Source organism: Mustelus asterias, chromosome 8 (assembly GCF_964213995.1).
Source record: "Mustelus asterias chromosome 8, sMusAst1.hap1.1, whole genome shotgun sequence".
In the NCBI taxonomy this organism is placed as follows: Eukaryota; Metazoa; Chordata; class Chondrichthyes; order Carcharhiniformes; family Triakidae; genus Mustelus; species Mustelus asterias.
In genome coordinates this window covers 77,108,793-77,245,581 of record NC_135808.1, presented here as the reverse complement: position 1 = coordinate 77,245,581, position 136,789 = coordinate 77,108,793, and the positions used below count along the sequence as shown (strand labels likewise).

General features: G+C 44.9%; 2 protein-coding genes across 6 annotated transcripts in view; both read left to right on the top strand.

The window, feature by feature from the left end:
- Positions 1 to 46,190, top strand: part of LOC144497274 (KN motif and ankyrin repeat domain-containing protein 4-like) — a 77,977-nt gene extending 31,787 nt beyond the window's left edge. The window contains exons 2-10 of one of the 3 annotated variants that reach the window (XM_078218292.1): positions 12,087 to 12,178; positions 12,442 to 14,637; positions 29,641 to 29,752; positions 29,860 to 30,069; positions 32,387 to 32,474; positions 33,948 to 34,167; positions 38,185 to 38,327; positions 40,219 to 40,419; positions 45,145 to 46,190. In XM_078218292.1, the coding sequence (XP_078074418.1) occupies positions 12,145 to 12,178; positions 12,442 to 14,637; positions 29,641 to 29,752; positions 29,860 to 30,069; positions 32,387 to 32,474; positions 33,948 to 34,167; positions 38,185 to 38,327; positions 40,219 to 40,419; positions 45,145 to 45,246 (3,306 nt within the window). In that variant the 5' untranslated portion in view covers positions 12,087 to 12,144 and the 3' untranslated portion in view covers positions 45,247 to 46,190. Of the gene's footprint in view, positions 1 to 12,085; positions 12,179 to 12,441; positions 14,638 to 29,640; positions 29,753 to 29,859; positions 30,070 to 32,386; positions 32,475 to 33,947; positions 34,168 to 38,184; positions 38,328 to 40,218; positions 40,420 to 45,144 lie in introns of those variants that run through there. The other 2 variants (XM_078218293.1, XM_078218294.1) reach the window with 2 other exon arrangements.
- Positions 46,191 to 69,375: 23,185 nt separating this feature from the next.
- LOC144497273 (uncharacterized) lies at positions 69,376 to 136,350 on the top strand. 3 transcript variants are annotated; one of them, XR_013498530.1, is made up of 19 exons: positions 69,376 to 69,495; positions 69,809 to 69,873; positions 75,038 to 75,150; positions 79,615 to 79,683; positions 83,693 to 83,833; positions 86,552 to 86,678; positions 88,001 to 88,118; positions 89,644 to 89,807; positions 97,278 to 97,446; positions 98,440 to 98,590; positions 103,719 to 103,808; positions 111,554 to 111,718; positions 115,013 to 115,169; positions 117,692 to 117,786; positions 119,259 to 119,429; positions 123,577 to 123,702; positions 125,084 to 125,162; positions 128,149 to 128,478; positions 131,735 to 131,838. XR_013498530.1 is itself a non-coding variant. In XM_078218290.1 (19 exons), the coding sequence occupies exons 1-19, from the start codon at positions 69,422 to 69,424 to the stop codon at positions 136,175 to 136,177; spliced, it is 2,313 nt and encodes a 770-aa protein (XP_078074416.1). In that variant the 5' UTR covers positions 69,376 to 69,421; the 3' UTR covers positions 136,178 to 136,350. The 3 variants fall into 3 exon arrangements, 2 of the variants coding, with proteins under 2 accessions (XP_078074416.1, XP_078074417.1); XM_078218290.1 differs by lacking the exon at positions 128,149 to 128,478 and adding an exon at positions 136,051 to 136,350 and having other exon boundaries at positions 131,735 to 131,846; XM_078218291.1 differs by lacking the exons at positions 75,038 to 75,150; positions 128,149 to 128,478 and adding an exon at positions 136,051 to 136,350 and having other exon boundaries at positions 69,453 to 69,495; positions 131,735 to 131,846.
- The last annotated feature ends 439 nt before the right edge of the window (positions 136,351 to 136,789 follow it).

Genomic DNA, 136,789 nt, shown 5'->3' with positions numbered 1-136,789 from the left:
ACTGTCTCCACTGCCTCCACTGTCTCACTGTCTCCACTGCCTCCACTGTCTCCACTGCCTGTACTGTCTCCATTGCCTCCACTGCCCACACTACCTCCATTGTCTCCACTGCCTCCGCTTCCTCCCCTGTCTCCACTGTCTCACCACTGTCTCCACTGTCTCACTGTCTCCACTGCCTCCACTGCCTCCGCTTCCTCCGCTGCCTCCACTGTCTCCGCTGCCTCTGCTGCCTCCGCTGCCTGCACTGTCTCCACTGTCTCCGCTGCCTGCACTTCCTCCACTGCCTCCACTGTTTCCACTGCCTCCACTGCCTCCACTGCCTCCACTGTCTCCACTGTCTCCAGTGCCTCCACTGCCTCCACTGCCTCCACAGTCTCCACTGCCTCCCCTGTCTCCACTGCCTCCACTGCCTCCACTGTCTCCACTGTCTCCACTGCCTGCACTGTCTCCACTGCCTCCACTGTCTCCACTGCCTGCACTGCCTCCACTGCCTGCACTGCCTCCAATTCCTCCAATTCCTCCACTGCCTCCACTGTCTCCACTGCCTCCACTGCCTCTACTGCCTGCACTGCCTCCACTGCCTCCATTGCCTCCATTGCCTCCACTGTCTCCACTGCCTCCACTGCCTCCGCTGCCTGCACTGCCTCCAGTGCCTCCACTGCCTCCTGACACAGACTGTTTCAAAGCCGCACAACCCTCTGAGGGAAAAGATTTCTTCTCTTCTCTGTCCTGTAAGGGTTATCCCTAATTTTAGAACCTCGTGCTGGACTCAGCCACAGAACATAGAACATAGAACATAGAACATTACAGCGCAGAACAGGCCCTTCGGCCCACGATGTTGCACCGACCAGTTAAAAAAAAACTGTGACCCTCCAACCTAAACCAATTTCTTTTCGTCCATGAACCTATCTACGGATCTCTTAAACGCCCCCAAACTAGGCGCATTTACTACTGATGCTGGCAGGGCATTCCAATCCCTCACCACCCTCTGGGTAAAGAACCTACCCCTGACATCGGTTCTATAACTACCCCCCCTCAATTTAAAGCCATGCCCCCTCGTGCTGGATTTCTCCATCAGAGGAAAAAGGCTATCAAATCCACCCTATCTAAACCTCTAATCATCTTATATGTTTCAATAAGATCCCCTCTTAGCCGCCGCCTTTCCAGCGAAAACAATCCCAAATCCCTCAGCCTCTCCTCATAGGATCTCCCCTCCATACCAGGCAACATCCTGGTAAACCTCCTCTGCACCCTCTCCAAAGCCTCCACATCCTTCCTGTAATGTGGGGACCAGAACTGCACACAGTACTCCAAGTGCGGCCGCACCAGAGTTGTGTACAGTTGCAACATAACGCTACGACTCCTAAATTCAATCCCCCTACCAATAAACGCCAAGACACCATATGCCTTCTTAACAACCTTATCTACTTGATTCCCAACTTTCAGGGATCTATGCACACATACACCTAGATCCCTCTGCTCCTCCACACTATTCAAAGTCCTCCCGTTAGCCCTATACTCAACACATCTGTTATTCCTACCAAAGTGAATTACCTCACACTTCTCCGCATTAAACTCCATCCGCCACCTCTCGGCCCAACTTTGCAACCTGTCTAAGTCTTCCTGCAAACTACGACACCCTTCCTCACTGTCTACCACACCACCGACTTTGGTGTCATCAGCAAATTTGCTAATCCACCCAACTATACCCTCATCCAGATCATTAATAAATATTACAAACAGCAGTGGCCCCAAAACAGATCCCTGAGGTACACCACTTGTAACCGCACTCCATGATGAATATTTACTATCAACCACCACCCTCTGTTTCCTATCCGCTAGCCAATTCCTGATCCAATTTCCTAGATCACCCCCAATCCCATACATCTGCATTTTCTGCAGAAGCCTACCATGGTGAACCTTATCAAACGCCTTACTAAAATCCATATATACCACGTCCACTGCCTTGCCCCCATCCACCTCCTTGGTCACTTTCTCAAAAAACTCAATAAGGTTAGTAAGGCACGACCTACCTGCCACAAAACCATGCTGACTATCACCTATCAATTCATTACTCTCCAAATAACTATAAATCCTATCCCTTATAATTTTTTCCAACATCTTGCCGACAACAGAAGTGAGACTCACCGGTCTATAATTCCCGGGGAAGTCTCTGTTCCCCTTCTTAAACAATGGGACAACATTCGCTAACCTCCAATCTTCTGGTACTATACCAGAGGCCAACGACGACCTGAAGATCAGAGCCAGAGGCTCTGCAATCACTTCTCTTGCCTCCCAGAGAATCCTTGGATAAATCCCATCCGGACCAGGGGATTTATCTATTTTCAGACCCTCCAGAATATCCTGCACATCCTCCTTATCAACTGTAATACTGTCTATTCTACTCCCTTGCAACCCAGTGTCCTCCTCAGCTATATTCATGTCCCCTTGCGTGAACACCGAAGAGAAATATTGGTTCAATGCTTCACCAATCTCCTCCGGTTCCACACATAACTTCCCTCTGCCATCTATAACTGGCCCTAAACTTGCCCTAACCAACCTTCTGTTCTTGACATACCTATAGAACGCCTTAGGATTCTCTTTAACCCTATCCGCCAAAGTCTTCTCATGTCCCCTTTTAGCCCTTCTAAGCTCGCTCTTCAACTCCCTCTTAGCCAATCTAAAGCTTTCTAGTGCACTACCCGAGTGCTCACGTCTCATCCGAACATAAGCCTCCTTTTTCTTTTTAACCAACAAAGAAACTTTTTTGGTGCACCACGGTTCCCTAGCCCTACCAATTCCTCCTTGCCTGACAGGGACATACCTATCACAGACTCGCAGTAGCTGCTCCTTGAAAAAACTCCACATGTCGGACGTTCCCAGTCCCTGTAATCTCCTAGTCCAACCTATGTTTCCTAATTCTCTCCTAATAGCCTCATAATTACCCTTCCCCCAGCTAAAACCACTGGCCCGAGGTTCATGCCTATCCCTTTCCATCACTAAGGTGAACGTAACCGAATTGTGGTCACTATCACCAAAATGCACACCAACTTCCAAGTCTAGCACCTGGTCTGGCTCATTTCCCAGCACCAGATCCAATATAGCCTCACCTCTAGTTGGCCTGTCTACATACTGAGTCAAAAAACCTTCCTGCACGCTTTGAACAAAAACTGACCCCTCTAACGAGCTAGAGCTATAACAATTCCACTCAATATTAGTCAAGTTAAAATCCCCCATAACAATTGCCCTATTACTTTCACTCCTAAGCAGGATTGACTCCGCAATCCTTTCCTCAACCTCTCTAGAACTTTTAGGAGGTCTATAAAAGACTCCCAACAGGGTGACCTCTCCTCTCCTATTTCTAATCTCCGCCCATACTACCTCAACAGATAAGTCCTCATCAAACCTCCTCTCTGACACTGTGATACAATCTCTGACCAATAATGCTACCCCTCCTCCTCTTCTACCTCCTTCCCTACTTCGACTAAAACATTTGAACCCCGGGACCTGCAGCATCCATTCCTGCCCCTGCTCTATCCATGTCTCTGAAATAGCCACAACATCGAAGTCCCAGGTACTGATCCACGCTGCAAGTTCACCCACTTTATTGCGAATACTCCTGGCATTGAAGTATACACATTTCAAACCCTGCTCCACCCCACCTCTGCAATGCCGTGCATTGCAGTCCCCATCCATGCATCCCTCACTTTCAGCCCCACTACTCAGGATCCCTCCCCCCCCCTGAATCAGTTTAAACCTCCTTGCATGGCCTTAGCAAATTTACCCCCCAGGATATTGGTCCCCTTCTGATTAAGGTGTAGACCATCCTTCTCATAGAGGTCACACCTTCCCCAGTACGAGCCCCAATTGCTTAAGTACCTGAACCCCTCCCTCCTGCACCATCCCCTCAGCCATGAATTCAAACCTTCCCTCTCCCTATTCCTCTCTAAACTATCCCGTGGTACAGGCAAGAGTCCAGAGATAACCACTCTGTCAGTCTTGGCCTTTAGTTTCCACCCCAACTCCATAAATCCCTGCCTAATATCCCCTTCCCCTATCCTCCCTATGTCGTGTGTCCCCACATGTACAATAACTTGTGGTTTATCTCCCTCCCCCCTAAGAATCCTGAATACCCTGTCAGACACATCCCGGACCCCAGCCCCTGGTAGGCAACACACCAACCCTGAGTCCCTACCTTTAGTTCCGACCCTCCTATCTGTTCCCTTAATTGTGGAGTCCCCAATCACAAGGCCCAGTCTTTTACAGCCCCTAACCACCTGAGCTTTCTCACTCGGCTCACCCCCAGAGATCTGCTCTCTATGCTCAGTTGATTCCTCCTCAACTGTAGCCTCCAGCACCGAAAACCTATTATGGAGGGGAACCGCCCCAGGGGATTGTCTTCCCGATTGCTTCTTACCCCTCCTCCTGGCATTGACCCAAGCCTCATTTCTAGGAGTTACTATTTCTCTATAACTCCTATCAACTTCCACCTCCGCCTCCCGAATTATGCGGAGTTCCTCTACCTCCCCCTCCAGCTCCTTTACACGCTCCTCCAGAAGCTGCAATCTAATGCACTTCTTACAACTAAAATCTCCTGAAACACTACTGGATTTCCTCACCACATACATCCCACAGGAGATGCAGCATACTGCCTGAACTGCCATCCCTGAAGCCATTACCAGCAAGAAAAAAAAAAAAAACTTCCCCACACTTCCCAACTGTCACTCTCCACTGCAGCCCGAGCAGCACTCCCTCACTGAGACACCAACTGTCACTCTCCACTGCAGCCCGAGCAGCACTCCCTCACTGAGACACCAACTGTCACTCTCCACAGAGGAAAGATCCTTTCTATGTCCAGCTTGTCGTGACTATTCAGGATCTTAGAAACTTCAGTCAAGTCCCCTTTACTATTCAAAACTCCAGTGGAAACAAGCCCAGTCTTTCCAACCTTTCCCCATGAGACAAGCCACTTATTCCAAGTACCAAGCTGGTAAACCTCCTCTGAATCCCCTCCAACGTATTTACATCCTTCTTTAAATAAAGAGCCCAAGATTGCTCACAGTATTCGGCATCTGGTCTCACCAGTAACATGCTTAATTTTATGTTCAATTCCTCTTGTAATAAATGATAGCATTCTATCAGCCTTCTTAATTACTTGTTGTCCCTGCATACTGACATTTTGTGGATCATGTACTGGATCAGCTGGAACCCTCAGCACCTCAGAATTCTGCAGCTGTTCTCTGGATAAATCAAACTCTGCTTTTTTATCCTTCCTGCCAAAGTGAACAATTTCACATTATGCTACATTTACTAAATCTTTGCCCACTCACTCAAACTATCCATATCTGTTTGCAACCTGTTTGTGTGTGTCATGTTTGTGTGTGTGTTTCATATGTATGTGTTCTGTGTGTGAGTGTGTGTGTGTGTTTCGTGTGTATATGTGTGGTTTGTGTGTCTGTGTATGTGTTCTATGTGTGTGTGTATATGTGTGTGTATCTGTGTGTGTTTATGTCTGTGTCTGTGTGTGTATCTGTGTGTGTGTGTGTGTGTGTGTGTATGTGTCTGTGTGTGTATGGGGCTGTGTGTGTGTGTATGTGGCTGTGTGTGTGTGTATGTGTCTGTGTGGGGCTGTGTGCGTATGTGTCTGTGTGGGGCTGTGTGCGTATGTGTCTGTGTGTGTGGGGCTGTGTGTGTGTGCCTGTGTATGTGTGTGTGTGGGGCTGTATGTGTGTGTGTGTCTGTATATGTGGGGGGCTGTGTGTGTGTGTCTGTGTATGTGTCTGTGTGTGTGTGGGGCTGTATGTGTGTGTGTGTCTGTGTATGTGGGGGGCTGTGTGTGTGTGTCTGTGCATGTGGGGGGCTGTGTGTGTGTGTGTGTGTGTGTGTCTGTGTTTTGCCCCTTAAAATTGTTATATTTAAGGTTTTCCAATGACATAGTGTCACATTGTGTGGTCCTGACCTGAAGAAGAAAGTCATCTGGGCTCTCCCCTCTCTTCCCCTCCCTTTTCCCTCTCCATCCCGCTCGCAGGCATCAAGACTCTTCCCTCTCCCCACACTGCGCATAAGGGAAAACCCCAATAGCCCCGTTGGCACTGCCCCTTCATGCGCCCTTTGGCACTGACCCATTGGCATTGCCCCCATGGCACTGCCCCTTGGCACTGACCCATTGGCATTGCTCCCTTAGCACAGCCCCTTTGGCATTTCCCCCTTAGCACCGCTCCCTAGCAATGCCAGGGGCACTGCCGGGGTTCCAGCCTTGTCCCTCAACCCTTGGGGCCTACGGGCACCTCCGCGACTCTGGCGTGCACAGCACAACTGGTTTTTGCTTTTGAAAACCAGTAGTGATTGGTGCCCGTGTGAAGGGGGTGGGGGGAGGAGGGTGGGTAGATGGTGGGCGCTCACTATGATGTCAAGGCCATTAGTTATATTAAGATTTATTTAAATCTGTGGCAATCTGGTTCATATCCTCGCTGGGTGTGAACCTGATGACATCACTGGCAGGAATACGGTGTGAAAATGGACATTCAGCCTATCACAGGGTCCAGTAATCTGGCCTTCAACACATTCCTTGGATTGCTGTGGTGCTGGACTGTGGGAGTGACAGTGGCTCCATGGAGGGATCGGCTGAATCAAGCATTCCTGCTCTCACTTTGCTTTTCTGTCAGAATTCCAGCACTCAGGCCAAAATAGTGCAGCCTCCAACCGTGACTTGTAGGATCAGAACGAGGCAAGATTATTTGCTGTGGCCGTGTTGACCATCACTTCTCGGCTGGAAAGGATGGGCTCCAGGTGCTGTGTCAGGTTGGTGCTGGACTCCATTCTCCTTGACATTGAGCACAAGTTTTCTGGCAGGATTCCCAATGCACCATGCATTTCATTGTGCATATCCATTAGTGTTCTTTGAAAAGCTGCCCCATCAAAGTGCCCATCTGAGTCTTCTGTGACAGATCTCACGCGTAACCTCAGCCTCCAGCGAGCTGGCATGTTACTGTGGGATGGGGGAAAGGTGTGAGAAGAAGGTTTAGGAATGAGGATACCATCATCATTTTCAATGCTTCTGCCCCTCTGCCAGCCATAGCTTCAACAAGGACATCTCCCCTCCCCATTGATTCTCCTCTAATACTCAATTTCTTTTCTCCAATTCCCTTACTCTGGATTCTAATTTTTTAATTTTATCCTTATCTTCGTTCCACTTTTTAGTGGAAGCGACTACTTGTTCAATTAGTCCAGCTAATTGATGTACTAATAATACCGCAGCCTTTTTTGTTTTGTCTCTCTTTTCCCCATCTACCCACTTTCTCTGTTGTTCTAAGGTCTGAGAAACATCCCAGCCATCCCTTTGCATCTTCTTAATGAACGCATGTCTGTCTGTCATATATTTATCAATAAGGGAACCCGCAGGTCCCCACTTAGTTTCTCTACCTGCCATCTTGCAGACTTCTATGCCCCAGCCACGATTACCTCCTCAGCAACGTGTTTTCTCCACCGGAGTCCCCCTTGTTGGGCTTTCTATTTATACTCATGGCCACGATTACCTCCTCGGCAACGTGTTTTCTCCACCGTTAGGGTTTCTATTTATACTCACGGCCACGATTACCTCCTCGGCAACCTGTTTCCTCCACCGGAGTCTGGCTCTAGGTCAGGGTGATCAGTCCCTTACCGCACCACTTTACAACGTGACAGACAAGTACGCAAACACACAAACTTTTATGCAAATAGATGGCAAACTCTGCGTTTGTTCGCCACTACAGAGTTTGATGCTAAATGACCTTTATCACTTGTGCTTCACGATCCTAAGTGCCTTGGTGCCTCTACATCCACTTCAGGGTCCTGACCTTCACGTGGGGGATTTCCCCTCTTAACAACCGGTCTAAGGCTGCGCGTTTGAGACAGGCACTTCCTTGTCCTTAGTTGATCAGCACAAGCAATCAGTTCCTGTTTCTATCCGATAGTCCCATAAATTCCCCTAATTTTCACCCATTTTTAACTGCATTGTTGGCTCAGTCTGACTCCCACAGTTCAATAATCTCTACTTCAGTTCGCCGATCGAGGCCAACTGATCAACTCACCAGCAGTGAGATCCTTGCTGACTGCGCCAATTTGTTGTGGGGAAATCACCACTCGGAGTCAGATTTAAAGATTCAACATGCAGTTTATCGGACAAAGCTTTGGGAGAAGCGCTGGGCTCTCCGCAGTGCACGCAGTCACCTTCTCAACTTAAAAATGGCAGCTGAGCTTCTTTTATGCATTTTCAAATAGTGGACAAGTACAGACATTAGCCGTTATCACATCGTTATACGTTTCGGAGAGTAGACAAGTACGGACATTAGCCGTTATCACATCGTTTTCCGAGTATGCCCCCCCCCCCTATCAACGACTGATCTTGTTAACAAAACTCATTGTTTCGGTTCTGCCTTATCTTAAGTTAAGGTGATCATCTGGGCCTCAAGGTCTGGTTTATTTCCTGCAGTAATTAGACAATAACAGGATTTAGCTGGTTGTACAATGTCTATGCCTAAGTCAGCACATCTTAATGTCTTTTCACAGAGTCCATTTTGTGCCAGGTAACCATCTTGTATCTTTTAATTTTGGGTTTACTCCAACATTTTGGTTGAAATGTTAGTGAGGCACAGCTTCTCTTGAGGAGAAACCTCCTGATTTCTGTGTTTAACTGTGTGTGTGCAACCACTGAAGTTGCTGTCTGATTTACTCTTTGCAAATGGTAATAATTAATAGTCTAATGGTCTAATTCTGTCTAAGAGAACAGACCATTAGACCTGTCTAACAGGATTAGACAGGGTAGATTCAGAAAGAATGATCCCAGTGGTGGGGGAGTCCAGAACTAGGGATCATAGTTTGAGGATAAGGGGTAAACCTTTTAGGACTGAGGTGAGGAGAAACTTCTTCGCCCAGGAAGTGGTGAATTCACTACCACAGAAAGTCGTTGAGGCCAAAATGTTGTGGGATTTCAAGAAGAAATTAGATATAGCTCTTGGGGCTAAAGAGATATGGAGGGAAGGGGGGATCAGGATATTGAATTTTGATGATCAACTATGATCAAAATGAATGATGGAGCAGCTCGAAGGGCCGAATGGCCTACTCCTGCTTCTAATTTCAATGTTTCTATAACAATGAGTGCTGATAGCTTCATCATTATTTCTATTGTAAAGTCTGGGCCGGTGATGCAAATTGCACCCAAAACACTTACACATGACATACAAATCCCCTGGCTTGCTTCTGCACAGTCAAGAAAAGATTAGCCAAACATCCTTTTGTTAAGATACTGCTTTTATACCTTCCACTACACAGATTAACCATCTGTAAAAACCCTGCATCTTACACATACCCCACCTCCACCCATCAAGCTTGCTCTGTGTTTATAACCACAAGGTCAGTTTACTGATGGAGTTGGTCAATAGTTGGAGGTTGTTTGATCCCATCAATTGTACAAGGATTTGTTGTCACTGGCTATGTGCATGACCAAGAGGTGAGACCTCTAATCAAGTGGAAGGAACTGCTAAACAACAAATTTCAGTTAATTATTTACTTCTGGTGACAGGTTTGACAAGAACAAGATCAGCGAAAGTTCAACACCCCCTCACCTCAGCCCTCCTGCCCTACATAGATTACTAGCCCAGTGATGGAGACTTTTTCATGGTTTCCAGCAGCCCTGGGCCAGCAAAGTCAAATGGCCTTTCTTCACTTGTGAATCTAGAGATTGAGTGGGTGTGAGGGGCGGGGGGGGCATGGGGGGGCATGGTGGGGGGGGCATGGAGTTGGGCAGCAGAGCTTCACTTGATCCTGGTTTTTACTTGGGGACAATCTGTGCACTTTCCAGCAGAGATGACCAGATAGTGAACTAGACCAAGCAGAGGTAGGGGAGGGAGAGCTAGTGAGACTAACTGTACTCTGTACTGCTCCAACTACTGTCCTGCTCACTGAAGATTGACTTTTTTGATATAATTGTTCTTTTTCCTGAGTTTTCTGATTGTACCAACATAAACTTTCAAATGTACAGAAGGCATTGTCATGGTGTAACATGAAACAGTCTCATCTCTGTATGTGAATCTCCAAAAGGATGCCACACAGCTTGCACACTGCAAGATTGGATAAGCAAGTTTTTGGTAAGCTGTAATACTGGTATTTTTGTTACAATGTTTTTTTTCAGATGTCCAAGATCTGCAGTATTTCACTTTTATTGAATCATAGAATCCCTACAGTGCAGAAGGAGGCTATCCGGTCCATCGAGTCTACTCTGACCACAATCCCACCCAGGCCCGATCCCCATAACCCCCACACTTTTACTCTGGCTAGTCCCCCTGACACCAAGGGGCAATTTAGCATGGCCATTCAACCTAACCCGCACATCTTTAGACTATGGGAGGAAACCAGAGCACCCGGAGGAGAGCGTGTAAACCCCAAACAGTCACCCGAGGCCAGAATCGAACCCGGATTCCTGGCACTGTGAGACAGCAGCGCTAACCACTGTGCCACCGTGCTGCCCGATGTCAAAGATTACTCCTCAGAAATCCAAGAACTTTGTTTGCTTTGCATGCTCTCTGCTGAATGTGGAAACCTCATTGAAAATTAGTTTTAAGATGAATCCCCGTGTATGGTTGTACATCTATCTGTTGGAGAACTTGATTACAGAACTAAAGCTATCTGTTGGTGGATTGTTTTTGTTGCTAGTACATACGGCGCAGTTTATTTTCATTTTGAACACCATCTCCCATTGATGCTGCTATTTTTGCAATTCCAAAAGATCACCTTCTAATGAATTGATATGCTTCTATATACATCCACCATCATGGACTAAGCCCTCTCTCTTGTACTTTTTTCTCTCTGTGGCCTACTTGTCGGCTGCAATCCATTCTCCACCAACCCAAACTGAGCTGACAATGCTATCCCCACAAACTACAAAGACTATTTGTTTCCAAGATAGTGTATCAGCAATCTTTCTTTCAAGAACAACTCCACAGTGGAACAAGCTGCCAAAAGAAATAATCAGAGACCCATTACTTGAAATCTTCAAGACCCATCCTTAGATCATCTCCATTTATATATTTTTTATTATTGTGACTGCCATATCAACCGGTCACCTTATGTTCAGCCAGCATTAACCACATTCATAAATATTGATGGAATACGGATGTTAGTCTGGAATGCTAACACAGCCACAGCATAAACAATTGGAGATGGATAAAATCATCCCTTCAGTGTCCAGTTTCACTGTGAACAATGGAGAGATTGAAATGCAGATCATGACTAAAGCACTATTATCTGGGCTGAATCAGCACTATCTCCAGTAAAAATAAGTTGTGTTTTGCAAAATGTGAGTGCAACCCTTGTCTATCCTGTCAGTGCACTATTTGTATCATCACTTTGTTGACTGCTGATAGTATGGCACTTGCAGAATGTTAAATGGAACCTCAATTAGCTCAGTTGGCTAGACAGTGAGTGTGTGGCTTAGATTAGTAGCCACAGTGTGGATTTTGATTCCTGTCCCAGCTGAAGTTGCTTCACTCTGCCACTGAGGGTGGAAGGCAACGGCAAACCTCCACTAACAAAAACTGCCAAGAAGATCATAGGATCCCTACAGTGCAGAAGGAGGTCGCTTGGCCCATCATACCTGCACCCCGACAACAATCCCACCCAGGCCCTATCCCCGTAACCCCATGTATTTACCCTGCTAGTCACTCTGACCACTAAGGGGCAATTTAGCATGGCCAATCCACCTAACCCGCACATCTTTGGACTGTGGGAGGAAACTGGAGCACCCGGCGGAAACCCACGCAGATGGTTCAGGATGAAGCAGCAGCAGACAATGTGTCAAGAACCTGCCTTCAGGCAGAGCACAAGGAAGGAATCTCATTCCATGCTTTGCAGAACATGTTTTAATATCTCCTTATCTCCTAATGGACTTTATACCTCATTCAGTCCCTGAGCCGAGGATAGTACTCCATCAGCAAATTACAGTGAATCAGTAAAGTGAATCTGTTCGTGATGGAGCACAAAATATTGAACAATATTTGTTTACTTTAAACACCTGAAAGAATTTAATTTTCTTTTTTAACTTTTGTTTACAGCTCAGTCAATTTGATTCACTTCTTCATTGTGGTTTATGCTGCTAATAAAGGGGAAGGAATGTCACAAGTTCTTCAATCTACACATCATCCAGGTAGGAATATTTATTGTACAATGTTTTATTGAAATCAGTTTATCAATTAATCAATTAATTTGTGTGATTTATTTGATTGGACTACTAAAACCAGCAAACATTTGGAAACTTATAAAGGATGGTATGTGTTGAATGTAATTATAAACTGGTATCTTATACAAAGCTTTTATTAGGCATGTTATAACAAATGAGCTGGGTTTACATCTATGTCTTGTGAACTGCAAATCTTGCTGTTTAATAGTTTCTTCTTTAATTTTTTGAAGCCAACATCAAGTTGTCTGGCATGTGCCTCAGTGCAGACAGAAAGAAGGAATCTCCATATTCTGTAGAAACCCCTTATGGTTTCCACCTGGACCTGGACTTTCTGAAGTATGTGGATGACATAGAGAAAGGAAATACCATCAGGAAGATTAAAATACACAAGAAAGCTAAACAGCTGAAATGCAGCACATTGCCAAGAAATTTCAGCATTCCTGAGACTCGGTACCCTTCAGCTGAACCTCATTCCTGCGGAAGCCACGGGGATAAGAGAATGGCACCTACCAATGGGTGCAAAGTGACCCATCTTCAAGAATTGTTCATAGGTTCTCCAGGTCGCGTGGACCCAGTTTTATCACAACGCAGTGCGCATGATTGTAGGTCTGAAAAGACTTTACCTGACACCAAGGAAAGGTTGAAGGAGAATGGGAAATTTGTGCCAAGCTGGGTGAAACCTCCCTTTCTTAGGGCAGCCAGCGTGCCAATTAATTTCAAGGCACTGAGTTTAGAGGAACAACATCAGTCTCCTCCCTCATTCCAGCAGAAATTAAAGTACTTGGAAAATGATCTCTTCAGGACGTCAGGTGATCCACTTGCCCAGGAGAACTCTAGCACCTCTGCAACAACTCGGCATTCAAATCTGACACCAACCCAGCTCTCTCAGATACAGCAACAAATTAGGATTGCCCAAAACAAAACCAAAGAGATGGGAGAGCAAGTAAAAACCATTTCTGAGCTTAAAAAGCAAATATTTGTGTTGCAGGAAGAAAATGAAAAACTCAGTATTCAAATAAAAAATCAACAGAGCACTGTGCAGAAAGCAAGCTACGCACTGCAGGGGAAAAACAGTGTCAACATGGATAAAACTCAGTGCGTCAATAAAGAAAGTCAAAGTGATTCATCAATAACCACAATTGGCTTTGAAAGGCAAGTGCCATTTTCAAACAAAAGTCTATCCTCTGAAATATTTCTGTCAAATGACAAGTTTAAACATGAAGAAGTGACAGATCTCAATTGTCAAAATGATCTTGCCTCAAATTCTTTAGTTAGTGAAAACAAGAACTTTGATCCTAATCCCCACAAAGAATTACTTGAAAGCTCTCATGCTGTAGGGGACAATGAACACAGAATTAGGGATGTGGACGTTCAAGTTACCAAAGAGAAATTGAGTTTGGTACTTGAGGCACACCCCAACACAAATGGACTTGCCATTAAAGAACTAAGAACCACAGTGTCCACGTTGGAGCAGCAGCTTGAAGGTGGAACTCAAGGGCATAGGTTTGAACAGCAAGATGGCATGCCTGATGCTAGCAAGGTTAACCTTAACCCAAAGACACTACAAGGTGACCAGTCTTTGTACTTGGAAAGGAAACATGAACAAGACCGATCTGAGATATGTGTTACAAGTAATAGGCCAAGCAATGAGGAGACAGAATTGAGTGACCTAAAGGAAATGTGCATACGTGAAATTGATGCCCAACCATCCACTCGGTCAGTCGGTTGTGGAGATTGCACCGTCAATGTAACGGTCACAACATTAAAAGAGACACAAAGTTTTGGGGTCAATACAGATCGTATCACTGTCAATGATGCAGAAATGATGGCAACAGTTGAAACAATCGACAAAGCAACAGATTCTACAGTCAGAATGTGCAACAAAGCTGTTGAGACTGAGCCTGTACTATCACTGCATCGTATCGCTCTTGTAACTGGTGTGTCTAACAGAGTGAACGAAGTAGTAAAACACACTGGTGTAAAAAGTGACAATGTCAAGAGTATCTCTGACAATCTAAGGAGCAATCAAACCAGGTCTACTGACAGCAGGAGTGCTGAGATAGGAAATGGAAAAGAATGTTCAATTATTACAAACAGCCAGTACGGTGAATGTGAAAAGGAAGTAGATTGCCGAATTTCAGATTCCCCAGATGCGACTTTAGATACCATCCCACAACCTGAAACCCAATTAATTTCAACAAACCCTGAAGCAGAGCAGTGTATTAAAAAAATTGAGGCCCTTCTATGCAAACAGCAATCTTTTTTGGAGCAGAATTGTCCTGAGCTGGCACTGAACTTTCAGAAACTTTGTTCAAGTATTGGATCCTTCAGTAGTCAACTGATGAACTCTCTTCAACCATTGCCCTCACCAGATTCTACACTTCACCCAGCAGAAGAAAGCTCTCATAGAAAGGACAGTGAACCAGGTACGTTCCCAAATAGTTAATGTTTAGACATCCCTCTGAATCAGCAGTTTAAGAAAATGCTTCTGTTTTATTCCTGTTTATTTTTTCTTTCTTTAAGGTGATCTAGATCTATGAGGATATATAATACTCTGGCCCCATATCTCAACTGGCCACTCTTGATGTGTTTGTGCAGGTGCCAGGTTATTTGACCAGGAGAGGCATCACAACTGAGTCTGACTTCCCCCATGCAAGCCATCCACAGAAATTAATGTTTTTAGCGAGAGTCACTATTTACCAATCACTGCCTGACTTTTATTTCTCTCCTAGCTCAGGGAACTGAGAGTAATTGTCTTGTTACTAACATCCGATCAGCATTTGCTAGATCAGCATCAAGAAAGAAAGTTGGCAAAAAACAGTGAGAGATGCTGCATGAATGTTTCAGCTGTGACTGAATGTACATCGAAGAGTATGAGAGAATAACCACTTAGCAATCAGTTAAAATGAGGAAACGCGTCATTCACCTGAAATCACAAGCAACTGGCAAAAGTAATGTGGATCATTCAAGAATTCAAAGATCCACAAGGCCCACAATGACAAGTCAGAGTACAGGAAAGCAATAGAGAATCTGGTGAACTGGTGCAACAACAATAATCTCTCCTTCAATGTCAACAAAACAAAGGAGATAGTCATCGACTTCAGGAAGCGTAATGGAGGACATGCCTCTGTCTACATCAGTGGGGTCAAAATGGAAATGGTTGAGAGCTTCATGTTTCTAGGTGTCCAGATCTGTCCTGGTCCCCCCATGCCGACACTATAGTTAAGAAAGCCCACCAACGCCTCTACTTTCTCAGGAGACAAAGGAAACATGGCATGTCCGCTATGACTCACCAACGTTTACAGATGCACCATAAAAAGCACTATTTCTGGTTGTATCACAACTTGCTATGGCTCCTGCTCTGTCCAAGAACGCAAGAAACTACAAAGGGTCATGAACGAAGCCAAGTCCATCACTAAAACCAGCCTCCCCTCCATTGACACTGTCTATATTTCCCGCTGCCTCGGAAAAGCAGCCAGCATAATTAAGGACCCCACGCACCCTGGACATTCTCTCTTCCACCTTCTTCTGTCATGAAAAAGATACAAAAGTCTCTGAGGACACGTACCAACCGGCTCAAGAACAGCTTCTTCCCTGCTGCCATCAGACTTTTGAATGGACCTACCTTGCATTAATTGATCTTTCTCTACCCCCTAGCTATGACTGTAACACTACATTCTGCACTCTCATCTTTCCTTCTCTATATATGGTATGCTTTGTCTGTATAGTGCAAGAAACAATATTTTTCACTGTACACCAATACATGTGACGATAATAAATCAAATCAAAAATCAAATCAAATCAAAAGTTATCTGGTTGGGAGATGCACAACTTCCCTGGTATTTTCAAAGTCGTACTAAAGACTCGTCAATCTTGTATGTTTTACACCTTTCAAAAAAGACACCGGCCAATTAAACCCATCACCCAATAAAACATACAAATAGGGATAATAATAGACCAACTGGTGAATCAAGACCACCATCCCAAAACTTTACAAACTACACCCACCCTATATACTTCCTTTCCCACTCTTGAAATGCTCTGGGAGACACAATAAGGGAAACACTCTGGGGCAATTCCTCTTGAATCTCCATGACAATGCAGCAAGCTCCGGAATACTGTAACAATCCATCAATAATTGCAGCTGCCCCTCACCCCTCAGATGTCTTTGACTCTCCAGAAATGATCTGGTTCCTTTTCAAAGGATAGCTGCTAACTTACACTTACATGGAAGTTTCAGTGATTCTTTCTAAATGGCAATACAACTGGCATCTAACCGAACTCTTTTGTTTTTCTATTTTATGCTGATGTCCTCCAGTTCTCCCATATCTGTACCTGATGTCATTGTTACGACCAAGTGAGGAGGAATGAACTGGCTCCCCTCTATTCAGCTTCCTCGGTTGCTCATAACAAAGGTTTTTACATTTCTTTTCCCTGTGGATGTCTTTTCCAAATCCAAATGTATTTTTTTACTATCTATGCCATGAACAATAGGGAGCCAATCAATGAGGTTTTCTTGAGTCCAAGAAAGAGCAAGTTTGTTAGCCACTGGACCTGAGAAAATATAATAAGACATGACGCCACATACCGGCACCAGAACTAAGAAAAGTTAGAGTCTAAATAGAAGTTAAAGAATATGAGGTTAGAAGTCCTTTGCTTGTCTTTGAGACATAGATTTTTGAACATTGCAGCCGATTTAAGTTGCTTTAAAATTGATGTCCATATGGTCGCACTTGTTGGCAATGATTTCTCTTTTAATCCATAAGCCATTTTCTCCAGAAATCTCAGAGTTTCTCCTGAGGTTCTAACTGATAGAAATGCACTATCTCTGTGAATGATTTTTAGACTGTCAAGAGTTAGGGCTTTGCTTAACTGAAGTGAGGGAGAAGAATTCCCTATATCTCCATTAGCAATTTCCCTGAACTCCCCTGCTTCAGCTTGGCAAACCCTGTTCTGAAAGCCGCTCTCACCATATATTCCAAAGGAATTTGATTACCGTGTCTGCGGCACTCATTGTCGTAACACAAGTAATCACATTTTGATGTTTCATCTCAGAAACCTTTGACACATTTAAAGATTATAGAAAGCAACAAGGGATGGGGTTCTTTCAGCCTCCACAAGAGGTTTGAGTGTCTATGGATTGCCTGGCTGTCTAGCGGTTCCCCATTGCCTTAATAGACCCTCAGTCTCTGCTGCAGGGGTAAACTCATAAAAATGCAAATAACATGTCCATTCCTTTCAATAGACCTTTCTGAAGTTGCCCTTGATACCCCCTGGTGTAGATTTCTGTGACCAACATGTCAGAAGTGCAATCCATATAGAAACTTTCCAGAAAAGATCAACTTACAATTCCAGGCATCAGATAACTTGTGGCAGTGTCATTTTTGTCAATGTCATTTCTTGACTTTTTTTTTAAAGTTCAGTATGTATTTGGTTAGCTGGCGAAATTATCGGTTGATCACTCAGTCAAAATTTCCCATCATTGTGACACCATCCAGACATACTCTGTTCACCTGGAAGAGAGCAAAGGGTTGCCTGAACTCGAAACGTCAGCTCTTTTCTCTCCTTACAGATGCTGCCAGACCTGCTGAGATTTTCCAGCGTTTTCTCTTTTGATAATCTGTTCACCTCCTTGTTTTAAAACTCTCAAACATTCAATGCGAAGTCTATACTACACAATGAAGAAAACTCCATAGTTAGAAACTCAAATGTTAGGAATCATCTGTTTGCTTCACTCTGGATTTTCTTCATAATCTCAATATCACTCAGTGTGTGAAAGGACCAAACGCAGACACCTCATCCTAACATAACACTGTTATGGCCAATTTTGGAGATAATTTCTACATGTAGCAAGTTAGAATCTGATTTGCTATTCTCTCTTCAATCTTCTGACTGCATATACATCACAAATTGGTGGAAAAGGTTTATGGAGGTCAAGAACCCAACAGATAGACAAGACATTAAATAGAAATGGATCATGAACACAGAGCCAAGTGCCTCTGTTCAAACTTCACGTGAGTCTAGAGGTGAGGATATGTTTTTCACCTGCACAATGTGGACCATGATTTGATTCAATTTGATTTATATTTGTCACAAGTATTAGTATACAGTGAAAAGTTTAGTTTCTTGCCTGCTATAGAGACAAAGCATCCCGTACATAGAGAAGGGAAGGAGAGAATGCAGATCGTAGTGTTACAGTCATAGCTAGGGTGTAGAGAAAGATCAGCTCAATATGAGGTAGGTCTATTCAAAAGTCTGATGGCAACAGGGAAGAAGCTGTTCTTGAGTCAGTTGGCACATATCCTCAGACTTTTGTATCTTTTTCCCAATGGAGGAAGGTGGAAGAGAGTATGTCTGGGGCGCATGGAGTCCTTGATTATACTGGCTGCTTTTCCGAGGCAGCGGGAAGTGTAGACAGAGTCAATGGATGGGAGGCTGGTTTGCATGATGGACTGGGCTTCGTTCACGACCTTTTGTAGTTTTTTGCGGTCTTGAACAGAGCAGGAGCCATACCAAGCTAAGATACAACCAGAAAGAACGCTTTCTATGGTGCATCTGTAAAAGTTGGTGAGAACCGTAGCAGACATGCCAAATTTCCTTCGCCTCCTGAGAAAGTAGATGGGCTTTCTTAACTATAGCATCGGCTTGGAAGGACCAGGACAGGTTGTTGATGATCTGGACACCTAGAAACTTGAAGCTCTCAACCATTTCCACTTTGTTCCCGTTGATGTAGACAGAGACATGTCCTTCTCTATGCTTCCTGAAGTCGATGACTATCTCCTTCATTTTGTTGACATTAAGGGAGAGATCATTGTCGTCACACCAGTTCACCAGATTCTCTATCTCTTTCCTGCACTCTGTCTCATCATTGTTTGAGATCTGACCCACAACAGTGGTGTCATCAGCAAACTTGAAAATCGAGTTGGAGGGGAATTTGGCCAGACAGGCATTGGTGTATACGGAATATAGGTGAGAAAGTTCCCTGCAAATGCAGTTAAGACTGAAATGATGAACCCTTTTTAAAAAGAAACTGGATAAATATCTGGTTAGATGTGTGATTTGTAACTGGCCTCCATATTGAGTGCAGTATTGGTGAAGGGGAAATGTTGAATTGTGGTGATCAATCAATATTCTAAATTTGTATTTTGGAAGGTGAGGGTATTTTTTTATAATGGTTTCTCATGATGGCTGAGGCAGGGTCAACAACGTGATTTATGGATGGAAAAGGATTAACCAAGGCCCAAGGAGTTTGCACATTCTCCTCATGTCTGTGTGGGTTTCCTCCGGGTGCTCCGGTTTCCTCCCACAGTCCAAAGATGTGTGGGTTAGGTTGATTGGCCATGCTAAAAATTGCCCCTTAGTGTCCTGAGATGCGTAGGTTAGAGGGATTAGTGGGTAAAATCTGTAGGGATATGGGGGTAGGGACTGGGTGGAATTGTGGTCGGTGCAGACTTGATGGCCGAATGGCCTCTTTCTGTACTGTAGGGTTTCTATGATTCTATGATTCTTATTCCTTGGTTGTTTTTGAATGGTTACTGTAATACCCTTTTGTTAAGAATTTGCATTGTATCCCAGATAAACATCGTCAGTGACCAATAAGTTCATTGACACTTTCTAGTTACTGATACAACCAAACCACTGAGAACAAATGGGCGGGATTTTATGGCCTCACTCATCCCGAAACCATAAACTTCCGCCCGAGGTCAACACACCTTCCCACGCTCCGCCCCTCACCCGTTCCAATTCCCGTGGCGGGCGGGCCGGTAAAATTCCAGCCATAATGTCCAACAATAAAAATGCCAAGAACACAAAGGAATAAGCTGCAAATTGGGATGTACTTTATTGCATGGCATTGGAAGGAAAGAAAGATTTCTCATTCAGTGACAACATTGTGGCTTCAGAACTTCCCAACACTCATGAATTACTTTTGATACCGAAAGGCATACATTTGCTATGTAGACAAGTGAACAGTCAATTTATATTGATTAATGTCTTACAAAAAGCAAATGGGATGAATGATTGGTTAAGTTATTTTTTGGTGGTCGATACTGAGGGAAGGATGTTGTCTATTACGATGCATTGGAATACTAGTCTACAGAAGTAGGCAACGATGAGATGCTTTTCAATCTCTAACTCAAGTTTTTGATCTCCATCTAGTGGTTTAGAAAACAAACGCTTCCCTCCAATCACTGTCCCGTGGGCCCTGTCCCTTCAGGAGCACAGAGAAGTGACAGCTGATTGGCTGCAGTGAAATAATAAACAGTATCAAAGAAGCAACAATATAGAGCTGCACAGATTGTACAGCACAGAAATAGGCCATTCACCCCAAATACTCTGTGCTGGTGTTATACTCTCCTCAGATTCCATCCACCTCATCTCAGTCTTTCAGCACATCTTCCAACCCCCTTTTTTATGCACTAGTTTGGCTTCATTTTGAAAGCATCGAAGCTATTTGCCTGACATTCCAACCACTCACTGAGTAAAGAAATTTCTCCTTACTCCCCTAGAATTACCTAGTGTTTAATGCCTCTAATTTTGGATTCTCCTACATGTGGAATCGTTCTTCCCACATCTACCCTCTCCAATTTATTGACAATTGTAAAGGTCTCACCAGATCTCCTCTGACTCTTCTCTTTCCTAAACTCTGACCTGTTTAATCTTTCCAGACAGCTGCAACCTCTCAGTTCTGGTATCATTCTTGTAAATATTTTCCCCACTTCCTCCAGTGTCTCTGTGTCCTGATTGTCACACTGAGACCAGGGACTGTATTTTCAATTCCCAAAGTGTGAATTGGGTCACAAAGCACTGAACTTAGTTTTTATTTGATGGAGAATCTATCTCCCTGTGCTTTCCCAAGCCGACACCATTTCTATGTCGTCTCTTGCAGAGTTGGGAAGGCCTTGGTTACAGAACATAGAAACATAGAAGAGAGGAGTAGGAGGAGGCCATTTGGCCCTTTGAGCCTGCTCCGCTATTCATCACGATCATGGCTGATCATCCAACTCAATAGCCTAATCCTGCTTTCTCCCCATAACCTTTGTTCCATTCACCCCAAGTGCTATATTTAGCCACCTCTTGAATCCATTCAATGTTTTGGCATCAACTACTTCCTGTGGTAATGAATTCCACAGGCTCACCATTCTTTGGGGGAAGAAATGCCTCCTCATATCTGTCCTAAATGGTCTACCCTGAATCCTCAGACTATGATCCCTGGTTCTGGATTCCCCCACCATCGGGAACATCCTCCCTGCATCTACCCAGTCTAGTCCTGTTAGAATTTTGTAAGTCTCTATGAGATCCCCCCTATTCGTCTGAACTCCAGAGTGGACACGTACCTCAGAATCCCCATTGTGAGAACCACAAGGAAATTATATTTCCTCCCACACAATATTTTCCTGTGCTGGTGAGTAAGCCCAAAAAATAACACACCTCCTGGGAGAGTTTGTGACCAATGGGAGAAGCCGACTGAGGAGTTAGGAACATTCTGAAAGGTAAATGTTTTGGCACCATCAAATGTCACTATTGTATGTTTTATTGTAATGTGGATTGTGTTTTTAATGCAAAGATTGATCATAGAGACCTGTCCTGAACAGGCAAGTTGATCCTTATATTGACCGGCATTGTGTAATTGTTATCATGCATTACAATACTTTTCCAACTGCAAAAGTGCCATAATGTATTAAAAATGCTAAACTAATGCCCTGTCAGCCGCTATTGTCATGTTTTGTGCTGTGATTTAAATTGACTACCAGCTGTTAAAAAAACCCTGCTTTTGAAAGTTGGAATAAAAATGTGCACCTACTCCCCTCCATTGATTAACAGACATTCTGCTTTGAAATAAAAACCATTCTGGTCTGTCAATTTCAGGTAATGTAGCTGGAAGTTTTTGTTATGACATCTGTAACCACTACAAATGCTTGGCTGGGTTTCAAAAATAAATAATACCTTCAGCTCAGCAGGTGATCTATTGATCCAAGAGTAATAGAAATTTTCAAGCGGTGTAATAATTTTAAATGCCCTTGATGTGGTTTTTTGTTTGTTTAAAAACTAATGGGTACTTAAACGATTATATATTTTTGCAGTAGAGTAGCTTGTTTTCCAGTATCGGTTATAGTGTGTGTGAACTTGTTAGGGGTTTATGGGCGGCACTGTGGCACAGTGGTTAGCACTGCTACCTCACAACGCCAGGGATCCGGATTCAAATCCTGGCTTGGGTCACTATCTGTGCGGAGTTTGCACATTCTTCCCATGTCTGCATGGGTTTCCTCCAGGTGCTCCAGTTTCCTCCCACAGTTCGAAAGATTTGCTGGTTAGGTGCAGTAGCCATGTTAAAAATTCTCCCTCAGTGTAGCCGAACAGGTGCCGGCGTGTGACGACTAGGGGATTTTCACAGTAACTTCATTGTAGTGCTACTGTAAGCCTACCTGTGACTCTAATAAATAAACTTAAAACTTTAATTTTTTTCCCAATGATTTTAAAATATATTTCCAGTGTTATTGAGGACTGTACATAGCAGATACTGGGTGAACAGCTATGGAGGATACAGGGGGCATGGAGGTGACACAGGGAGCATGGGATGGCTTGGGGGTTTGTTGGTGGATGTGGGGGCATGGAGGTGGCATTGGTGATCTGAGGGGGTAAGGGGTGGGTGGGATGCTAAGGGAGGTTTATGGGGCCTTTAAACAAGATTGGGAGCTGAGCTGCTATGTTGAAAAGACACAGTACCTCTTCTAATTGTCCGGCCTTTGCACCCATACATCTCACACACTCCATCATGGCTTGCTAAATGTGAACCCAGCCACAATCCTAGGCAATGTCACACATTTTGCAAGGTGCAAAAGTGAATAAGGCTGGGTTTTCCTGAGCCCACAAAACAAAAAACAGACCCCAGAATTGCGCACAGTACTCTAAGTGCAGCCTTGATGTGGAGATGCCAGGGTGGGCACAGTAAGAAGTCTCACAACACCAGATTAAAGTCCGACAGGTTTATTTGGAATCACGAGCTTTCGGAGCACTGCTCCTTCACCAGGTGAGTGATGAAGGAGAAGCGGGTCCCTGGTCCTGGGTCCCTGGCACCTGATGAAGGAGCAGCGCTCCAACAGCTCGTGATTCCAAATAAACCTGTTGGACTTTAACCTTGTGCTGTGAAACTTCTTACTAAGTGCAGCCTGACCACGATCTTTTGCAAATTTAGCAGAACTTCACTACTTTTGAATTCTATACCCCTATAAATAAATCTCAATGCTTTGTTGGGTTTTTTTTATTGTTTTGCTGACTTTGAAAGCTGCTTTTCATGATTTGTCCAACTGTATCCCTAGATTCCTTTGTCTTTTGCTAGATATAGTTTTATATTTTCTAAGGGGTAGGTGATTTTATTTTTCCTGTCAGTGCACCATGATACTTTTATCCACATTTGCCACTTAACCGACAAGTTTGCAAGTTTTTAAATGTTTTCTTGTATTTTGTTACACTCTTCCTTGGTGTTAGTTCCACCTATAACCCCCACTTTGATATCATCGACAAATTTTGTTGCATATTTCTAAGTCCAAATCGTTAATATAATTAATAAGTAACAGTGGTCGCAGGGTAGGTACTTGAGAAACTTTCTACCATTCTCCAATCTGAATATCTACCCTTTATCCCAACTCCCTGCCTTCTATTTTTTTAATCAATTTGCTTTCCAGTCAGCTATTTATCACCTGACTTCATATGCCCTAGCTCGTGCCATGAGTTGATCATGTGGGGACTTTATCAAAGGACTTTTGAAAAGTCAAGTATATGGCTATCACCAAAACGATGACAGGAAGTACGATTTTCTAAAAACATTTGAGGAATGACATGTATGTATGTTGGATGCAATGGGCTGGATTTTACGGTCTTGCTCGTCCCAAAACCGTAAAATTCCATCCAAGGTCAGCGGACCTTTCCATGGTCACCCCCCTGCCTGCTCCGATTCCCATGGCGAGTGGGCGGGATGGTAAAATTCCAGCCAATGCTTTTCAAGATTATCAATGGTGACCCCTGAAAACATCAAAAGACAGTTTAAAATTACAACAGAAAGATAGCTAAATGCAACCTACCACCAAAATTACCTTAAATGGAGAGACACAGCATCAATAGTGAGGAAGTCTAGAGATGAGCAATAATTGTGAACAAGCTTATCAAATGTACATTGATAATATCAAGATCTACATTTCGACAAGTTGTACAATAATAAATTCTGAGTTTAGTAAGAAGCTATCTATTTAACTTTTGTGGCTTGTCCATTATCACAACATCGCATTGTGAAATCTCTTCTGTGGCAACAGGCAGCAGCATTGAAAGTGAGCTGAGGACAGATGATATCTGCTGTCTGATAAGAGTGTTCACATTCAGTCTTTTCACCGTTAGTTTAGCTTCAACTTTTTCAGGAGCTGGTCATACACATCTCTTAATTGAGCTGATTGGTTAGAAATGTGAGCTCCACAGCCTCATCAAAAGATGAGTAACATCAGCAATGGCGTCGCTGAAACACGGCAGACCAGCAGACTCCAGGATCTCAATAATTGATCCAGGAACAGCTGGTTTGCATTCAACAAACTGAACAAAATGGAGATATCCATTGGATAATTCTCGAGGGGAGAGGGTGGCATAGTGGTATTGTCACTGGGCCGGTAGCCAGAGTCCCAGGGTAATGCTCTGGAAAAACAGATTTGAATCCAATTCAATAACAAAAAATCATCTAATGATGACCATGAAACCATTGTCGTAAAAACCCCATCTGATTTAATAATGTCCTTTAGTGGAGGAAATCTGCCATCCTTAGCTGGTCTGGCCTACAATGACTTCAGATCCACAGCAATGTGGTTGACTCTTAAGTTGAACTTGTGAAATGGCCGAGCAAGCCATCCAGTTCAAGGGCAATTAGAGATGGGTAACAAAGGCTGGCCAGCCAGCAATACCCACAGCCCATGAATGAATTTAATAAATCCACTCCCTTTCTTTCAATTCCTCAGATAAAGTTATTTGGTTTACTCACTTAGCAACAGAGTGCTCACATTATGTCATAATATTTTAGAAAGAGCCACAGAGTCGGGTCCATGCTGCAGGACACTGCAAAATGTAAGTGATAGGAATGATGTTGAATCATTCAAGACTAGGAAAGGATGTTGGGGGCGCGGGGGGGGTGGGGGTGTGTGGGGGGGGGTGTGTGGGGGGTGGGGGGGGGTGTGTGGGGGGAGGTGTGGGGGGAGGTGTGGGGGGAGGTGTGGGGGGAGGTGTGGGGGGAGGTGTGGGGGGAGGTGTGGGGGGGGTGTGGGGGGAGGTGTGGGGGGGGGGTGTGGGGGGGGTTGTTGGGGGGGGTGGTGTGGGGGGGATGTGGGGGGGGTGTGGGGAGTGGGGGGGGTGGGGGGGGTGGGGGGGGTGGGGGGGGGTGGGGGGGAAGGGGATTACTGGAGAGCAGGATTGGATCAGAGATTGGCTTGTCCTGGACCAGATGTGGGGTGGGGGAACAGAGGATGTCCCAGACCATAGGGCGGCATGGTGGTTTGTCAGAGCGGAAGGGGGCTTGGAGTGGAGGGGGGGTTTTGGAGCAGAGGGTGGGGTCAGAGCAGAGGCGGGATTGGAGCGTAGTGGGGAGTTGCAGCGGGGGATCAAGCAAGGGGGTGGTTTGGAATAGAGGGAGGGTCAGAGCGAGGGGGTGGTTGGAGCAGAAATGGGGTTTGGAGTGCAGGAGGAGGTTGGAACAGAGGTCGGGTTGGGGGGGGGCGGGTTTGGAGCAGAGGGTGGTGTCAGAGTGAGGGAGATGGCGGAGCGGAGGGGGAGTAGTGGTGGAGGGGGCTGGATTCTTTCAAGTCAGACCAGGGGGAGGGTAGTCGGTAGGGGATGTTATGGTCTTGTGTGTGCGGGGTGTCCCATGCGAGGCTGAGTCTGGGTGTTTAGATAGTTATTCTGGAGTTAAAAGTGTTTTTCCTTCAGAGTAACTGTTGGGGTAAAACTGGCAGAACCATCTGTAGTTAGTGATTTAAATTGCCCAGCGCAATTGTCCAGAGAAAGTTAGCACTTCTGGGCAATTGCCGGGTAAACACTTATGTGGGAACTTCCAAGAGTGATTGCCCAACCCATCATCAGGGTATACCCCACATGCGATGCAGGAAATTATGGGTCTCTGTTTCAATCATTAGTTCAAGCCATGCATTCCACAGCCCTCTATGTAAATATGTTTCTCCTGCTCTCTGTCCTCAATTTCTTGCATTTCATGGTGTATTCATGTTCTCCTGCTCTAGATTCTGCAGTCACCAACAATATTCTGTTCCTATGCATACTGTCCCACCTCTTCACAATTTTAAACACCTTTATCAAATCACTCGGAATTCTTCTCGCAATGAAATCAGTCCCAATGTTCAAAGTTGCTGAGGTAAAAAAAGTGGCTTTTTTGCCATGTGCAATAGTCCTACATGAAATTAATTTAGTTGATTGAGTGTGTTCCTAATCATCATGGGCATATAAAACAAATTGCTATTGATTGTTATTTAAAATATCCACCACATTTTGAGAATCAGTGAGAATGGGTGCAGTAGCGAGCTTTCTCCTCGGAGTTTGGGGCTCCTTGGGCACTGGAAGCTTCACGGTGGAAGTGCCTGTGTGCGACCTGAGCAGGGCGTATTTGACATTGACTCTGGAGCTCCAGCTTTAACTTGGGGCCTGGAGTCAAGTGGGTTGGGATGAGGTGATCTCAAATTGTCTGACCTTCTGCCATGGGACCTAGGAGATTTTAAACACCAAACCTCATCTATATCGATCCCATTGATCACATACCTGGATCTGCTGGGAAGTCATAACTGCCCAGTGAATGTGAACAGGATTCCAAGGAAACAACTACTGACTACCCAAAGAAACAGACTCTGGCAAATGGTAAAGTGGTTGAATGGAAGGTTGTAAGTGCCTCGCAGTAAAGAAGGGAGACTCTGCATTGGCACGAGATTCGTGGCTTCCTTGTGGGGCCCAGAGGATCACTACTGTTCTTCTTGGCCTTTAGGGACGCTAAAAAACTGAACTCGCTCTTATAAGAACATAAGAATATAAGAACTAGGAGCAGGAGTAGGCCATCTGGCCCCTCGAGCCTGCTCCGCCATTCAACAAGATCATGGCTGATCTTTTTGTGGACTCAGCTCCACTTACCCGCCCGCTCACATAAACCTTAATTCATTTACTGTTCAAAAATGTATCTATCCTTGCCTTAAAAACATTCAATGAGGTAGCCTCAACTGCTTCACTGGGCAGGGAATTCCACAGATTCACAACCCTTTGTGTGAAGAAGTTCCTCCTCAGCTCAGTCCTAAATCTGCTTCCCCTTATTTTGAGGCTATGCCCCCTAGTTCTAATTTCACCCGCCAGTGGAAACAACTTCCCTGCTTCTATCTTATCTATTCCCTTCATAATCTTATATGTTTCTATAAGATCTCTCCTCATTCTTCTGAATTCCAATGAGTATAGCTCCAGTCTACTCAGTCTCTCCTCATAAGCCAACCCTCTCAACTCCAGAATCAACCTAGTGAATCTCCTCTGCACCCCCTCCAGTGCCAGTATATCCTTTCTCAACTAAGGAGACCAAAACTGTACGCAGTACTCCAGGTGTGGCCTCACCAGCACCTTATACAGCTGCAACGTAACCTCGCTGTTTTTAAACTCCATCCCTCTAGCAATGAAGGACAAAATTCCATTTGCCTTCTTAATTACCTGCTGTACCTGCAAACCAACTCCTTGAGATTCCTGCACAAGGACACCCAGGTCTCTGTGCACAGCAGCATGCTGCAATTTTTTACTACTTAAATAATAGTCCATTTTGCTGTTATTCCTACCAAAATGGATGACCTCACATTTACCAACATTGTACTCCATCTGCCAGACCCTTGCCCACTCACTTAGATTGTCTATATCCCTTTGCGGACTTTCAGCGTCCTCTGCACACTTTGCTCTTCCACCCATCTTAATGTCATCTGCGAAATTTGACACACTACACTTGGTCCCCGACTCCAAATCATCTGTGTAAGTCGTAAACAATTGCGGTCCCAACTCTGATCCCTGCGGCACACCACTAGTCACTGATCGCCAACCAGAAAAACACCCATTTACCCCCACTCTTTGCTTTCTGTTAGTTAACCAATCCTCTATCCATGCTAATACATTACTCATAATACCGTGCACGCTTCCCTGACCCTCTTCCAGAGTGCTTCCTCCTGTTGTCAGGATTCATTGCATTGGCCTCAGTTAAAATTGCAGTCAGATCCCAACAAAAACACCAAAGCCTTTACTGAAAGAAGATTCTCCATCTCACCTGTACAGAACAAGAGGTTCTGATCATGGTCAGCAGGAGTAAGTCAGAACTTTAACTGGCTTGGTTACTGTTAAGCAGACAGGGTTAAAATAGCCTTTGCACCCTTTACATGAGAGAATATTTCATCCCATCACTGAGATATCTGCTGTTGAGAAGCGTGGAAGCTAACTCGGTAAATATTACCTGAAGCTATTGAATTGGAGATAGTAATCAGATTATATAGGTAGACAACTGGACGATATAAAATATCACTGGGGGGAACCTGTAGCAAATACAATATCTAAGAGTCACTTGGAAGCAATGGGTGATTTCGTTTGTTTCTTGTAAGTGGTGTTAAGGCCAGAATTTAAATCCTTTCCTGTCACCTCAGGGGAGATCAGTTAATTCAGCACAGATTGAGATTGAACGTGAAATCTCTGAACGTTGGTATCATTCTCTCAGCATGATTACTCTCATGGAATGTTCTATGCAAAAATCAGAATCTTTAACATGTTACAAGTTTGGTCGGGTTTAGGAGTCATGATGTGGAGATGCCGGCGTTGGACTGGGGTAAACACAGTAAGAAGTCTCACAACACCAGGTTAAAGTCCAACAGGTTTAGTTAGTAGCAAAAGCCACTAGCTTTCGGAGTGCTTGCTGCTCCTTAGAACTCCCACTCACCTGACGAAGGAGCAGCTAGCGCTCCGAAAGCTTGTGGGTTTTGCTACCAACTAAACCTGTTGGACTTTAGCCTGGTGTTGTGAGACTTCTTACCGGGTTTAGGAGTGGCAGAGGAGTGGGAGTAGAGCACAGATCTGTCCATGTTGTTTGCTACAATTCTGTCTGTAATTCAGAATGTGTGCTGTTCAGTTGAAAGCCTTTTAAACCATTTGTTTACTCACTGGAGTGATTTGTAATTATTAACTTTACGAAAGTTAAAAGCTGACATAATGTGAAGGCATTGCTGTCATCTTCTGAAACTTTGCCTTTCATATCCAACCTCCAACAGGAAATCTAGAGCAGTGACACAAGTCGAATTCTCCTCCTCTAGTCTACACAAGATGATTAATATGATTGTAAAATCTAACTCGAGTTATTGCCAGTTGAACTCCTTTCTCTTTCTTTTAACATGTAGCTGCGTTTCAGTCCACAACCCTTAAATCTATCATGAAAAAGAAGGATGGAAATTTCAAATCAAGCGGTCTCCCAGCCAAGAAAAATCTTCACTTCATTGGTGTAAATGGCGGGTGAGCATCAAATAAACTTTAATAGTCACACAAGACCCTGCAATGTGCTCAATCCTTTTATATTTGTGTGATAGTGTTTCCACCAGTTCTCTCTATATGTACTTTAGCTATGAGAGCACTTCAAGCGAAGAGTCCACCTCATCTGAGGAAAGTTCAGACAACGACTTGGAAAAGGAATGTGGGGATGCAGAAAATAAAACCCAACATATTGACCCCAAAGCAGAAAAGTCCAAGGACACAGAGACAGCAGGACGGGAGGAAATCCCACCAACAGAAATTAATGCTGCAGTCAATGTTATAGAGCACTGCAGTAAAAGGTACATTCATCACTCGTTACAACAATTGGCATGATCACATTGCTAAAAACAATGAAATACAAGATAGGAGATGTTATAGAGAGAACACCGGGGAGATCTCCCACTTTGATGCTCACAAGACATGTTAGGAGTGATTATTGAGATATTTAACATTTTTAAAAGTTTATTTATTAGTGTTACAAGTAGCCTTACATTAACACTGCATGCAATGAAGTCACTGTGAAAGTCCCCTAGTCGCCACACTCTGGTGCCTGTTCGGGTACACTGAGGGAGAATTTAGCATGGCCAATGCACCTAACCAGCACATCTTTTGGACTATAGGAGGAAACTGGAGCACCCGGAGGAAACCCACGCAGACACAGGGAGAACGTGCAGACCCCACGCAAACAGTGACCCAAGCCGGGAACTGAACCCGGATCCCTGACACTATGAGACAGCAGTGCTAACCACTGTGCCACCGCACCGCCCTCAGCCTGTGATCTTCCAATTATTCATTCTAATGATCAGCAAATCACAGACTGAGGATGTGCCATTACCCAATCAGCACCCCAAGCATATTGTGAGAATAATGGGATTGGTTCTTAGTAGTCACGCGGCAGGGGGGAGAGGTTGTTAGCTTCACTGGTCTACTGACCAATCCCTGGATGAAGTCAGAAAGTTCTCCTACTTGCTGGAGATATGAGGAGAAAAATATCGAGACAGATGGGAAGTGAGTCGGGTTTGAAACTTGAAACTCTTGTGGTACAGAGCTGTGGCTGGACTTGGGAGCTGGGACGCAACTGGACGGTTTATAGAGTTAGCCAGAAAAAGGGTGCTTACTGAACTCCCAGAAAACAAGCACCCCCACAAAAAGAACAAAGCATGTAGTTCATTGCCCAATTGTTTTTAAAAAGTAAACATTGAAGGAAGTAAGGTTTTATTATACAACTGGTATTATTCTGTACGTTCATTTGCTTTCAGTAAAATAAAGGCCAACAATTCACATCAGACCTTATTCATTAATGTGTCTTGGGTCTTTCTTTTTGAAGATTGGAAAAACACTTGAGGGCACTTTTGAAAGACTGTAATATCTGGTTCAGATCATGAGAGGTTGCTCTTGTTTACATATCTGAGTTACACTGTTGTGTAATCAGATATTGGCCAATGCACATTCCGCCCTGAACATAAGAGGTTCAGACCGCTAATTGGAACAATGAGCAAATTTTGGTATGGTCCTTATATGGCTCTTTGACTGCTTCACCTGATCTCTCATTTCCCCTTTCCCACTTTAGTAATGCTTGCAGATTTGATGAAGTAGCACTGTATTTCTGGATGCAGGTCATTTATGTAGATCGGAGATGGTGACTGTAATTGTATCTGTTTCCGAAGGTGATTACTGATCGAGACAGCCACCTGCTCCTCATTGCAAATTCACCATTAGCAGTCAGTCAATAAGTGATTTAAAGGCATACATTATGGGCGGAAAACGAGAAAACAATGATTAAACTTGCAAAGTTTGTCTATAATACAATATTCCTTCACTCTCCCTCACCTTCACACATGTATTCAGATTTCAAGGTAACATGGTTAAGTGATCTACCTTATGCTCTAATGTTCTCAAAAAACCCACAGGGTGGGATTTTACAGCCTTGCTTGACCCAAGACCAGAGAATCCTGCCCAAGATTAAGACATTTCCATTGTCCGCCCTTCACCCACTCCAATTTTGTGGCACGCGGGGCGGTAGAATTCCAGCCACAGTCCCTGTGACTCAACAGGCTAACTATGGTCAGATAACACCCATTGAAGTGCCCTTCCTTGCCATGAGGAATTAAGGGGTAACAGGAGGTGAGTGGGGCACATACCTTTACATGGGGGGGGGCATGAGGGCCCAAAGGGTTTGTTTGGGGTCATACCTTGGCACAGGGGTTTGAGGGGACCATAGCGCTTTGGGAGTGTATGCGGGCTGAGGGGGTTTGAGGAGTGAGGGCTGGAGGGCCTTTTTATTTTAACTGAGATGAAGTCCCGTATCACTGAGGCAGGCCTTTTAAACAGCTTGCCTCAGCACCAGGCAGTCCCTGTGTCTGCCTCCAAATGTATTCCTGGGTCAGCTGGCCTGACCCCAGCCCACACACACTTCCCCCACCACAAAATTCCCATCCTTTCTGTTTCTCTCTGCCCAGGCTGGTGGGCCAAACCAGGAATTTTCACAAGGATGAAAATCCGGCTTTTAACGTTTGGGCCCATCCAAATTTGACCAGTACACAGAATCAACATTGCTAGATCCTGAACCTATTCATGTGTAATTAGTATAATTTAACCTGCTTTTCTTTCTTGCAGGCATGAACTGAAGGAGAACCTCATCTCTGCCTGTCATAACCTAAAGGATCATCTCAGTGAACTGGGAGTCACAAATGACAAAGACTTGGTATGGTTCTCTTCCCTGTTTTAACTTTCAAAGCTACAATCAATCCTGGACAAACAGGGTTTGAAAAAAAGTCCCTTTTGTTGACCACTGAACTTCATTATCAGTCGGTTTTTCAGTAAGATTGTCCTGTTGGTGGTCATTGTCCAATGAACAAGACGGACTAATGAGGTAGAGGGTTCAAACCCCGGTCATTAAGTTCTGCTGTCTTCATTCTTGCTCTTGAAGGATCGTGAGTCTCATCTGTTTCTGTTGTGCACATCCCACCTGACAGCACCCATGTGAACTTGTTGGATTAATTACATCTGCCCACCTTGTTAAATGCAGGCCTTCTCAGCATGTTTTGCAGATCTGGCAGTTTATCTATGTGGTGAACCATCGTTGGTTCCCACTGTGGGATTGTTCTAATGTTGTTGTTGGGCTAGGGTGGGATTGATACACCTGTGGTTGTTACTGTTGTGGCACATCCCAGTCGGGCTCCACTTCCTGGGAGAGGTATAAGACCCCCTGCTCGGGCGGGACCTCTTCAGTCTGGGATAGTGTGTTAAAGTTCTGTTAGTTCCATTGTTAGTTAATAAAAGCCTTCTTTTACCGAAGCTTCGTGCCTCGTGTCCAATTGATGCGCATCAATCTAGGTGTTGCCTCACAAAATCCAAACCCAGGGAAGCAGTGATGCTGAGACCTCCCAAAGCAGTTATAGTTGATCTCAGACAGAAAGGGGGTGGGGGTCGGGGGGTGGGGGTCGGGGGGGTGGGGGTCGGGGGGGTGGGGGGGGGGGAACAATCACAGTTCCTGATTGTTACTCAGTGGTGTTGAGTGAGTGCAGAGTCAAGCTGAATAAAATATCCCCAACTATTGAATTCCTTCATTCCTATGCTGAGCAGCTGAGTGTATGGTTGTGTTGTGATTATGGTACTGACCCAGCAACCAGGGCATCGCCACCGCAACTTTCTGCCACCTCCATATTCAAGGAAGTGGTTGGGCCTCCAAGGGGTGGCACGGTGGCACAATGGTTAGCACTGTTGCCTCACAGCGCCAGGGACCCCGGGTTCAATTCCACACTGTCTGTGTGGAGTTTGCACGTTCTCCCCGTGGGTTTCCTCCAAGTGCTCTGGTTTCCTCCCACAGTCCAAAGATGTGAGAGTTAGGTTGATTGGCCAAGCTAAATTGATCATAGTGTCAGGGGGATTAGATGTGTGGGATTACTGGAATGGGGCCTGGGTGGGATAGTGGTTGGTACAGGCTCGATGGGCAGAATAGCCTTCTTCTGTACTGTTGGGGTTCTATAAGGGGGAAAAGCCCAGTCATAGGCCACAGCACAGGACGACTAGCACCCAGCTGGTCGGTGTGGGTGCTGTTGAGGCAGAAAGACGATTGTGAGGGCACCTCAACAGGGAGGCACTCTCCAACATGTTAGAATAAAGTAGAAGTTTCTTCTGTGACATTGGTGTTTCAATCATCCCTTTGTTTCTGCAGAGACAGAGTTTAAACACTGTTCAGTGGGAATGGTTCAGGATTTCCAGTCAAAAATCTGCAGCTCCTGAGGCAGTTCAGGACTTTCTCCTGGAACTCCGAGAAATGTCATCCGAACTACTCCACTTTATTGTAAACTTAACCGATGAAAATCAGAACACCGCTCTTCATTATAGCGTCTCCCACTCCAACTTCCACATCGTGAGACTTTTACTGGACACAGGTATTACTTTTTGAGGTGCTGTAATTGCGAAACATTTTATTTACTGGGTAATTAAAAATGTTGCATGTTTTAATGAGTGAATACAAACCAAACAGTTCAGGTAGATTTTTGTTAGGTAAGGTGTTACAGAACCACAGCAGCTAATTGGGATTAAGGTACAGATCATGATTTAATTAAATGACAGAACAGACTTGAGGGGCTGTTTGGCCTGCTCTTGTCTCTGTGTTGCTATGATCTCAATGCCCTTGGTTCAGTGATGGGAAAATCCATCAACGCTCCTACTCCTGATCCTTATTCAATAATTATTGCTGGCAAGTATGTATATTTGGATGTCAGGTAGGGGTAAGATAATTTTTTTTTAAGTTTATTTATTAGTGTCACAAGTAAGCTTACATTAACACTGCAATGAAGTTACTGTGAAAATCCCCTAGCCACCACACTCTGACGCCTGTTCGGGTACACTGAGGGAGAATTTAGCATGGCCAGTGCACCTAACTAGCACGTCTTTCAGACTGTGGGAGGAACCCGGGACACCCAGAAAAAACCCACGCAGACACTGGGAGAACATGCAGACTCCGCACAGACAGCGACCGAAGCTGGGAATGAACCGGGTCCCTGGCGCTGTGAGGCAGCACTGCCACCCATATGATATGACCAGCGTGATGTCCCCACAGCAGATCAGCCTGCAAATGTTGTGTTTATGTTCTTGAACATAATACCAAACAGCTGCCACGCGTGGAACTGCACCTCAGTAAAATATAGAGTATTCGGGAAGGAAAAGAAAAACTGAAAACCAGGACTATGAACAATATCTTGTACAATCTGCCACTGAGTGTGACGCCTCATTTCTTCATTGGAGTCCTCCTTGACATCCGAGAGTTGCATCATATGTCTGTAATGGGCGGGTAGGGGCTGAGCTGAAGTGGGTAGTGTTGGTGCGGCGCACACTTTTACTGTCCCCAACCACGTCTACATCCTCTGGCACCAAGTCTTCAGGCTACAGTGTCAATTGAGCAGGAGAGCCCGGGAAATCCCAGAGCATTGCAGTGGAGGTGGACACTTAATGTGTCAGTTCTCCACTTTTAAGGTACGAGGGCGCATTTTCCAGTACATTGCAAAGGAGGAAGCTGTGCTTTGTGGTGTTACCCGACGTTGGTTTTGCCAGGGTCTGAATGAAAGGCTGCTTGATATTCAAGTCCTGTTAACACTGTGCACAATTAGGTACAAACTTTGCAACAGCAATGTAACAACAATCAGCTTAACCTGTGAGGTTGTGTGTTCCGTTTATTTGTATGGATTGCTGTTTCTGATAGATGTTGGGGGTGGGGTGATGATGTGGGATCAGATTTTAACTGTCTGACAGCCAACAGCAGAATGTACCAGCTTGCCAGCTGCTCACCTTATCCTGCTCCCTGGGGGGGGGAACCAGTGCAGCTTGACGCCTGGCGTTCATTACCCCACTTCTGCCAATCTGTGGGCACCAAATAGATGTTGGTGGGAGAGGACGGCCAGGGGAGTACAGAATGGTGGTGATGCGCATCAATTGGACACGAGGCACAAAGCTTCGGTAAAAGAAGGCTTTTATTAACTAACAATGGAACTATCAGAACTTTAACACACTATCCCAGACTGAAGGGGTCCCGTCCGAGCAGGGGATCTTATACCTCTCCCAGGAGGCGGAGCCCGACTGGGATGTGCCACAACAGTAACAACCACAGGTGTATCAATCCCACCCTAGCCCAACAACAACATTAGAACAATCCCACAGTGGGAACCAACGATGGTTCACCACAGGTGGCAGCCCACATTATTCTTGTGAAGCATGGAGAAACACTCCCGCTTCTCCTGGTTCCACCAAATTAACTTTATACTTCACCTTTTTGGTAGCTCCTCTGTTGTACCACCTGGTAGAATGGACAGAGAGCGTAAGGCCCAATCACTGGTCTTTTTCTATCAAGATTACCATTTGAGCCTCATGTCCATCATTGGGCCACAGTTTGAAGAAGGCATCTCTGAAGATGGCAGTAAATGGAGCACTGGTGTCAACAGGGCAGTTAAACTATTTCTGGTCCATTACATCTCCATTAATCCTGGGCTACTCAAATTAAGTTTAATTTTTATTAGTATCACAAGTAGGCTCACACTAACACTGCAATGAAGTTACTGTGAAAATTCCCTAGTCACCACACTCTGGCACCTGTTCGGGTACACTGAGGGAGAATTTACCATGGCCAATGCACCTTGCCAGTACGTCTTTCAGACTGTGGGAGGAAACCGGAGCACCTGAAGAAAACCCACCCAGATACGGGAAGAACGTGCAGACTTCGCACAGACAGTGACCCAGGCCAAGAATCAAACCTGGGTCTCTGGCACTGTGAGGCAGCAGTGCTAACCATGCCGCCCATTTTTATGTATCCTGGGCAGTCTTCAGACATCATTATTGATAACAGGGGAAGAAATTCAGCAAAATGACAAGGAGTTTTTCCCCATTTCCGTGATTCCTATTTTCTCAGTGATGTTGATACCTGCACACAGTTCCACAAACTGGACATCCTGAACTGAACAGTCACTCTTCACACAGAGGCCAGAACGTGAGCAGGTTGTTTCTCCAGGGAGTCTTCAGGGAATCGGTCTTTATCTGAAACTATACAGTGAACACTCAGTGACAAGATTCGCTGATTAGCAATTGACTGACTAATTTGTTTCTTCCATTCCCAGGACCCGAGACATTAAAATTAATTATTACTGCTGCAGTTAGCTCAGTAAAGGCAGGAAAGGAACAGACATTTTTCTGCCCATTATGTTACACTTTTCCCCTTCCCACCCAGCCACTGAGGGAGTAAGACCACAGAGTCTATGGGGAGTGATATTGAGTCCGTGCTCTCTGTCTACAGGAATGGCAGCACGGGTTCAAAATCTGGAGAGACTCTCGGACAGTGCGATTCATCCCAGTGAGTTCCCGACTTCTTCCAGGCCCCTTGCCACTGGAGTGGTGTGAAACACGCCGCAGGATCCTAGGAAGCTCCTTTTAATACATTAGCATGTCATCAGTGAGCTCGCTCTCCGGGACTTGCCCCCTCGCCAGATAGTCAGCGGGCATTGGTGTGATGTCACGCCGTCGCCATTTACAGCAGCTTCACGTCGACATGAACCTGGAGGTCTCCCCAGGGATGTAACGATGTGCATAGCCCCCGAGGGAAAGGGCTGTGGCCTGGCAATGCCCCCTGGCACTGCCCCTTGGCATTGGTAGGCACTGCCAGGTTGGCATCATGCCCATGCCAACCTAGCGGTGCCAAACTGGCAGTGCCAATCTGTGCCAAGGGGAGGCCCCAGTGGGAATCTCATGAGGGAGGTGGGGGTGTTCATTCCCAAGATTGGTTGTGGGCCAGGAGCGGGCAGAGTTCACAGAGTAAAATAGAATCCCCACATTACAGAAGGGGGCCATTTGGCCCATCGAGTCTGCATCGACCATAATCCCACCCAGGCCCTATTCCCCTAACCCCACATATTTACTCTGCTAAACCCCCTGACACTAGAATCAATTTAGCATGGCCAATCCACCTAACTCCCACATTTTTGGACTGTGGGATGAAACCGGAGCACCCGGAGGAAACCCACGCAAACACGGGGAGAACGTGCAAACTCCACACAGACAGTGACCAAGGCTGGAATTGAACCCAGGTCCCTGGCGCTGTGAGGCAGCAGTGCTAACCACTGTGCCACCGTGCTGCCCACAGTTATACTGGAAAGTTGAGGCCCCTCCCTGCCTCCCGCTTGATGGTGTGAAACTCACCCCTTTGATTTTTTTTGTAGCAGAACCTCGTAAGGTCTGGAGAGAAACACGTGGGTTTTCTAACCAGAAATAACACTCTGCCATATTTTGGTAAGATTGCCCCCCCTTGTAATTCCTCTCGTTTGTATTCTATAAAGATGGTAATCGAAGATTACATGAGGAACTTGCTTTGCTTGCTTGTTGCATGTCTTATTTTTATCACAAGGCTTACTATTGCTGATCAGGTATGTGCAATGTGGACCATCAGAACAAGGCTGGATACACTGCTACCATGTTAGCTTCACTGGCTGCTGCTGAAACAGATGAAGATTTGGCAGTGGTCACGCAACTTCTTCATTTGGGAAATGTCAACATCCAAGCCACTCAGGTATTGATTGTGATGCACTGACCTACATACATCATTCACAACATCACTCCCAGCTATATTCTGCTGCTTCATTTCAAGGTCAGAAGAAATACTTCAGAATGCTGATTTTAGTTTGCATAATAGATTGAATCTATCACCATATGTGGTGGCAGTGAGTAAAACAAATCAGATGTTGGGATGTATTAAAAGGCCAGTTGAGCTGAATAGTGAAGCACTCTGACCATATTATAAATCATTGAATCAACCGTGCTTGGAATATGTGTACACCAGCTGACCTCTCACACTGGGATATCTTTTAACTGCTGCAAAAATCTCACTTACCCGTGCTTAGTGCACACTCACGATGGCCTGAAATGGGATTGATGCAGGCAATTAAAGTTATTTACATAAATAGTTTGTGACTTGCATAGCCAAGCATTCATACAAACGATAAAACAACAGACTGAGGCCACTGAGAGTCAGTCGGTAGTTTGCAGCTTTTCCCTCACATTCATTACTGCCAAACTCCAAGGTTTGGAAGCTGAGATCAGAGGCCAAATTTTTGCCTGGGTGCGCAGGTACGTTTTGGCGTGCGAATTGCGACACTTGGGGGGCATAGAGTGGCATGGGTGATCAGAGGGCTGGCACGGGGATGGGTGGGGGGTTGAGGGAGGTTGAGATTTAAGAGGCTTTCAAAAACTGTTGGGAACCAGGATCGTGTGTTGGAGAACTGGGGTAGGCCTTCTATCTGACCCGCCTAGCCACCGACACTCCTCATGCATTCCAGTGCAGCTCACAAACTGCACTGCAAGCCCCACCTCAGGGTAAAATAGCAGAAATGTTTTGCGGAGGCACACCTGGGAGAGTTGTACATTTGTGAGGTGTCAAAGTGCACAGGTCAGGTTTTCCTGAGTCCAGATGAAGATGGTGAACAGAACTATTAAATGCATCCAGCATGTGAAAGACTAGGGCCTGCTGTCAACTACTGGCAAGATGAAAATTGTTTCTGAGCCCACTATTTGGCTTTTCACGCTGAGTAGTTAAAGATACAAACATCCAAAAATGACTGACATGGAAAGACCAGCTGCTGCAGTAAACCTGCGTCATCCTCATGATGGTTGGAGCACCATGAATGCCACTGGCACCAACCCACTCAACCCATTTGGTGGGATATTAAGGTCCCACGATACTGAATGGAGGTTTAAATGGCCTGCTGAATTCGCCTGGGGTGGGGTAGGGGTGCGTAGGAATAGGCTGCAGCAAGGTTGCAAAACCCTGGCCATAATCTCCAAAGAGAGGAAATACCAGGGAAAGAAATAGTCTGTAAAATTCCTTTCCAGTCCCATCAGATGATCAGAACCAGTCTAGGGCATAACGGTGAGACAAATATTTTCCCGATCACAACAGAGTTGAAATTTCTCCAAGTCCTAGCCCCTACCTGCTGCGTGGAATTCTTCATGGCCCCAGATTTAGGTTTATAATATCTTTGACAGGACTTTGTGGGAGTCAGTCCTTAACAGTTCCTGAACACAACCCCCCCGACCACTATCATCTAGAAGGGCAAAGGCAGCAGACACATGAGAACACCATCACCTGGATGTCCCCCTCCAACCACACATTACCCTGACTTGAAAATATATCGCCATTCCTTCACCGCTGCTGGGTCAAAATCCTGGAACTCGCTCCCCAACAGCACCGTGGGTGTACCTACACCCCATGGACCGCAGCAATTCCAGAAAGTGGCTCACCACCATCTCCTCAAGGGCAATTAGGGATGGGAAATAAAATACAGGCCTCGCCAGTGATGTCTGTGTCCCATGAATGACTATAAAATAATAATTTTAATGTATGACCAAAATATCAATTTAAGATTTGTAACCACCAAAGATAATTGTTTAATTAATTTTTACAGGCTGGTCAGACCGCATTAATGTTGGCTGTCAGTCACGGAAGGATCAATATGGTCAAAGCTCTCCTGTCATATGGGGCTAATATGAATATCCAGGATGATGATGGATCCACTGCACTCATGTGTGCAAGTGAGCATGGGCACGTGGAGATTGTTAAGCTTCTGTTAGCACAGCCCGGCTGTGACACAGCATTGACTGATAAAGTGAGTTCATTTCTCATATAGTTTACGGTCTGTTCTTTCTTCCATTCCCTTCCTTCTCATCCTTCAGATTTTCATGTATCACTCATCCTCTATCGACTCTCTTCGTTCCCTTCTTCATTCATCAACTCTAATTGCTGCAGAACTCTAACTTACCAGTGTTCAGTGCACAGTCACAATGGCCTGGAAGGCAGTTAATCAGTTTGATGCAGGCAATTAAAGTTATTTAAATGGATAATTTGTGACCTGCATAGCCGGACATTCATACAGACAATATGATGACAGATTGAGGCCACTGAGAGTCAATAGTTTGCAGCTTTTCCCTCACATCCAAACTCCAAAGATGTGTGGGTTAGGTTGATTGGCCATGCTAAATTGCCCCTTCGCGTCAGGGGGATTAGCAGGGTAAAATACATGGGGTTACTGGGATAGGGCCTGGGTGGGTCTGTTGTTGGTGCAGGCCCGATGGGCCAAATGGCCTTTTTCTGCACTGTAGGGATTCTATGATTCTATGAACTTACCTTGGATTGCTCACCTTCCATGTGTACAATTTTCACTCCTCTTAATTCAGTGGCTAATTCACTAAATCTGCATCTCCATGTCCTTCAGGAGATGATGTTTTTTCTACTTATCTTTGGCTCCACCTGGTTTTCATATATTAACCACGTTAGTCTTAATATCCACTCTGTTCAAACTCTGATTGGGTGAGACCAAGAAACTGGATTTCCTTTTTCATGCATCTATAACTTTTCATCTTTCTGGAGCCCTCTTGAATAATGATCCTGAAGTAGGGGTTATGATGATACTGTGTTGTTAATATATTTTATGTATAAGGGGCACTGCTTTAAGATGCAATGTTTTGTTACAAGTAGTCAGTTTGTTTGGAGGGAATGCAGGATAATTACTCATTTTAGCCATTTAAGTATTTATTTAGCAGAAGCTTATTGGGATGTTTTATGATTAAAGGTGACAGAGTCATGTGATACTAGAAATGGGAGAAGCTAGGCTTGTAGCAGGAAATCAGTTTAATTTTCATCTTAAGAAGAGCAGTTGCTGACTGCAGCTGGTTAAAGACAAAGCCTGGAGGCTCTCTCCCCCTCTGAAAAGACCTCTCTGAAAGCTCCAAAGTGGGTACCAAGTCAAAGCAATTATGCCTGGATTTGCTAACTATTTTTAAAGAGTGGTTAAGTTTATAAGAGAATTGTCCCTTCTTATCCACGCTGATTCTGCAAGGGCAACTCACTTAGTCCCACTCCCCCACCTTTTCTCTATAGCCCTGCAAATATTTTCTCTTCAGATAATCACCCAATTCCCTCTTGAATGCCTCGGTTGAATTGACCTCCATCACCCACTCAGGTAGTGCATTCCAGATCCTAACCATGTGCTGCATGCAATGGTTTATCCTCATGTCGCCATTGCTTCCTTTGCCAAGCACCTTAACTCAGTGCCCTCTGGTCGACCCATCTACTCCCCATCTTCCTATCTATTCTCTTGTACTTTTGAACACCTTCATCAAATCTCCTCTCAATCTTCTCTTCTCTATGGAGAACAGACCCAGATTCTCCAATATATTCATGTAGCTCGTCCCTTATCCCTGGAACCATTTTCATAAATCTCTGTTGCAGTTGCAGTGTCCAGAATTGGACACAATACTCCAGCTGAGGCTGAAGCAGCCTTTTTGTAAAACCTCACCGCAAGCTCTTTGCTTTGGTACTCTGCTCCTATTTATAAAGCTCACAATAGCATATTCCCTGTTCACCGTTTTCTCAATCTGGCCTGCCACCCTCAACAATTCATGCACAAATACCCCCACGACCCTCTGAACATGTACCCTTTTTAAAAACTCCATGGCACCATGGCTGGTTCAACTGCACATGTTGGCAGGAGGATGATGAAGAAAGCAACAATAATCAGGAATTCTGTAGCTAGAGGAACAGTTGATGCTTCTGTGACTGCAGACGTGAATACTTGTTCTTTTCCATAGCTAACTTAAACCTTCTGACCCTATGAAGATTGTTCCCTAAAGGATCCATTTGAACCACCTTATTCTCCACAACCAGATCCAGCAATGCCCCCTTTTTTAAGCTACAAACATACTGATCAAGGCAATTCTCCTGAACATACTAAGGAAACCTTTCTCCCTCCTTGCCCTAGTTTATATTTAACTGCCCCGTTATAACTACCCCATTATAACTACCCTGCGGTTTTTGCACCTCTTGGTCACTTTGCTCCAAATCTGTTCCTCTGTATCATTCCCACTATTTGTCGGCCTGTAGACTACACCCAGCAGTGCATTGATATCTCCATCGTTTCTTTGATCTAACCAAATAAATTATGTCCTTGACACCTCCGGGCCATCTTGTGACACCTGCACTGTAATATTCTCCTTAATCAATATTGCCACTCTTCCTCCATTCTTTCTTTCCTTATCTTTGCTGGACACTTTTGTATCCAGGATAATTTAATACTCAGTCCTGCCCTATTTCAAGCCAGGTCTGTTATCACCAAAACATCCTATTCCCCTGTGATTATCTGTTTCTGTCAGTCACCAACCTTATTTGCCATCCTCCCTACATTCACATAGACCTGATTTAGACCTTATTGTATTCCGTCTGATTCTGGCTCTACCTAATGTTTCTTATTTCTTACTTCTATATTTTTTTCCTTTTTTATTTCTTACTCTCGTGCTTTCTAGTCCTTTGTGCACCTTAAGTTTCCTCTCTAATGTTACATCCTGGCTTCCAGTCCCCTGCCAAGTTAGTTCAAGCTGTTCCCAGCTCAAGTCAAATGCCCCACCAGGACAGTCATCTCATCCTATTAAGGTTCATTCCATCTGGCTAGTACAGGTCTCAGCTCCCCCAGAACTGGCCCTGATGACCCAGGAATTTGAAGCCCTCCCTTATGCACCATCTATCCATCCATATATTAATCTGCTCCATCTTTAATACCCAGTATAACTAATCTGAAGCTTATTATCTTTGAGGTCCCTCTTGCTAGTCACCTTTCTAGCCACCTAAAACCTTCCAGCAGGACCTGATCCCTCTTTCTACCTACATCATTGTACCAGTGTGGGCCACATCCACTGGCTATTCACCCTCCCTCTTCAGAGTGCTCTGTGGTTCTCAGTGATGTAAGAACATAAGGACATAAGAAATAGGAGCAGGGTTTTGCTTTGTTTTGCTCCTGCTATTCAATACAATCGTGGCTGATCTCCTACCTCAACTCCTCTTTCCCATCCACATCCCATATTCCTGGCAACATGCCATCCTGGATTCACATCTGCAGCCCCAGAAACATCTGTCCATTTCCCTGACTATAGGGTCCCCTATTACTATTGTTTTCTCCTGCCCTTGAGTGGCATGGTGGCACAGTGGTTAGCACTGCTGCTCACTGCACCAGGGACCAGGTTCATTTCCGGCCTCGGGTCACTGTCTGTGTGGAGTTTGCACGTTCTCCCCATGTCTGCGTGGGTTTCTTCTGGGTGCTCCGGTTTCCTCCTACACTCCAAAGATGTGCAGGTTAGGTTGATTGGCCATGCTAGTGTCAGGGGAATTAGCAGGGTAAATGTGTAAGATTGCAGGAATAGGGCCTGGATGGGATTATGCACAGCACAGACTAGATGGGCTGAATGGCCTTCTTCTGTCCTGTACGGATTCTGTGATTCCGTGATTCTATGCTCCTCCTGTCGGGCTGAGCCACCTATGGTGTTGTAGCTTTGGCTTCACTGTCCAGGGGAACTATCATTCTCAGCAGTACCGGTTGGAGAGGTTTGGATTGAGGATTGAGCCAAAGTAGAGAGAGTTTTAACCTGCTTTAGTAATACCGACTCGAGAATACTTGATAATAAAACCGAGTACCCAAAGCAAAAACAAAATGCCCCTTTGGTTTTGTGAGCACAGAAAAAAATAAAAACATAGATTCAAATGTTATTTTCATTTCTTGGAGCAATCTGCCTCGTTAATTTTGAATATATCAAATTGATTGGTTGGTGATTGGAAGTGAAGTTGAAGCTTTTTATTCTCTATTGTTCAATTTGAACTTCAATTTGATGCAAATGATTTATTGTATTTCGAGCTAACGTGCTAATTGCTACTGAAAGATAATTTCAGAGGAATATTGTTGTGATTGCGGCTGACGATGTGTAACATAATTACAGGGATTATTTCAAACACCTCTGTTTCCTCTATGGTGCTTGTCAGCAGCATACAATGGAACTTCACTTATAATGTTGCCCCAGGGTTGAAGGGAACTATTTGCCATCTACCTCCTTCACTGTGACCTTTGGCAGTCTTACTGTGTTGCTTGCCTTGTGAGCAGACTAAAATCAAGCCCTTTTTATTTAAACTGTTCAGGAAGACAAAGGAATGTTATTGGGAAGGAGGGTGAGATCAATTTGCATGACTCAAATGAAAAAAAAAATGTAATTAAAATGGAGCAATTTGATAGAACTACTGCTCTTACAGTTTTATTTCCTTTCCTTTGGGGATAAACCTCACCACCACTTGATAATTATCCCCAGCTGTGTGATTTGAAGCAATATACTTCACACACACACACTGAGTGCTAAGTGCAGTCTGCATCCCATTTCCCAGTGTTACAACATTCCTCAGAATGGTTTTTGAACATAACATTGGCAGGGAATGCGCCTCTCGATAAAACATTGTTGATGAATGCTTGTCGTATGTCCGGAGTTTCAGCATCTGCTTCTCTCTCATGTCTCCCCTGCAGGATGGTAGCACTGCGTTAACCATTGCGTCACAAGCTGGGCAGGAGGACATTGTTGCACTGTTGAACACCCACATGGATTGTGGCACCTTGCCCACCCTTTGACTTACATTCTCTGCTGCCTCTCTCACTCCTCCACAATCAGAAGCAAACAGTAAAGCCATTTATTTCTGAACTCGGAGCTGCAAAAACATCACAGCCTCACATCTCTGGATTGTTCATTTGAAAAGGCTCACAACTCTTACGACCAAATTAATTGTCCCAAGTATTTTAATACAAGCTTTAATTTTTTTTCCCCCTTGACCAACCATTTAAAAGTTCTTTTTGTGTGTGAGAATCCAACTTGAATTACCATCTCTACCCCCACCCTCCATCAGAATTTCTCACCTTAGTAAGTGTACCTGACTGTTCCAAATATACTGCTTTGCAGCTTGTTATATAATAATTCTGCAAAGATCCTGCTTTGTTCCAAACAAGATTGACATTAAATTCTGCGTTGCGTGTATGCTACCCAGTTAATGTTGTATGATGATCTCTCAATGCTCTAGCCAATAAGATGCTTAAAAATAAATGATTACATAATCTCGAATTAAATTATACAAATCCCATTTCAATTATGACCAAAATATTCAAGTCCATCACTTTCTAAAACAAAGGATAAACACAAGCTACGTTTAATATACAGTATATTCATATGCTTGCACTCTCATCATGTTCACAGGTTTTGCAAGAATCTTGGTGAAAATGCATTGTCACTGAGTTGAAATGAGATGGTTTCAAGAACAACTATAGAAACATAGAAACATAGAAAAACTACAGCACAAAACAGGCCCTTGGGCCCCACAAGTTGTGCCGAACATATCCCGACCTTTTAGGCCTACCTATAACCCTCCATCCTATTAAGTCCCATGTACTCATCCAGGAGTCTCTTAAAAGACCCTATTGAGTTTGCCTCCACCACCACTGACGGCAGCTGATTCCACTTGCCCACCACCCTCTGTGTGAAAAACTTCCCCCTAACATTTCCCCTGTACCTGCCCCCCAGCATCTTAAACCTGTGTCCTCTCGTATCAGCCATTTCCACCCTGGGAAAAAGCCTCTGAGTGTCCACCCGATCTATGCCTCTCAACATCTTATATACCTCTATTAGGTCTCCTCTCATCCTACGTCTCTCCAAGGAAAAAAGACTGAGCTCCCTCAGCCTATCCTCATAAGGCGTGCCACTCAATCCAGGCAACATCCTTGTAAATCTCCTCTGCACCCTTTCAATCTTTTCCACATCCTTCCTGTAATGAGGTGACCAGAACTGAGCATAGTACTCCAAGTGGGGTCTGACGAGGGTCTTATATAGCTGCATCATTATCCCCGGACTCCTAAACTCAATCCCTCGATTGATAAAGGCCAGCACACCATATGCCTTCTTAACCACCTCCTCCACCTGCGGGCCGATTTTAGAGTCCTATGGACCCGGACCCCAAGGTCCTTCTGATCCTCTACAGTACTAAGAGTCTTTCCCTTTATATTGTACTCCTTCATCCCATTTGACCTGCCAAAATGGACCACTGCGCATTTATCTGGGTTGAAGTCCATCTGCCACTTCTCCACCCAGTCTTGTATCCTATCTATGTCCCTCTGTAACTTCTGACATCCCTCCAGACTATCCACAACCCCACCAACCTTTGTGTCATCGGCAAACTTACCAACCCATCCCTCCACTTCCTCATTCAGGTCATTTATGAAAATGACAAACAGCAAGGGTCCCAGAACAGATTCCTGGGGCACACCACTGGTGACCGACCTCCATTTAGAAAAAGACCCATCTATACCCACACTCTGCCTCCTTTGGGCAAGCCAGTTCTGGATCCACAGGGCAGCAGCCCCTTGGATCCCATGCCCTCTCACTTTTTCTAGAAGCCTTGCATGGGGGACCTTATCGAACGCCTTGCTAAAATCCATATAAACCACATCTACCGCTTTCCCTTCGTCAATGTGTTTAGTCACATTTTCGAAGAACTCCACCAGGCTCGTAAGGCATGATCTGCCTTTGACAAAGCCATGCTGAGTATTCTTGAGCATACTAAACCTCTCTAAATGCTCATAAATCCTGTCCCTCAGGATCTTCTCCATCAGCTTACCAACCACTGAGGTTAGACTCACCGGTCGGTAATTTCCTGGGCTATCCCTATCCCCCTTCTTGAAAATAGGAACCACATCCGCAATCCTCCAATCCTCTGGCACCTCTCCCGTCTCCATCGACGATGCAAAGATCATCGCCAGAGGCTCTGCAATCTCTTCCCTCGCCTCCCACAGTAACCTGGGGTACATCCCATCCGGACCCGGCGACTTATCTATCTTGATGCCATTCAAAGATTCCAGCACAACCTCTTTGTTAAAGTCCACATACTCAATCTTTTCAGTCCACCGCAAGCCCGCAGTACATCCACCCAGGTCCTTCTCCTCTATGAAAACCGAGGCAAAATACTCATTGAGCACCTCTGCCATTTCTACTGGTTCCGTACAGATTTTCCCGCCTTCACCTTTTATAGGCCCTATTCCTTCACGTCTCATCCTTTTACTCTTCACATATTTATAGAACGCCTTCGGGTTTTCCTTAATCCTACCTGCCAAGGCCTATATTGCTAACTATATTGCTGCAGCATTTGGTGTTTTACTCACATCACAAAAGCAGAATCATACTCATTTATAATATTATTATCGATTAAAATTCAGTATCTTTGACTCAATATTTAACAGCTGCTAACGTGATTATTGTCTTGATTATTGTCACTACAATTTAAAATATTAATTAGAAAGCATTAAAATAATTGTGTATATTTGATATATATGGTGGTAGATAATTCCTGGGTAGGTCACCAGATTGAACAACAATCCGACTGTTCGCATACCTTAGTATAGATTCTAAACATTGGGAGGCATGTCAGGGGTCCAACAACAAACGGCCATGAAATTAAAGAAATATATTTGACCATCAACATTGATTTGTTTCAGTAGGTTTGGTGCGAATGTGTTAAATGAGAAAAGGCTTTTTGCCGACTCAAAGAACTAGAAAAGGGCCAGCTCCCACTGCCAGAAAGAACGCAGAATTTGACGCTCAGCCAAATCTCCGTTCACTGCAGCGGGACCGGAGAATCCCAGCCAGGGGCGAGGTCAAAGAGTTCCAGCCAAGATCGATCTCTCTCCCTCTCTCCTGCTCTCTCTCTCTCAGTTGGAAAACCAAAAACCTGAGGAAGGAAAACAATTGGGCAACCTGTACCAGAGGAAGATTGAGATTAGTTAGCTTGTAAGTGAATTTCAAATGAAAAAATAGGCAGAGTTGCATTTTATTTATTTCAGTGGTACGAAGAATGGTAGTACATCGGTACTTGGTGGAAAATTGCACTCAATAATTGATGTAAAATAAATTGGTTTATTGATTGGAAATCATGTCTTAACTGACTGAAGTTTCAGTCCACCCTCCTTAAAGATGGGAGAACAAATGTTGCATCACATGTGTACAACATCTGTGCTGACAACAAAGGTGCTGTATATCAAACAAAGCTCTGCGGGTATCAAACTCGCTTTTGTGCCAGAAGATTGTGGGTTCAGGCCCCACTACAGAGAGGCTTGAACACACAATCCAGATTGACGTTTCACACAGTATTAAGGGAGAGCCGCACTGTCAGAGGTGTCATTCTTCCGTTGAAATATTAAACCGTGACCCTGTCTGACCTCCTGGGTGAACATAAGTAGCCCAAATCTAAGCAGAGCAGGAGTGTTCAGCATCAGTGTCCAGGCCAATACTCATCCTTTAAATAACATCACTCAGACAAGTGACTTTGTCATTATTTTGGCTCTGTTTGTGGGATGTTCCTGTGTAAAAATTGGCTGTCATGTTTCCTACTTTACAAATAGTGACTATACAATAACAAAGCCCAATTTTACACCGTCCTTGCACCCCCCTCCCCCCCCCCCCCACCCCCACCCCAGCGATTGTAGCAACAGGATGGGTTTTTAGAGTGTTTATGCTGCAAAATTATTTCTTTATAAGATCCTGAGGTTATGGAAAGCACGATATAAATGTAAATTTTTTGGTTGGATTTCTCCTTTTTGAGACTAAGTGCAGTGGCAGGTGGCTCTGGAGGCTCCCATCCTTTTGGCCAAAATAGCAGGTTCCCCACGCCAGATTCTGTGCTTGGAACCTCATTAAATATGCACAGGCGAGTTTGCCTCCAACTCCCCTGGCAGCCAGAGGCTGATCCATCTGCCTGCCCTTGGCTAGCGGGTTTGAAAGTCTCGGTGCCATATTTAAACACCAGTCCATATCACTCTCTCCATCCTACCAATCTTCACCAGACCATTCTGGATGTTAGCAACTCAGAGGGAAAAGGCTGGCAGCCTCAAGAAGTCTGTTCCTCTATTCAACCACCTCCCAACTGAACCTATCACCGGCAAGGCACCCATGCCCATTTGGACCTTATCCACTGCATCTTTGTATATCACCTTCCAGTAAACCATGTAGTATCCCTTTGACCCCCCCCCCCCCCCCCGCCCCCCGTTTGAGAGTTTTTCAGGCAGCCTTGTTGAGATCCAGCTTCCCTCCCCTCGGTCTTCCTTCTCCCTTCCATTGTTTGTCTTTTTCATCCATCTCCTTGCCCCTCTGCCTGCCATTGTGAGCCCTCACCCTTACCCACCCCCACCTTGCACAGACTTCCTTCCACATTGCCTATCTTGTCTTCATCCCTCCCTTGATGTGCAAACTATCCCTCCAGTCTCCCCCTCCACCCATCTCTTCCCCCTCACCTGGCACTCCACCCTCAGTCGCACTTTGGACCATTGTTGTGGTGGCTGCGCAAATCCCGCAGCACAGTGCTGTCCGGATAGACCCTGCTGTATGGCGCTAGGGGGAAGGAGATCCCTGGACTCCCCAACCCCAAGCGCTGTACTGATCTGACTCAGTGACACAGGAGGCTCCAAGGGTCCAGCAGCTCGGTGCTGTCCATGAAGACCAGCTGGGCATGGAGATGGCGGGCAGGAACTGTTCTGCCCCAGCAACGTGATTTATAGCGCATCAGGAACAGCACAGCACTATGAGTGATAGGCTTTGTTGCATTCACCTCGAAGTCCCGGGTGAATGGAGGGTCACCTTGTGCACGCCACCCTTTATCAGTTGAGTTCCAGGCCGATGTAATTTCATGCTGGCGTGATGCAAAATTGCAAGGCCCAATGGGATGCTAGCAGGCAGCTGTTTTAATGAGCGTTCATGAGACAGAAATGAATAGAAATGACACCAGACGGCCAGGCAGTGGAAAGACTCACCCGCCATTGGGAGAATTGCAATCTGATTTAACGTCAGTGGCTTTCCGACTTTTTAGTTGCTGCTAGAATCTGCGTTCTTGTCCACCACCAAGGTTGCAGGCAGCTTCAGAGACGTCTGCCTTTTCTTTCAATGTCACAATTAGACCAGATTCTAGACTATAAAAGGTGCACTTTAGATTGTGGAGAACAATTGCCGAGATTGTTTGAATTGCTGTGCGAGTGACTGAGGCCATTCAATCAATGCAGACTTGCAAACTGCTGGGAAAATCAAGCAGGTGCTAACCATGATTTTCTATCCATTTCATGTACAGAAAATCATGCATTTTCCTTTCCCCCTTGACATGCTCAGCCTGTGAACAAGGCTCCTGCTGGGTTGACACGTTTGTAAAAGTGACCCCTGTAACCCGCAGAGACAAATCAAGTTGCCTTGATTTAAATGAGCCCTTTTAGACAGCTCACCTCAATGACCTTCCTAACAGATCAGTGCAAAACATTGCACCTGACCTCCCCTGTCACTCAGAACTTTTCAAAAACTTTTGAACTTTTGTCCTTGATGCTTGATCCCTTCATCAGAGTGAACAATTTAATTGTCACCTTTTACAATCTTGAAGACTTCAACTGGATCTCACCTTGAAACCTCCTTTTCTGAAGGTAAGAATGAAGAGTAAATTAGGAAAGGCTAACCTGTTGAAGTTATAGCTGAACTGCCTTGGTTTCAGCTCAAAAAATCAGTGAGCCTTGGTGTCAAGTCAGAGAAATTGTTATAGTTTCAAAGTTCCAAATGATTTGGCTTCACCCTTATTGCTCACAGAGGTTATATTGCAAAAACAAAGCTTGATACATTAGTATCTGAGCAACTGTTACTGAGAGAGTCAGGATTTGTATTATCCATGATGTGCTGGGCAGATCATTCCAATCTCTGCAAGTCTAGCCCCACCTACCTGTGTCTCAGGTGCCTTCACCAGGTTGCTATGATCATAGAATCATAGAATCTCTACAGTGCAGGAGACCATTCAGGCCATTGAGTCTGCACCAATTTTCCAACAGAGCATTTTACCCATACGCTATCCCTGTAACCCCTCATATTTGCCCCACTATTCCCCCAACCTACAGATCTTTTGACAGTAAGGAGTAATTTATCATGTCGAATCCACTGAATCTGCACACCTTTGAACTGTGGGAGGAAACCGGAGCACCCGGAGGAAACCCACACAGACACAGGGAGAATGTTCAAACTCCACACAGTCACCCAAAGCCAAAACTGAACCCGGGTCCCTGGCGCTGTGAGGCAGCAGTGCTAACCACTGTGCCACTGTGCTGTGATATGTGTGGGATACCCCTGTCAACCTATCCTTTCCTTGGCTATTTCTATTGGATGCCGCCCCGGCCAAATGCCTCCAAAACTTGTGACTGTGTGTGGGTTTGCACATTCTCTCTGTGTCTGCGTGGGTTTCTTCCGGGTGCTCCGTTCTTCTCCCACAGTCCAAAGATGTGCAGGTTAGGTGGACTGGCCATCCTAAATTGCCGCTTAGTGTCCCAAGATGTGTAGGTTACGGGGATTAGTGGGGTAAATATGTGGGGTTACAGGGATAGGTTCTGGGTGGGATGCTCTGTTGGAGAGTTGGTGTTCAGAGACTCCCTTCCTATGCAGCAAGCTGTACGGAGACCAGTTTAACCCAATCATAGACTTACACTTGAGTTAACCCATCCAATTTTAAAAATGTCATAAATATTATTATCCATCCAAGTCAGGTCAGCCTCTCATGATCCCTTGTTCTTTTATACTCATCAACTACTATCAGCTAATTAATAAATTCATGCTAGCCAGTGCTTGGCTTGAAAGAGATATGCTGTCCTTGAGTTACTCACTGCTGCAGCTAGTTATCTTGTCTGAGACTCAAGACATTAAACTTTCCTTTTCTCTCATCTTGATCCACGGACTGTTACTAATTCCACTTAACGTGGATCCCACAAAACAAGTTGATGATGTTTCACAATGCTGGCCAATGAAGGCCTGGGCCCAGCTAATCCACATTTCATCTCCCAGTGACATTTATTCAGGACATTTCACACTGTTGTTTCGGGATCATCAAACATTGCGTAATGACTAGATAATGAAATTCTTAACTTACAAATCGTAATTGTATCATCCGATTTTTATCAAGAGAGTGCAAGATGGGTACCCCACGATTCTCACAAAATCTTTCTTGAAATGTAAATGTATTACAAAGGTATTTGTAATATTTTAATAATTGTTTGCAAAACTTTTGTTTATTTGTTAGCAAAAGGGAGGAAACCTCTCCATTGGAGTCATAGCTGGCACAAAGGAAGATGGTTGTGGTTGTTGGAGTTCAGAATCTCAGTCCCAGGACATCGCTGCTGGAGTCCCTCAGGGTAGTGTCCTAGGCCCAACAATCTTCAGCTGCTTCATCAATACCTTCCCTCCATCATAAGGTCAGAAGTAGGAATGTTCGCTGATGATTGCACAATGGTCAGCACCATTCACAACTACTCAGGTACTGCAATAAGACCCGGACAATATTCAAGCTTGGGCTGTAAATGGCAAGTAACATTCACATGACGTAAGTGGAAAGTAATGACCATCTCCAAAAGGGGCACTATCTAACAGTTCTCCCCGTGTCTGCGTGGGTTTCCTCCGGATGCTCCGGTTTTCTCCCACAGTCCAAAGATGTACGGGTTAGGTGGATTGGCCATGCTAAATTGCCCCTTAGTGTCAGGGGGACTAGCTAGGGTAAATGCGTGGAGTTATAGGGATAGGGCTTGGGTGGGATTGTGGTTGGTGCAGACTTGATGGACCAAATGACCTCCCAGGGATCTATGATTCTATGAATCTCCCCTTGACAATCAATGGCATTACCATTACTATCAACATCCTGGGGTTTGCCAGCAACCAAAAACTGGAAATTATAGGCCAGTAAGTTTGACATCGGTGGTGGGCAAGTTATTGGAAGGTGTGATAAGGGATAGGATCTACAAGTATTTGGATAGACAGGGACTTATTAGGGAGAGTCAACATGGCTTTGTGCGTGGTAGGTCATGTTTGACCAATCTATTAGAGTTTTTCAAGGAGGTTACCAGGAAAGTGGATGAAGGGAAGGTGGTGGATGTTATCTACCTGGATTTCAGCAAGGCCTTTGACAAGGTCCCTCATGGGAGGTTAGTTAGGAAGGTTTAGTCGCTGGGTATACATGGGGAGGTAGTAAATTGGATAAGACACTGGCTCAATGGAAGAAGCCAGAGAGTGGTTGTGGAGGATTGCTTCTCTGAGTGGAGGCCTGTGACTAGTGGTGTGCCGCAGGGATCGGTGTTGGGTCCATTGTTGTTTGTCATCTATATCAATGATCTGGGTGATAATGTGGTAAATTGGATCAGCAAATTTGCTGATGATACAAAGATTGGAGGTGTAGTGGACAGTGAGGAAGGTTTTCAAAGCTTGCAGAGGGGTTTGGACCAACTAGAAAAATGGGCTGAAAAATGGCAAATGGAATTTAATGCAGACAAGTGTGAGATATTGCACTTTGAAAGGACAAACCAAAGAAGAACGTACAGGGTAAATGGTAGGACTCTGAAGAGTGCAGTTGAACAGAGGGATCTGGGAATACAGGTACAGAATTCCCTAAAAGTGATGTCACAGGTGGATAGGGTCGTAAAGAGTGCCTTTGGTGCATTGGCCTTTATAAATCGGAGTATCGAGTATAAAAGTTGGAGTGTTATGGTAAGGTTATATAAGGCATTGGCGAGGCAGAATTTAGAGTATTGTGTACAGTTTTGGTCACCTAGTTACAGGAAGGATGTAAATAAGGTTGAAAGAGTGCAGAGAAGGTTCACAAGGATGTTGCCGGGACTTGAGAAGCTGAGTTACAGAGAGAGATTGAATAGGTTGGGACTTTATTCCCTGGGGCGTAGAAGAATGAGGGGAGATATGATAGAGGTGTATAAGATTTTGATGGGTATAGATAGAGTGAATGCAAGCAGGCTTTTTCCACTGAGGCTTGGGGAGAAAAAAACCAGAGGGCATGGGTTAAGGGTGAAAGGAGAAAAGTTTGAAGGGAATATTAGGGGGGGTTTCTTCACGCAGAGAGTGGTGGGAGTGTGGAATGAGCTGCGGGATAAAGTGGTAAATGCTTTATCCGGCAAAACTTGGACGGGTTCATGGATGAGAGGGGTGTGGAGGGATATGGTCCAAGTGCAGGTCAGTGGGACTAGGCAAAAAATGGTTCGGCACAGACAAGAAGGGCCAAAAGACCTGTTTCTGAGCTGTAATGTTCTATGGTTCTATGGTTCTATGGACCGGACTAGCCATATAAACACTGTAACTAGAAGTGCAGGTTAGAGGCTGGGAATTTTGAGGAGATTAACTTACCTCCTGACTCCCCAAACCCTATGTGATGGAATACTCTCCACCTATTTGGATGAGTGCAGCTCCAACAAGGCATATGAGGCTCAAGGAGCCATCCAGGACAAAGCATGCCCCATTTGATTGACATCCCAGCCATCATTTTGAGCATTCATTCCCTCCACCAATGATGTACAATGGCAGCAGTGTGTACCATCCACAAGATCCACTACAGCATCTCACCAAAGCTCCTTCAACAGTAACTTCCTAACCTGTGACCTCTGCCACCTAGAAAGACAAAGGCAGCAAATTCATGGGAACACCAACACCAGCAAGTCCCCCTCCAAGCCACACACTATCCTCCCTTGGAAATATATCACCATTCCATCACTTTCACCAGGTCAAAATCCTAGAACTCTCTCCCTAACAGCACTGTGGGAGCATCTAGACTACACGGATTACAGCGGTTCAAGAAGGCAGCTCACTACCACTTTCTCAAGGGAAATTAGGGATGGAAAAAAATGCTGGTCTAACCAGCGACACTCACATCCTATGAATGAACAAGTAAGGATAAAAAATGCATTTATGTAAAGTGCATACATATTTCTTTTTAATCTTTTATGCCTACATCACATGAAAGATTAACAAGAAATATGCATGCTCGTTACATAAATACATTGTATTATTTATTCATTCATGGAAAGTGGCCTGCATTTATTACAAAATCCTACTTGCCCTTGAGAAGGTGCTGGTGAGCAATAGTGAAGCAACATTGATATAATCCCAAGTCAGGTTGGTGTATGTCTTGGAGGGGAACTTGCAGCTTGTGGTTTTCCTATGCGTCTGCTGCCCTTTTCCTTCCAGTGGGTAAAGGTTATGAGTTTTACAAAGCTATCAAAGAAGTCCAGGAGAGTTTAAGCAGCGCATCTTGCAGATGGTACACACTGCTGCCACTGTGCGTCAGTACTGATTGAAATGAATGTAGATGGTGGAGGAGTGCCATTTAATTGGGCTGCTTTGTCCTGGATGGTATTGAGATTCTTGAGTGTTGTTGAGCATGTTACCATTGACCAGAGCTCTAACTGAGTCACTGGAACTGTGGCTATAAGAGTAGTCATGATGTGGAGATGCCGGCGTTGGACTGGGGTAAACACCGTAAGAAGTCTCACAACACCAGGTTAAAGTCCAACAGGTTTATTTGGTAGCAAATACCATGGTATTTGCTACCAAATAAACCTGTTGGACTCCAACCTGGTGTTGTGAGACTTCTTACTGTGCTTTAAGAATAGATCAGAGACTGGGTATTCTGTGGTGAGTAACTCACTTCCTGAATCCCCAAAGTCTGTCCCACCATCTGGCATTGACAAGTCAGGAGGGTGAGGAAATATTTTCCATTTGCATCATGAGCACAGCTCCAACAACACTCAAGAAACTCAACATTAGCCGGACAAAGCAGCCCACCTGATGAGCAACCCATCTATCATCTTAAACATTCATTCCTTCCAACACTGGAACACAGTGCTATCTGTACGTACCATCTACAAAATGCACTGCGGCAAATCACCAAGGCACCTCTGACAGCAGCTTTCAAACGCACTGCTGCTACCACCTTGAAGGGCAGCAGAAACATGGCAGCACCCCCACCTGGAAGTTCCCCTCTAAGCCACTCACTATTCTAATTTGGAAGTATATTGCCATTCCTTCACTGTTGTTGAGCCAGAAACGTGGCGCTCCCTCCCTAACAGCACTGTGGATATACCTACACCATGTGGGCTGTAGCAGTTCAAGAAGGCAGTTCATCACCACCTTCTCAAGGGCAATTAGGGATGAGCAATAAATGCTGACCTAGCCAGCGATGACCACATTCCATGAATGAATATTAAAAAATCTAGGGAAGTTTGCAGAAAAATCTTCAAATGGATGCCATACAGACATCGGAGAAACTGAGGGAGCAGTGGATAGGATTTTTAAAAATTTACTTCAACAACTGGTTCCTATGGTAACACATCATCACATACCACCTAATGGGTGGATACGGGTGAGCTTTATTTCTCAGGCGTCAGCATTACTGAAGCAAATATATCGGAACAGGGTAACAGCCTCAGGATACAGGTTTGCCAAGATAGCTATTGTCAACATATATGCGATGAATATTTCAATTCGCCCATTCCACAGACTGACACAATACCTCCAGAAATACCAGATACATGTAAGATTCAGTGTTAGTATTTCCATTAACCAGTACCAGAGGTCAGAGGGAACAGGTAGTCCTCTGTTAGTCACTGTATTGGTCAATTTACTGAGACACTCTTGCTGAGTTCATTATTTAAAGTTCATTATTTATTTTCCCTGCAGACTATGTTACACAAATAGGGCACAAGTCTCCCATTTTGAGGCTAAATGCGAGAAAACGAGAGTGTGGGATTCACCCACCTGAAAGATGCCAATGAGGTCATTTTGAGCTACCCGCCAGCCAGCCCCACTCTTTCGAGATCAGCCCACCATTTTTAAATGGCTCCCCAATCTCTTCGCTCAGACACAGGCACCCCCTCCCCCCAAAATATGAAACAGTGCCCCCCTCCCGACCAGGAGAGAACTACGGCCCCCCAAATAATGGATAAATCCCCCACACCATGCAGACCTGAGGGTAACCCAACCCAACCCTCCTCTCATTCAGGTCTCCCCACCTCAGCTCTCCTTCCCCCTCTTCAGACCCCCCACTCAGCCCTCCTCCCCTCAGAGACCCCCACTCAGCCCCCTCCCCCTTCCCCCTCAGACACCTCAAACTCCCACCCTCGCTCTCAGAACCCCATTCAGCCCCCCTCAGACCCCGTGCTCAGCTCCCCCTCAGAGACCTTCTGCACTGTAGGGATTCTCTAATTCTATGATTGTGAATAGCATTGTGTTAATCGTTCTTCTATTGCTTAATAACTGCTCATGCCCCATAACTGCCCATTCCCCATAACAACACATTTTTCTCTCCTTTTGAATTATTGATAGTAGAATGTAATATTGATGCACCTTTATGAGCACAGGGAGGATTTTATGTGTTTTTTATCAGTGAGGAAGCTTCAAAAATATGTTTTATGAATGACATTAAGAGTACATCATCTCGGCTTCAAAACGAAAAGGTGGCTGTGCTATGAATGTGACTTTGTTATCCAGAATAATTAGCTATAATTATCCAAGATGATTTCAGTGGAGGTGCTAGTCCTTCATTCGTGTAAGTAACAGTCTGAGAGGAAGACCGCAGTAAAGGCAAACCCAGAGACAATGAAAATCTTTCTGTTTCACACCCTGCAAGTAAATTGTAATTGGTTTGGTTTCATCGATCAAAACCTTTATGTTATTAGTCTCCTGGACCAGAACCCCAAGTTATATGGTGAAGCCAGGCTAGACCCCAACAATTTTCCTATTTTGGCATAAATGTGAGGATAAGATGCTTCACTCCACAATTAATTCCACTGACAAATCAAGAATCTTTTTTAGAAACTTTATTTAATAACACTGTTTAACTATAACTCTAACAAATGAAGCAGCTTAACTATTAACAGTTGAACAATATTTAAAAATGAAAGGAAACAACCTTTAACTGTTTCAGTTCCAATTAAGCAACATTCCTCTCATAGATTTACAGTGCCACTTTAAATACAGTTAGAATGAGTGAGTGTAGACAGTCTTGAAGCTTTCAGAGAGAGAATGAATTTCAGCGCAGCCTGTAGAACTCTCTCTTCAAAACAAAACCGAGGCCAGAACTGAAAAGCTGGCCGCGATTCTCCCATCGCTACCTACAAACTTTTCTGGCGGGTTGAGGTGGGAGATGCACATCACCGGCCTTGCACCGGGATTTGCACATGAGCCGGGAATGCATGTGCATCTCCCAGAGCTAGAGAACAGTCGCAGGCCAGACCACACTGGAAACCGGCGGGAAGGCAGGTAAGTCATTTGAATCTGTTTTTAATATGTTTTAAATGTCTTTTACATTTCATTTTTGAGAACTTACCAGTCCTGATTGAATCTCCCACCCCCGCCAGGAGTACTTCATTCTGGTGGGGTTTGGAGTAGTTCCCCACACTCGGGGAACAAGCGGGCAACCCCACCGGAGTGAAGGGGGGGGCAATTGGAGCCCCCCAGGAGGTTGGGTGGCGGAGGGAGGGAGTGGTGCCCCCTGGGCATAGACACCCTGGCAATGCCAGCCTGTGCACCCTGGCGCTGCCCAAGGGGCAAAGTGCCCATGCCCAGGGGGCGCCTTGGCACTGCCCAATGGGGATTGAGCAATGCCAAGGGGCAGAGCCTAGTGTGAATGGTGGGAGTGGAGGGTCCCGCTGCCACTCTGCATGATAATCATTCTGGGACGGAGGGAGGGCAGCGATTGGGGCTGGCTATGGGGGTGGTCTGCCGGGAGGGGGGGGGCCTGCTCCCCGGGGGGGTTCTGGCCCCAGGTGGGTCAGCAGGGGGGAGGGTCTGCCGGGGTGAGGGGGGGTGGGGGGATCGCCATTGCTGGGGGCTGGGCTGGACTTTGGGGTGCTCCGGGGAGAGGGGGTTCAGGGCTGGCTCGGGAATTGTTGTGGGTGCTGCGATCGGGCCATGGGGGGGAGCTGAAGGGGCAGCACTGCGGCGGTCCCAGGCTGGCCAGCGATCAAGCTGGCCAGCAAACTGGAGTTTGACAGTTTGGGGCCACTTCGCATGCGCAGAGTTCCAGAACTGTCAGACTCCGGCGCAAATAGGCCCCGCCCCCCCTGGGGCCTCTGCAGTGCACAGAGTGCGGAGACTCGAGTGAGAAGTTGAACTGACAAAACAGTCGGGATCTAGAACAGTTTTCCCACCAATTCAGTGCTTTTGGGAGAATCGCGGCTGCTATTTCTCTGATACAGACCTAACTCATCCTATTAACCACACCATCACATGTCCCTACATACCTAAACCCACCTTCCATTCCTTTAATCAAAGCCCCAGGGGAAATCTCCATCTATAAACAAAAATCCATTAGTTTTATCCTATATAAATACTGTATGGCTAAAATGAGTAATTATCCTGCTTTCCCAGAAGCCGAGCTAAATGTTTTCCAGACACACTGACTGCCTGCAGAATAGAGCTGAATTTATAAATAGTTCCCTTAAACATAAAGGAAACTATATATATATATATATCTACAGCAATAGCACACCATCACCACAATATGTTTGACTCAAAAAGATGCAGTATGACAGCAGTGTAATGCCAAATTTATTGGTTGCAGGAATGTTTGTGGTCTTTCCTCATGTTATCTGGTCTCACATTGATGTCAAATTCCTCTGATCTCTGATAACCTAGCTGGAAAATGCAATGCCTGTGATTATGTTGTAAGGGAAGGTGCCCAGATTCTGTCAATGAACTATGTGGAAAGCTGATCTTAGCCTCTCTGTAACAAAAACAGAAAGTGCTGGATAAACTCAGCAGGTCTGACAACATGGAACAGAGTTAATATTTCGAGTTCATATGACAGTTCTAAAGAGCCTCTCTGTGTTTGGAGGCTAAAGTCTGGTCAGTTTTCTGCTGCAGTCTCACAATTGAGTGGTTCCTGCTGGAAAGTACACTTGTGGACATTCAGTGAGCACCAGATTGGCTTACTTGTGAATATGTTGCAACGCACAAACCCTAAACCAGTGGTGGGCAACCTGCAGCCCACAGACCACATACAGCACATCTGAATGCAGCCCACAGACCGCATACAACCCATCTGAATGCAGCCCTCGGACTGCACACAACCCACCTGAATGCAGCCTGTGGCCTGCATGGAGCTCATCTGAATGCAGCCCACAGACCGCATACAGCATATCTGAATGCAGCCCGCAGACTGCATACAACCCCCCTGAATGCTGCCCACGGACTGTATACAGTGCATCAGGGTTCTGACTGCAGCGCGCGAGATGTCATGTGGATAGAACGAGTGAGGAGTTTGCGAGAGAGAGTTAGGAGCCAGGATGACAAAAGAACGAGAGAAAGAGTAAGAAAGAGAGCGGAGTTTGGTGATAAAAGGTGCAGGAAAGAGTGAGGCCCAAAGTGGAGCAATTAGTAGCTAAGTATTTTATTTGTTTTCCTCATTTATTTTTAAATACTTTTACAATTTATTGGTAAATGTAAGGTTTGCATTTTTATAAAAGCAGTAGTAAAGATTATCAGGAGCAGTCGGATTTATTAATAAAAATAAATAAATGCAAATAAATATGAGTAAACAAAAATAAAATGAATACCTATAGCACACATCTGAATAATTAAGAAATGTATAATGTTTAGTTGTAGCTGGGACCAGCTTTAATGAACGCAGTAAATCATAATATATGTAAGGTGAGTGTAAATATTTCTCCTATTTGAAGCTGATGATAGTTCTATTACTATGTGAATGATTTAGCGTTTTCTGCAACTTATTATGAAATAGTCAGTGTGTATTCAATGTATTTAATCTTATTCACGGGGTCATAGCTAGTGCACGTTGCCAATTTTAACCTTGCAACTCACTGAGATAAAGGTGGGCCAGTCCTGCAGCCCACTCACTAGCCTAGGTTGCCCATCATTGTCCTAAACTTTCATTCAATGAGTGGCCTCTCGTCTCTAAAAACAATGCTTCAGAAAAGTCAATGACTCCAGAAGATTAGGACACCAAAACAAGGAAATCAAGCCATGTTCATCCCGATACAGAAATAATTGAACAAAATTAAAGGTATTTTAAAAATACTATGGCTGGAATGTTACCACCGTTCACGCCGATGGGATTTTCCCATCCCGCTGCAGTGAATATAGATTTGGCTGGGCGCCAAATTCTCCGACCTTGCTGCAGAGGGAGCATGGCGTGAACAGCTGGTAAGATCACACCCTACATGTATAACAAACTTCCACCCCTTTGAATATCGTACACTTCTGCCACCCATCTTTAACTCACTTATACTGAAGTTACAGGATCACAGGGTTCAGATGAGGGTCAGAAGCCCAGTGGGGAACCTTCAACCAGATGCGACTTTGGCCAAATCTGACTCATTTATGACCAGTGGCCGGGCTCACCATCCAATGAAGTAAGGGTGGCTGGAAAGGCAATGGAAGGCCCTTCAGCCCAGAAGGGGCAGCAGGATGTCGTTGTAGGTAGGTGAAAGAGACGGGCTCCCAAGAAAGGAGTGTCATTGGCTAAGCGGTGCTTGCAGGCAGGAAACCACTGCCTTCCCCATCTCCCTCTGGGAAATTGGCCTGCAAGCAGGATGGCACTGGGAAACCAGGATGTTGGCCAGTAACGCAGAATTACACATCCACCCGCCACCAGGACTGCCACCATCGCAGCCAAAAGAATCCGCTAATGGGGACGTTATGGACAGAAAGAGAGGCCATTCAGTTCATCAAGCCCATGCCAGCCCTCTGTACGGCAATCCAGTCAGTCCCATTCAGCTGCTCTACTAATCGAGTGATTGAATCAGATTACTGTATTCCACAATTCTGTACATATATATAAGGTAGGCTGTTATTGTATTGTTTAGAACCATACCCTTCACATTGTAATAAAGATTATTGGTTTGTCATTGTATAAGCGAATCAGCTCACAAGCCCAGTTGTGCACAGCACATGTCTGATTTTATCACATTTATGAAATGCTGAACCCATGAGTTGTTCAAGTCTGTTATCATTCCAACACTTATCCAGCATCCTTAATATGCAAAATAAAATGAATTTCCTGCATTAAACGAAATTGAAGTGTGAGACCCAAAAACGTGGTTTCCAAGTCTAAGGACAAGTGTTGACCAGAAGTGACAGCTTGTTGTTTAGAGGAGCAAAAAGAAGCTGATGGAGCGTCAGATTTAATAGAATCCCAACAGTGCAGAAGGAGGCCATTTGGCCCATCAAGCCTGCACTGACAACAATCCCAGGCCCTATCCCTGTAACCCCATGTAGTTATCCTGCAAGCCCCCCTAATTCTAAGGGCAATTTTAGCATAGCCAAGCAACCTAACCTGCACATCTTTGGACCGCAGGAGGAAACCAGAGCACCCAGAGGAGACTCACACAAACAAGGTCAGAATCGAACCCGGGTCCCTGGCGCTGTGAGACAGCAGTGCCAGCCACTGTGCCACCGTGGAATCAGCTGTCCTACATTTGGTTTGTGTCTGATTCAAGCGAAATGTTGCTCTATAAACTAACATTTCCCTTCTAAATACAAGCACATTGCCCTCATATCCCTCACAGTCCTTTCTTTACTGCTGGCTACATACTTCCATCTCGAGATTAGAAATGGATATAGATGGATGTGATTAAATGTTACATCGGACAGAATTTCTGCTTCTGTTGGTATTAGTGAAGAGCTAGAGTCCAGGGCTGACAACTGAAACAGGTTATTTTTTCCTTGACAATGTTTGGACTTTGGGACCTAGGGACAAGAGTAAGCCATTCAGCCCCCCAATCCATCTGAAATTTTCCGTCAATCTCATCTTGACAATTTCTAGGAGGAGAGAGCTCTGGTTTTCATTATTTCTAACATTAGTCACGATTGGCTTAGCTTTAATTTTAAGGTTATGTCTCTTTAGAACTTAGAAGGCCCACAGTGCAGAAAGAGGCCATTCGGCCCATTGTGTCTGCACCATCTCTCCGAAAGTGCATCTTTCCCAGGCCCACCTGTACTTTTTATGTAAAGTTTGAGAGGGTGGGGAGATGACTACAAGATAGCTATCTAACCAACTGTGGGGGATCATAGAATCCTACAGTGCAGAAAGAGGCCATTCGGCCCATTGAGTCTGCACCAACCACAATCCCACCCAGGCACTATCCACATATCCCTACATATTTACCCACTAACCCCTCTAACCTTTGCATCCTGAGACACTAAGGGGCAATTTAGAATTGCCAATCAACCTAGCCCGCACATCTTTGGACAGTGGGAGGAAACCGGAGCACCCGGAGGAAACCCACGCAGACACAGGGAGAATGTGCAAACTCCACACAGACAGCGAGCCGAGCTGGGAATCGAACCCGGGATCCTGGAGCTGTGAAGCAGCAGTGCTAACCACTGTGCTACCGTGCCGCCCAATATCACAGTCCCATATCCTTCCAATGCTGTAACTGCAAGTACTCAGCTAAGGTTCAATGTTATCAATGAACAGAATATCACAGTACAAAGCCGGTATCGTTCTGATTCATATAGACCACAAATACCCTCAAATCAGTACTGGTTCTATGGTGAGCTATTCATCTCAACTAATTTGACATCTAGAATACTACAGCTGGCCATAATTTTGCTTGGCTAGGGAGAGGGAAACAAAATCAAAATATAAATGAGACTGAGCCAGAAATGGAGATAATAGAAAGAGTAACCAAATTCTTGATCAAAGGTTGGTCCTTTGTCAGCAGAACAAATAATGGAAAAAAGGTGACTCAGGATGTGTACAAATACAATCCAACTCCAGGACAAAAAGAAGAATGAAACTTATTTTCTCCTTTTAAGAAGGAGATATTAACAAGACTCGCTGCAAGAGCTCAGCATAACCAGGTTTTACAGATCGATGTCACAGAGTGAAGCCTTGCATTAACACTCACAATTGGATCGAAGTCCTTCAGGATCTATTGAACACATTTCCTAAGGCCTATGTATGGACTCCAAACTCTTCCCAAAAACTGTAGGTTTGACCGTGGAGTATCTACCAAGCATTAATTTAGGTTAGCTTTAAGATGAGAGAATTTGTGTTGGTTTCTGGATGCATGAGCAAAGCATAAAACTAGAGATGATGGACGGGATTCTCCAGCCTCGTCAGATAGTCGCCGGGAATCCCGATGCCCCACAGAATGGGGATTTGGGCAAAAATCGGGATTCCCCGACGAGCAGCAAGACAGTTGGGATTCCCCCAACCCGCATCGGAAACCCCAATCGGGTTCCTGTACAGGGCAGGAAGCAACCCGATAATTATACAGACCCGCTAATTGTAATACAATTAATGGTTTGACAATCCATTCCCCAGCCTCTTGTCATTGACCCGACGGGGGTGGGGGGTGGGGGGGGGGGGGGGGGGGGGCGCGCGTGGAGGTTAAAGTGACCTGGCCACTTCAGAATTTGCACAGCTGACAGACAGCAATGCAGATGTTGATCAGAGAGCTGCCAGAAATCACCATGCCAGGGGTGATCTTCAGGTCAGCCAGGGGTAGAAGGGGCAGTCCAACCACAGCACCCCCGTCCCAGGGGAGAGTGGCGAGGTCAACCCCTTGCCACCAGCCCGAGCCCACTCAACTTCCAAGACCCTTAAGGGACCCATCCTCTGCAGCCTGGCAATGGCCAAGAGGCAAATGACCACTTTACTTACCTCCTGGACCCCCTTGGGGCCCAAGGCATCAGGCCAGCCTGTCAGTGCCAAGGTGCAAGGGGGCAGTGCACCATTGGCACTGCCAAGACATGTGGCCTGAAGGGGGGGCCTGAGTGGGGATCTGAGGGGGGGGAGGCAGGGGTTGAGTGGTGGGGGCGGTCTGAGGAGGGAAGGATGCTGAGTGGAGTCTGTTGGGAACAAGGAGCTGAGTAGGTGTCTGAGGGGGGAGGGTACTGAGTGGAGGGGGGAGGGGTCTGAGGGGGGAGGGGACCTGAGTGGAGGATCTGTGGGGGAGGGGACTTGAGGGGGGGTTCAGAGGGGAGAGAGGACCCGAGAGGGGGTCTGAGGGGAGAGGGGACCTGAGGGGGAGTATGAGGGGGTCGGGGACCTGAGAGGGGGTCTGATGGGGGAGGGGACCTGAAGGGGAGTATGGGGGGGTCGGGGACCTGAGAGGGGGTCTGATGGGGGAGGGGACCTGAGAGGGGGTCTGAAGGGAGACATTAGTGATTCTGAGTGGGGACTCTGAGGAGGAAGGGGGACTGAGTAGGGGTTGTGAGGGGGGGATTGGGTCGGGTCACCCTCATTTCTGCGTAGTGTGTGAGGGGTGGGTTGACTTGTTATTTGTGGGTGGGATGCGGGATGCCCCTCTTTGGTGAGGGGTTGGTAGTCCTCCCCTGGTCAGTGGGGAGGGAGGCCTGTCCCTGAGCGCCGAGGTCAGGCTGCCGCGATCTCAGCACAGCCTGGCTGGCCGGAGGGTTGCCCGGAATGACCACATTGTTCTCTTTCAGGTGGGTGAATCCCATCTGACAGACGCTCCGAGTACCAGTGGGAAACACTCGCGTTTTCCCGTCAGCATGGGGACTTAGCCTGAAAACAGGAGAATTTACCCATGGTCATTTTTCTAGTGTTCCTGGCAGTGCAGAGGATTAGCATTAAGATGAGTAAGTATCAGTTATACTGAGTTTATTACACCACCGGATTATCTCAATGAATTAAATCCAGACCAGAAGCCTCCATGCCAATATTTCCAAAGTGAATTTACTGCACGCATTGTGATGACAGTTATTAATCATTTATAGCCATTTTATAAATTATTAACTATTGGAATGTCAGAAGTAAGATTTTGAGCCTTTTTGTTTATTCTCTGAGTGGGCCCGTGCCTGGATTAGAACAGTAAAACTTGGAGAGTAACAGAATGTTTGACTGACTAATGTCCTTGGCCCTTTCTTTCCCAACAGAAATAACTTCAGCTTTGGTTCAAGTTTAACACGTTCCACACGTATTTCATCCAAGCTATTATTCTTTCCCAGTGCCTGAATTTACACAGGTGCAATTTAGCCTGTTTTTGTGAGTCAATTTTAGTTCTGCATTTCATTAACTCATAAATCACCTCAAAGACTCACTCCCTCCAGCACCGGCGCACCGTGCCAGCTGTGTGTACCATGCAGTGCAGAAAATCAAAGAACAAAGAACAATACAGCACAGGAACAGGCCCTTCGGCCCTCCAAGCCCACGCCGCTCCCTGGTCCAAACTAGACCATTCTTTTGTATCCCTCCATTCCCACTCCGTTCATGTGGCTATCTAGATAAGTCTTAAACGTTCCCAGTGTGTCCGCCTCCACCACCTTGCCCAGCAGCGCATTCCAGGCCCCCACCACCCTCTGTGTAAAATACATCCTTCTGATATCCGTGTTAAACCTCCCCCCCCCTCACCTTGAACCGATGACCCCTCGTGAACGTCACCACCGACCTGGGAAAAAGCTTCCCACCGTTCACCCTATCTATGCCTTTCATAATTTTATGATGTGGAGATGCTGGCGTTGGACTGGGGTGAACACGGTAAGAAGTCTCACAACACCAGGTTAAAGTCCAACAGGTTTATTTGGTAGCAAATACCATAAGCTTTCGGAGCACTGCTCCGAAAGCTTATGGTATTTGCTACCAAATAAACCTGTTGGACTTTAACCTGGTGTTGTGAGACTTCTTTCATAATTTTATACACCTCTATTAGGTCACCCCTCATCTTCCGTCTTTCCAGTGAGAACAACCCCAGTTTACCCAATCTCTCCTCATAACTAAGCCCTTCCATACCAGGCAGCATCCTGGTAAACTTCCTCTGCACTCTCTCTAAAGCCTCCACGTCCTTCTGGTAGTGTGGCGACCAGAACTGGGCGCAGTATTCGAAATGCGGCTGAACCAACGTTCTATGCAACCGCAACATCAACCCAATTTTTATACTCTATGCCCCGTCCTATAAAGGCAAGCATGCCATATGCCTTATTCACTACCTTCTCCACCTGTGACGTCACCTTCAAGGATCTGTGGACTTGCACACCCAGGTCCCTCTGCGTATCTACACCGTTTATGGTTCTGCCATTTATCGTATAGCTCCCCCTAATCATCAAGGCTTTTCTGACATCACCTTCCAAACCCTCGACATCCATCATCTAGAAGGATGAGAACAGCAGACAGACTCGGGTTAAGCCACTCCCCATCCTGACTTGGAAATAAGTCGTTGTTCCTTCACTGTTACCACATCAAACAGCTGCAACTGCCTTCCTAACAGCACTGTGGGTGTACCTACATCACATGGACTGCAGTGGTTCAAGAAGGCAGCTCACCACCATCTTCTCAAGGACAATTAGCGATGGACAATAAATGCTGAGCCAGCCAGCGATGCTCACATCCCGTGAATGAATAAAAATGTTGTATTTGTAAAACAAATCCTGTGAGTTGTGAGGCCATGGGTCAGGTGTTCAAAGCAGGATCAGGAACACAACATCCTGATGAATTCTGGGTCCAGACTCCACACTTCAACTGTGTCGCTCCTGCGATGCCATCTTAAATGTAAGTTTACTAATGGGCGGAAAGTGAGCTTTGTGCCCAATTAGTAGCACCAGGTATCTCCAGGAGGCAGGAGCTGCCTGCTTAGCACCAATGGCAAAGGTAAGTGGCAACCATGTTGGGGCCTACTGCTGCCTTGCCAAAGAGAGCCCGCAGCTCCCCAAAGGGCCAACAGTAATAAACTATGAAATGGAGGGTAACCAGACAAAACCTGAGGTGCTATACACAATCTGGCACAGGGTAGCCAAGGGCCTGGTGACATTCAACATTTCAGAAAACAGTTTCCGTCACCCTGCAGCAAGCCCAACAGCTGTGCACTAGCATGTACCACACTGCTTACATTCACTGAATTCCCCTTTGAAAATTATAGTCCCAACCTCCCCAGCCTGTAAACTTTAATGAGCTTAAATGGAAGTGAGCAGGTTCCACATTCCCTCTCCCACACCGAAAACTGAAGATGGTCACAGAGGCATAGGGTTCCAGAGACACCTCGGGGACCACGATTTTTAAATTGCGCCCACTCCTCATCCCGCCCTCACCACCATTTGAAAATCCAGACCCATCTGGCACAGAGTAAGGCCATTTGACCCTTGTGCCTGTGCTAGCTCTGTGAAAGAGCTATCTATCCATTTATTTTCACTCTCTGGCTCTTTCCACATAGTATGTAAAAAATAATCTCACCTGAAGAAGGGGCTTAAGGCTCTGAAAGTTTGTGTGGCTTTTGCTACCAAATAAACCTGTTGGACTTTAACCTGGTGTTGTTAAACTTCTTACTTTCCACATACCCCAGCAATGCTCTTTTCAAATATAGATCTAATTCTCTTTTGAAAGTTACCAGTGAATTTTGGTCTAATAACCTCTGAGGTACATTTCTTATCTCAATCGCACTAACAGTGGCTATTTGTCTTATCTCAACGTGTACTCCCTGTCTAACTACCTTTTTGGATGCAAATCAGTAAAATGGTGCTTGACTCAACTCATCACAACTTAGCTTCTGTGACCTTAACCCTTTCCCTAGATTTCTCAGTGAAGCCTACTGGATCAAAAACACCTCTACTATTAGTGAAATTCAACCTCAGCCCCCAACCCCTGCCTCCTCCCACTCTCCTTCTCAGCCCCGCAACTGTGTCTTTTAGCTGAAAAAACAGGAATGGTGCGCTGGAACTTGAATCAACTCCCTCCCTCCCCTTCCCCGGATGCAGCCTCACTGCTTAGATGGACACTGGAGGGTTAATGAGAATCCTGCTGTCAAAGATGCAACAGAGGCACACATGAGATTGTCCAATCCTGCGTTCGATGTTCTCCAATGATTTACACATTGCTCTAGGATACAGCCCCATTAGTCAGTGATAACTGGACACCAAGTTTGCAGACCCTCCCCCACCACAGTCAATATAAAAACTCACCCACTTAGCTCCCTGTTGCACGACAGCTCTGTTGAGAGGTGATCTAAAAAAATGAAGTCTGTTCTTACTGGAAAGTTGTGTTTGACCTCCCTTAAACCCTGTAACCTGTCCAAGTGTACAAAGGAGTAAGTGTGTATATATCTACAGTGCTTTATGTTCCCATCTTACTATCTGGGAGAGGCTGTGTATTGTGCTTAGAATGTAAGACTCATACCTAGCAGTATGGATTCCTGTGAACGGGATAGGGATTCTGCTGTCCTGCTTTCCTGAGATTGCTGGGTTTGTGCTTTTGTTTAATTCTTTCTACAAATTAGAAGATTAAGTTAAATATTTTTCAACTGCGTTTTCAATTCGCTGCCACCAATTTAGTTTTATTGCATTGAAAGGTGGAAGGATCCTTTAGATTGTTGATGTTGTGTATTTTATTTCTAATTTCAGAGAGATTTTGGAATACTTTGACAACACCTATGATTTGGATGAAACCATTTTCAGTGCGCTCAAAGGTAAGGCTGAGGCTTTCAGTGGTGAGTTCTCCTGTAACTCATTCCTCTACTGAACACTCACTGGATTATTACTGATTGGAAAGAAAGCTAGAACTGAGGCAGTTTGTGATCAGTTCCTCACATTTTTCTTGATGCTGCAAGGGGACTGTTACATGAGCTGCCCCACTGACAGTTTTTATGGGTTAGCCTAGGCAGTGAACAAAGAACAAAGAACAATGCAGCACAGGAACAGGCCCTTCGGCCCTCCAAGCCTGCGCCGCTCATGTGCCCACTAGACCGTTCTTTTGTATCCCTCTATTCCCAGTCTGTTCATGTGGCTACCTAGATAAGTCTTAAATGATCCCAGCGTGTCCGCCTCAATCACCTTGCTTGGCAGTGCATTCCAGGCCCCCATCACCCTCTGTGTAAAATACGTCCCCCTGACATCTGTGTTGAACCTTGCCCCCCTCACCTTGAACCCGTGACCCCTTGTGTTCGTCACCTCCGACCTGGGAAAAAGCTTCCCACTGTTCACCCTATCTATGCCCTTCATAATTTTATACACCTCTATTAGGTCGCCCCTCATCCTCCGTCTTTCCAGGGAGAACAACCCTAGTTTACCCAATCTCTCCTCATAGCTAAGACCCTCCATATCAGGCAACATCCTGGTAAACCTTCTCTGTACTCTCTCCAAAGCCTCCACGAGCTTCTGGTAGTGTGGCGACCAGAACTAGACGCAGTATTCCAAATGTGGCCTAACCATCGTTCTATACAGCTGCAACATCATATGCCAACTTTTATATTCTATGCCCCGTCCAATAAAGGCAAGCATGCCATATGCCTTCTTCACCACCCTCTCCACCTGTGCTGCCACCTTTAAGGATCTGTGGACTTGTATACCCAGGTCCCTCTGTGTGTCTATACTCCTGATGGTTCTGCCATTTATTGTACATCTCCCCCTTACATTAGATCAACTGAAATGTATCACTTCGCATTTGTCTGGATTAAATTCCATCTGCCATTTCTCCACCCAATGTTCCAGCCTATCTATATCCTGCTGTATTCTCTGACAATGTTCATCACTATCCGCAACTCCAGCAATCTTCGTGTCGTCCGCAAACTTACTGATCACACCAGTTACATCTTCCTCCAAATCATTTATATATATCACAAACAGCAGAGGTCCCAGTACAGAGCCCTGCGGAACATCACTAGTCACAGACGTCCAACCGGAAAAAGACCCCTCCACTGTTACCCTCTGTCTTCTATGGCTAAGCTAGTTCTCCACCCATTTAGCTAGCTCACCTTTTATCCGGTGAGATTTAACCTTTTGCACCAGCCTGCCATGAAGGACCTTGTCATTAAAATCCATGTAGACGACATCCACGGCCCTTCCCTCGTCAATCGTTTTTGTCACCTCCTCAAAAAACTCAACCAAATTTTTGAGGCATGACCTCCCTCGTACAAAACCATGCTGTCTATCGCTAATGACCTGCAGGACATGATAAAAAGTCCGGCAGCCCCAATGCCACCCACCAGAACCAAGATAATTGCAGGGATGAGGGAAGGTGGTTTTGTGAACCATCAACAGTTAGGGAATGGTGGTGGGAAAAATTCAAGCCCAAAGGAACGCTCCTGTTCCCACTGGCCCCACATGGCTTCTTTGATGATGTGATCCTATTTGGATGGTGCTGGGGTCCTAGAGTCAGGCTGGCACTGCCAGGGTGTCAGGCAAGCCCTGCCAGGGTGCCAGGCTGGCTGTGCCAAAGGGTCACTGCCCAGCCCTGCCCCACCCACTGGGGGGCTTCAAAGGCCTCTAGTCCCACCGGCGAGGCCATCACATCTGGTCTACATTGCTGGGGACCGTTTGTGATCCTAGCCAGTGAGGATCTCCACCGGCAAGGAGGTAAGTCCAAGTGAGCCTGGACAATAAAGTCTGAGACTCACTAATGATACGTAAATGCCAATTTCGCCAACAGAACAGTGTCAGTAACATCGCAAGAGGCAAAAAGCCGGGCGTAAACCCAATTTTCCGCCTCTTGTCCAATCTTACCGGCTTGTTACGCCAATCGACCAGCTGGACAAGCCGTTAATATTGCCTGTGTTAAATGAGGGGGATTTGTGGTGGTGAGAGGGAGTGGGGGCATGTAGGCACATCTACCTTGCAAGGCTGCTGCTGTATTCTGAGTACCAAGTCATATGGTTACGTATCACATCCTGTCTTGAGGTGGGTAATGATTGACAACAGTTTAAGATATGTTCCCTTAAAGGCACATGTATGTCATTACAATATCCCCCTTTATTTTCTGAACTAAAGGTTTAACTTTAAAGAATAACACTATTTACATGGCAACAAAGAAACTAAAGTGTAGCTGGTGGATGTACCGTATTTAGATTTCCAGAAGGCATTTGATAAGCTGGTACATTAAAGGTTATTGCAGAAAATAAAAGGCCATGGTGTCAGGAATAACATATTGGCATGGATAGAAGATTAGATAGCTAACAGGAAACAGAGGCTAGGCATAAACGGGTTATTTCTGGTTGGCACGATGTAACAAGTGGTGTGCCACAGGAATCAGTGCTGGGGCCTCAGATTTTTATAATTTATATGAATGACTTGCATAAGGGGACCATAGCTGTGGTTGCTGAATTTGCTAATCAAACAAAAATAGGTAGGAAAGTAAGCTATGAAGAAGACATAAGGAGGTTACAAAGGGATATAGATAGGTGAGGAGACTGGGCAAGGATCTGACAAATGGAGTATAATGTGGGAAAATGTGAAATTGTCTATTTTGACAGGAAAAATAAAAAATAAGCATATTATCTAAATGGTGAGAGATTGCAGAGCTCTGAGGTGCAGAGGAATCTGGGTGTCCTAGTGCATGAATCACTAAAAGGCTAGTATGCATGTACAACAAGTAATTAGGAAAGTTAATAGAATGTTATCGTTTATTGTGAGGGGAATGAATTTAAAATGGGGAGGTTATGCTTTGGTTGTGCAGGGCATTTGTGAGACCACAGCTAGGATTCACCGATCTCGTTCGCCCGGCCATCCCTGTCAGCGAGAATGGAGAATTTGGCCCTCGGCCAACACTCCATTCACTGCAGTGGGCCTGGAGAATCCGTGTGGGTGAGTTCCGACCCACATCTGAAGTATTGTGTACAGTATTGGTCTCCATATTGAAGGAAGGGTGCAAATGCATTGGAAGCAGTCCAGAAAGTTTACTAGACTAACACCTGGAATGGACAGGTTGTCTTATGAGAAAAGATTGCACAGGCTAGGCTTGTATCCACTGGACTTTAGAAGAGTAAGAAGTAACTTGACTGAACCATGTAAAATCCTGAAGGGCCTTGACAGGGTGGACATTGAAATGATTTTTCTCCTTTTGGGAGAATCTAGAACGAGGGTTCACTATATAAATAGAAGAAGTCACCCATTTGAGACAGAAATTAGGAAAATCTTTTTATCTCGGAGGATTGTGTCTTTGGAACTCCCTTCCTCAAAAGGAATGGAAGCAGAGTCTTTGAATATTTTTAAGGGAGAGCTGGATAGATTCTTTACGAGCAAAGAGCTGAAAGATTATTGGGGGTAGGCGGGAATGTGGAGTTGAGGTTACAGTTGGATCATAGATTCATAGAATCCTTATAGTGCAGAAGGAGGCCACTTGGCCCATTGAACCTGCATCGACAGTCCTCCCAACACTAATGGTCAATTCCGCATGGCCAATCCACCTAAGCTGCACATCTTTGAACTGTAGGAGGAAGCCCACGCAGACATGAGGAGAATGTGCAGACTCCACAGAGAGAGTGACCCAAGCCGCGAATTGAACACAGGTCCCTGGTGCTGTGAGGCAGCAGTGCTAACCACTGTGCCACTATGCCACTCCACGATCAGCCATTGTCTTATTGAATGGAGGGGCAGGCTCGAGGGGCCAAGTGGCCTACTGGTACTCTTAGTTTGTATGTAAAATTAAACAGCGAACAAAGAGGTTTTACAGCCTTCGACAAGATGTGAGGAGTTATTGGGAGCTGTGAGTGGATGGACTCTTCTTCCCTAGCCCAGTCTCCAGCGTTTAATCAGTCCCTTGACCTCCTGAAGAGATGGCCTGAAGCAGTAAGGAATTCTCCTGTCTGTGGAGTTCTGCTTCAAGCCAGACCCTCAGAATTGTCTGTTTAATTTATGTTCCTGCACAAACTGTACAGCAGAAAGGTTTAAACCACTCAAGTTCTCCAGAGTTTGGGCAACCTATCTGCAGCAAGGTGTGATGTCTGAGGATGAGGGTACACTGTGCTGCAGAATTACTTACACGTCGTGAGTAACTGTGAGTTGTTTCACTTCCCCACCAGTCCTCCTGCTGCATGTGAAATGGCTCAGGCTGAGATACTTTTCAGTCAAATCTTTAAAAACCACACGGCCACCAGCTTGTATTTTCCTATTTATGACAAACGTACTAATTATATGACAAAGATTGGTAAAACAATAACTTGGGTTCTTTATTTAAAGATAAGTTGTTAACCGGCAGACTATGTAGGCACATCTGCCTTGCAAGGCTGCTGCTATGTTCTGTGCACAAAAATCATCCTGTTACACTTCACAACCTTTATAAATGTGGGTAGTGATTGAGAGCAGTCTAAGATACACCTCCCTCAAAGTACATGTACATCATATCACAACAGGATCCAGACTCACTTGATCATGGGTGAAATCTAACTACAAAGTTTTAAAGTTTATTTATTAGTCACAAGTAGTCTTACATTAACACTGTAATGATGTTACTGTGAAAATCCCCTAGTCACCAAACTATGTCACCTATTCGGGTATATTAGCATGGCCAATTCACCTAACCCGCACATCTTTGGACTGTGGGAGGAAGCCGGAGCAAACCCACGCAGACATGGGGAGAATGTGCAAACTTCACACAGACAGTGACCCAAGCTGGGAATTGAACCCAGGTCCCTGGCGCTGTGAGGCAGCAGTGCTAACCACTGTGCCACCATGCCGCCCCACATTGGCTGAGCTAAAGGTAAGCTACATTTATTTTTACATCTCACTCGATCCTAACTCACCTGTTGTTGAGGATCAAATGGTGTTATTTTGGGGAATTGAAATGTTTGCTTTTCAATGTAAGCATGGAGGAGTATCAGCAAATCGATATTTATCTCTTTGCTTTGTTTAATCCGCTAGATGAGTCCAGCTTCTACTTGTGCCCAGACCGACTGCGGTTGCCCCTTATATTCTACTACTGCCACCCTCCAGTGGTCTACATCAACAAGCTCCTGCTCGCTGGCCTCATTAAGGTAAAACAGCAAGAAGCTGCTTTTGTTACAGATAGCCATGATGTGGAGATGCCTGCATTGGACTGGGGTGGGCACAGTAAGAAGTCTCACAACACCAGGTTGAAGTCCAACAGGTTTATTTGGAATCACAAGCTTTCGGAGTCTCGCTCCATCATCAGGTGACTGGAGGTAGGTTCACAAACACAGCATATACAGGCAAAGACACAATTGCAAGATGATTACAGATTGGAATGTGAAGAATGATTGGAATGCGAGTCTTTACAGGTAATCAAGTCTTTACGGGTACAGACAATGCCAGTGGAGAGAGTGATAATCACAGGTTAAAGAGGTGTGAATTGTCTCAAGCCAGGACAGTTAGTAGGATTTTGCAAGCCCAGGCAAAATGGTGGGGGTTACAGGTATTGTGACAGGAACCCAAGATCCCAGTTGAGGCCATCCTCATGCGTGCGGAGCCTGGATAACAGTTTCTGCTCAGCGATTCTGCTTTATCGTGTGTCTTGAAGGCGCCTTGGAGAATGCTTACTCAAAGGTCGGAGGCTGAATGGCCTTGACTATTGAAGTGTTCCCAACTGGAATGGAACACTCCTGCCTGGCGATTGTTGCGCAATGTCCGTTCTTCCATTGTCGTAGCATCTGCATGGTCTTGCCGATAAATCACGCCTCAGGACATCCTTTCCTGCAGCGTATGAGGTAGACAACATTGGCCGAGTCACATGAGTATGCACCGTGTACCTGGTGGGTGGTGTTCTCACGTGTAATGGTGGTATCCATGTCGATGATCTGTCACATCTTGCAGAGGTTAAGGTTGTGTGGTATCGTGGTCGCTGTTCTCCTGAAGGCTGGGTAGTTTGCTGTGAACAATGGTCTGTCTACTTGTAACCCCCACCATACTGCCTGGGCTTGCAAAATCCTATGAACCGCCCTGGCTTGAGACAATTCACACCTGTTTAACCTGTGAGTATCCCTCTCTCCACACACACTGTTTATGACTGTAAAAACTTGATTACCTGTAAAGACTCGAATTCCAACCATTCTTCACACTTCAATCTGTAATTATCTTGCAATTGTGTCTTTGCCTCTATATGCTGTGTTTGTGAACCTACCTCTCCACTCACCTGACGAAAGAGCAGTGCTCCGAAAGCTCATGATTCCAAATAAACCCGTTGGACTTTAACCTGGTGTTGTGCGACTTCTTACTTTGTTACAGGAACCAGTCAATTAACTCAGAGTAAACACATGATTATACAATATTTACCTTGAGCAGAGGAATATTAAAACAGGAAGTCAAAAAAATAGTTTCTTTTTCTTGTACAACCATATATGTTTAATGTAAATGATAGACAATGATTAATCTGATATGGGAATATTAGAAGTATTTAATGATGATGTATAGTGATGTTATTGCTGAATACACAGCATTGTTTCTTTTTATTTTGCTGCCCTGGTTTTTCTGAAGGTGATGGGATATGATTGTCCAGGCACTGTCTCTCCTCCAACAATCTCATCCAAGTGACCATTCTTCCTGTCTAATCCTGGACAGTGAGAGTTCACATGGCCTGCACGCATGGAGGAAGAGTCAAGTCAGATCCTGTTCTTAACTGATGTCCATTTTCTAGTAAGAGTCATTGAATATGCAGTCGAGGAATCTGGTTGATCTAAGTTTGTAGTGTTTAATTGGGCAGCTTCAAGGATGCTTTAAGTTGTATTTAACATGGGCTATACCTGAACTGGGTTTCGTGAAACCAACTACAAGTTAGAAAATGAAAACAATTTGAAAGACTTGCATTTTAATGTAGCACCTTTCACAATCTCAGGATGATCCAAAATGTTTACAGCCAATGAAGTACTTTGTGAAGTGTAGTTTTAGTTGTAATGCAGGAAATACAGCAGTCAAGTTGAACGCAGCAAACTCCCACAAACAGGAATGTGATGATGACTGGATAATCTGTTAATTGATAATAATGGTTGAGGACACTGGGGAGATCCCCAAGTTCGAATTGTACATGGGATCTTTCATATCCAGGTGAGAGGGCAAATAGGGTCCTGGTTTAAGGTCTCATCCCTGACAGTAATAACTGCACTGTAATGTCAATCTAGATTATGTGCTCAAATCTCAAAGTGGATTTGAATCCACACCCTTCTAACACAGAGACAATGAACCACAAGTTTCACTGACAGCAAAATGTTCTATCGCTGGATCTGATGTATCAATAATAACAAGGGATTAGCTTGTAAATTAACAGTATGAAGTTGAAATCCATTCCCACCTGATCTTCTCTCTCCTGCATTTAACCAAAGTAATTTAGTGATGGTTGGACAGTTCCCTTGGTATGCTTCAGATTACAGTCCTGCCCTTGCAGAAGTCATTGCCTGTGCAGGAATACTGCTGACAGCAAATGTTAGTTGATGGGCGGCATGGTGGCACAGTGGTTAGAACTGCTGCCTCACAGCCCCAGGGACTAAGGTTCGATTCCAGCCTTGGGTGATTGTCTGTGTGGGGTTTGCACACATGGGGTTCGTCCCATGTCTGCGTGGGTTTCCTCCGGGTGCTCTGGTTTCCTCCCACAGTCCAAAGATGTGCAGGTCAGGTGGATTAACCATGGTAAATGTGTGGGGTTATGGGCTTAGGACAGAGGGAAGGGCCAGGCTGGGATGCTCTTTTGGAGAGTTGGTGCAGACTTGATGGACCGGATGGCCCCCCTCTGCGCTGTAGGGATTCTATGATGTGTTTGATTATCATGCTGGAAAGAGCAGCCTTACCACATCTTGTAATAATTTTCATTTCCCTCATGCACCATCTCTATAAAAGGGTCTAAACATTTAATGATAGTTTGAGATTAATTGTAGGCAATTTTATTCTACGGATCCACGTAGAGGTAATATGTAGGGAGCAGTTTGAATTGGATCAGAGTGGGATTTCTGCTCCCCAGAAACAGGAAGTCCTGCTCTAGAAAGCTGCCATACAATCTGATAGGCCAACAGCTCTGTAGTCCCAGCAGTGCCAGAGGAGAGCAGTGGCCGCTGAAGACGGATAACAGACTTCAAGTAAGTCTGGGGATTTTGGGCAGTGACAGCTGGGAGACCCCAGCAAGTTGGGTAGGTGAGGGGGAAGTTGGGTTAGAGAGGTCATGGGGGAAGGAACATAGAAGGAAATATCATCTTGGGGAAGGGTGCCCCAGGAGGGCACAGGGAGCCCCCAAAGGAGGGACTCGCCAGCAGACTGCAGTGAAAGCTGCTGGGCTGCCCACCGAGTTTCCACCTTCCCCGACAGAATGAAAAATTATAGCAGAGGGGGAATGAGGCCTGTAAGTGGCTGGCAGGTTGCTGGAAATGACCTCATCTGCATCTTTCATGTGGGTGAATCCCATCTGAAAGACAGTGCCAACGGGAAAACAAGAGTGCTTCCCGCCAGTGTGGGCACTTAGCCTCAAAATGGGAGAATCGGGCCTAATGGGTTTCAGAATATGGGGGACATTTAACTGTAAAAGAAATGGCACAATTTTGAATATCCTACGTTATCAGGACAACAAGCCAAAGAAAACCTTTTCTCTCGAGTTTAGATATGTTATACTATTCCTTTAAATTAATCAAATCTACTAGTTGTACGAAAGTTTTTAATAATGTGCATGAATAATGTGCAGAAGCAACACCGATGGTATTGGGAGATTGGGACCTTGGTTGCGAGCAGCACTGAAACATGTTGGTTGATATGATCCACAAAAGGAGTTGCTGATATTTCCATCTTCATTGTGTGGGAGATCTGAGTGCTGTGAAGTGGGAACAAATGTGGTTTCAATCTGAAATGAGAGTGTTCTGGATGGCCCTGTGGGAGAATTTATTTTATTACTGGGATGTTGGGATCGCTGGTTCACCCAGCATTCATTGGCCATCCCTCATTGCCCTTGTGGAGGTGGTGGTGAGCTGGCTTCTTGGACCACTGCAATTCCTGTGGTGCGGGTGCACCCACAGTGCTGTTCGGAAGAGATTTTGAAATTAGGGATTTTGATTTTGAATACTCAGCACCGAGTGTAATAAGTAGACACATATCCCTATTAAGTCACTGGTTGGTGCTGATTTAGCTGTCCATCACTATGCAGCGGTTGAATGACTGTCAGTATCCCAGAGAGAGTGGGAAATTCCAGTCAGAATTCCTGCACCTAACCACTATTTGAGTGGCTGTTACTGAAATGATTGCATGTGGTTATACCAACTTGGGATGGGATGGGACATAATCCAATGCGATGCCTTCCATAGTTAACTAGACTTGATGGGCCGAATGGTCCTCTGTGTTGTAATAACTCTATGACATTCCAAGCTTGACAGAGAGAATGACATTATTGTAAAACTGCAGCCCAGGAAGAGTTAGCACCTTCAGGACAGGAAGTGTAAAAATAGAGATTGGAACGAGATCTGGAAATTTAAAGTGATTTGTTTTACAAACTGCTGTTGCTTTACTTCCCACAGGAACAAGTGAATCCTAGTTTTGAAGCTCTGTTTGAGACGGGTGTGGACGAGATGTCCTGGGATGACACGGTATGTACATTTGTACCTACAGGGAGTTGCAGAAGGTTAAGATTTTCTTCTGAATTAATTTAAAGCACATAGAGTGGGATTTGATCCTTCAATGAGTTATGCTTTTAATATTTATTTATTAGTCACAAGTAAGACTAACATTAACACTGCAATGAAGTTACTGTGAAATTCCCCAAGTCGCCACACTCCAAAGCCTGTTTGGGTCAATGCACCTAACCAGCACGTCTTTCAGATTGTGGGAGGAAACCGGAGCACCCGGAGGAAACCCACACAGACACAGGGAGAATGTGCAAACTGCACACAGACAGTGACCCAAGCTGGGAATCGAACCCGGGTCCCTGGCACTGTGAGGCAGCAGTGCTAACCACTGTGCCACCGTGTAGAGTTACCAAGTCTAGGTATGGAGCTTTGGGCTATCTTTGTTTTCTTATGCTGCATTATTCTTTCCTTCAGTGTCCTCCCTTTTAGATTTCTGTTTTGTTCTGAAAGCACTGTCTTTGCTCAACAGTGTTGTCTCATGGTCATAGGCAGCCCTACAATAACCGGTCCAAGTACCAATAGCCAGGCTAGTCAACATGCAGACTATTCAATGCTGCAGGGCACTCTGACAGATCATCTCCCTGGTCCTCTGCCTGTGTCCACACTTTTGTAGAAATGGGTTTGGAAATAAGATACAAAAATCAACAAAATGACTCATTTTGCTAGGTCATTACCTCCTACAGATATGACCACCAGCCATCAAGGAGCTAATCTATATAATTATTAATACAGGCTCCTTTCTTTCAAAGCTAAATGCTCAAATATGACAACATTTAATAACCAAACATTCTAACTTGTCTAAAAAATATTGACCTTGAGTTTATGAACAAAATTGAAGGCAGGCTGACTGAATTATTTTACACGCATTGCAAGGCATGTCAGTCGTTAAGGGATTGTGAAGGCAGCGATAATTGTAACTCCATTAAACAGTGTCGTTTAGCAGCAGAGGAGGGAAAGCTGAGAAATCTGTGAGGACCTGCATCGATTGGCAGACAGCAGGAGCCAATAGTGAGCCAGGTGCCTGAGATTCCAGAATGAGTGCATGTGTTGCTGGGCTAAATTTCAGCTCAAATTAACCTCAGTGTTATGAATCCAGTTTGTTCTAGTTATGGTTTGCGCATTAAATTGCTTGGTTAAATGGTAACCATAGCAATGATGCTTGATTTGCCTTCTCCCCCTCACTCTGTGCTGAAGTACCCGGGCTACATTTTCTAAAGAGACGTCATGTGGGCAGTGAGAGAAAGTAGGTTGTAGAGTGACTTGCTGTCCCAACATTCCAGGGAATATTGAGTTGTCTCCAGTGCACTGTTGCATAGCAACACATCACTGCCATTTATTTCAAAAATTTAATCTTTTGTTTTTGCAATTATTGTACAATTTTCAGGAGGCCTCGTGGCGCAGTGGGTAGCGTCCCTGCCTCTGAGCCAGACGCTGCAGGTTCAAGTCCCACCCCAGAACTTGATGGACAAGGAAGGCGCATTCATAACGCAGGCGAACAAGTTGAGTATCAGCAATAAATGCTTCCCACACACACCAATGGCCGGGAGGAAAAGCAGGAGAAGTTCCTGGTCAGCCATGTGATGGAAAGAAATTAGAGCCCCTACCATCACTATCCATCGCTTCAAGTTAGAACATGCATGTAAACGTTGATGTTATCACAGCAACCCGGACTCCTCGGGAGAGCCAGGCATTGTGGATCAGATTGGTGCCACCAGCACAGGGTTTGACTGCTGTTCAGCTCGGTGGATTTGGGAGGTGCCCCCTTGCTTTGCCCGCGTGGAGATCATGGAGCTGTGGGTTGGGCCTGCCTTTGGGCAGAGAACTAAAGGATATATCATTTTCCCTCTCACCTCTTCCCATGAATGACAGTAAGAAGTCTCACACCACCAGGTTAAAGTCCAACAGGTTTATTTGGTAGCACAAGCTTTCGGAGTGTCGCTCCCTCTTCAAATGAGTGAGGAGTTGTGTTCACAAACAGGACATACATTGACACAAATTCAATTTACAAGATAATGGTTGGAATGCGAGTCTTTACAATAATCAAGTCTTTACAGGTACAGACAATGTGAGTGGAGAGAGGGTTAAGCACAGGTTAAAGAGATGTGAATTGTCTCCAGCCAGGGCAGTTAGTGAGGTTTTGCAAGCCCAGGCAAGTCGTGGAGGTTACAGATAGTGTGACATGAACACAAGATCCCAGTTGAGGCCATCCTCGTGTGTGCGGAACTTGGCTATCTCGGCAATTCTGCGTTGTCGTGTGTTGTGAAGGCTGCCTTGGAGAACACTTACCCGAAGATCAGAGGCTGAATGCCCATGACTGCTGAAGTGTTCCCTAACAGGAAGAGAACACTCCTGCCTGGTGATTGTCGAGCGGTGTTCATTCATCTGTTGTCATAGCATCTGCATGGTCTTCTCAATGTACCATGCCTCGGGACATCCTTTCCTGCAGCATATCAGGGAGACAATGTTGGCCGATTTGCAAGTGTATGTACCATGTACCTGTTGGATAGGGTTCTCATGTGAGATGATGGCATCCGTGTCGATGATCCGGCACATCTTGCAGAGGTTGCTGTGGCAGAGTTGCATGGTGTCGTGATCACTGCTCTCCTGAAGGCTGGGTAGTTTGCTGCGGACAATGGTCTGTTTGAGGTTGTGTAGTTGTTTGAAGGCAAGAAGTGGGGGTGTGGGGATGGCCTTGGCGAGATGTTTGTCTTCATCGATGACATGTTGAAGGCTCTGGAGAAAATGTCATAGCTTCTCCGCTCCGGGGAGGTACTGGACGACAAAGGTCCTCCTCAGAAGGCAAACACGAGACACAGCGGACAGAGTACCTTCGTCATCCAGTATCTCCCGGAGCGGAGAAGCTACGACATCTTCTCCGGAGCCTTCAGGAAAGCCTTCATGACACATGACAACGCAGAATCGCTGAGCAGAAAGTGGTAGCCAAGTTCCGCACACATGAGGATGGCCTCAACTGGGATCTTGGGTTCATGTCACACTGGGATCTTGGGTTCATGTAACCCCCACGACTTGCCTGGGCTTGCAAAATCTCACTAACTGTCCTGGCTGGAGACAATTCACATCTCTTTAACCTGTGCTTAACCCTCTCTCCACTCATATTGTCTGTACCTGTAAAGACTCGCATTCCAACCATTATCTTGTAAATTGAGTTTGTGCCTATTGTGGCTACCACTTTCTGCTCAGCGATTCTGCGTTGTCATGTGTCATGAAGGCTTTCCTGAAGGCTCCGGAGAAGATGTCGTAGCTTCTCCGCTCCGGGAGATACTGGATGACGAAGGTACTCTGTCCGCTGTGTCTCGTGTTTGCCTTCTGAGGAGGACCTTTGTCGCCCTGTTTGTGAACACAACTCCTCGCTCACTTGAAGAAGGAGCGACACTCCGAAAGCTTGTGCTACCAAATAAACCTGTTGGACTTTAACCTGGTGTTGTGAGACTTCTTACTGTGCCCACCCCAGTCCAATGCCGCCATCTCCACATCATGAATGACAGCACAGACTTACAGCACAGATGGTTCATATTTGGTGTCTTACTGAGGTGAGCCTTCGGCATCTGTGTTTCAAGGTAATCAGTGCCACATGTTTCATGATGGATGGATCGTCACAGCATTGCGTGACCTTGTCCTACTCTGACATCCACTTTTTCAGCAATCAGAAGTAGCAACCATGGGGGACTTTTGCTTAAGGTCAGTGAAACCAATTCTAACAGCAACCCCATTGCCTCTGTTGGTCCCAACTAACTCAGCACAGATTATGTAATCTGTATAGGTTCAGTTACAGAGCAGTGACTGCATTCATTAAATGAGTTACAACAGCATTTAAGACTCCTCTAGAAACATCCAGAAAGTTATATTTGTAGCTGTGGTAACCTGTAAGTGGAAGCTACAAACATACAATTTTTCTTTCTTAATCCTTCATGAGCCCACAGCTTGTCATAAGTTGTGTCCATTTCACCAGGAGAATTATCGAATGGGAGGAAGTTTCAACTGGCCCAGCTTGTCGGAGAGTATTGAGTATCGAAGGAAGGTGCGGGTCATAGTGCATAAAGTCATCCAAGAGACTCCATTAGAACTTCCAATAACAGTGGATAGTCCTTGGGTAAGTGACAAAATGTTCTTCTATATCACAGATTCTAATGAAGATCTGAGGCACATTTATGACAAGCAACGGGTGCATGTGGGCTAACATGAGGAATGTAAATATCAGGAGGATCCTCAGATATCTGCAGACCCCAGAAAACAGAAGAAAATCCGAAAACCAAATTTGGGATAAATTGGGAAATTCCTCTTTGAGACAGCAAAGCAAATTCCAGCCGACCCAATTGTTGTGATGCAGCAACCTCACCCTCACTAGAGATGAGGGTGCTTCATGGGAGGGTTTTGGGGCAGTTTTAGCATTGCAAATAACCTGTACAGTTCTTAACCTGGGAGTGCTGGATAATTAGGTGTAATAGGTGCCTTGCACTCTGTCTTATCCATGCAGTATATGTCTTGGATACTTGATATCTTCGTGAAGAGGCAGTTTTGCTCTGTACCACCACGGTGGCACAGTGGTTAGCACTGCTTCCTTACAGCGCCAGGGACCCAGGTTCGATTCCGGCCTCAGCTGGAGTTTGCATGTTCTCCCTGTGTCTTCGTGGGTTTCTCCCAGGTGCCCGTTTCCTCCCACAGTCCAAAGATGTATGGGTTAGGTTGATTGGCCATGCTGAATTGTCCCTTAGTGTCGGGGGATTAGCAGGGTAAATACATGGAGTTACATTGTCGGTGCAGACGCAATGGGCTGAATGGCCCCCTTCTGTACTGTAGGGATTCTATCATTCGATGAATTGGCTGTACTGTGCCTGATCTGTTTGGTAGTGGTACTGGGTGAATGAAATTGGAATCCGTTCCATCTCCAAGCAGTAGTGCCTTCACATTAACGCACTCAAATGCTAACGGCAATGCCAATAGAGGCTGTTAGATGAAAAATTTAGGAAAAAAATCATTTTTTTTCTGAAACCAACATTGTTTAAAGTTTGGGAAATAAATTGGGGTTACAGCAGGTATTTGCTTATTAACAGGACCTTATTTTGCTATCTTTTGTCCTCTGTCATTGTTTGTCCCTGCAGTATAGTGATCCCTCATTTAGAGCACTCTCTATTAATGTTTTCATTTTAGAGCTGTTTTCATACGAAGGAGCTTCTTTTAGAATAACAAATCTCTGGTTTAGTGAGATTGGAAAGCTTTAAGGGACTGAAAGGACTATTCCTGTTATTAGATATCTATGTTCCAGTCTGCTGTGCTGGGACAATGAAATATTCCACATTGTCCTTTTTGGAACTAGCCTCTACTGATGGCACACGGATGGATTCCCGGCCTCTGCTGGTGAAACAGGAATAATTCCCAGACTCTTTGGATTGGACAGGCAGAGTTTACCGTCCTCTCCTGGTGGGATTGGGCTAATTCCCAAGCCCTCCTGGTCGGATGGGATCTTTCTGTTCTTGTCCCCCTACTCGGGCTATTCCAGGCTCTCCCCAACAGTAACTCCGGCCTTTCCCAGAACTCCACCCCCGTCCCTGATAACAGCCGGTAAAGATGCTGAGACTCCAGGCACAGTCGGGATTTTGGACCCCAGACCCGGCATTCACTCCTCATCTTTCTGCACCCGTGCTGCTGCCAGAAAGCAGCTTGTTCCTGGGACTGAGGTAGATGCCGAAAGCCGATAACCTCGCCGTCAATTCCTGCTCTCCAACAGCAAGTGAGCCTGTGTCCAACAGGAAGAACAATGGGACTCAGTTCACAATGGGAGTCAGTCATCTCACAGCTTAGTTTAAAAATTACAGGTCAGGAACAAACACACCCTCAGTAATTTTCTTATGGGAAAATTATTTTCGTTTAGCACATTTTGATTTAGCACAGTGGGAGAAATTCGGCATGCTGAATGAGAGGTAGCTGTGGAATTTTCCCCCCTTTCTAATTGTCAGCTCTGCGGCCGACAACAATGGCGGATTTTCTGCCTCCCCGCAGCATGTTTTCTGGTGGTGGATGTGGCTCCCGATTGGCCGCTGGCAGGATCTTCTGGTCAGGGCAATGTCTACAACATCTCGTGTGGCTCGCCCGCCCTGCCGCAGGGGGCCGGCTTCGGCGGGACTGGAAGATCCCGTCGGTGGTAAGGGCCAGAAAATCCTACCTAATATCTTAACAATCATCCCAGCTACAATCCGCAAACTCATTCCAAATCATGGATGAAAACTGGGGTCTTCTCGGTTTGTTTGACACAGTTAGGCCAAACTGTTAGGAGAATCTGGAGTTTTTTTTCCTGAGGAGCCTTTTCAATATTACTGACTTTTTATTTATTCATTCTTGGGACATGGGCGTCGCTGACTAGACCAGCATTTATTGCCTATCCTTAATTGCCCCTTGAACTGGGTGGCTTATTAGGCCATTTCAGAGGGCATTTAAGAGTCAACTACATTGCTGCAGATCTGGAGTCACATGTAGGCCTGACCAAGAAAGGATGGCAGATTCACCTCCCAAAAGGACGTTCATGAACCAAATGGGTTTTTACAACAATGATTTAATTGTCATCATTAACTTTTAATTTCTCATTTTTATTGACTTCAAATTTTGCCATCCAGTTGTGGTTGGATTTGAACCCAGGAACCCCAGAGACCGACACTGGGTCGTTAAACTATTAGTTGTGTGACAACACCACTATGCCACAGCCTCCCCATTTGATCCTTTCCCAACTAATATGGTGCATTGCAAAGGGCCTATTTCTTGTAAGGCTGACAACAGTGAAATAAAAGTTCATTCCAATTCATATTTTTATTTCCAGTGGGCTATTTTCATGGGATTGGAACACGAGCGAATCCATTTGGAAACTTCATCTGTGTTAATTCGTCAGATGCCAATTCACTTGGTTCAAAAGCCACCGAGTTGGAAATATGCCTCATCAAACAGTGGTCAGTACATCTGTCAAGTTTAGACTTCCTAACATTTCTAAATGGTACATGTACATTTCTATGTTGGCATACTGTTCTCAGAGTGATTGGTTGTGGTGGCCCATAGGATTCTCTTCTTGGAACACTTCTGACACCATGTACATCATGTGCCATGGGGCAGCACAGTGGCCCAGTGGTCAGCTTTGTTCAATCACAACACCAGGGACCCAGGTTCAATTCTGGCTTTGGGTCACTGTCTGTGTGGAGTTTGCACATTCTCCCTGTGTCTGTGTGGGTTTCCTCCGGGTGCTCTGGTTTCCTCCCACAGTCCAAAGATGTGCAGGTTAGGTTGATTGGCCATGTTAAAATTGCCCCTGTGTGTCAGGGGGACTAGTAGGGTAAATACGTAGGGTTTCAGGGGACTGGGCCTGACAGGGAACACTGCCTGAATGGGATTGTGGTCAGTGCATTTCGGCACTGTGGGGATTCAATGAATTTTACTTCTATGTATAGCAATTCTGACAAATTTGGTGGAGTGGGAAAGAGTTAACGGTTCAGATGGCATGGTGGCACAGTGGTTAGCACTGCTGCCTCACAGCACCAGGGACCCGGTTCAATTCCAGCCTTGGATGACTGTGTGGAGTTTTCACAGTGAGCCGCTGCTGTGGAGACTCTTTTACTTTACCACAGGTAATGAAGGAAAAGTGGACATCGGGTCATCCCTCAGTCAGTGTGACTCCTGTCCCAGTGGCTGTTTCAGGCAACACTGGCAGAGACCCAATTGCAGGTCAACCATCTTTTCATTTGTGGTTTCAACAGATTTGGGACATGGGGTAATCAGAGGAAAAAGAGTTCAAATAGAAAATTAAATAATGGGCGACACAGTGGCACAGTGGTTTAGCATTGCTGCCTCACAGTGCCAGGGATCTGGGTTAATTCCAGCCGCAGGTCACTGTCTGTGTGAAGTTTGCACATTCTCCCCGTGTTTGCGTGGATTTCCTCCGGGCGCTCCAATTTCCTCTCACACTCCAAAGATGTGTGGGTTAGGTTGATTGGCCCTGCTCAATTGTCCCTTAGCGTCAGAGGGATTACGAGGGTAAGTATGTGGGCTTATGGAGATAGGACCTGGGTGGGATTGTTGTCGGTGCAGGCTCGATGGGCCAAATGGCCTCATTCTGTATTGTAGGAATTCTATGATTCTATGAAATAACCTGGTCAAATCGCGGGATTTTGTATTTTGTAGTTGTTACCATTTTTATACAGGGATAGCACAACGTATGCTCAAAGTAGAAAACCATGAAATAATTAACAAAATGATTGATTAACTCATCTTTTACCTTTAGGGTTAAAAGCATTCGACAACCCTCTGATCAAAGTCCCAGCTTCTCAAGTTACTTATGGAAAACCAAGGAATTTCCCATCTTACGGTTGGGACAATGAATATGGACAGGTGACAACAGTGTATGTACAGAGGATGAAAGAGGATAGATGTTTTTACACATTAAAATTTCGGCAAATAGAATGTTCACGCTTAGCCAAGAATTAGACTTTACAGAAGGAAGGAAATTAGGGAATAATTTGGGAGATGTACTGGAAAGTCAGCTATTGACCTAGGAGTACAGGACTGAAGAACACAGGTTTAAAATTAATTAGATACCGGAGATTAAAAAATCTTTCACATGGAGTACAAATTCCAGCAACAAAAGGTGCAGAATAAATTGTTGAAAGGATAACTGTGTGATTTTATTGCTCTATTTATTCTTGAATGCGGACATCACTGCATTTATTGCCCATCTCTAGTTGCCCTGAGGGGAGGATGATGGTGGGCTGCCTCATTGATTCAGTGAGTGGTTTCATACAACTGAATGGTTTGTTAGGCCAGTTCAAAGGGCAGCTAAGAGCCAGCCACAATGAGGTGGTTACATATTGGTCAGAAAAGGAGATTGGACAGATTTCATTCCCGAAAAGGACGTGAGTGAATTATCCAACAGCTTCACGGTCACTTTGACTGATACCAGTTTTCTGGTTTCAGTCAAGGGCACCGGATCATCAGCACAGTGACGTAACGGCTACACTGCCAGGCCCCATAGTCTGTTTAAGAATAGGATTCATGCTTGAAAACAAAATTAAGGATAAAACTAATCAAAAACTTCATGGAGCACGATGATTTCGGTGTTCCCGGGAACACCAAAATGTCTGTGGAAGCTAACCTACCGGCTTTGAATGTGGAGAAGTAGGGATGGATTATGTTGTGGAATTTTGCTCAATTATTTTGGAATCAGGGAATATTTATATAAAACATTCCCTCTTGAGCTTAAATGAGTGGAGTAGATTCCATACAGAGTAGATGTTATATGAATTATGGATACTATGTATATATCCCAAATCACCATTTGCTCCTATTATAGATTTTACCCTTTTCTGATTCTGTAGTTTCTTAAGATCTCTCCATATTTTAACTGGAGTCACCCCCTGCTCAGCAGTAAGAGTCTTCCCCTAAGGCAGAAGACTGTGGACCCAAGCCCCATTCCAGAGATTTAAGGACATAACCGAGACTCACACCATTGCAGCACTGAGGGAGTGCTGCATTGTCAGAGGTGCCCAACTTTCAGATAAAACACTAAACTAAGGTCCTATTTTCTCCCTCAAATTGATGTAATTCATTCCACGTTACTATTTGGAAAGGAACAAAAGAGTTTTCCTGATGTTGTGGTCAATATTTTTTTCTCAATCAGCTTGGCCAAAATAGATTATTTGGTCATTTGTCTATTTGCTGTTTATGGGACCTTGCTGTGCATTTTACAAGAATAATTACACTTCAAAACTACTTCACTGTCTAGGAAGCTCTTTGGGAAAGAAACCGAGGTTTTTAAAGATGCTAAATAAATGCAAGTTGCTTCATTAACTTTGGGGACATTAAATTACATTCAAGGTGCTGTGCAGATGTAAGTTGTTGTTGTAACTGATCTCTCATGCAATCCTACAGTGTGCCAGAGTTTGAAGCCAGCAAATACCTCATAACGAATGGGGAATACCTGAAGTTTGTGCAGGCTGGAGGATATGGAAGGAAGACCTACTGGACCAAGGAAGGCTGGGAGTGGGTGGCATTCCGTCAAGCTCAGCACCCTACATTCTGGGTCTGTACAAAAGGTAGAAGTCCCTTGTTTTTCTCAGCAACCATTTCACACAATAAGGGAACACATTCTCTCGCACTCCGGGAGGTAATTTGAAAGCCGTCAAGGGGCAGATCACAAGACCAGGAATCGTATTGGTACAGACCCTCGACAAAAATAAAAAATACTCGTAATAGCAGAAAGTTAGATCAGCATCTGAAGGAAAAAATAATATTATTTTGGGGGAAGCCAACATCTCCCCAAAATCAATAAATAACCTTGTTGAAATGAATGCACCCAAGCACATGTGGTGTAAGGCGCAAATTTATTGTCTATAAATCTTACTTCCTCTTGTCACAATTTGCAGCCACACTTTTAGAACATAGAACATAGAACAGTACAGCACAGAACAGGCCCTTCGGCCCACGATGTTGTGCCGCGCTTTATCTGAAACTAAGATCAAGCTATCCCACTCCCTATCATCCTGGTGTGCTCCATGTGCCTATCCAATAACCGCTTAAATGTTCCTAAAGTGTCTGACTCCACTATCACTGCAGGCAGTCCATTCCACACCCCAACCACTCTCTGCGTAAAGAACCTACCTCTGATATCCTTCCTATATCTCCCACCACGAACCCTATAGTTATGCCCCCTTGTAATAGCTCCATCCACCCGAGGAAATAGTCTTTGAACGTTCACTCTATCTATCCCCTTCATCATTTTATAAACCTCTATTAAGTCTCCCCTCCGCTCCAGAGAGAACAGCCCTAGCTCCCTCAACCTTTCCTCATAAGACCTACCCTCCAAACCAGGCAGCATCCTCGTAAATCTCCTCTGCACTCTCTCCAGTGCTTCCACATCCTTCTTATAGTGAGGTGACCAGAACTGCACACAATATTCCAAATGTGGTCTCACCAAGGTCCTGTACAGTTGCAGCATAACCCCACGGCTCTTAAACTCCAACCCCCTGTTAATAAAAGCTAACACACTATAGGCCTTCTTCACAGCTCTATCCACTTGAGTGGCAACCTTTAGAGATCTGTGGATATGGACCCCAAGATCTCTCTGTTCCTCCACAGTCTTCAGAACCCTACCTTTGACCCTGTAATCCACATTTAAATTAGTCCTACCAAAATGAATCACCTCACATTTATCAGGGTTAAACTCCATTTGCCATTTTTCAGCCCAGCTTTGCATCCTATCTATGTCTCTTTGCAGTCTACAACAGCCCTCCACCTCATCCACTACTCCACCAATCTTGGTGTCATCAGCAAATTTACTGATCCACCCTTCAGCCCCCTCCTCTAAGTCATTAATAAAAATTACAAAGAGCAGAGGACCAAGCACTGATCCCTGTGGCACTCCGCTAGCAACCTGCCTCCAGTCTGAAAATTTTCCATCCACCACCACCCTCTGTCTTCGATCAGATAGCCAGTTACCTATCGAATCTGCCAACTTTCCCTCTATCCCACACCTCCTTACTTTCATCATAAGCCGACCATGGGGGACCTTATCAAACGCCTTACTAAAATCCATGTATATGACATCAACTGCCCTACCTTCATCAACACACTTAGTTACCTCCTCAAAAAATTCTATCAAATTTGTGAGGCACGACTTGCCCTTCACGAATCCGTGCTGACTATCCCAGATTAATCCGCATCTTTCTAAATGGTCGTAAATCCCATCCCTAAGGACCTTTTCCATCGATTTACCAACCACCGAAGTAAGACTAACCGGTCTATAATTACCAGGGTCATTTCTATTCCCTTTCTTAAACAGAGGAACAACATTTGCCACTCTCCAGTCCTCTGGCACCATCCCCGTGGACAGTGAGGACCCAAAGATCAAAGCCAAAGGCTCTGCAATCTCATGCCTTGCCTCCCAAAGAATCCTAGGACATATTTCATCAGGCCCTTTCATCAGTATTTATCATACTAAATTATCGTGACAACGTGTCCCATTCCATTTCGCTATGTCAGCTCTCACAATGTCCATGCAGGACCTAGCCACTGGATCTATGTTATATTGGAACAAATTTCTGAAATCTCTCCCAAATCTACTTCCAATTTCTTTATTTAGAAACAAATTATAAAGGATCAAATCTGGTTAGGTACATGCTTTTTAACAGTGCATTTACCAGTGATGCCGTATTTAAATAATTGGATCGAACTTACTTGTAACTTGGTCAGCGGTATGTTATGAGAACAGGTTAAATTATCAGGGTTAATTCTGTGCTTCCACGCTCAGTTTGAGGAATGCACACTTTGAGGGAGTGTGGTACCGGTTAGGTTAGGCTTTCCACCACCAATTAATTTGCAAAATCATTAATGGAAAATCTACATGAACCAGCACAACGAGGTGGAATATGCTTATTTATCTTCATTCTTTGATGCATTTGAGTGATAGGTAACGGGTCATGTTTTACTCACATCTCTGAAACATGTTTGTTGTTAAAAATAAGAATTTCTAATTAGGGTGAGCAGTCGTCCCTGAGAAGGTTAATTTAAAATCACAATAGTTAATTATACTGAACCACTTAATAATTTCATTGGTGCACTCCAGTACATTTCTGTTAAAGTAATTAATTCCAATGTGATAACTTATAAAATATGCCCATATCCACTATATGCTTTAACATGGCATTGCAGGGTATTACAGAATGGCAAAACTTCCCTTGTTTACAGCAAGAAGTTGTAAAAGTCAAGAGAACAAGGAGGGGATCTAACCGGTGTAGAGGGATAAGGTGAGAGGTGAAAAAATTGGGTTCACCCTGTCTGGTGTCCAGTGACAGACCTCCCAGTACATTGTGTATGCTGTGTACACAGTATACTGGGACATCGGAGTGCCTGTGCAATGGCGCCCCTAGAGCTCAACTGCCAGCCTCACAGGCAGGCTGAGACTTCACTCCCACTACTGGCGAGATTCACATTACGGCCTCTGTTTGCACAGAGTGCTGTAAATTACTATGACATACCTTGCTGAAAAAACGGGTGAGGAAACCTCCCGTTAGAATTTGTTTGACAAAATTCCACCCAATATGTTTTTACAGCTGCCCGCCATGCTTACTGTTCCTTCTCAAACTGCTTCTCACAAAAAGTTCCTTTTCTCACCTTCAATGCACCATTTGCATGTGGGCAATTAAACTAAAATTCAGCTCAGGCCCTTGCAAATGTTCTCCTGTGCTGCTGGTCCACACACCGGCCCCTGTTGGATTTCTGTACAGCTGCAGTGACGACCACACTGAGGTGGTTGTATACATTAGAAAATGGAGTGACAGCACACTACTCCACTTCATCTTGTCATTATAACGTAGTGCCATTCTTCTGCCTTTTCCCCATACGTGCTGCGGTTCTACCTTTCCCTAATGTTGTGAAGGGCGTGTCTAGTCATATTACCATGGAACGCACCAAGTTGAACAGTGCCGTACCACCTGTCCCTTGTGGAAAAGAGAAGCAGAGGTTGAGCTTTTCCAGCTGTTCCCTCCAGCGGGTTCCCCATCGCTGGAGAGTGTAAACAATGGAAAAACCTGTGACAGTCACAGGACTGGAAGATCCCACCACTGGCCAATGACGGGCCGTCTCTGCTACTGTAAAGCATGTGGTTGGGGTGCTGGTTGGGGTGGAGGTTGGTGGGAGGCAAGTGGGGGGGTTGGAAAATGTTGCCGTGTTCACATTTCAGCTGAATTACCTTTTCTCTGAGCTGTTCATTGAGCTGGAACTTCTGCCCCTCTTCGGCTGAGTATTTCCAGCACTTTCTGTTTATCTTTGCTTCTGATATGAAGCTTCATTTAGTTTCATCAGATGTCATTAGCTCACAAGGATGTCTACCTTTCCAGCTGCCTGTCCTCAGAGCTCTACTCTCGTTCCCTTCCCCAGCACCGCTTTCCCAGGTACCAAACTTTGGGAAGCCGAGATCACCTCTCATCCTTCTAGACCCGAGGATATAGATCACTCTACTCAATCTCTTCATTCTTCTCAGGAATAAAGCTTTGGAAACATTGTTGCCCCTCCTGCTCCTTGAGGCCTTTTACCTGCTCCATGGGCAGGACCGACTGCCCTGAATTCACTGACAGATCCTTTCCCCTTGGCTCCAGAACAAGTTTTGAGGTTGCTATGTCAGCCTATAACTCACACCGAACATCAGCATGTAGTAAACTGTACTCTCTGTGCACAATCACCTCAGACTCCAGCCCAGCAGAGCAACTTAATTTAACAAATCCAATTCTGGTATTCTCCAATCAGGATCCCAATACCCAACCCTGAGGAACTGCACTGCAAACCTGCCTCAAGCCCGAAAAACATCCACTGGCCATTACTCCGCCTCCTGCCCCTCAGTCAATCTTGGATCCATTAGGCAACTGTCCCTTTCATTCCATGAGCTTTTCTTACCATTCGGTTTTGGGGCACTGTATCAAATGACTTTTGGAAGCCCGTGTATACCACATCAACAGCATTGCCCACATTGACCCTCTCCCTCTTATCACTTTGAAAAACTCCAACATGTTAGGTAAGCACAATTTTCCCTTAAGAAATCCATGCTGGCTCTCCTTAATTAACCCACAGTTGTCCATGTGACGATCAATTCTGTCCCGAATTTCAGTTTCAGGAAGTTTTCCCACCATCAAAGTTAAAATGACCGGTTGCTAGGCTTATCCTGACACTCTTTTTGACCAAGGGAGTAATGTTTGCAATTCTCCAGTCCTCTGACATCACACCTACCCAAGTCAAAGGAAGACTGAAAAATTATGGCCTCTCCAATTTCCCCTCTCACTTCCCTCAGTACCCATGGATGCATCTCGCCTAGTTCCAGGGCTTGTCCTCTTTAAGTACAGACTATCTAATACCCCCTCATTACCAATTTTAAACCCTTCTAGTGACTGAATTTAATTCTGTTCACCATGGGTGGCATCTTTTCCCTTAGTAACAGCAGGTGCAAAGCATTCACTTAATACCTCAGCTATGCCTCCTGATTCCAATGTGTAAAACCCCATTTTAGTCCCTAATCAGCCCTCCTCCTCTTTTTACCACCCTTTTTGTATTCATATGTCTGGAGAAGTATTCTTTTTATGCTTTATGCTTCTCTTACTTGCTTTTTTCAACTGCCCTCTGACTTTCTATTTTCAGCCTGGTTCTCAATTGCATTTTCTACCTGTCACAAGCACACTTTTTCTTCTTAATCTTAATTTCTACCTTCTTTGTCATCCAGGGAGCCCTGCATTTGTTTGCCCTTTCAAAGAAAAAACACGTTGACTGCCAAAACCATCTCTTCATTGAAGGCAGCCCAATGTTCAGCTCCCATTTCTCCTGCCAGCCTTTGGCTTCAGTTTATTGGGCCCATTGAAGTTGGCTTTCCCCAAGTCATTGATCTCACTCTGGATTGTTCATTCAGTCCCTTTCCATTGTAATCCTAAACCTTACCATACAAATGCTCTCCCACTGACATTTCATCGACTTGGCTCCCGCCTCATTCCCAAGAACCAGGTCCATTTCCCATTGGACTGGACAAGTGCTGTTGTAGCAAATTCCCCCATACACAATCCTGGCCCACTCTGCCCTTTACACAACTACTATCCAATCCTATGTGTGGATAATTGAAGTCCCCCTTGTATATATATTATGTATATATAACTCTATAATGTTTGCATCTCTCTGTCATTTCCTAGCAGATTTGTTCCTCAACATCCTTCCCATTAGTTTCTGGCCGATAGAGCACATTGAGCAATGTTATTGCACCTATTTTGTTCCTTAGCTCTAACCAAATTGATTCTGTCCTTGCCCCCTGTGGGACATTGTAATTCCACGTGGCAACCTGCACCTGATACTCACCACCAACCTTACTGCCCACTCTCCGTGCATTCTCAGACATGCACTCTGACCCTGCTCGACACTCTATTACTTTCTCCCTTGCTCTGACCATAACTATTAACTTATTATTCTCTATTTTCTTGCTACCTGTCTCTCCAGTATTCTGTGCAGCTTGATATTGCCCCTCTGATAATTTCACCTGGTTTCCAAAACCCAGCCAAATTGGTCTAAATCCTCCTCAATGCCATTAGTGAAATGCTCAGCACGGAACTCTGTCCTGGCTCTCTTTGTGAGCCACCCCTCCAGCTCGTACTGGTCCCGTCTACCCCAGAGCCAGAGCAGGGAGGTCATGTTGAACTTTGGTGAGGCCACAGCTAGAGTACTGGTCACCACATTATAGGAAGGGTGTGATTGCACTGGATCTGGTGCAGAGAAGATTCACCAAGATTCTGCCTGGAATGGAACATTTAAATTATGAAGAGATATTGGGTGGGGTTGTATTTATTGGGTAGGAGCAGAGAAGACTGAGGGGCGACCTGATTGAGGTGTACAAGATTATGAGAGCATGGACAGAGTGGATAAGGAGCAGCTGTAGCCCTCAGTTGAAGGGGACATAGGTAGATCAGGAGTTTCTTATGTGTTGGTGCAGACTCGATGGGCCAAAGGGCCTCTCTATGCTGTGTGATTCTGTGATGGAGTGGAGATGGAAGCTACAATTTTGCAGCCTTACATGCTGCACATTCTCTGCACATTGTGCCTTCTTGTTGGGATTGTTAAATTGCAGAATTAGCTCTGTTATTTAAATTAGGTAACAAATTAACACTCACATGTTTTTATCTTCTAAGAGGCAGGAGGATTATTCGAAATAAACTTGGGGTAGTAAAAAGAGGGAAATAAAACTACTTTAAATCTGCATCATGCTGTTCCCCTTCCTCTGTAAAACAGATTCGACCAGTTATATCATGAACTTTTTCAGGAGAGTGAAGTCAATCTGTGACCTGCACCCGTGTTGCAAGGGTACAGGACAGACAGGCTTCACTTCAGAAACATTTCAAAGTACCTTTCAACCAGAAACACAGACAGTGCCACAGTTAAATATTTCTTTAAGGTTTGGAGTTTCCATGGAATCAGTAAATGATCATCCTCAACACTGATGTCTATTTCAGACACTCAAAGTTAAGCAATTCCAGATTGCCCATCTTGGTTCAGTAAGCTGCAACGTAACCAGCATTCCAGAGATAGGGAATGCATCATGCCACTCTTTACCTACATATGGACCAGGGGGTGCCAACTTTAATCCTTGAGTTTTGTTGAATGAGCTGAGCTCAGGTGCTAGGAGGATGATGGGCATTTGTCTCTGTCTCTTGCCACTCAAAAGAGTCGAAACGGCCAGGGTTCGCATTGATTCCTGTCCATCAGTTCACTGCTGGAACGCATGCCTGTGTGAATATTGGAGCAAGCCAGCGTTGGTCTCAGCCGTAATGATCCTCATATTGGAATAGCCTGGCAGCTCTCACTAGCTAAACTCACAAAAAATGGATGGCCACTTGGCTAAAGTAACAGGGAATTTCCTGTGTTAATCACTCAATAAATGAGCAACATCAGGGCAGAAAGACAGGATAGGTTTGAATCATTGTTTTGATGCCACAAACTCTTAAGAACCATGAAGCTAAGAGTTTTTAACCTTCCACTTTCATTAGGATGCAAGTCTGGGTGTGGAACTACCCTTGTGGGTTATTCCCATTGTCAACTGGATAAAGTCCCTAAAACCAGTGGAGAAGCACAAGAACCTCCCAGCGGCAAGCAGAATGGATTTCTGAATGGTGTTGAAGAGGTCATCTCTGTTGAGGAAGAAATGCCGGTGTACAGGTAACTCCGAGCTTCCTGGTTTATCTAAAGCTCTAGATAGAATCTGTGTGGTATGACCAGAGGTAAATAAATATCATGATCTGGTTTCTTTAGTGAAAAAGTCATTCTGCTGCATTTTATTCATGACAGTGACTTGATTATTGTTGTAGTAATGAATCGTGTCCACTGAAAGACTGATTTGCATGTGGTTTACAGACCACCTGTAGACATGCTCCCAGTCAGAGGCATTACTGATGCCTACAGAAGGTCATTACTGGCGTAAGGTCATTACTTTGAACATTGGACAGGGGGCAACTTACACCCTGCTCAACTTCTGGTTGAATTCACATCTGATTCTAAAAGTTACACTGGTGCGTTAGAGTAGAGGAGTAAAAAGGGGAATAATGGACTAAATGGTTAATTAAGTTGTTCAATCTCTCATCTATGTCCAGTGATGATGATGGGGATTGATCTTGCAGTTCTCCCCAAACCTTCACCCACTGTGGCCCCATTTTGAAGCTTCAAAAATAACTGTGACACTGGAGTGAGAGCTGGTGGTGGTGGTGGGGGGGGGGGGGGGGGGGGGTGTCATTGGGGAGGAGGTTGGGGGGCTTAGTGGTGGTGGACAGAGTTGTGACAGTGGGCTTTGCTTGAGGTATTGATCAGGCCTTTGATCTGACCCACCGGACCAGAGCAAGAAACAATACATACATGACAAGATTCCTTGGCATCAGTCCCAGGATTGCTGCATTTGAGGCCCCGCTCCCTGGTCGCTATTGCTGTCACAGAGGAGAGGGAGCTTGCAACCCCAAATGTTGTCCGACTCACAGTTTGGGAACTACTGTCCTGTTACTCTGGGGGCCAGTGTTTTCACTACTAATTGTGATCACAAGAATAGTCACTCTGATGAAGTACAGAGAATTCCCCAGTGTAGGAACGCTTTCAGGGGGAAAGGGGGAATCAATGGGAAATAAATGCTAAGCTGGGAAATTCCATCTGCATTAATTTCTGCAGGTATAGAGCGATGTTTGATATTCTCCCATTGCCATGGGATTGGCCAGTGGAAGTCAACTATCATGAAGCAAAAGCATATTGTACGTGGAAAGGCAATGGATACCGCCTCCTAACAGAAGCTGAACATCACCTAATGCGTTCTGGAAGTCAGGTATTCAACTGAATCCATTACAGATGTTGAGTAGGGTCTGCGTTAGAGATGCATTTACATTTATGAACTCATATCACTGGAACTCCAAAATTGGATCTAAAGAGACCTTCATTTCAAACCAGCTACCCTTTGTAACATCAGCCCACTTGATTCTGCAAGTCGCCATAGAATCCACAGAATCGCTACAGTACCGGAGGTGGCCATTCGGCCCATTGAGTCTGCACCGACTCTCCGAAAGAGTACCATATTCAGGCCCATCATTCTGCCCTATCCCCTTAAATCAGCATTTACCATGGCTAATCTACCTAACCTGCACATCTTTGGATTGTGGGAGGAAATTGGAGCGCCCAGAGGAAACACACACAGACACGGGGAGAATGTGCCAACTCCATACAGACAGTGACCCAAGGCTGGAATTGAACCTGGGTCCCTGGCGCTGTGAGGCAGCAGTGCTAACCACTGAGGGTTTTTTTTGTAATTAAGGGAACATGACTGAAGGGGATGAACTTCATGCTAGACTTTGATGTCATGTTTGGTTTGGAAGAAGAGGCAAAATAATTGTGCACTAGATTCACTGTAATTCTTCAAGCGATACAGTGCTGTGTTTCATTCTGACATATCATTGTATCACATTTTTGCAAAAATAACGATGTTTTCCACCCTTTATTGCACAGTTCCTCTCTGATGGCACAGTAGGTGCTGTCTTGGCAGCTGAGATAGATTTCAGGTTCAATCTCTGTTTGTTTTGATCTAAGTTGATCTAAAGGTGACAAGAGGCACCACAACTGACAGTGGGAGGGGAATAATCTGGCAGGGTACCTGCTCCTTGGCTGCTTTCAAAGATGTAATAACTGGATGATGGCATAAGACAGTTTTTCTTTAGGAATCTCCCATCAGAGCATTGGGACAGACCAAGGAATGGTGCTTTGTTCACTACATGATCTGGTAATCTGGACAGTCCAGGAACTGGTACATGAATCCTGCAGAACTACTCATTAAAAGAGACAACTTGTGTTGAATTTGTGAGCATTGCTTTGTGGAATGCTTTTGTACTTAGTGAAGTGTTGTAGCTATAAGCTGACAGTTGGTTAATCAAATATGGTAACGTTATATAGTGGCATTTGGGTACCGAGTGTACTAAGTGTAACAATTTGTGAACTGATATATAAGATACAAAACCCTCCGTTTACAACCAGCACATGACTGTTCTAATCTCGGAAATGAAAGTGTAACCAGGATTTCTTCTGTATCCGTTTCTTTGCTGCTTCTGATCTGAGCCCATTATATTAATCTCGCTTTCTTTCAGTGCCCTCAGTTCTTTCCTTTGTGCCTTCCCCATTCATGCCACCCAATCTTGCCGCCTTTTACTTCTCTCCTATTTGATTCTTCATGCACGCTAATCTCTACAACTACCATCGCTACTCCTCTGCCTTGCAACATGCAACTTCCTGCTTGAATTTCTAATTCCGTTGCCGGCACATTGTATTAACCTTACCCATACAGGAGGGGAACACAGCACAGGCCCATCAGACAAATATCCTGCCATTCTGTGCAATACGATTCGGTAACATCCTCTGTGACTGTGGCCAGAGTGCATTTTCCCTTTGTTTGACTCAACCTCTTTGCTGTCTTTGAGGTGGCCAACCCCCATCCGGGACCGCCCTTACTTGTTTCCCATCTTATTGTCCAGTCACAGTCAGTGAATCAATGCCTTCTCTTCCCATCATTCCCCTTAGTCTCCTCTTCCACATCTACATGGAAACACCATCGAAGACATGGTGTCATCTTCCACACGTATGTTGAGAGGCCCTACCTCTCCCCCACCTCCCTCTCTCCCACCTCCCTCTCCCTCTCCCTCACCTCTCTCTACCTCTCCCCCACCTCCCTCTCCCTCACCTCCCTCTCCCTCACCTCCCCCTCCCTCTCTCCCACCTCCCTCTCCTCCCTCTCCCCCACCTCCCTCTCCCTCTCCCTCACCTCTCTCTCCCTCTCCCCACCTCCCTCTCCCTCTCCCCCACCTCCCTCTCCCTCTCCCCCACCTCCCTCTCCCTCACCTCCCACTCCCTCACCTCCCTCTCCCTCACCTCCCTCTCCCTCTCTCCCACCTCCCTCTCCCTCTCCCCCACCTCTCTCTCCCTCTCCCCACCTCCCTCTCCCTCTCCCCCACCTCCCTCTCCCTCTCCCCCACCTCCCTCTCCTCCACCTCTCTCTACCTCTTCCCCCACCTCTCTCTACCTCTCCCTCACCTCTCTCTCCTCCACCTCTCTCTACCTCTCCCCCACCTCTCTCTACCTCTCCTCCACCTCTCTGTTGTCTGATTGTTTGTTTGACCTCCAGCCTTGAATGTGTTGCAATTTCTTCACTAAACATCATAAAAGCGAAGCCCCCATCAGTCCACCACATTCTCCCTGAGCAAACTCCCATTCCCCTTTCTAACCTACAGTCCCAGGCGGTGCCCTGGAAGTATTTCCCTGAACCCCTATGCCTTTCCGTGTCCCTCTCCTTAGAACCCATCTCTTTGCTTGCTCACTTCTTCTATCCTATCCTTTTTTGCCTCAGTGTCGATTTTTCCCTTCACACCTGTGAAGCAGCTTATGGTATTATTGACAGGGTGAAGCTCAGCTATGTGGCATTCTATAATTAAACAGGCTGTCACCATTCATTCTTTAACCTTACACCAGCTGGAGCCACCTAGCTGAGGTGTGCTAGGGAAGCTTGTGCCTTTAGAGTCACAATGCATCTTCAGCAGAAAACCTGAGGTGGGAGGAAGACAAATTAATTACTGTAAACTGGAATAGTCTATTCCACTGAGCTGTGCCGTTTTCCATTCCTAGTTATAGCAGTAGCTAGTCTATTACATATGTAAATATAAGGGGGGGATGTGGGATCAGTCAATCAGCATGTGAATTCTCTTCTGTATCTCTCCATTATTGATGAATATTCAGGTAGCCTGGAAATAGGAAGTCTTATCAAATTGCAGTGAACTGTGTGCTGAATGTGGCTGGATGGTTTTTTTCTACTGAACAGAAAACCTAGTCAAAACCTAGTCAAATATGTGAAGCTGATGTCCAACCAACCGTGATCATTGGTTTAAATCTCCTTAGGCCAAGAAATGTTCTCCAAAGTCAGATCATAGAATCCCTACAGAGCAGAAGGTGGCCATTCAACCCATCGAGTCTGCACCGACCACAATCCCACCCAGGCCATATCCCCATAACCCCATGCACAATTCCCATAACCCTAACTAATCCCTCTGATACTAAGGGGCAATTTCGCATGAACAATCCACCTAACCCACACATCTTTGGACTGTGGGAGGAAACCAGAGCACCCGGAGGAAACCCTCGCAGACACAAAGAGAATGTGCAAACTCCACACAGTGACCCAATCCGGGAATCGAACCCGGGTCCCTTGCGTTGCGAGGCAGCAGTGCTAACCACTGTGCCACCATGCCGTCCCTATCTCTTAAAAGTATTTCCCAATCACTAGAATAACAGGGATAGAACATAGAACATAGAACATTACAGCGCAGTACAGGCCCTTCGGCCTTCGATGTTGCACCGACCAGTGAAACCAATCTAAAGCCCCTCTAATCTACACTATTCTAATATCATCCATATGTTTATTCAATAACCATTTGAATGCTCTTAATGTTGACGAGTCCACTACTGCTGTAGGCAGGGCATTCCACGCCCTTACTACTCTCTGAGTAAACAACCTACCTCTAACATCTGTCCTATATCTCTCACCCCTCAATTTAAAGCTATGTCCCCTCGTGTTAGCCATCACCATCCGAGGATCTCGCACCCTGTTCTCTCCCTGCTTCATACCAGCAGGAATAACTTTTTTGAAATTTCATCGATGACTTTAGTTATGGTTGCAGTCATGAACAGTAATCATCGAGAGGCCTCATAGACAAACCCAACCATGCTTTCACTCAATGGCCAAAGAAACCTTTTCCAGTAGGAGTCACTCAATCCTTCAGGAGTGAAAACTAATCTGAATTTTCTCCCCACCTCCCATTGCCCAGGGGCACTGAGCACATTTGTGCCCCTATTTGTGACCTAGCTAAGATCAGCTAACAATCCAGAGATTGAACCTGGATCTTTCCCAGTGTATATGCTCTGTATCCTGTTGGACGGCATCTTAATAACTAAGGGTGGGATTTTCCAGCCCCACCTGCCGCTGGAATCTTTTGGTCCTGCTGAAGACAACCCCCCCCCCCCCCGCCCTCCTGTGGTGGGCTCCCCAGCGGCAGATGCTGGTGAGCCACTTCCTCCTCTGGAAAACATGCTGTGGGAGGCCCGGAAAATTCCACTTTGTTTTTATAGTTAGCCTAAATCATAGAATAGAAACCATAGAATCCCTACAGTCTGCACCGACAACAATCCCACCCAGGCCCTATCCCCATAACTCTACGTATTTACCCTGTTAATCCCCTGACACTAGGGTCAATTTAGCATAACCAATCCACCTAACCCGCACATCTTTGGACAGTGGGAGGAAACCGGAGCACGCGGAGGAAACCCACGAGGACACGGGGAGAACATGCAAACTCCACACAGGCAGTGACTTGAGGTCGGAATTGAACCCGGGACCCTGGCGCTTTGAGACAGCAGTGCTGACCAGTGTGTTACCGTGCCGCCCAAATATAGTCCATAGATTTCCTTGAATCATAGGCCTTGTCTTTGCATGTTAATTAACATCACCTTTTGGGCAGTACCCATGATGGTCTGAATTACACTGAATTGGGCACACTGGGGTGATTGTGATTTTGTGTGATGGTGACAGATGATCCACAACAGGATCCACAACTGATCTGCTGTCAGCCAAAGTTAAAATAATTCCAGCGATCCTTTCCCCTGTGCATTCTATTTACAGTAAGAAGTTTAACAACACCAGGTTAAAGTTCAACAGGTTTATTTACTACCAAAAGCCACACAAGGTGTGGCTTTTGCTACCAAATAAACCTGTTGGACTTTAACCTGGTGTTGTTAAACTTCTTACTGTGTTTACCCCAGTCCAACGCCGGCATCTCCGCATCATTCTATTTACAGCATAGACTGAATAGTGACTCAGTAAAGGTCGTTGTCATCCTGACCCCTTTCCAATATATTCTTTATCGCAGCCTCTGGCAGATAACATCGCTTCTGATCCAATATTTTGTGATGATTTAGAGAAGGAAAGCAATGTCAACCTGACTTTCGGATCGCCAACGGTAAGTGACATGTTTTCCATCCAAGCTTGTGCTATATTTCTTCAGGCAGGATTTTACCAGTCACAGTGGGGAGGGAGCCATAAAACACGCGAGCCACTCCAAACTCCATTGGCTTCAGCGGGAATTGAAGATCCTGTCAGCGGGAGGGACTCTAAACTTCCGGCTTTCGGGATGCTGAGGTTGTAGGTTATTTCCGTTCATATTTTTCTAGCTCAATGCTAACTGTCCACAGGATAAAGTTTATGACACCATAGAATCTTACAGTGCAGAAGGAGGCCATTCGGCCCATCAAGTCTGCACCGATAACAATCCCACCCCAGGCCCTATTCCCACAACCCCACACATTTACCCCACTAATTCCTCTAACCTGCACATCCTGGGACACTAGGGGGCAATTTAGCATGGCCAATCAACCTAACCTGCACAACTTTGGACTATGGGAGGAACACAGTAAGAAGTTTAACAACACCAGGTTAAAGTCCAACAGGTTTATTTGGTAGCAAAAGCCACACAAAGGTGTGGCTTTTGCTACCAAATAAACCTGTTGGACTTTAACCTGGTGTTGTTAAACTTCTTACTGTGTTTACCCCAGTCCAACGCCGGCATCTCCACACTATGGGAGGAAACCAGAGCATCCGGAGGAAACCCATGCAGACACGGGGAGAATGTGCAAACTCCACACGGACAGTGACCCAAGCCAGGAATCGAACCTGGGTCTCTGGAACTGTGAGGCAGCAGTGCTAACCACTGTGCCACCCCAACCACTGTGCCACTGTGCCACCCCATTTGAGATCTGTCCAAAATGGCACAATGTTGGAGACTCTATGTTATACTGTTGGATCTATTTGAATCTCTGCTGAGGTAAAGTGGAGCTCACTGACGGGTGGGTTAAAAGTTAAAGCTGATGGGATATTTGGTTTTCTGCAAATCCCCAAAAGGTTCAAACTGAAACACCCCAAGGCGAGATAGGAGATTAAAAATAGGCATTAAAAAGATGCCAGGTCTTGTACAGGCTCATTGTATCTTCTGGGATTTAGTGTGTGCGGCTGAGGATCTGGGTAACTTGCTTTCCTGCTGCCACACACACTGTGCTGGCTTTTCATCCATTAGCATCTATCAACAACTCGGGTTCCTCTGCTATGCTATGACCTGTACCCTCGGTCACTCTGGATTCCAGTCTGTTCATTTTCCTTTCCTAGTTTCAATTAGTGGCATTTTTCCAGCTTACATGTTGTTCATCACTCATCAGCTAACACTTTGCTCACAACTTGACAGTAACGTCCTGCTTCATTCTCATGCCCCTTGTTAACAAATAATGTGATGTTAGTTTCTTTTTCAGTTTATTCCAAAAGTTAGTGGCAAGGGTGAGACCAATTTCATTTTGCTTCTTTCTAAGTGTGGATTTTATCCAGCCGTCATGCTCTGTTTGTCTCTATCATCTCAGTCTATCCAGGGTTTACCACGTCTGCAATTTCTATTTTGTTCCAGTGTGTTCTCGGTTCACCACTCCCCTTCATCTGAAACTCCCTGAGGAGACAGTCCATGGTCCCCACTGTGAACACAAATAAGAATTCTTTTCATTCGGTTCCTGGATATCATTTCACATTTGAGAACTTTCAATGACCCCACCCATTGCATTTTTGTAATGCTTGTTGTGCCCGGGATGAAGGGGTTGACACGTGAGGAGAGATTAAATAGTTTGGGCTTGTACTCGCTGCAATTTAGAAGGATGAAAGGGGATCTGATCGAGGTATATAAAATTTTAAAAGGGATTGACAAAATAAATGTGGAGCAAATGTTTCCTCTTATGGGGCAATCTAGAACAAGAGGTCACAGTTTTAGGTTGTGAGGCTGTAGATTTAAAACTGAGATGAGAAGAAAATACTCGCAGAGGGTGGTGAACTCGCTGCCCCATAGCGCAATGGAGTCTGAATCATTGAATGGTTTCAAGAAGGAGATAGGGCAACACAATGGCACAGTGGTTAGCACTGCTGCCTCACAGCGCCAGGGGCCGGGGTTCAGTTCCGGCCTCGGGTGACTGTCTGTGTGGAGTTTGCAGATTCTCCTTGTGTCTGCAGTCCAAAGATGTGCCAGTTAGGTGGATTGGCCATGGTAAATTGTCCCTTAGTATCCCAAGACATGTAGGTTCAATGGATTAGCCATGGTAAATATGTGGGGTTACGGGGATAGGGTGGGAGAGAGGATCTGGGTAATCTGTCAGAGAGTTGGTACAGATACGATAGGCCGAATGGCCTCCTCTGCTCTGTAGGGAGATATAATTCTAATAAAAAATGAGATTAAGGAATATGGGTACAGGTGGGGAGGTGGATTTGAGACCAGGGAGAGATCAGCCATGATCTGATTGAATGGTGAAGCAGGTTCGAAGGGCTGAATTTGCCTACTCCTGCTCCTGGTTCCAATGTGTATTTTGTAATGGAGATATTTCTTCCAGTACCTATATGCCCTTTTTGCTAATCAGCTCATTTCCTATTCCGCAGCCCCCCCCCCCCCCCATTTTTGCAATTTTCCCTGAATTATTCTGCTATCCACAATATTGATTTCCCTCCATTGCATTCAATCCACAGTTCTGCATTTATTCTGTATTCTAAACGCCAGCTACTTTGCTGTTGTGCATTTTCCCTCTAACTGATCTGTTCCAGTCCAATTTCATCAACACCAGCCCTTCAAAGCTTGATTGTTTCTATTGTATTAATTCTCTTTTCCATTATGAGACTAACATTATACATATCAACCCCGACCCACTTCAGAAATGAACCTTCAATTCATTTAAACTCCTTTTTTGATTTCAGTCCTTTACTATTGAGACCTTTCACCACAGTCAACAATGTGTCCTGGGCAGCACGGTGGCACAGTGATTAGCACTGCTAGCACTCACAGCGCCAGGGACCCGGATTCAATTTTGGACTTGGGTAGTTGTCTGTGTGGAGTTTGCATGTTCTCCTCATGTCTGCTGTGGGTTTCCTCTGGGTGCTTCAGTTTCCTCCCACAGTCCAAAGTTGTACAGGTTAGGTTGATTGGCCATGATAAATTACCTCTTAATGTGTGAATTAGCAGGGTAAATATGTGAGATTACGGGGGATAAGGCCTGGGGGGGATTGTTGTTGGTGCAAGCTCGATGGGCCAAGTGGCCTCTTTCTGCACTGTAAGGATTCGCTGATCAACATATTTCCTTCACTTTCATCAGCGTCACCTTTGTCACTGCAGCATCCAGTTTTCCCAAAGAGAACAAACCTAACAAAGAACAATACAGCACAGGAACAGGCCCTTCGGCCCTCCAAGCCTGCGCCGCTCATGTGCCCACTAGACCATTCTTTTGTATCCCTCTATTCCTAGTCTGTTCATGTGGCTATCTAGATAAGTCTTAAACAATCCCAGCCTGTCCGCCTCAATCACCTTGCTTGGCAGTGCATTCCAGGCCCCCACCACCCTCTGTGTAAAATACGTCCCCCTGACATCTGTGTTGAACCTTGCCCCCATCACCTTGAACCTGTGACCTCTTGTGTTCGTCACCTCCGACCTGGGAAAAAGCTTCCCACTGTTCACCCTATCTATGCCCTTCATAATTTAATACATCTCTATTAGGTCACCCCTCATCCTCCGTCTTTCCAGTGAGAACAACCCGAGTTTACCCAATCTCTCCTCATAGCTAAGACCCTCCATACCAGACAACATCCTGGTAAACCTTCTCTGTACTCTCTCCAAAGCCTCCACGTCCTTCTGGTAGTGTGGCGACCAGAACTGGACGCAGTATTCCAAATGTGGCCTAACCAACGTTCTATACAGCTGCAACATCATATGCCAACTTTTATATTCTATGCCCCGTCCAATAAAGGCAAGCATGCCATATGCCTTCTTCACCACCCTCTCCACCTGTGCTGCCACCTTTAAGGATCTGTGGACTTGTACACCCAGGTCCCTCTGTGTGTCTATACTCCTGATGGTTCTGCCATTTATTGTATAGCTCCCCCTTACATTAGATCTACCGAAATGCATCACTTCGCATTTATCTGGATTAAATTCCATCTGCCATTTCTCCACCCAATGTTCCAGCCTATCTATATCCTGCTGTATTCTCTGACAATGTTCATCACTATCCGCATTCCAGCAATCTTCGTGTCGTCCGCAAACTTACTGATCACACCAGCTACATCTTCCTCCAAATCATTTATATATATCACAAACAGCAGAGGTCCCTGCGGAACACCACTAGTCACAGACCTCCAACCGGAAAAAGACTCCCCCACTGCTACCCTCTGTCTTCTATGGCCAAGCCAGTTCTCCACGCATCTAGCTAGCTCACCTTTTATCCCATGAGATTTAACCTTTTGCACCAGCCTGCCATGAGGGACCTTGTCAAACGCTTTACTAAAATCCATATAAACGACACCCACGGCCCTTCCCTCGTCAATCGTTTTTTGTCACCTCCTCAAAAAACTCAACCAAATTTGTGAGGCATGACCTCCCTCGTACAAAACCATGCTGTCTATCGCTAATGAGATTATTCAGTTCTAAATGCGCATATATCCTATCTCTAAGAATCTTCTCCAACAACTTCCCTACCATGGACGTCAAGCTCACCGACCTATAATTACCCGGGTTATCCTTGCTACCCTTCTTAAATAACGGGACCACATTTGCTATCCTCCAATCCTCTGGGATCTCACCTGTGTCCAGTGAAGAGACAAAGATTTCTGTTAGAGGCCCAGCAATTGCATCTCTCGCCTCCCTGAGGAGTCTAGGATAGATGCCATCCGGCCCGGGGGATTTGTCTGTCTTAACGTTTCCTGAAAAACCCAACACTTCCTCCCTTGTAATTGAGATTTTTTCTAACGGGTCAACACATCTCTCTGAGACAATACCAGTCAACATGCCCCTCTCCTTTGTGAATACTGATGCAAAGTAACTAATTAATTGAGTTGAGTTCAGACTTCAGACTGTGAACTTTCCTCTCTATCTTGACCCCCTTTATGGTTTGTTTTCTTGGTTTATCCCAAAACAAAAGCAATCCCCCATCCCCCCACTCCCCCACTGGGACATCTGTCACTTGTTCTTTAGTTCTGCTTTCACCGAGCACTGCCCTTTATTCTCCTATTAGCTCATTCTGCTATCCTATCTTTATGCCACTGTCAGCACCTTCTTTAATCCTTAATGCTACCATTAACACTGCCTTCATCTTGTGTCTATGACATCTTTGTCAATCTCTCCTTAGCACCCACCTATCCCTGACCTTCTACTCTACTCCACCTTCTCCACCGCACCCCCCTCTTCAGCTATATAACCAAATTTCTATCCCTCTTCAACTCTGAAGAACAGTGATACGGACTCAAAATATTAACTGCTCCTTTCTCCACAGATACTGCCGGACTTGCTGAGTTCATCCAACATTTTCTGTTTTTATTTCAGATTTCCAGCGTCTGCAGTATTTTGCTTTTATAATCTTAATTTATTGATGTTTTGTGGATAATTTATGTTCCTGCTAGCTCATTGGCTGCTACCCCTGTACTTCCTTGAGGGTAATAATTGTTTTTATGACTAGGTGACTCTGGGGTGTATAGGTGGAATTAAGATAATCAAAAAGGGAAGGGTTTATTGATCAAGTAACATTTTCTGGTTCCTAATTTTGTTTAAGTTTTTATTTCATAAAGAAGGAACAAAATAATATCTGAGGAATGAATTGATGGCAAAATCCTTCTGCCCATGTTACTTATAATTGATGTCTAGTCTCCCTCTGAAGTGGTGTAACAAACCACCCAATTGTATCAAACCATGACAGCTCACCACTGCCTTCTCATGGGAACTAGGCATGGGTAATAAATGATAACATTGCCAGAAACTCCCATATCCTGAGGATGAATTAATAAAAAATACTCTGGTGCCCAACAAAATGACAGCAAGATTATTCAATTTTCCAAGAATAATTTTAAGTGCCCAGCTGGCAAGAAAATGGGAGAGTTCCTGATCTGTTTTTTGGGCGAGTTTTCGTTCCCAATTTTACAGACCTAGACATTGAAAATATGGGCTGGACCATTTCTAGCTGCTGCAGGCAGTGGGCCGGGCTTAATTCACCAGCCAGCCTGCAGAGGGAGCTATTGCACAGGCCTGTGATTCTGCACATGAGCCATTCCAACAGCAGGGCTCTGACAGACAGAGAGAGAGCTGTCAGGCTCCTGCTGCTGCAAACAGCCTGAACAAACTTCCCCACTCCGTATGATTGCAGGGGGCCGTGGCCAATCACGAGCCCCACCAGGAAATGCAGCTCCCGCCACCCCTGTGCCTCCCAGACCAATCATGCCCCCCCTCCCCCCGCCGATCCAATCACATGCAGAGCGGCAGTGGCCCGCCCCCTCCCCCTGCCGATCCAATCACATGCAGAGCAGCAGTGGCCCGCCCCTCCCTCCCCGATCGGGCTGTCCCTTCAGGCCCCACCCAATGATCCCTGCCCTCTGTAGGCCCTGCCCCATACACCCCACCCCCTGTCGGCCCCACTAACAACATGGTAATGCAGATTAGAATACATTACCATAATTTATTCAGCCTTTCGCCCATTTCCAGCGAGAGGTTGACCTTGCCGGAAATCCGGCTCTGGAAAGATCGCGAGAGCCGAGGAAGTGGGTGTGATTTCCCGGCTATCAAGTGATTTTACCAGCTCACTCCACCCATCGATGGGTGTGGCAAACCGGTAAAATTCTGCCCTATATTTGAAGCTTAATGATCATCGGCAGCATAGGAAATACAGAGCTGCAGTCCAACCGGCCAAACCAAAAATTACTGCCTCATTAATGAGAGTTCTGGTCGCCTCATTACAGGAAGGATGTGGAAAAGATTGAAAGGGTGCAGAGGAGATTTACAAGGATGTTGCCTGGATTGAGTGGCATGCCTTATGAGGATAGGCTGAGGGAGCTCGGTCTTTTCTCCTTGGAGAGATGTAGGATGAGAGGAGACCTAATGGAGGTATATAAGATGTTGAGAGGCATAGATCGGGTGGACTCTCAGAGGCTTTTTCCCAGGGTGGAAATGGCTGCTACGAGAGGACACAGGTTTAAGGTGCTGGGGGGTAGGTACAGGGGAAATGTTAGGGGGAAGTTTTTCACACAGAGGGTGGTGGGCGAGTGGAATCAGCTGCTGTCAGTGGTGGTGGAGGCGAACTCAATAGGGTCTTTTAAGAGACTCCTGAATGAGTACATGGGACTTAATAGGATGGAGGATTATAGGTAGGCCTAGAAGGTAGGGATATGTTCGGCACAACTTGTGGGGCCGAAGGGCCTGTTTTATGCTGTAGTTTTTCTATGTTTCTATGTTTCTAGTACTGCCTTAAATATCTGGCCAAATTTCCCTTAAATTGCTCCACACCACATGTATCCCTTGGACAGGGCTGTAGCTCATGTTCATTACCCTCAATGCAAAACTTAATCTGTCTGTGCACCTTCCCTCTTTGAGCCAAAGCCATTAATCCCATTTGTGGCAAACACAAGCACAATATCTGAGGTCAACTATCTAACCTTTTAGAAATCTTGGCTATTTGAATAATATTCCCACTGAACTTTCTCTTGTCCAGAGTAAACGATCCTTAGTTTATCATCTCCACTCACATGTTCAGATGCTAGTGTCAGTGTGGTTGTCCTTTTTCACACCATTTCCAAAGCCAGGATAACTTTCTGATGAGGATTGCACACCGCAGTTCAGCGTTCAATGTACATTGTTCTCCTCCTCTCTGCCCTCTGCAGCCTGTGACGATGTACCCAGCCACTGAAGCAGGCTTTCATGATGTGTCTGGCAATGTCTGGGTTTGGACAGAAGATCATTTTAACGGGCTTCCAGGCTTTGACACCACATACCTGTACGATGACTTCTCCAGCCCCTGTTTTGATGGAAGACACACAATAATTCTGGTGCGTTACATGCAATTCTTTTTCTGTAATTGTGGGGTTCATTTTACTTCAACTTGTTCTGCAGAAACTGTGCAGGTGGATGATAAAAAACAGTCGGGTTACTTCACTGCTCCAATCCTGATCATTCTGGATATTAACCTGTAGGTTATGCAGGTGGATGAGACTTCAGGCAGTTTCTCATAAATTGATCCCAGTTGGGTTCTGATTCTGTCAGTAGGGAGCTGTTGCAGTTTTGACCAGGGCCTGACTCCTCTGACTTTCCTGACAGACAGAATTAGCTCTGCTTCTGCTTCCCAGATAAAAGAGTTTTGTTCGTCAGTGTGAAAGGTTTGTGGGCTCCACCCTGCCCTGAATTCTTCTCCAACAATCCCCACCCCATCCTTAAGTTTAAGTTTATTTATTACTGTCACAAATAGGCTTACATTAACACTGCAATGAATTTACTGTGAAAAATCCCCTCGTCTCCACACTCCGGCGCCTGTTCGGGTACACTGAGGGAGAATTTAGCACAGCCAATGCATCTAACCTCTATGTCTTTCGGACTGTGAGAGGAAATCGGAGCAGCCGGAGGAAACCCACGCAGACACGGGGAGAACGTGCAGACTCCAAACAGTGTTCTAAGCTGGGAGTCGAACCCAGGTTCCTGTCCTCCTTCCCTCCTCTTCTTGAAGCCACTGCCAATGCTGTTATCAAGGCAGAGGTTTAAAGGGGTGAACTTCATGGGAGTTTCCAGGTCAGTTTGCCATAATTTTGGGTGAAGAGTTGTGGAAACCGTGGCCGCGATTGTCCCATCGCGACCCACAACTTTTCTGGCGGGTCAGGGTGGGAGATGCGCGTCGCCGGCCTTGTACCAGGATTTGTGCATGCACCGGGAACGCATGCTCATCTCCCAGAGCCGGAGAACAGTCACCGGTCAGACCACGCTGGAAACCGGTAGGTAAGTAATTTAAATCTTTTAAAAATGTATTTTAAATATGTTTAGTAGTTCATTATCGGGAACTTTCAGGTCCCAATTGAATCTCCAACCCCGCCAGGAGTACTTCATTCCGGCAGGGTTTACACTAGCTCCCCACATTTGGGTAACTACCAGGAGACCACGCCAGAATGAAGGGGGGGGCAATCGGGGCCCCCCAGGGGGTCGGGCGGCAGGGGTGTGGTGTCCCCTGGGCATGAACAACCTGGCAGTGCCAGCCTGTGCCCCCTGGCACTGCCCAAGGGACAAAGTTCCCATGTCCAGGGGGCACCTTGGCACTGCCCACTGGGCATTGGGCAGTGCCAAGGGGCGGGGCCTATTGTGGGTGGGGCCCAGGGTCAATCGGTGGGGGTGGGGGGGGTCCCGCTTCCACTCTGCATGGCGATTGGTCTGGGATGGAGGGAGGGCAGCGATTGAGGGGGGCCCGCCTCCCGGGGGGGTAGGAGGCGGGGGGGGGGGGTCTGATTTGGGGTGGGTCAGCAGGGGGGGTCTGCTGGGGAGAGGGGTGTGGGGGGATCACCACTGCTGGAGGGGGCATGCATCGGGGCCCTCCGGGAGACCCTCCAGGGCTGGCCCAGGAAGTGCTGTGGGGGCCATGGGGGTGGCGGGAGGAGCAGCACTGTGGGGGTCGCGGGCTGGCAAGTGATTGAGCTGGCCAGCAAATGGGGAGAATGACAGATCGGGGCCACTATGCATGCGCAGAGTTCCAGAACAGTCAGACTCTGGTGTGAATAGGCCCCGCCATCCCGGGTTTTTAATGATATCCACGACTGGGACCTCTGCAGTGCGCAGAATGTGCAGATTCGAGTGAGAAGCTGAACTGACAAAACAGTCGGGATTTAGAACAGCTTTCCTGCCAATTCAGCACTTTTGGGAGAATCGCGGCCCGTGTGTGTAAATATCATTTTTCCTTGGATTTCTTTGGCTTTTCCACCAATGTGATGGCAGTGAGCAAAGTCATGTGTGGAAATTCACCATTTTTCTTGAGTAGTCCACTTTTCATGCCTCTTGCCTTTGAATAATGAGACCCTCTCACTTGTTGCATGAACACCCCCTGGGTGACAACAGATTTCAAATATAATCCCAGTTTAAGAAATGTGGAAAGTTCCTCCAAGAGGAAACATTGAAGATAGTCACTGTCTTCTTTGTGGGAAACCATCTGAGGCTGAGTTAATCCATCTCCTTCATCAGATTTGGAGATTTCAGGAAGGGGGAAGGAACTGAAGTGACCATATACGCTTCATGTTATGATGGTCATATGGGGTGCGTAATAAATTGAGGGGTTTACCAACAATAAATAATTATATGTACAAAAGATCAGACTGAATTAACCATGTGATTGAACAACGATCTTCCCAGGTGCCAACTGCGGGACCCCCTTGATCCTGGGTGCACACCCTTGCTCCTGATTGGCTCAGCCTCCTGCCTTGACAATCCATACGTAATGCTCTCTTAAAGGGCCAACCCTACCACAGGGTGGGAGAAAGGTTTTCTCTCCTTAAAGAATCTCTCTCTCTTCACTCTCTTAATGGCAACCCTTCATCACCGGTTCTACAATCAAAGGTGCTCAACAAGTGAGAGGGTTAAATAGTGGCAATGTGAAGATTGATAAATATCTTTTGTTGCTTGATGATTTTGGAAGACTGAGAAGGATTTACACAGGCTTTCCCTGAGGTGATAATTAGATGCAGCAGAGTGCACGGGGCGGGATTCTACAGTCTCGCTCATCCTGAAACCGTAAAATCCCACCCAACGTCAACGGACCTTTCCATGGTCCACCCCTCGCCTGCTCCAATTCCCATGGAATTTAACTACGACTTGAAAGTAAAGACTCTTTTAATCTCGATGCAGAAGCCTAATGAGCAAAGAACAATAATGTTATCATCAGTCCAGAGGTAGCACTCTTGCTTCTTAGTTGGAGACTTTGGCACATCATTCAATTGACACTTTAATGCAGTACAATGGGGAGAGCTGCATTGCTGATTAGTGGTCTTTTGGATGAGACCTTTTGTTTATGTGGATTTAAAAAATCCCCTGGCATCAATCAAAGAACCACAAGAGGGTTCTCCTGTCCATCTGACCAGTGTTTATCTCTCAACCAACATCTCTAAACTTGCTTATCCGGTTTTTATCTCATTGCTGCTTGTGGGATCTTGCTGTGCATAATTTGGCTGCCATATTCGCTAACATTACAATAGCGATTACACTTCAAAAGTGCTTCATTGTCTGTGAAGAGCTTTGGGATGTATTGAAGTAGCTTTAAGAAAAATATAGCATTCACGGTGGAGTTGTTGACTTTGATTTTATTTCTGTGTTCACAGGGTGGTTCTTGGATCTCGACGGGCGATGAGGCATCAAGGTTTGCAAGGTTTGCTTTCAGGAGGCATTTTTTTCAACATTTGGGTTTCCGCTTGGCCAGAACGTGCAACCTGTTGAAGACTCCGGTCAGAGTGCTGAATATCGAAACATTTGTTCCAGGTATGGGAGGAACCATCACATTGGTCAAATATGGAGCAATTGGAATAGTTGGGATGAAAATGCCAGCCAAACTGGAAAGGTCCCGAGACCAATTATTGTCTCCGACTGGGGACTAAGAAAGGCAATAAACGGGGATCCAGAATTCAATCATTTGTATTTGGAATAATGAATTTGGGAGCTGATCTGGTTTTCTTTGGAAAAGAGGAAAGATTAATTTAGTTGAAGTTTTAAGGATTGTAAAGGTGATTTGTTAGTTTGGAACAAAAGCAAATATATTTAAAGCACTCAACGCATCAATCAGCATCAATGCAGAGAATAAATGAGTTAATGTTTCAGGTCTGAACTCTTTTTTTCAGATTAGGCAAAATCTCCCCCGTGCAACAGGAGTGAGGGTGACGAGTATCAATTACTGCCTATTATTTGTATGGTTTAACAAGGAATTTAATATTAGTGCAGCCTTTTAACTTAGAAGTTCATAGCACAGAAGAAGCCAGCTTAATCCACCACATCTTTGATGATGCAACCTTATTCTCATTCTCTCCCCATATCTGGAATATCCCTCTGTCAGCAGGCGTGTGGATCTCCCCTTTAATGAAATGATTCATTCTTCCACCATTCTCCTCACTCTCTCGATGGCAATCCCTCATCACTGGTTCCACCGTTCGTGAAATCTCTCCCAATGCACGTATCAAAAACCATCATCATTTGACAAAACTCTTAATCTCTATCTATGTTCAAGTGGTGATTGTTGCAATATCTCAAGCCTCTTACCATAACCTGTAGCATCACATTCCTGATATTCTCCTAATGAATCACACTTGTATAAAACAATTTTGGGAAGCCTACTATTGTGAGAACATTGAGTTATATGTCCCACTTATAAACCCAAAAGGCTGTTTACCTTTTTCCCACACTATCTATCTCCACTTGCATCAGAGAATTATGTATTTGAACCTTTGGGCACTGTATGATCAACCTTCAGCGTCTTTCCATTGTGCACAGCTTCAAAGACACTACCTGCTAACTTATGTCTTTCCTGAAGTCTTTTGAAGTTCACCTCAATATTATCTGACATCAGCAGATTTAGTTACTTTGTTCTCTATGGCTCAAAATCAAGTCATCTTTATATATTGAAAACTGAAGTGGCTCCAGCATTAACCCTTGGGATGTACCTCTTACAGTTTGCAATCAACTCCACAACACCCATATATCTTAATCCTTTTTTGTTTCTTATATTATAAACAATTCTTGATGCTTTAGATTAACCAGAACACTGAAAACTATTTAATATTATTTAGTATCAATATAAACCCATTCACTGGCACAGTGGTTAGCACTGCTATCTCACAGCGCCAGGGGCCCGGGTTCGATTCTGGCCTTGGGTCACTGTCTGTGCAGAGTTTGCAAGTTCTCCCCGTGTCTGCTTGGGTTTCCTCCGGGTGCTCCAGTTTCTTCTCAGTCCAAAGATATGCAGGTGAGGTGCATTGGCTATGCTAAATTGCCCCTTAGTGTCCAAAGATGTGGGGATTAGATTGATTGGCTATGCTAAATTGCCCCTTAGTGTCCAAAGATGTGGGGATTAGATTGATTGGCTATGCTAAATTGCCCCTTAGTGTCCAAAGATGTGGGGATTAGATTGATTGGCTATGCTAACTTGCCCCTTAGTGTCAGGGTAAATTAGTAGGATAAATACATGCAGTTACAGGGATTGGGCATGGGCGGGGTTCTTGTTGGTGCAGGCTTGATGGGCCGAATGGCCTCCTTCTGCACTGTAGGGATTCTATGATTCTAAAACATTGCAGTCAGCTTCAACCCCAGCTAGTATTTCCTAGATTTTAAAAGGGGTCCAATCTCACCTCATGCTTTTGTAAGATCTCACTTGGTTAGTTACTAGGGAAAGGAACAACATGTCTCTGATGTAATGTTCCAATATCACCATTGTGAACAGGTTAATATCCCATCAGCACATCATATTCACCACCATCTTGTGACAGGCCAGAGGAAATGAATGAATGCTTCTTTAACACTCTGAACAACCTTGAGGTTTTGGATTTCTGGTGACTTAAATCTGGGTTGTTTTTATTGAGATGGATCTGCCACATCAATGTAAATCATGGCATGGGGCATCACTGTAAGCACAGCTTGCCTGCAATTGTGAGGGGAATTTGGTATTTTGAGGATGTAAAGCAGTGTCACTGTTGTCTTGATGTATTTTACAGGGGGGGGGTTAAGAAGTTGCATTTGACAATTGGAAACGTAAACACATGACTGCAATATGCTTGCAATCTGAGATCCCTTAGCACCTAAGCTAGTCAGCAGTACAGGGAGATTGTTAGTATGACTTAAGTGCCCCTTTAATTGCAGCAGAACGTTTGTGTAGCATTCAATATTGGATGAAGTTGAACAGTTTGTAAGACAAGCAGGGGACTGAAATAAAAAGCAACTTTAAGCTATGCATTGCATTCTTTTGGCATTTCCCGCAGTAAAGCGATTTCCACTAAAGCGACATGTGTTTTCACCAGATAACCCAATCACTGTCCCCAAGGAGACTGTGCAACTGATCACAGTTCCCAGCGCCAACACTCAGCTGTACTATGAATCGGATGTTGCCGTGCAGGTGGGTAGGTGCTACGTGCCTCTCAGGCCAGTAAAGTGCCAGCGTGGTTACTTAACAGATTGACAGGACTGGATTCTCTGAAAGATACATTTTTCATAAGCTTTCTGTGTGAGATGAACGAAGTGCGTCAGTTCAAACACATTCTGAACAGTATTGGTTGAATGGCGGAACATCAAGAGTAGTATGCAGTACTCCATATGAATAATTGTATTGTTAAATCCCAAATGTTTCACAGTCAGTCCACATTGCTGCTTTCTTTTCTGTCTTCTTTAATGAGCACTCCAGGCAAGGCTCAGAATAATCATGTTACAGAACCAGTAAATAATGTTATGCAAATATTCCACTTTTCCCTATTTCAGTATTTCTCTCTAAATGTTTCTTTTTCACTCCTCACAGATGTGAATCAGATCAGCGTCAAAACACATATAACCAGACTCCCCCACTCTAGTGGCTGTTTATCACAGCTGAGCTCAGTGTTCACAGACTATTCGACAATGAGGAAAGGGAATGAAGGGCATACCAGAGACCAGCTGGATCATCAATCAATAAACATAAAAAATCTGCAATTAAAAGTTTAATGATGACTACAAAATCATTGATTGTTGTAAAAACCCATCTGATTCGCTAATGTCCTATAGGGAAGGCAATCTGCCATCTTTACCTGGCCTGGCCTACATGTGACTCCAGACCCACAGCAATGTGGTTGACTCTAAACTGCCCTCAGGGATGGGCAATAAATGCTGGCCCAGCCAGCGACGCTCACATCCCATGAATGAATCAAAAAATAATGTTCTGTACAATTTTTCTGACTCCCAGCTTAGTCGTTTCTAACTTTGGTCCCTCGTATTTGAACCCTTTCCCAGAGTCAACTTTATCCCCAGGTCAATATTGTCAATTTCCATCAAAATCTTGAATACGTCACTGAGATCATTTAAATGTTCCTTAGTTTTAAAGATAAACAAAAACTCAGCTTTTTAAATCTTTTTTGTTAATAACTTCAAGACTTGATCTGATGAAAGCTCATCCAACAGTAACAGAATGTTATGTGTTCCCATCATGTGAGCTAATCAGTAGCTCAATATTGGGTAACAGGAGAACATCAGAAATGATCATCAGTGATGATGGCAAAGACTAACCACCTTACTATCTGCTTCCACTTACAACAGTCTACTCTTCTCTAATATCAGACAACGGGTTTCACAACTCAAAACCATTTGCCTAATTTGGTGCAAATTACAGTTAATTTGCAGTCTCAGTCATGACACATTAGAAATTCAGATTAAGAATTTAGATCAAGCAGAAAGCAGATATAACTCTGTGTTGTGAAACTCAGACATCATTAACTGTATTTCAGATATAGGAAGGAGATTGTCGCTCGTCCTAACGGTCTTCATCTGTTTCTAAAAATCTTTTTGTTTTCTAATTCTTGTACGTTGTGGTAATATTCTTGCCCCACACTATGATTGACCCAGGAGCAGCTGGAGTTGGAGTATGGAGACCTGAACCAAACTGGTTACTGCAACCAACTGTTTGGAATCTGCAAGCAGGCGATGGAGGAGCAGCAGCTGACCAGGAGAACAGGGCTCGTTCTGGGCAGTGGAACTGGCCTCATGTCCTTCATGTTAAGCCAGTTATTTTGCAAGGTGATATTTGAACTGATCTTACATATTGGTATTGTTTCAAATTATTTTATTTTCCTTTCCTGCCTCTGCTGAAGTTACAGTATCCTGCAGTTCACAGCACCCCAGGAGTCAGGATCACACCTCACCTCATTGCCAAATGGTTTCAGGCAGCAGTGGGAGCCTTTATTGGCTTTTCTCATAATTTCTCAGTGCTGGAGCAATTGTTTTAGTCCTATCCCACTCTCTCATTGACATTCCCGTCCAGTGTCTTTGCTGGCAGCTAATCTTGGTTATCTCCTCCCCATCCAACTCAAGCCTCCCAGTCCTGACCCAATGGTGTTGGCCAGTGGATCAGCTCCCACTTTCCCTCCCTGTATCTCCCTCCAGAGTGTCCGTTCACTTGTGAACAAAGCCTTTGCTATCTATATTGTGCCAACATCATAATCTGGATGGGGGGTGGCGCCTTCCCCGAAAGAAGCCTTCCCAGCTGCCGATACCTTTCACCACTCACCTTGCCAAGCCTGCGTTGTGCTGGTAAGGCTCTTGTTACCAGGTCACACCTTGGCCTGGTACCCCGCTCACCTGGCGCTTTCTATTACATTGAACACAATCCTTTCACCTCCCATTTAAAATCTCCATTCCCTACCACCCATAATAAGAATGCTGTCACATGGATATCTTCAGTTTTTCTCTGTCAACCTCAGGACTCAGTGATTTCTACCTCAACTCGTCATCTTCTGTCTCCTCCGAGTTTACTGCCCACTTCTCCTCACTTAATCTCTTTACTCTCTTGTTCCGTGCAAACTGCCAATTTATATTCATGATCGCCCCTTGACCTTGCCGTCTCACATGGCCTCACTGCTCCAATCATGTCAATCACAGTTAAGGCCATATCTAATCACTTCCTGTGCCACTCTCCATCTATACCCCTTTTCCACATTTCAACCTCCTTTTGCACCCAGCCCTGGATAAAACTATTCCCGATTTACTTCCAGCTGCACTTTCAAAATCTCGACCGCCTAGCCTTGGATCCTCAGTTTACCCTGACGTTTCTGCAACTAATGATTTACACAACCACATCCTCACCCCTAGTTTTGAAGCCCTAGTCCTGAAAAAATCCTACTCCTCTCGCTCTCCCAGCCTGTCCTATCTCACTGGTACAGCGAGTGCTTCCTTAAGGCAAAGGGATACAGGTTTGAAAGGATATGGCAGCCAGCTAGTTTAACCATTCATCACCAGATCTGGTTGAACCACAGGAAGTGCTGTCAGGTCGGGCTCTCCCCTGCTAAGCCTGCTCACTATTGCAGATCATCATGGAATGCACAGATAAACTCCGGTTTCTTTTCTCCACAGTAAACCATCTTCATACAACCCTTTATCCGCTTCCTCCAACCTCACCAACAATAAGAACGGGGAGGTCTTGGACTTCTTTGTCGCTAAGATTGAGAATATTCAATCAACTGGTTCTACTCATTCCCTTCCTTCCCCTAGCCCACACGGGCAAAATTTCCTCAAAGGTTCCCCCATGCCCAGCCCAGAACTGGTCCAGTTTCTCCATTGTATCCTCTCATGCCCACTTTGCATTCATCGTGTCCATGAGACCCACTTTCTGCTTGCTCAACCCCAGTCCCACTGAAATGTTGACCATATAGCTTCCTTTCCCAGTCTCCATGCTAACTGACATTGCTAACAGTCCTCTCCCTCTCCTTTAAATTTGATATCACCATCCCATTCATCAAAAAACCAACACATGACACCACTATCTGTGCAAATTACCCATCTTCAACACACACCCACTTCCATCTCAAAGATCCTTGCATCTGTTGGCACCTCCCTAATCCATGCCCATGGAGTCCCATGTTTGAATCGCTTCGATCAGATTTCTACCCCTGCCACACCACTGAAACATCCCTTATCAAAATGACATGCCAAGTGACTGTGACAAAGGTCCCTCCTTATCCTTCTTGACCTGCCTTTGTCACCACACCATCCGCCTGCAAAGCCTCTTCACTGTCATGCAGCTGGGTGGGACTGTTCTCACCCGATTCCATTCTTATCTGTTTAATCAGAGCAGAGTATCGCTATTTATGATTTCTCTTCCCACTCACACACTGTTGTACCTGGTGTCCCCCAATGATCTATCCTCTTATTTCTTATCTACGTGCTGCTCCTTGGTGATATCATCTGAAAGTATAGAGTTAGTTTTCACATGTTCACTGATGACACTCATCTCTCACCACCATCTCTCTCTATTCCTCCATTGTTGCTAAATTATCAAATTGCTTGGTTAATATCCAGCAGTATACGAGCAGAAATCTCCTCCAATAAACTACTTCTACATGTTTTCGGGTCTCACCACAAGTACTATTCCCTAACTAATGACTCTATCCCTCAGTCTTGCTGTTTTATTTGACCTCAAGATGAACTTCCAACCACAAAGCTGTCCAATCACCAAGGTCGCCTATTTCTATCTCTACAACATCACACACCCACATCCCTACCTCAGTTTATCTGCTACTGACAGGCTCATCCACATCTTTATTATTTTTAAACTTGACCTGTTTGCTGATTCTGGACCAGGCTCCCATGTTCTACCCACTGCAATTTTGAGGTAATCTAAAACTCTCCTTCCTCGCACCATGTCTTGTTCCCCTCTCACCCTGAGCACATTGGTCTACATGCCCTCCTGGTCAAGCAAACAGCTTTAAGATTCTTCTCCCTGTTTTCAAATTCCTCCACAGTCTTGCTCCTCTCTATCTTGGTAATCTCCTTCGCCCCTCAGCCTTCTGAGGCATCGGAAATCATCTCATTCTGTTCGGGGGCAGCACGGTAGCACAGTGGTTAGCACTGCTGCTTCACAGCTCCAGGGACCTGGGTTCAATTCCTAGCTTGGGTCACTGTCTGTGTGGAGTTTGCACATTCTCCTCGTGTCTGCGTGGGTTTCCTCCGGGTGCTCCGGTTTCCTCCCACACTCCAAAGATGTGCGGGTTAGGTTGATTGGCCATGCTAAAATTGCCCCTTAGTGTCCTGGGATGTGTAGATTGGAGGGATTGGTGGGTAAAATGTGTGGGGATATGGGGATAGGGCCTGGGTGGGATTGTGGTCGGTGCAGACTCGATGGGCCGAATGGCCTCTTTCTGCACTGTAGGGTTTCTATGATTTCTATGATTTCATCAGCATCCAGATTTTAATTATTACACCATTGGTGGTTGTGCCTTCAGACACCGAGGGGTGAATTTTCCCATTCCGCCCACCAGGGGAATCATAGTGGGCGAGAGGCGGACCATGGAAAGGTCCGTTGACCACAGGCAGGATTTTCCGGTTCCGGGGTGAGAGCGGCTGGAAAATCCAGCCCTGGAATCCTCTCCCTAAACCTCTCCACTTCTCCGCTTCTTTTTCCTCCACAAGGAAGCTGCATAAAATCTAACTCTTTGACCAAGCATTTAACCATCCGCCTAATATCTCCATATGTGGTGTTAAATTCTGCTTTGTAACAGTCCTGTGAATGCATGTTTGGACATTTTATCATGTTAAATGTGCTATGTAAGTACAAGTTGTTGTTGTCAATCCAAGATACCGAGGCCGATTGTATCGGTACAAAATGCAACTATTGCACAACCCTGTTAGGAACAGCTGGCTAATCACAAGCCAGGGACTGAACCAAAGACTGAAGTAAGGCTGGATGGTCAATCCACCTGTGGGAGGAAACCGGAGCACCCGGAGGAAACCCACGCAGACACGGGGAGAACGTGCAAACTCCACACAGAAAGTGCCCCAAGCCAGGAATTGAACCCGGATCCCTGGCGTTGTGAGGTAGCAGTACTAACCACTGTGCCACCGTGCCACCTGCATGAGGCTGGGCAATTCCCTTTGAGGCTTCTCTTGAGTTCTACTGCTGTGATTAGTAAAGTGTAACGGGAAAAGTTTCCTCCATTTAATAGAATTGGAAATGTGTTTATAAAGGACATGCTTGTAATTTTGCTGAACAGGAGAAAGTCTTTCATCCTCCCTCCCCTCCCCAATATGAATGAAGACCCCTCCCCAATCTCTGACCATGACTCTACAGTGATACTGAGCGTCCTCAACGTGATATATTGTTCAGAGTTGACTATCAGATATCCAGTCACATCATGCATTAACTCGATTGCTGTTCATTTTCTTTCACTAGGTGATCGGGATAGACTACTGTGGAAGGTTCATTGAGACTGCACAGCAGCTAAAGTGTTCAGGATACCAAAACTCTGAGATTAAGGTTCCAGATTATTTGGACAGAGAAAGGGTTGTGTTCAAACAGGTAAATGTTTTGAATGCTGCAAAAACAATCCTTTAGTTTTTCTTCTTGATATAAACGTGGCATTCACAGAACTTTTATGATAAAGCCTTTTCAGAATATGTGAAGACTCAATCCTTTCTCACCCCCACCTTCTACCTTCCCACATCCCGTGAATTCGCTCCCTCCTCAAAAATGCATCCCATTGTTTTATAACCATTTGTGTGGATATCCCTTACAGCTTATTCCACAACCCTACTTTCGATTATTGTATATTATTTAGCGCTGTATAAGAATATTTTATATATTATAAGTATTATGTATATTTTGTAGTGTTTTATAACATTCCACTTGATTTCTTACTCCAAGAAATTTATATTCTTTGCCACGGAGCACACTTTATCTTCATCCTGTCACCCTGACTGAGAGCACACAGCAAGGAGTTCGGTGACCGAGTGTTTAATCTATGAATCTGGGGAGACAATAGAAGCAGTCTGCATTGATCTAATCAAATGCAAATTAAATAGTATCCCTTCGGGAAAAAAAATTTGATATTGTATGTGAATAAACTGAAACGTGACATATGGGAAGAGTAACATGCTGGGGTCGAAACTGGCAACTGTGATCCTAGGGTTCCCAAAGTTTTCCAACGACGAGGTTTTCCTCACATCATGTCTATATCTGCTGTAGACTGATTGATAGAGATTGGCTGCCATGATTAGTCAGCAGTTTCATTGTAGTTATATCAGGCAGCAACTCAGACCAGAGGAGGCAAACTAAATGGATTTTGGTCTTTTCCGTCTGGCAATTCCTATGTCCCAAGTGGGCCACGGTAGCACAGTGGTTAGCACTGCTGGCTGACCACGCCAGAGACCTGGGTTTGATTCCTGGCTTGGGTCACTGTCTGTGTGGAGTTTGCACATTCTCCCCGTATCTGTGTGGGTTTCTTCTGGGTGCTCCAGTTTCCTCCCACAGACCAGAGATGTGCGGTTTAGGTTGATTGGCCATGCTAAATTGCTCCTTAGTGTCAGGGGATTAGCTAGGGTAAATGAATGGGGTTATGTGGATAGGGCCTGGGTGGGATTGTGGGATTGCAGACTCGATGGGCTGAAGGGCCTCCTTCTGCGCTGTGGGATTCTATGCTCAGCATTAAGCCTTTCCGGTTTGTGTACAACATATACCCACGAAGCCAAATGGATGTTATTGGAAACGTATTTCTTATCAGTACTTTTGTGTGGGCACACAAAGTAAATGGGGACATGTTGCTACCTTATTAAAATATCTCCAGGAAATAATGGAACAAACTGTCGGAATGTGCGGGTTTTCTCACTGAAACTCCTTTATAATTCTTGAAAAGTATTTTCCAAACCATTTGAACTAATTGTGTGCATGTTTGACTTCACAGCTAACATGGATTCCTAATGAAGTTGGACATCATAGTTTTATACTCCTTGATTTCTTGGATCGAACATTTAATCCCTCAGGTACAAATGTTACATTTTAATAGATGCCCTGAAAGAAAGTAAAGGCTTGAGTGCTATTCTCCTGAAATTTGCCTTTTGTTTCCATTGTTTTTAAGGATTTCTTTTTGTCTGGCAGAAAATAGCTGTCAAGTTAAAAGTCATCCAGCTGTGACCTCCGAAAAAATGTTTTAATACTCTGTTCACTCCTTTAAGTATGGAAAGATCTTTTGCAGAATGGAATCCTGCCATTCCTGTGGAAAGTGGGGAATGTATTATGACTTTGCAGAGATGCTGTGTGTAGAATTCAGCTGCGTTAAGTTATGGTGGGACACGTTTCAATTACCTACGATTTGTATCTCAGTAATCCGTTCTGTAAATACACATGTGGCTTCTAATCTCAGGACTCTTAATCTTTAAAGTAAATGACTTCAGGCTGTCTCCTCCTGCCCTGAGAATGCCGACTGGGATCCTGCTAGGATATAGTTCCCATAAGATGAGGATAACATGTACCACACTGTTCGCTCTCTTCATTAGCTCTACATTAGTAAACCTATGAAAATCAAAAAATAAGCCATAATCTTTCACGCATATAGTGCTCAACAATTTGGAACAAAATCGATGCACAGCATTGTGGTTCAGCTTGTAGCAGTGAGGTGATACACTGCATAATGTTGCGCATACACTAAATATGGTGCACTGAATAACAAATTTATTTTAGAAGGACATTCAATGGCATTACCATCGCTATCAACATCCTCTGGGGGGTTACCATTGACCAGAAACAGAACTGGACCAGCCATATAAACACTGTGGCTACAAGAGCAGGGCAAAGGTAGGAATGCGAGTAACTCATCTCCCAGCACCCCAAAAGCTTGTCCACCATCTACAAGGCACAAGTCAGGAGTGAAATGGAATACTCTTTACTTGCCAGGATGAGTGCAGCTCCAACAACACTCGAAGTTCAACATCATCCAGGACAAAGCAGCCCACTTGATTGCTACCCCTTGCACAGACATTCAATCTCCCCACCACCACAAACAGCAGTGTGTACCATCTATAAGGTGCACTGTAGGAGCTCACTAAAGTTCCTTAGGCAGCACATTCCAAATCCATGACTGCTACCATCTAAAAGGACAAAGACATAATATACCTGAGAACACCACCACCTGGAGGTTCTCCTCCAACTCACTCACCATTCTGACTTGGAAATGCATTCAGTTTTGCTGGGTCAAAATCCTGGAACACCCTCCCTAACAGCACTGTGGGTGTACCTACACCTCAGGGACTGCAGTGCTTCAAGTAGGCAGCTCACCACCACATTCTGAAAGGCAACTAGGAATGGGCAATGAATGTTGGCCTAGCCAACAATGCCCATACCCCGTAAATTAATTTTTTAAAAGGCCATCTTATAAATACATTGTTTTCACAATCATAGGGAAGTTGCTTTGTCCCTCTCCCCAACTCCCCCAAAATGATAAGGCAATGCCCTGGTATATAAGAATCAAACCCAACCTCAACTAGATGTTTTAAGCACCAGATATCTTGCCAGAGGTCTGTTTTATAGATTCTCAATGTTGTGTGTGGTGTGTGATGCTGGGGAAAGGTGTAGTTACAACCAGCTTCTGGTTAATGGCTACGTGCATTTGTAAACATCCTTTGCCAAGAGTCGGCACTAGTTTCCCAATGATACTTATCAGCCTTATGACCCCAAGACCAGGGAAACACCAATAGAACTGAAAATTGGTCTCCAGTTCACAGAGCTTTCATTGTTAAGAAAATACATGAACTGTGGCTTTAAACTGGCACTGTTAATGGACCCATCTCTTAAAATATCTTATTGTTATGTGTTTTAATTAGAATTTTGTGAAATAATGAAACATTAAGCACTTACCATGTGGCCAATATTTGGCCCATCATACTTTCTTGTGCTATTGCATTTTTTAATTCCATGACAGACTGATGATGTGGGAATAAAAATGCCTCATAATGTAACAGAACACTGGCACTCTAAACTCCACACAAGCAAAATGGTTAGTGAGTTGAGCTACTAAGGAGGTTGCTATATGGTGTCTAATCACAGTGTAACTCGCTGTCTTCAGGCTGGAAAATTGGGCGGGGATCCTGGATTCAGGATTCATTCCTGGACCGGGGAGCGGCGCGGGCTTGGAGGGCCGAAGGGCCTGTTCCTGTGCTGTATTGTTCTTTGTTCTTTGTTCAGAATAGGAGGAATAAGGAAGAGAGCAGCAGATTTGGAAAAAGAACCTCATATATGACACATGACTGTACCTGTAAGACTATGGGTGGAATTTTCCAGCCGTGCTCACCCCAAGGTCGGAAAATCCCACCTGAGGTCAATGGATCTTTGCATGGTCCGTGTCCCCCCCATGACGATTCCCATGGCAGGTGGGACGGGAAAATTCCACTCTATACTGCAATAATTTAAATTGAAATTTGGGTATTGAACATGTAATAAACTCTGCTACAGGTAATTTGGGTCCATAATTTTATTACTTTTTGTTCCATTGCCCAGAAGAATAGCATTCCATGGCCAGTGTCAACTTTAACTTGACTTTAAGAGCTTCCACAATGTGGCCTCATGCTGGATTTTCCTGGTGTCAGGATCAGTCCAGCTCCAGTTTTTGTATTGCACCATTCAAAAAAGTGTGCATGTGTGAGCATTAGGGTGATTACAGGGCAATGCTCAGCTGTATTGATAAAACATTGTGCCAGTGTTCAGTCTGGGAAGGCGGCTAAATATGGAATTTACTGAAGAGTCATCTTGAAAGAAAATTGGTTAGAAATGTAGAAGAAAATTTATGAATCATAATGGACAGCGCCATCTTTGGACTTTACCCTACCGAGATATGTGAATTAAATTTAGAAGCATTTTGATTTTCTATTGGTTCCTTGTTGGAAAGTATGATTTCGAACAGCATTGACATTGCTTCCTATGGAATTCCAGCATTGTCTTCACGTCCTTTTTTCACGTTTTCTTTACTTTTCACAGAACTAATCAATCATCCCTTCAACTGTCTCATAAACCAGTAATGCCATTTTGAGTTAGGCGTTTCTTCCCTGCAAGTCCCAACAGAGTTATTCTTCCCTGCAAGTCCCAACAGAGTTATTCTTCCCTGCAAGTCCCAGCAGAGGTTATTCTTCCCTGCAAGTCCCAGCAGAGATTTATCTTCCCTGCAAATCCCAGCAGAGATTTATCTTCCCTGCAAATCCCAGCAGAGATTTATCTTCCCTGCAAATCCCAGCAAAGATTTATCTTCCCTGCAAGTCAATATTTGTTAAAGATTTGCTGTACTGTTTAAATGAGTATTCTACTGGGAAAGTAAGTATTTTAACCTGTGATTTATTTATTGATCTATTTATTTATTCATTAATATATAATATTCAATATAAATGTAAGTAATGCATTGTTTAAAGGGCTGGCTAGTATAGGAAATATAAATTTACCACCCAAAATGTCTCTAAGGTTTTGGTTCTGTTAGTAAATGCTTACATCACAAATATTCATTATTTTTTGGTCTCTGCCTCTATTTTAATGTGGTGATTGCCCTGGTAATTGTTGGATAAACAACTATGAAACTTCTGCTGAAAACAATGTGATTGCTCTACAACTGACGGTTAAAAGGCTTTAAAAAAAGCAGCCAATATCTGTCTGCTGGAGAAGAAATCTTCACACTTGGTTCCTCATAATGGACACTATATCACCTTGATGCCATGGATTGGCAATATCCAAGGATCTAAGTCAGGCACCAACAAATCTTAGAGACATTAGAATTAATAATAAGAGCACATTTGCTCAGACAATTGTTCATTTCCTACACTTACCTTCCCCTTTAAACTATTACACTGTATGAGTATTTGTGCTGTGTTGCTGTGTCTTTTTGTGCAGAGTGCTTTCAATTAAAACTTTGTAAGTCTGATGGGCTACTGCCTTCATGAAAAGGTGTTTGGCAAAGAAGGGAAAGGAGGGACACAATCGAATAAACATGGGCACCATTTTTGCTATGACTCTTTTTCTAATAATGCCATGTTCCATTCTGCGGCATTTTATGTCATCTCATGGTTTTAAACAAATGAGAATATATTCATCAAATGTTTTTTATGAAAGTGGCATCCCTTCAATCAGAAAAATTAAAATGCTTCATGTGTTGAACTTCTCCACTTATGAAACATGAAAGGAGAATTGCACTCACCATCTCAGATCACGACAGTACAGAATGGCACAACATCACAGGGGAACTCCATGATGTCGCAGGAGAACTCCATGATGTAATTGGGGAACTCCATGATGTCACAGGGAACTCCATGATATCATTGGGAAACTCCATGATGTCACAGGAGAGCCAGTTGTAATGGCGGATTTTAATTGAGGCTGGAGAGCTGGTGAGAACACGGTTTTCCTTCCCTTGGGCACTGGCCACTGAAGTGCTTGACTGGTACATGACAGCAGGCTTTCCCCAGGATTAAGAAACCCAGGAGTACTCCTCCCTTCTCAAGTACTGTCGGCCAATCAGAAACTGGCATCTCTCCATTGCAGGCAGTGCCACCAGGGGAGCAGTAGTAGCTGCTGATAATGCGCCCATCAGAGGACCCAGACCATAGATGACCAAGGGTGGAATGGAGGTCATAGGGGCTCGAGGGAGGAAAGGTAAGGGCAAAGGGGTGACTCGCAACAGACCCATTCTTCCCAATGCTGGATACCTCGATCGGAGAGGTATTCCTGATAATGAAGAACTGATAATGAATGCCTGATAATGAAGGACTGCCCCCTCCCGGGAGCCCACAAGGGCTTTGCTATTTGGATGCTCCATATATCAATTGCCTCACCCACCTCTAGTTGAATACCAATAGTGATGGGATGAGGCCCTTAAGTGGATTTTTAATTACTCGCTTAAGGCCTCAATTGGCAGTGGGCAGGAAGTTAATTAGGGCAGAGGCTGGAAAACAGTAGGGTTCCATCTGGCACCTTGCATCTCCAAATGCCTCATGAAGGGCATTAAGTCACCCAATGTCTACACTCATACACTGTTTCTGGCTGGAGGCATTAGACCGAGCAGCCAGGGGACTGGTGTAGACACCTGTAAGTATATAGATGCTTTCATTTTTAGTGAGGGTGATGGGACAATTCAACAAAATATTTCCCCCTTTAAGAATGTGCACTGATTATACATGGATTAATTTGGATTATATTTTCAGCTTGTTTCTCAAGTTTGTGTGTTTTTAAAATTTCTGACTGAAATTTTTTTCTAATGAGATTTCCAGCTTTTTGTACCTTTCTACGTGCGTGATTGAATCCATTTCCTGTTTTTATTTCCTAGGCTCATCTAAAAAAGAACCAAAGAGATCACAGTATTTCCCTAGCAAAGAGGAAGCTGTGGGCTGACCTAATAATGATGTTTAGAATTATTAAAATAAGACAGTGAGAGGCTATTTCCATTTGTAACAAATCCAAAACAAGCATCAAAAACATAAGATAACCATTAATAAATCAGATAAAGAATGGAGGAGAATCTTCTTTCCCCAGAGTGGTAAAAATGTAAAACTACCACATGGAGTAGTTGACACAAATATATATATTTAAGGGTAATCTAGGTAAGGATATGAGGGAGATAGAAATAAAAGGATATGCTGATAGGTGAGATTGAGGATAGAGGGGGCTGGCGGGGAGCATAAATACACACCAGTTGGACCAAGTGGCCAGTTTCTATGGTTGAATTTCAGTGGCATTCTCAAGAGGCTAAGATAAAATTCTTGCTTTTATTCTCCTTTGTGAAAAAATGGCTGCCCAGCTTTTTATTTAAGGGAGAAAAGGCATCAGAGTAACAATAGCTCATCCTTTTGTATGATGCTGACATGCACACCTAGCACCTTGGTGCATTCTGATATGTTTGTGACCTCATTAAAAACAAATGAAGCAACGTTTGCCAAACATTTGTTCACAAAGTTGATTTATTTTAAGTTTTGAACGTGCCAAGTTTCCTTTTTATTTGACTTTGACAAGTCTAGATGGAGAACTAAGTGCCATTTAGATTGTAAATATCAGTGGCGAGAGAGAAGGTGAGTCAAGTAGCAGTTGGATAAAACCAGGCTTGTGTTTTATAAGCCTGATGGTTGCAAGAACTGGGTGGGTGAAGAAGGATGCTCAACAGTCTGAAGTCATGGTAAAGAGTGAGCTACAGTAGGAGGTCTTGTTATCCACAGTGAGGAGTGAGACATTGTATTTGAACTTCAGGTGGAACAGTATTGACTGAGGTGGCATTTATAAATGGAATATGAAAAGAAGGCTTGAACTGAGAGTTTGGAAGGTAGAGATGGGAAAAGTATTACCCATGAATCTTGAAACAATTGCACTGAGCTTTAAAATGTCCTACTTCTGTAGTGCATTTTCTCCAATATTTTAAAATCAGAACTGATCCTTTTGTTTTTCTTGATAATTAAATATAAATCTCATTTTATTCACCATATAATTAATTACCTAACTGCTGTTACACAGATCAAACAGGAGGCCTTGCGACAGTGCATGGAGCTGTTGAATGCTGCTTATATTTTATTTAAAAGCCACTTTCTTTATCTGCCAGCTTGGCTAGTGCGTCTGTCACAAGTTGTACAAGCAAAAGGTTTGGTTGTCATCGCCTCAGAAAAGTGGAGCAGGAACAATCTTCATCAAAGATTTCAAGAACTCAGAAAGCAGTAAGTGAACAGGTCATGTCATGAAGGAGTGTAAAGGCGTTAACCAAACTGTGCTCGAGTGAACATCAACACTGAGAAATGAGCAGCCTGCTCGGGGAAAGCAGAATTTTCTTTGTCACCCCCTCCCCTCCAGTGCTGACTCATGGTATGTGGTCTCACAAGATTAACTGGATAGTGAAAAGGAATGGGAATGTTAGTCTAGAGGCAGTGTAGCCAATTTTGTCACCGAAATGTATTCAACTGATAAGATCTGGGTGTGTCCTGGTCCGTACAAGAGAGCTAGGTGGAGTGGGAATACTGGTTAGTTCTTCCCTCTGCAGGCCAAGTGTAGCATTCCTACCACATTCTCGGCCGGCTGAAATAAACTGAGATCCTGCCGGAATTTTACCAGCACGCCCGACCCGAGGCTCGCAGGATGGCATTCTCCGTTGGCCAACGGAGATTTCCGTTGTCGGACCCTCACCTGCGCCGATTCTGTGGTGGGCAAAATGGTGGAGTTCCAGCCATCTGAGTTAATTAGCAGTCATAAAATTTCATGTATGGATAAACTAACCATTAACAGCTCTAACATGTCACAATTAGTACCACCATCAAATGAAAAACAAAGGAGTTCATGGATTTGCTCAAATATGAATTCAAATATAATTTTAAGTGTAACATCATAACTCTGCATCATTGCATCAGTTGGGTGTTATTAAATACATTTCACTGTCTAGTGTCATGTGAGATGGCTGGATCATTTGATGGCTATATTTCCTTGTATAGCTGACAAACTAACAGCTTTGAACAAATCCATTCAGGTATGTTTGAAGCCTATTTAAGTGGATGGCTAATGAGCTATTGACATTGATATTAATACTCCTGGAATAACCATGTTGGTCACAGTAGAATCGGGTGGATCTGACTCCTCTGCATTTTCTGTCTGCTGTCATCATCTCTTCCTGGCAAATCTAACCTGGCACCTTACAATACATGTGCACACACACTAACTTCTGTTCCTCAGTTCGTGGGAGTGTTAAATGCAAATAATGCATTTTAATTGTTTCCAGTTCTGATTAAAACATTTTGGACTCATTATTAACTTGGCAGGATGTTCAGCATTATCCCTGTTACTCAACTCAAACTACTCTCAACTCTCTCCAGATTTTCTTCCTTTTAAACTTTCTCTTTTCAGTGACAGACTGACAATCTTTTTTCAACATAACTTCATAAGGGAAAATCCAATTTCCCAGCTATTTTGATGTTTAACCCACTAAAATTACTCTCATTTTATTGCAAAGTATCACTGCAGAATGTTAATCAACCTGAACAATGTTAAGGACTTAGTGGGAACATATTGTTTTATTGTTCAACAAAAGACACCAGTTCTTCTTCGCCGCAAACCTTTTATACTTTGCCAGCTCAAATACGGAAATTGAACAAGCCTCTCCTGGTCTCACATCTGGTTGAACTCATTGCTCTTGGTTCAGTGGTAGCACTCCCATCTCGGAGTCAAAGGGTTGTTCATTCAAAGCCGACTCCCAAAATTTGACACATAAACTAGGGTGACTCTTTAGCGCTGGTCAGTCAGAAATGCCCTCATTTGTATAAAATATTACCTGTCCTCTCAGATACAACTAATAGATTTCGGGGACTGTTTGAAGAAGATCAGGGGAGTTCTCCCAACATCACTGAAGTAGATTGTATGGTCATTTATCTCACTGCTATCTGTAGAAGCTTGCATACAGATTAGCTGTGAGCCATTACAGAATGTGAATGGTGCTATTTAATGTCTTGTATTTATATAATTAATGGCAGAAGGAGGCTCTGTGGATAACCTTATCTTCAATAATGGCATGAGCGTGCAAAAAAGACAAAGTTGTATCATTGGCAACCATCTTCAACCAGAAGTGCCAAATGGATGCTCCATCTCGGACTCCTCCTGAGGTCCCACCATCACAGAAGCCAGTCTTCAGCTACTTTGATTCACTCCGTGTAATATCAAGAAGTGGCTGAGCACACTGGACGCAGCAAAGACTGCAGTCCCTGACAACCTCCCGACTGTAATGCTGAAGACTTGTGTTTCAGAAATAGCCATGCTGCAAACCAGGCTGTTCCAGTATAGCTGCAACAATAACAGTTCCCCAGCAAAATGATAAAGTGTCCACATTTGCCCTGTCCACAAGAATCGGGACAAATCCATTCTGGCCAGTTACCACTCCATCAGTCCCCTTTCAGTCATCAAATTGATGGAAAGTGTCATTGACAGTGTTGAGGTAATTATGAAGTAATTACCTGATCACCAATGCTCAGTTTAGGTCCTGATGGTTTCACTTAACTCCAAACTTCAATACAGTACAGCCTTGGCCCAAACATGAATAAAGGAGCTGAATTTCAAAAGGGAGGTGAAAGTGAAGTCCCTGATGTCAAGGTAGCATTTGACTAGTGTGACATCAAGGAGCCCTCAAAAAACTTAAGTCACAGGAAAATCAGAGGGAAAAAATCTCCACTGGATGGAATCACCTTGAGTACAAAACAAAATGTTGTGATTGTTGAAGGTCAATCATCTCAGCCCCAGAGCTGCAGGAATTCCTCGTGGGAGTATCCTCAGCCAATCAATCTCCAGCTGCTTCATCAATGGCATTCCCTCCAACAGGAGGTCAGAAGTGGGGATGTGTCACCAATAAGCGCCATATGTTCAATTCTAGTCATTAATTCCTCAGATACTGAAACAGCCATGTCCATATGTTGCAAGACCTGGCTTGAGCTGGTAAGTAACATTCATGCTACAGAAGTGCCAAGTAATGTCTGTCTCCTAACAAGAATCTAACAATTTACTCTTGACTTTTAATGGCATTACCATCATTGAATGTCCTACCATCAACATCCTGAAAGTCATCATTCACCAGAATCGTAACTGGACCAGCTATATAAATACTGTGGCTACAAAAGGTTGGAAATTTGGAAATTCTGCAGGGAGTAACTCATCCTGCTGCTCTCCAAAGCCTTTCTCCACCATCTACAAAACACAAGGCGGAGTGTGATGGAACACTCCCCACTTGCCTGGCTGAATGCAGCTCCTGCATTATTGAAGAAGCTCAATATTATCCAGGATAAAGAAGCTCGCTTGATTGGCAGCCCATCCACCACATTAAAGATTCACTCCCTCCTCCATTGGTGCACAGTGGCAACAGCGTATATCATCTACAAGATGCACTGCAGGAACTCACCAAGGCTCCTTGAGCATCAGATATAAAAGAACAAGGGCGGCAGGTTCTTAGGAACACCACTACCTGCAAGATCCCACGCAAGTCATACACCATTCTGACTTGCAACTATATAAAGTTTATTTATTAGTCACAAGTAGGACTTACATTAACACTGCAATGAAGTTACTGTGAAATTCTCCTCGTCGCCACAGTCCGGCACCTGTTCGGGTCAATGCACCTAACCAACACGTCTTTTCAGAATGTGGGAGGAAACCGGAGCATCCGGAGGAAACCCACGCAGGCACGGGGAGAACGTGCAAACTCCACACCAACAGTGACCCAAGCCAGGAATCGAACCCAGGTCCTTGGTGCTGTGAAACAGCAATGCTAACCACTGTACTACCATGCCGCCCCTATATCACTGGTACTTCACTGTCATGAGGTCAAAGTCCTGGAACTTCCCTCCTATCAGCACTATGGGTGCTTCCACATTAAATGAACATACAAACAGATGAATCAGGAGCCCCTCAAGCCTGCTCCGCTGTTCAGTAAGATAATGGGTGATCTGATTGTAACCTCCACATGGACTACACTGGGGGCTCACTACTATCTTCTCCAGGGCAATTAGGGATGGGAAATACTGGCCAAACCAGAGATACCCACATCCCATGAATTAATATAAGAAGTCCTACATTATCCCCAACCTGGAAACTTTGACAACCTAGAATTGCTGATCTGTCATTAACCGGGGCTCAGTTTTAAGAAGTTTAAACTAAGAGAGATGCCGGAACTTCCCAGAATGCGTAGCATTAATTCTGAGTTAACGCTGTTTAGCAGATATTTAAAATCATAATTTTAAGGGTGTTTTTCCCACCCCAGGGCCAACTGTATGACCGTTGCAAATTGCAATGTTCTTTACTGCACAAATAATCAAGAGTCATGTGAAAGCAAAACAAAATTAGAAAAAGGATCAAAATTGGAATAGATCTTGTCTAAAATGTGAATTTCTCATATAGGTTGTCTTTTGTGGAACAAAGGGAAATTGAAAGCAGAGGAAAAGAAGGCAAAAGAGTTACTTTTGTGACCATCTGGAAACCATGGCAACCCAGTTCAGAATTCAATGATGATGACTACAAAGATTAGTCAGCGTGTCTTCCTAGCAACTTGAGAAAAAAAGTTGTGTCCACTTCTAAATATTTAATATTACAAAATAATTCAATGAGAAGTGATCATTGTAATTCCATTCAATTGCTGCAAGTGTGCTGGTAGCTTTTATTGGCTAATCTATTTGTGATTAAATGTACTCCCTGACCTTGCTGGAGGTGTTCTTGTTTTATTGACAATCATTAGATCTCTCTTGGTGGGGGTATAAAATCTTTAATTGTTTCCAATTCCCCTGAGCTACCCGACAACTCCAGCCCAATGATGTTTTCAAGGTAGCTACCAGAAGACGTCTAAATGGAGACGGTCCTGTCCCCTATTTTCAGTGACAAGTGAAAGTAACAGATTCCTGACAGTCAATAGTCATTGGGGTGAGTTGTCTTTGAAAATAAAATAAATCCTTTGAGTTCAATCAATATATTTGCATCACTGACAGTTCCTGCATGAATTTTCCACACCAATTATTTTCAACATTCATGCACAGTGAAGATACATGTGTTTTCATCTATGAAATCAAACCTATTAAACCTAAGCAATACCAATGTCATTTCTATCGTCATCAATGCTCATCAGCAGTGGCATTTCAGCAATAAA

Bases quoted from the DNA above. Each gene is read 5' to 3' on its own strand.
- LOC144497273 (XM_078218290.1), top strand. From the start codon at position 69,422: ATGAAGTCTGTTCTTACTGGAAAGTTGTGTTTGACCTCCCTTAAACCC. The intron at 83,834-86,551 runs GTAAGTGACAAA...TTTTATTTCCAG, and splicing joins TAACAGTGGATAGTCCTTGG to TGGGCTATTTTCATGGGATT. The intron at 115,170-117,691 runs GTATGGGAGGAA...TGTTTTCACCAG, and splicing joins TATCGAAACATTTGTTCCAG to ATAACCCAATCACTGTCCCC.